We start from the raw sequence: 144,179 nt of genomic DNA on the forward strand, positions 1-144,179 counted from the left end.
AATCGGCTGGTCCCAATCCCACAGGGATTGGTTACCGGGTGGGGAAGCCGTCACTATGATCCTCAGATCACCCATCCCACACAGCGCCCTAGAGCAGGCAAGTCTCGATCTTAGCACCATGATAGTCATACATACAGTATACACAAACAAACACAAAAAGGAATGCTGTTAAAATAGCAGTTGAGAGCTCAGAAGGCTCGCGACCACCGCTGCACTCGCTACGTCGAACGTGACTGAACTGAAAGGAAACTCACAATGCTCTATAATGTGTATATAAAGCAGGAGACAAGGAGTGTGTTACTTATGAAGAAATCGACCAAATACCGTAGCAAGGTGGGCATGCTCAGTAAAATATCTCAGCCTGTAATGTAAACAGTATATGATATTTATTTATTCTGCGGGGCAGGGCTCATGTGTTTCCAATCATTTGACATTCAAATACTTTTTTTGTTTTTCTAAGTATTAATCAGTGTAAATAAGTCCCTTTGTTAAGTTTCATATTGCCCATATCCTGCTTTGTGCAAAATAAATTAGATCTATGAGGTTTTATGTGCTATCGGTTTCTTTCAAGAAAAGATATCAGTGGTTAGCAGTGTCCTTTTTAGCTGATTAATTATGCCCTAATCTTCTCTGCTTGTGTCTCTCTTTGAGTACTTCAGCTTGTGTCTGTGCTAAATCTTGTTGCTCACTTTCCTCATGTTTTAAACAAAATATTGAAATATGTTGCCTGTCTTTTAAAGGCTCGAAATCTCTCCACCTGTTGTTGTAATATGACAACATTCACTGTTAGACTTTTCAAGGGTTTTTTACAGTAACTTACTGGCAACACTGTTGCCAGTAAGTTACTGTAATTAAGAGTTACAGTACCAAACCGTATTTCAGTTTTGTGTAATACAGTGCATTACTGTAAAAACGAAGCTAATCAGTACAGTGCATTACTGTAAAAACTAAGCTAATCAGTACACTACTGTAATTATTTTTATTTGTACTAAATATAAATTAGATTTGATAATTTTGATATATGATTAATTTTATTTTTATCCTACATAAGTACTACTTTCATACAAACCAATTAGACAAAGTTATCACAAAATACCATTTTTTTATTTAAAACATTTCATATATATCACAAAATAAACATGCCAATGCTGGAAATGATGTGTGAAATTTTTACACATTAATGGGTAAGTTTAGAGACAACATTTTTTGTGTTAATTTTAACTCATTCATTGTGTTAATGATTTTAACAAAGTAAATATGTCAGAGAGGTTAGCACAAAGATGTGTAAACGTGTTAAATTAACACATTATGTGCTGTCCTTCACTGCAAACATTTTTGAAAACATACATAAAATCATAAACAAAACATTAGCATTTGACTAAATGAATGTAGAGTCATTGGTTGTTTAGCTTATACAAGTATTATAATGAAATATCAACCATTACATTCATAAAACTGCAGAATATAAATACATTAAGCATTCAAAAAGGAAATGTCCAAAACAGGACAAAACACAGTTCTTTTCACAATACAAGATACATAACCCCACCTTAAAAATAATTTCACTTATTTCCAAAAATGTGTTGGATTCATGTACACTGGTGGCCAAAAGAAGTATTTAAGTGGCGTAATGTTTTTGAAAGAAGTCTCTTTGATGCTCAAGAAACATTTATTATTATTATCAATGTCTGACTGTCTACTCCATCTTTTCTACAGCATAGGAGTAAAAGTCATCAAAATAATCTTTAAAAAGCCAACACAATGTTTTTGTCCACCTTTGTGAATAAATGAACTTCTCCAAAGATTGGTTCCTGTTCAGAACTTGATTGACAACATCAGAGTGTTCCCTGGTCTGCATGCGTGCCCACAAACACAAATGTACTCAGTCCTTCAGAGGAGATCCCGGTTCCAAAACTATATGAGAGAGAGAGAGAGAGAGAGAGAGAGAGAGAGAGAGAGAGAATATTAGTGTCACATTATTTTTAACCTCCTTTTTTGTTAATTTTTATTATTATTTTCACAAAAACTTAAGAATATATATTTGTAAACAGCTTTTGTCAATAAATAGCATACAAAAGAACTAAATTAAATTATGCCAGATTAAATTTTAATACTTACAAATCCTAAATTCTGTCCAAAAATGCTGAGATGCATAGAAAGAAGTTGAACGACTGAAATAGATGATTTTAGCCCATTTCAGCTTGTCTGCAGTGAAGGAGTACCTGTTTGAGACAAATACACAGTAAGATACATGCAAGAAATCACTGTGTGATGATCGTTCTCCTTCCTACAGTAGTTAACCCACCTGTGCGCTGATATTAGGACCTTCCTAGTCAGGTGGAACTGCAATGGTAGAGTCGCTGGCTAATAAAATATAAAAATAATGCAAAAATATAAACTTAAGTTGTTTAGAATGCTAGATTTGGTCTTAGTGAGAGTTTTACTGCAGTGCTTACCTGGATACATTTAATCTGGTGAGACTGAACAAAGACAATGGTCCATCTTCTGATTGGTTCATTTGCTGTGTAATAAAGTTAGACATAATGCAAAGGTCACTTATTTGATATAAAGTTAGCCAATTTTATAGAGATTTTATAAGATATTGTTAGCTACCTAGTCTGCACCAGTGGCTCAAAAGCAATTTTCACATAGTGTATGCTAATCATTTCAGCAAACTTATCTCAAAATATATCACAAATGGGCTGGCCTACCTCTGGAATCTTGCTAAGTCACTGGCGCGAATTGGCGCTTTGTTGCAGTTGCCTTTAAACACAAAAATGGAAGTAAATATTAAATTCCATAAAAAAAAAAAACTATAATATGGTATAGTTTGCAAACTAATGCTAAAACTATAAAGGTTCTCATCAGTAGGCCAACATTAAGATATAAACAGAATTTCACATTAGTTTATTCACATTTATTGTTAATGTAAACGCGTTGCTCGTTGGCATATTTTAACTCGACAATTCAATAATCTAACAAAGTGTGTAAAATGAAACGTTAGCTCAGTTTACCATGGTAAAGTTCGTTACCGCCATGTTGACGACGAGTAACGTTAGGCTAACGTTAACGTTATAACATACGTTAAACTGGGCACAATCCTGTCAACATACACAGAATGTTTTTTTGTTGTTTTTTTTACCTTGCTTGCTGATCTCTCTCTCTCGGTGAAGTGAATTCCGTCTCTTCCCCGGGCCAGACACGAACGTCGCGATCCAACAAAAGACAGACCCCATTACCTACACTGGATGTCTGTCTGACGCGACACGACAAATACCAGACAGTGTAGTGATGCGCCGCGGCCGTTATATTTCAGACGTAGTCCGATACGAGTCCAAGCGCTCGCACTAGTTCTTACAAGGGATAAACAGGTTTGCATTTAAAGGTCCGGTCGCTTCAATGTGTCCAATATAGACAGCCTCTGGCTATTATAGCGTTGTAGACACGTGGTGTAAGGCAAAAATTAGGAAATAAAAAGCACGGTGGAATGGTGCCAGCCAGAGAGGCAGTTACGTCAAATACAGTAGTATACAGCAAATTTAAAAAATACAGTAAGTCTCTGTATGTGGTGTTAGACGTCACAGAAAATTCCCATGATGCAATTGGAATCACAGTTATTTACTGTAAAGAGAAATAGCAGTATAATACTGGGGGATTTAAAGTAAATAACTGTAGAAATTACAGAAAAGTCTAACAGTGTTCCTTACAAAAATATTATGCTCTACTCAAGCCAATGAAACGTATCGTTCCGTTGAGCAGTAAAAGTTTGGGTTATACCAGTCAGTCTTTGATGCAGAGAATGATTTTAAATGTGGCTTTGGTGAAGGCTTATCACTTGCATAAGATTGAGGTGTAAGTAGATCAGTGAACACAGGCCTATCTGACTTCCATTCCATGCTATTTGGGGTGTCATAATTGGACAGTTCAAACTTAAAGTTTGTCTGCATACTTTACAAATTTATATTCTTAGTAATATTTAAGCTTGCAAACATAGTGCGCTGGGATGATGTGGGCCTGCTATATGCGCCTGCTGTTAGTATTTTGGGGTAAGATTTGCTTAGGGGGAAAACTATAAAACTGAAGGCTTTTAATGGTTACAGTCAAGGGTGGGACGGCCTAGAGGAGGTCACTTGAGTTTAAAACTGTTTAGCTGCAGATGCTGGGAGTGGGAGAGAAAGGTTCTTTAAGGTTAAACAGCGGGGTGGGTCTCATTCTTAATTTGATTTGTTCTCTCTAAACTCTTGGAGGATATTCTTTTATTTAAGCTTTTAAATTGTAGCCTTTAGTTTACCAGTTTAATGTAAAACCCCCAAATCTGTCAGAATAGCCTGCTTAAAATCAATTTCACCTTCTGAAATTTGTCCGGTGTCAGCTTATGTCTTGGTACATCACAAATGTAATGTTTACAAAATCTCAAATTAAGGTGAAAATAATGTTAACATTGGATCATTGGATTTAGGTAAACAACATAAAACTGAAAAAATAAGCAAATCCCTTACTTTCTTTACCTCCAGGACCAGACCACATCAACAACACATATCTGCCAAAGTCTTGTCAGTTGAGCAAAATGTGGTGAGATCATTTGAAATGGGTCAGAGCAGGTCAGCAGGTGCAGTGGTTTTGTTGGGTTGATGCCTTTTTTTTTTTTCATAGAAAGAAAACAGGAACCCAGTTCAAATTTGAAACAAGCTTTCACTAGATGTCATTTAAAGCACTTGTGTAACCTGCAAATTAATAATTTCGTCACTGTAGACATTATGTGATTGTATAAATAAAATCTGTCATATAACAGTATTTCTATTGATCGTACAGTTTTATTTAAGTGTAAAATTATATCATGTAGGAATTGTGAAAATATTTAAGGGACTGAATGTAAGACGTTCTGCATTTGTTGTTTTTTGATCTACGGACTGGTTTATGTCAGTTTGTTTTGTGCACAAATAATAATTTATTAAAAATGTATAAATTAAATTATAGGAATAATATATTTGACTTTTTAGACTAAACAAATTAGGCTGCATGTATGATTTTACAATACAATTCAAAAACTGAAATGGCAGATTATATTTTGTTTTAATTTCTATGTTTAGCACTGGACTGAAACCTGCCTAAAGCTTTTCTTAAATAATGTTGTTATTTTCTACATGTATACTCCCTGTTCAGTTCAGTTTTTTGTCTGTTATTGTAATGCGTTTATCTCCTGCGTTTGTGATTAAAGTACATTTTAAATATATTCCTATTTCGTGTGTTATATGACACCAAACTGCTACACCTTTACTGTTTGGACTGAATTTCATTCTGGCTCCCTTAGCTGAGACTCTTTGAGTCAGTGTTATTCTTCAGTAAGAAAAAGTAATGTATCCCTGCACTGGCCAAAGTTATGAAGACAAAGCTGATACTTTATTTGACTCTGCTCAGGGTTTACCGCACCATTAAGAGCCGATGTGAGAACGCACTTCAACCCGAGAGAAATGAATTCCTTCGCGCCACTGAGCCAGTCTCTCGTGTGACGAGACATGAGTTAATTGATGTTGTTTGCATTTGCTTTTTGGTTGATCTTGTGTAAGCCACACCATTCTCTCCAAGAGTAGTCAAGTGGCTTATTTGCATGTATGTCTGGAACAAATAAACTTTTGAGGCAAGAAACTTTGTGTAAATACTGATGAGGCCCAGTGAGTTCATTGACTGAGACCTCCCTGATCGTCTGTGTCAGCATCCCTGCACTTAATTAATGACTGTACATATCCTGCTCCTCTCTTTTATTTCATCCCAAAATGGGGGATTTCCTGATGGTTTATGACTTTCAACTTTCATAAACAAAATCCCGAAATGAAATATGAAATCCATCCCTATTCTATCAAGACTTATTAAATTGAGATTTTTACCCCTCTAAGTTTATTAAACCAGATGTATTAGGTCATTTGTTTAGAGTCACAACGCAGTTGAGGCATTTTTTGATCATGGATTTGTTACTGAAAATATAGTTTCTTTAACCACCTTTTAGAATAATATATCCCATTAGACAGCATGAGAAAATAAATGTAAGCTGAGGTGTCTTGCCCTGAAGGGGTTTATTTTGCAATAACAACTGGCTGACTGTACATTGTCCGGCTTATTAACCACCAATAAATAAATTAAATGCATGGATATAAAACATTAATTTGAATTGAAATTATTTTACAATTTTACCTCTATTTTCTTAAATCTTCCTCTAAGAAAAAAAGTCCAATACATGGTTATAGAGAAATTAACAGTCCACAAAATGTACTATAAAGACAACTCTCTAAGAATGCTCTATGCAATGTTCAAAACATGCTGAAGACGCCAAAACAATATTACATATTCATATATATTACATATATAGTGCCATTTTCAGTTCTCCGAATGAGCCAATTGAAATACAGTGTTAACATGGACAACTGCAAATATTAGGCAATATCTTACCATTGAATGTGCCGATTGTGTTGTCTTTGTAATATATTTTGTAGATTCTTACTTTCTCTATAACCATGTAAGTGTTTATCCACTATTTTTTTATTATTTAATTATTTATCTTTAAGGTGAAAGTGACACGTGAATTCCAAGTGTGGTACCCCATACTCGGAATTTGTCCTCTGCCTTTAACCCATCCAAGTTAGTTGCACACACATTAGGAGTAGTGAGTAGTGAACACTTGAGCTGTCACGATTCCTCGCTTAAATTAGAGTACGCATTTAAAAAAAAAATCTTCAATTGCAATTTACCAGTGTCAAGTTACCGGCTAAGTTACTGGCAGTGTCGCTCGCATTCAACTGACGAGAATCCATGAAAAACATTTTTAGACTGTTTTCTATAATGTTGTTCTATAATGTAGCCTACATAAGATGATTGGTCATAGGCTATTATGAAGTTTAACAGTTTTGTTCTGTAAAACCATATGATTACTTGCTTTTGATACTTTTTTTGGACCAAATATTATTGCCTCCAATGCTTCGTTATTATATATGTATTTTAAGTCATTTTAAAGGCTTAGGTCTATTTTTATTACCACAAAAAAATCTGATTACTTGATTAATTGTCAAAAAAAATCACCTGATTACTCGATTACCAAAATAACTTTTAGTGACAGCCCTAGTGAACACACTGCAAACCGTGGACACACACACCCGGAGCAGTGGGCAGCCATTTTACTGTGGCGCCCAGTAAGCGATTGGGGGTTAGGTGCCTTGCTCAAGGGCACCTCAGTCATTTCCTGCCGGTATTGAGAATTAAACCTCTAACCATTAGGCAATGACTGCCCTCTATTTTTCTTTAGTGTTTGTACCTTTCATTAAATATCTGTCATTCTTTTATAGTCTATGTTTTAGCATCTAATTATATTAAAGTTCTGGAGCTTTTGGACCTTTATCAGTCAACATCCAATCAGTGTAAAAATCATTAACTTTATTAGTGCAGCCCCCAGGCCCAGGTTTATTAAGTCTAGCTGGTTGTTGTTTGTTCACCATAAAAGTGCATAACAAAGAGCTTCAAAATGAAAACTGCATGTTTGTGTTTAGAGTCCAGATTTCCATCTGAGAGAAAATGAGAAAGCAGGAATCCCCTAACTGTGTCAGTTTGAAAATGAACCACACTCCTGCAGAGAGCTCTACTTGTAGGGATTTATAGCACATATGACTTCATCCATTCCCTCCCCGCTCTTTATTTTGTGGTATGCTTCCCCTAAGATGTCCTGCATTGTGAGCCATCAAGCCAGTCTTCAAGGTCTGGCACGGCAAATTGACCTGGCCAGAGCCCAACTGCTCTCAAACCGCAAGCCAAAGAAAGCCAAGCAATGAGTAAAACCCTGAGCACAAATGAACATTTAAATGACAGTATAGTATCAGTTCACATTTCTTTCAAAGGGTCAGTAAACTAAAAAGTAAACAAAAAAGTACTTCAACCATAGAAACAGCAGGACGTTATGGATATGTTTTAGATGATTTCAGTGTATCTCTATGATCTCAAGTCTCTCTTGAGGTGGGTTAATATGAATGTTTAGGTCTAGTTGTCAGATTCGTCATCATCATCTGTGTCGTCATCACCTGGCTGCTCACTTTTATGTTGCAGGTGTGAGCCAACTGAAATCTCTTCTTACCCTTCTCATTATTTAATCACTTCTCAGATCTTTATGAATCTTCATCATCCATCTGATCCTCTGATTCTTCTATTGTTCTCTTTGTTTTGCCACATTGTTCTCTATCCCAAGGCAGCAATGTGCAGTAATATGTCAAACTTCAAAGTTTATATGAAGTTAAACAAAGTTGCTATGTAATACTGACTACATTTGCCATTCATAGGAAATGTATCTGAACACATTGAAATATGTTAGGCTTAATAAAGTTCCACATGTAGTTTCATGAACACAGGGCACTTTCTAATCAGTGACTAAATCTAGACAATATGCAGTTTATAGCTACAGTTTAAGGTTGGCTTTAGTGTAGATGTAGTCTCATTTAGACAATGCAAATGTACACTGTAATGACACACCAACACAGAAGATGAAGAACCCAGTTGCGGGAGTTTATTGCAAAACAATGTAGAGTAGCGTAAGGAAAGTATGCAAGTATAGCAAGTCTTTTAAACAGTCCTTCAAGGAACACAGGTAAGTATTCACAGCTACCAGGTTCTTCATCTTCAACAAAACCTGATCCACAGGAAACAGTATCCCATGATGGAACAAACTCAGGGTTACAGGATTAGTTTAAAGTTGAAAAAAGCAAACCAATTAAATCAGGCTTTGTTGGTACCATGATGCTAATCATCAACTTTCTCTGTCAACTCAGGCTCTGATCCTGAGTTCATGGAGCGAGTGCACATGAAAGTGTAACATCAGTAGCAAATAGCCAATCACGCCTTGAAACATAGAGAAACTGCGTTTCACTTCTCTTGAGAGTAGTATGATTTTATTTATTTTTTTGCCGAAGATTAAAGATTGAAGAATATGAACCACATAAATGCATTTACACAGCAAAAAGAAAATATCTTGCTATATCAGTACAAGTGAAAGTTGTACATTTAGGTTATATAGTGTTTATATAGTTTACAATATATATAGATATACAGAGACTTACATATTATCTGTATATATATTTATGTTTATTTAAACTTTGATTATAATTGTTAAACTAAAATTGCTCATGTGTAATGGATTAAGCATATAATAATTATATAATTAATACATATAAAATAATAATAAATAAGCATTGCTAAAAGCCAGACAGTTTTGTATTTAAAAATGTTTGACTATAGTGACCTTTAATTTGGAGGGAGAGATAGACCCCAGGTCTTTGAAATCCCAAAAACAACTCACAGGTAAGCAATTCGGTAAGGACAGTCCATAAACCTGTAACAAAAAACTGCGGTAAGTCTTTTCCAGCCAACAATAGCACAAAGGTGAGTCCAAGTAACAAACAACAATGCCAGTGACTGAGTACAAGTGAACAGTTTAAATACAAATCTAAACAAGAAGGTGATTAACTGCAGGTGTGTGTGATCGGAGAGATAGTGGGTGCGCATAACTATCGGTGTATCAAAATACCGCGAGAGTGACTCGAAAGCATAAGGCTCGTTTGAGATTAGCTAAATCTTTGCAGAATCGATCACTGGCTATCACTGCAAGATGCATGCCAATTAGAAATGTGTCCGAGTGTGGTCCGACTTATGTTGATGTCATGCTTACGTATGCCAAAAAATATTGTGATGGCAAGGCGGCCGTGTCGGATTCTGCATTCAGACGCAGTTGCTCTGCGCTGCGCTGATCAAAAGCACGATGGGAAACAACTTGCTGACGACACAGCTTAATGCTTATTGGTTTAAACAACTGTGATGTGTTGATCTCTTTTAACATGTTTGATTTTAAAACTCTGATATCATGTTTTTATGTGTATAAATTATGTGTGAATATTACTAAACTCTCTGACAGTGCAATCTCTCTGTGGGGTATGTAATTGTTGTCATATTTATAAATAAAAAAAATTAAAACATGTCTGTATTAAAGTCAAAATGAGTGATAAACTCGTCTTTCGAATGGAATTAAATATCAAGTACTTTTGGTGTCTTGTTCATTATATTTATTTTCAAATATAAGCAACATAACTTAAATTACATCCAGTTTATTATCAACACCATGTATGAGTGTGAATCCCGCGATATCTGCCTCTGATCTCATAGGTGTCTGATCCACTACGAGAAGAGAGAACTGTCCGGCTTGCCTGTGCTTTTTTCACTCCTCCCCTCACTGCAGCCGCCTACATTTCAGGCGAGGCGAGGCACAGCCGTCTGCTCATAATCGCTCTCACGGTACTTCGATTTCATACACCGATTGGTCTGTGCAGCGCTGCTTTAAGTCAAACACACCTTGTGAGTGCGAGCAGGGCAGAGTCCAGAGTGTGTATGAGACACACATATGCCATAATATGTTTTGTTTTTTGGTAGTTCAAAAGACCAGTAGGAGTCTTTGTATCTGTTTTTTAGGGGGACTCATATTTTGAAGCGTTATCATGTTTCTTCTGCCCGGTCTTCCTGTTTCTTGTGTTTCCTTTTTCCCCCAATTGTAATTATTAGCACCTGTGTCTTGTTTAACCTGATTAGCATGTTATATATAGCCATGTGTTTGTTCCAATCCTTTGTCCAATATAAACTTGGTAGATGGTTTCCATGTTGTGGTCTGTTTTCAGGCCTTCCATTTTTTCCTCCTTGTTGTGTCCCTTGCTCTTGGATATATTTGTCATTTTGTAATTTTTAATAAAGAGCTGCGCTTAGATTCAGAAACGTTTTGCTCTAAACCATCTGTTTGTTACATGACTGAAGTTGATTGACAATGAAGAGATGATAGTCATGAAATGCACTACTACTACACCACATACAAAAACACTCTCTCTGACATTCCATTTTGTAACATGATGCAATAACTTTTTTTTTTTTTTGACTAAAGTACCTCACACAACTAAAACATCTGCATTATAGGACCAAAGTATGAATTCATCTCTCCAATGTTACTCTAATGCTAGTGTAAGCTCGCGCTCGATCGGCCCAAAGCCGGCATCCGACCAGCGCAGAAGGTCTTAACGTGTTACTGTCCTTTTCTCGAGGCAAAGTATTTTTTTGATTAAATGCAATACATTTGAATATGTATTCTCTCGTTATTTCATCTGACTCCATAAATGAAAAGGTTTTAATGATATCTGTAGATCATTCATTATGAGCGAATGTTTGACTATTCCTTTTAAGGACTCACTCTCAGCCTCACGGGCCAATCTGAGGTACAGAAGAGGCCCAGAATCCCCTGCTGCATTTCATTATATAGTCAGGACCTTTTTCACTTGGAAACATGTACTAACAAAAGAAATTTCCATTCAGAGGTTGCACCTTTTGGGGGTGTGTGACCATTTGCTAGGAGATCACCTTCCTTTGTATGTCAGTTATATTTAAACTCTTAAAAATCTTATTACCTTGTGTTTTACTTATTTGGAAATGAGACATTTGTACCAGTCGCCCTGAGACATTTCAAATGATACTAAATACGTACAATACTCGGTCAATCATTCACATCAAACTATACATTTTCTTGGGTGAATTCAGATGATCTGAGCATGAGAGAGAGGGGGTGAGAGAAGGGGGAAAGAGATGTAGATTAGGATGACTCAGAGGTGAGACTTTTCTTCTCGATAGTGCACGAGGGCTAGTTCAAATGGTAATTTCCAGAGAGGTTATTTTGTCCTCTCAGGGTCTGGTCGCTCTTCAACCAGACTGTCCGGCATCTCCTAATTTCTCAATTCTTACACTAGTGTATTTCATAGAACATCAGTTCTATTATAGATCTATGACAAACTCCTGCAACATCATGAGACTCACAAACACTAAGTGGGTGTGAATTGGCCGTCTTAATACTCTCAAAATTTTGCTCCCAAGTTAAAGAGCTTATATACAGAGATTGATGTTATAAACCTGAAGCTCTATTTTGATTTCTCCTGTCCACTCACTGAACAGATTTTAAAACACTATAGGCATCATACACTTGTCGACTTTGTAAATGGTTACAGTGAAAAACTGAGCCTTGTTTCTAGGAGACGCATGACAGATTCACAGGAGATGACCGTAGTAGTTGAATAAAATGGTCTTGGGTGATTACAACAGGTGACATAGTCAGTTGTTTTATCTATGTTGTCAATGGATATGCATCTATTATCAGTCACCGTTTACATTTAATGCAATATAATCAATCATTCACGGCTATTGATGTTCAGGCTATTTATCCTCTTATCCCGGTCAAGCTTTAATGTCAAGCCTGGCTACTGATGAATATTAACATAAAAATTTATGAATCGATATTTAACTATGTCAAGACAAAACTAACAATACAGTTTTATGTGGTTGCTTTGTGACTTCGCGTCCTTGATTTCCATTGGCTGGTCAGCGTATTTGATTGTACTGTAGCCTTATGTGCTGTATTCAGTAGCAACGCGTCATACATATGCATTCTAAAATAAAAATTTTGATATCCTCCGACTAGATGGAATCAAACTCTGTGCCCATCATACTGTACACTATGCACTATTTCAGTGAATTCTGCCAACTCCGACTGCCCAAAATCTGCATTCTGGCGCAGACTTGCCACAACTATTGTCGACTTGTCCAGACTGCAAGACGTGGAAAAATCGGAGCAAAAACGTCGTGTAATGTATTCCAGCCTTTAGTTGAGAGCTGTTCTTACTTTAAGAAAGATGATGATAAGACTCTACTGGGCTGATAATAGCTGGCATTCAGTCAAGTTTTATTGTTGTTTCTCTCCAACAGACTGAAAGAAGGAACACAGTATAGTTTGTACAGTGAATCTGGTGCAAACATTTAGCAAGCAGCTGTACATGATGACAGTGAAATAGACTCCAACTGTTCAAAACTCTCACCTCATACAGCAGACTGACTCACCATATGGGACCTGGCTGAGAACACATTTGGCATTTAGTTTGTTGTAACAAAAAAAAAAAAAAAAAAAAAATTGATTTCAGAGCTTTATAAACAAAATGTTGAGACACATTAACAGAATACTTTTTCTACTGTTTTCCTCAACAACAACAAAAAAGAAAGTATCTGCTTTACTGATCTTCTCGTGCCATCACAGCCTTTCAAAATGAGCTGAAGAACACAATACTTCCATAACCAAAAAACAAGAGCACTGCCTATAAATTATACTTCTCTTAACAACTAATTTCTCTCTTTTCTCTGCTCAAACGTCTTCATGGTTTACTGTTCTGTGGAAACTCAGTATTGGGATACTACTTATAATATTAGCTCTTTTAAATTGCTGGTTTTAAATTTTTCTAATTTGTAGTCACTTCGGATAAAAGCATCTGTTAAATGATTAAATCAATAATTTCATCAGACAGTTTTGTTGAGGTGTTTGTGGTTGTTCTAGCACAGAAATTCCTGAGTACATATGATTTTTTCAAATAGTTTTGGTTGTGGTTTTAATCATGGCCGTTACTAGGAAAACATAAGTTCTTCCAACTGAAATATGAATTTCTACCATAGCTCCCACAGATAACTTTCCTATGTTCTCCTGTCTCATCTAACATGTGGGTGAGAATGAGAACCCCAAAGATTAGTTTATGTCAACAGTTTTTGGTTTTAGACAGGATATTAAGACAGTTTTACAGTCAATACTATATTTCCTTTTCTTGTTTGTTAATAATCCGTAACATCAAAAGATGGTGGTTATGAGGGAATATTGACAAACAGCGATTAAAAAAATAATACCTCATATCCTCCATCATTCCCCAGAAGTTATGAACTCCAAAACATGTTATTCTGGTGTTAAAAGGTGAACAAAGCATTCATAGAGCTTTTGATACCAGCATACTTTTTTAAGGATCAAAAGTGTTTCATATCAGGATTCAAAGAAGGTAAAAGGAGGAAAGACTTGGAGCAAGGAAGAAGAGGGTAAATCATCTTTCATTGTTGTTCTTGTTTTATAGTCCATGCTGGTCTTTATGTAGGTCAGTTCAAATCAGACTGTTTTGGCCACTGACAGAACAATGCTTTCTGCTTGATGTAATAGCACTAGTCTGTCTCACTACCCACAATGCACAGCCCTGATACGGCTTTCCAAGTTATATACTCATCCGATCAAGGTCAGACTGCCTTAAAAGGCCTGAGACGGTGAGCGTGCAGCTGTTACATTCAACAGCTTGAAATATTACCCCTTTTTTCCATTATTCTCTCCTTTCGTTGTCTCAGGAGTTTAAAAATATAAAAAAATTAAAATTCCTGTGTGTAGACATTTATATTGTCAAACTAGGGTAGCAGTTGGGTCAGACAAGACTTTTGAGACAGTTATTAAAGGCGCAATATGTACGATTTTTGCATTCAAATATCCAAAAACCACTAGCTCAGTGTTATGTAACTTGTTCAGTTGTGTACTTATCTCAAATGTTACCAAAATCCAGAGAAATTCGCAATTTTAACCAGTGTAACATCCCTTCTCATTGTGAGGCCTATCAGTGGTAGAAACCATGGAAAATGTCTTTGGCAAAAGCCTCATGAATAAAATGCGGAAGTAATCATTGTAGCGTCTAATACTCCATTCTGTTGTTGTTTCACACAGTGGTCATGGACCACAATTATTCGTTTTTCTTTGCAGCAGGTTCTGTCACCAAAGATCACTCCAAGAAACATAAACTGATGGGTGAATCAAATGACCCAAGAAGAGTTTTGCACAAGAGGAGAAATAAAACAAGGATCAATTTATGTGTGGCATTTTAGCATTAAACATTACATTACTTGCAGTTAATTCATTCAAATTAAATATAATCATGTGATGAAATGTAAAGGTTATAAAACTTTTTCATTACCTCTTCCATGACCATGATTTGTGAGTCCTGTAGATTGATTTCCATCTGCAGTGGAGGTAAAGACGATAACTCCCATCATTCAATGCTCCTTCACAGTGTCATCAAGCTCTACACCTTTGTTATTGCTTTGAATATGCGACCTCTAGCGGCAAAAATTACATACTGTGCCGTTAATTGAGAAAATAAGGAAAAATGACAGAGACTGCACCACAAAATATTTCTAAATGTTTTATTTGGAATAAATACCTTGAAGCATGACGAGAAAAAAAAATATGTATAACAAGACATAATAGGTATTTACATGACTTGTTTGTGCACAGCCAAATGGATGTATACATGGTATACAAGCCCATGCAGGACATTGAAATCTTTTGCTGTAAGAATGCGCAAAAGAAAATATGCATTAAAGTAATACAGAAACCATCTTTTAGATGGACGATATGGTCACTCTGAAGAACCTTGATCACAAACGTAATGTGTTTTTGTGTATTACAGGGATTTTCACTTTCTGTGTACAAGAACAACTTGCCACTGAAGCACAGGGCACAACACTGTACAACCTTGTGCCACCAGCCACCAGTTCTTAAAATTCATTTTAATAGTAATAATAACTTAGTTAAAATGTCAACTGTACCAGACAGGGCATGATTATAGCAGCTGCACCTCTGGCTCAGTGGTAGGTAGAGGACAGGAAAGGAGATAAACTGCATTACAACGAACAAACAAAAAAGAGTTCTGGTTGAAAGCTGGACGGGGAGAGAATGAGTTTGGCAGTACAGAACATGGCTGACAGCAGGAAATATGCTGGCCAGAAAAAAATTGGGTCTGCTGAGCTAAATAACAGTGACTTTAAGGAGATGAATGGAGATACAAAAAGAGTCAGTCGGCTAACATGCTAACACACGTGTACTGATAAAACACAGGCCTTGTGTACATAAGGCTTTCTCATTGCTGTTTTTGTTTTAGGGGGCTAATACATCGGTGAAGACTTAAACATTTCCATGATCTGTACTTTGTCAAAATGGACCCTCTGAGTTACTGCACGTCATCTTGCAGCAGTAAAGGTGGATCATTGGATTGCACGAAAAGCCTTGTGGAAAGTAGTTAGACGTTTTCCAGTTACATTACAACACAGATGACTTCATTTATTTGCATGACGTAAAGCATTGGGATAACCGGCTTTGACGCTCTATTTGTGAAAAAATGCTAATATTTAAGCCTGTTTGTTGATACGAAGGACGTGCTGATAGAAATGTAGCCTGTGCTTCCTCTCAGCCCTTAAGCAATGTGAAAAATTGAAAACTAGTGAACAGTTACTCTTTTTTTTGTTGTTGCAAATATTAACCTCCTCTACAAATACTCCAGTCTCATGGATAGATATCTCTTGGATGTTGATCTTCATTTTTGGTTAATAATTAATTGCTCCCCAGGAAAAAAAAAGGGTAGATCAAATGGTAGATTGGAGCCAGTTCCATGCAGTGCAAGGGCATTTCTGAGCAAGTTTATTATATGCCCTGTGGAATGTTTCGGTTAACCCAAATGGACTATATCAGTGCTTGTCGGCTTCTCTCCACTGTTGGCATTCATCAATGGCCATTTCAAACATCAATTAGCTCACACAAATAGAGATGTTTACACTGATGTCTGCAAAAAAAAAAAAAAATCCGTTCAGTTAAAAGCAATGTATTTGTGCAGATTAGGCTTTAAAACTACACTGTTGTATTGGCCTCGCATTGCAGTGCCCAATGTCATCTCATTAGTAATCACAGGTATTCGTATAAAGTGTGGTTCTATCACATTATTTTCATGTTTGCATAGACACGTACATTACTGAGACGTTAACAGCATCTCAAATGTAAGCATTTTACATATTAATGATTTATAGGCATTCAAATGTTTAAAAAATAGTTTAGGTTTATGGAATAACTGATGTAATATGTTAATTGTACTCCATTTAATCAATGACATTAATATGTTCAATGTCATCACATTCTATTGCTTTTACTTAATTTAAAATAATTTACATTTATCTGCCTATTTTTATATATTTTTATATATACTGTTGAGAAGTGGTTAGCTTCAGGATAGAGGTGGGATTAGGTAACTATACAAATATATTTATAATATAACAAATAAAAGGAATTCATAAATATTTTTGTTTTAAATTCATAGTTATATACTTTTATGTTTTAGATGCTGTCAATACGTCTTTATGGCATTTATTCAAACAGACAAAAATATATATGAAGATATTATGTACGAATACCTATGAATTGTAATGACATCAGGCTATAATGCTATTCATGGTTATGAATTTGGTCTCATCTGGATGATTTACAGGTGATGGATTATTTAATAATTGTTACAATTGGAGGTAGAGTACTATTTGCATTTTTGTTCAAGCCTGTTTATCTCATGACCTCAGTTGTCTGTCTTTTGTCATTTTTTTGTCCCTTTGTCAGGCAGATGAGAAAATATAAACTATGATCCAGAACATAGTCTTTTTTCTTTGTTCTTTTCTCTTTTGAATATGCAATTCGGCAAAAATAGAAGGTCCATGTAGAGCAATAATAAAGCGAGATACTGATTATTTACAAGGGGCTAATGAACAGAAGTCCAGCTCCTGTGGCTTCTTCTTGTCTGCACACTTCTCCCTGGAAAGCAACGCTCCCACTTTTGTAACGCAGTGGAGCAGGCGCCGTTTGAAACCCTTCCCACAAGTCTTGGAGCAGGGGGACCAGTCACCCACCTCCCACATGGGGCAAGGTTCTCCACATGCCCGAATAGCACTTGGCTTTTGGTTAGGGTCACAGTCCACCCCAGGCCCACCATCTACCCCAAGACATTGCACCATCCTCCTCTGGAGTCCATTACCGCAAGTAACTGAGCAAACATCCCACCCTGCCACCACCCACTTCCCTGGTTTTAGTGCGATATCTTTGACGTACATAGGTGAGATTTTGTCCTTGAGAAGATCTGCCTGCTTTCCACCTTTACTGATTCCTCCATCGTCCCTAAGAACACTGTTTTCAGCACGTGCCTTTTCTTCTTTCTTTTGCACCTTGTTATCTTTGCTCTCCCGTGGCAAGTAGAAAGAATAGCGTATGCGTGGAGGTGTCATCTGGCCCACAGACAGCACTTCAATTATCAGGGCTTCACCCAGAGGCTTCACAGCCTGTAGAGTCTCTGAGGACCCAACCGTTCCACTGTAGCGGAGCAGACTCCCTTTCACCAGAATATCCTTCTCCATGGCTGAAACCACATAGTTTCCATTCAGCAGGTACTTGCCCTGGTTGTTCTTGACAGCAAGATAGTTGTCATCACTCATGATGCCCTTGTAGCCACGCTGCCTGATGTCGACGTTGGAGGCTCCCATGGGAAGCATGACCACAAAATTGTAACCATGCCTGAGAAAAGAAAAAATATTAGAATGTTTTTTACATAATCTTCTCTTTCCTAGTACTGTGTATCAGTTGACCAGTCTGCATGCATAACAAATAATGAGAATGTGAGTTTGCAGTCTGTATTGAATGTGACCACATAAAAAAAAATAATAATAAAAAAAAAAAAGAATGGCAAGAAACTGTCCTGTATAATGTAGGTATAAAAGGATATTATAATTGAAATATACCCTATAACAGAATCTAGTGAAATCTAATCAAATTTAGAATCAGATCGGGAAATCTGTATTGATACCCAGGCCTACTAAAAGCACGAAGGTAATAAACAATGCATGAATTCATTTAAAGGGGTCATGAATTGGGAAATACAATTTTCCTTGATCTTTTGACATATAAGAGGTCATTGAACTAAAAAAAAATAACCTGTAAGTTTCAGAGCACAAAACTTCCTTGTTAGTCCAAAAACAGCTTTTATTAAAACCAAGCTCAGAAAAGACTAGTTTTGGATTTTGTCACATTATAATTATTATAACACGTTATTTGTCTCATTATAAACTTTAATAAATGTTTCACATTGTTGGCAAATGTTTCAACTATGTTACGAGATATTTTTCAACATTGGAAGTTCCACATGTGTAATGGCGGGAACTTTGAAAATTACTTTAATATGCAAAACTGTGACCCAATCATATTGCATTGGCCGTTTACTTCAAAGTCTTGAATGTGGCACGCCCATTAAAACTGAGTGTTTGAAAGAGAGGGTCAAAACAGGATTGAAAATACCTTATCATTACTTCTAAATTAGGATATTTGTTATGTAATTTTTTTTTATCATTATAAGTGGACCTTAGAGAACAAAAAAATGCCGTTCTGTCAGGACCACTATCGTCAAATACGATTGACAGTTAGCATACAGTTACGATTAGCGGTATGGTTCTGTTCTGGCCAAGAACTCCCTTAGCAGCAATAAACCCCTTAGGGTAAACAGAACAGAACCAACATGAATGTATTGCAGATATCATTAATTCAAGATTTTAAAGTACAACATCATTCGAGAATTTATTCTGAATTTAAAGGGCACTCAGAAGGCCAAATACTGACTGCACGAGAGGAGAAGCTGGGGATGGAGGAGGGTAATTAGCTCTTGAGAACGTGATAGCTGCAAGCTTATGTAATAATAATAATAATTTGTTACATTTATATAGCGCTTTTTCTGAGACCTCAAAGCGCTTTACATAGAAGTGGGGAATCTCCTCAACCACCACCAATGTGCAGCATCCACTTGGATGATGCGACGGCAGCCATATTGCGCCAGAACGCTCACCACACACCAGCTTACTGGTGGAGAGGAGACAGTGATGAAGCCAATCAGTATATATGTGTATATATATGTGTATATGTATATATATGTATACAGTGATACGTAATCCTATAGGTAGACGTGGATCAGCTGAAGAGTCAGCTGATGCGAGCTTGACTAATTTACCTGCCAGAACTGACGCTATATGCTTAATTTCATGACCCTTTAAGATTATTTATCTTCTTATTTAACTTCACTTACATGGGCTTGGTGAAAAGGCCTGAGACCTTCTTGCAGTTCTTGTTATCTCCTCCACAGACACCACACTTGTCAAACTTTTTGTTAGATCCCAGTTTTCCATCACAGCCTGCCTTGATGCATTTGCCTTGGACACAGACTGATGAGGAGTCAGGAGAACATGGTGTACCATCAACAACCTATAAAAAGCAGAGAAAAATGATTTAAATGATTAAAAATTTAAACGTAATTGCAGCATTTTATGGTGACTACAAGGGCAATTTTTTTACAACACATGTTTTCTTTAAAAAACAATGATTCATGTACTGATGATTTAGATGAATAAATTATTATTTTTTATTTGTAACTGAGTGAAATTATAGATATTAAAATAAAGATATACAGAAGATGTATGCATTAGAGGATTACATTAGATAAATCCTTTACATTAGATAAAGTGCTCAGTGTCAGAGCAGCTTTGCAAAACAGGCTGATTTCATTTTCTTTTTTCTTTTTTTTTTTGTGGCGTTTTTGCCTTTATTGTGAACTGGGAGAGAAAGGGACGGGATCGGGACTCGAATTTGGGTCGCCCGAAGTGCAATCACGCTACATGTTACATGCTACACGCTGCCTACGAGGCTATCGGATTCAACAAAAGGCTGATTTCTAAGTATGACGTGATGTGTGGGCGTCCAGCCGAAAGTGAAATAAATTAGTCCAGTATGTCTACCTAGTGAAAAAAACCTATACCAAAATGGATTTAAAATAGCACGAAATAAATGTAAGCATACTACAAAACCATTAACATATTTACTGATATATCGCTTGAGACTTACTGATATAAATATTATAATTCAACTTTATTTGGAGTACTTCTTTATTGCACAATGCACATTTCTTAATATTAAGCCTAAAATGTATTTTAATATCACTATTAGTAAGGATAGTATGATCTCTGTATAATATCATTCTTTAAATTCTAAATATTTAAAGTATACCTAAAGAATACTTGCAATACTTCCACTTTAGCACAATCAAATATACTTAAGTATATCTTTAGTTGGACCTCAGCACTATTTCCAGATAACTAAAGTGCCTTAAGTACAAAATTAGTTGTTCCAATTTAGCAGACTTTAAGTACAATTTAGTACACCAAAAGTACAGTTGCAGGGTATTTTTATTATAAATGGGTATTTACATAAATATATAAATGTATGTATAAACTTTTTTGCCTTTGGCAAAACATGACTTGAGTAGATTAGAGTTTTTTCAGTCTCCTTAAGAGAAAAGTTTCTACAGTGTCAAAGCCTGGTTAAAACAGCATGTCAGTTTCATAAACATACCTTTAGCCATGCACTAGTCATGACATAACTGTTGCATCTGTACAGTTTCACTCCACACAACACTATCTCACAAAAGATAGGCCCTTTCACCTTGATTATCTTTCCTCTTCCTGACCTCTCCGCTCTGTCTGCAGTGACTAAGCTCACCATGTACTTTCTTCTCGTGCGTATAGTAATATATGTTTTACCTTTCAATAAATTCTTAGATGAATGTCCACTAACTCATAACTGTTCTGATATTGCATGTATAGCCTTTCATGTACCAAACTATTGCAAATGTATTTTATGGTGTTAAGGTGTCTTAGGTTCACTTTATATCATAATCTCTTGTACTCGCTTACAGGATGTAAACTGTAGGAGACCCTATAAATTAATGTGTTTTCCGCATCCCCCATAAAGCACTCAAGCTCCATTATCTCCAGTGAGAGATGCTCTTTTTCATGAGACACAAACTAGGTTATATATTATATTACCTAAGACTATATATATGACTAAAATATGATATTATTAATGTTATTATATTATGTTAACTCATATATTTCCCCTGAATGCATGATATTCATATTAAAATTAAATATTAAAATAATATTTTTGTATTTATATATTTTTTATGAATTTGAACCCAACTTTGTTATATATTTTTTACAAGTCATTTCTAAATGTGGTAGATGGTTCTTAACACTTATTGCTCACCTTTGGTGCAAGAACATAGAAGTATCCTGTTCCATTTGCCCTGCAGATCAGCTTGCACATATCTTTGGCCGACACACCAGAATATTTGGGCACCCACACCACAGAAGGGGTGAGCCGGTTAGTGTTCAGACTAAACCCATTGTAAGCTTCACACTGCTCCTCACGATAGCTCTTGCCTAAAAAAAGGAGGCAGATGAAAAAAGAGCACATTCTTGAAATATTTGATTCCATATGCAAGTCATACAAAAAAACTAAAATTATTCCAAATGATTTTTGTTTACTTAATGTATCCATTGATGCAGATTTTTTTTGGATAAAAAACAATTTGAAATGGTTTTTAAACCTGTGTCAGTGCATGGGGATAGGTTGCAGGACCGGTATTTGACCCTCACTCCCTGACAGTATTTGCCTTCGTTCTCTGGCACTGGGTTGTCACACTCTCTCTTAGACAGCTGCACACCACCTCCACAAGTTCTGGAGCAGGTACCAAATGGCCCCCATTTACCCCATCTGCCATCCACCTAACAGAGAGGAACAGGAAGAGGGGGATGTCAGAGCTCACTTGACCTTTAAACATTAAACATCCCATGACAATTTAAATCCAAAACTTTTTTTGGGGGCCGGGCAGTGTGTGAAGGTACCTTAGTTTTAGTTATCTCCTGTTTCTCCATGCATGTGCCCCGCATGCAAAGCTGTCCGTCCCCGCAGCTGGTTCCATCTGCCCACGGAAAGTGTCTTGTCTGGCACACCAGTTGCCCACGGGTCTTCCCTGTGCACCATAAGCGCTGACATGGTGCCTGCATGAATGGGCACGGCTTTGAGCCGGCACCGAAGGCAAGCTCACACTGCCGCTCTAAACCATACGATGCACCAGGAAGCACGTCTGGAAGAGCTAATGGTTTCTGAGGTTGATCCAGCAGACAATCACCTGCAACGATATCAAAGAATAACAGAAAGTTACATATATACAGTATGAAATTGTATTTACAGCACTTTAGATATTTATGCTTGCTCTAATTTTACCTGTTTTCCTTATTATTTTATTAAAATATACAATTATTTAAAAAAAAAAAAAAAAAAAACTGGGGTGAAAAAGGTATAATTTTAGGGCTTTGGGTCATTTTGACCCGTGAGGGAAGGATTTGTTACAGAATGCAAGGAGAGGATGATGGTTATAATACAAAAAGTATTGTTTTTAACAGTAAGGAACTAAAGTTTAAATAGATGACTAAAATGTGGGCATGACATATTTGTTTTAGATTTTTATGTTTATCACAGATGTAGTCTACATACACGTCTTAGTCTACAGAGGGCAAATACCAACCCTGAGAGGGGTTTGAATCCCACAGGGACCCCACTGTAAACCTTCACAGAAACACTCCAGTCAAACAGTTACATCAGTTGCCACACTGTTTAAACAAAAATTTAGATCACAGAATTTTTGCAAGCTGTAACTTAAGCTGACCTTGAGACATCTATTGCTTTGAAGACAGCTTTTTAGAAAGCACCAACACTGAGGTGTTAAACCCAGACTCTCTAAATCACTCTATTTAGCCCTAAGCTGACTCATATAAACTACCATTCAAAAGGGTACGGTAAGATTTTTTAAATGTTTTTAAAAAAAATCTTTTGTGCTCACCAAGGCTGCATTTATTAAAAAATACTGTAAAACAGTACAATTTTGAAATATTATTACAATTTCAAATGACTTTTTTATAATATTTAAAAAAATTAAATTACTCCAGTTATTCAGTGTCACATAATCAGAAATCATTCTAATATACTGAGTTGATGCTCAAGAAACATTTCTTAATATTACAGATTTTATATTATATGGTTGTGCTGCTTAATATTTTTTGGGAGAAACGTGATTTTTCAGCCACCACCTATAGACGAGGAGCACCTGAGGCAATGGCGGAAGGCGCTAAACTTGAAGTACCCACCCAAGCACCCCTATGTGTGTTCGAACCATTTGCCAACTGACGAACACCCTTACCCCGAGAAATGGCTCAGCTACGATGTTCCGGTAAAGAAGTCGGGTGCTGAACAGGTTGTCAGATTCAGGTAAGCTAACTTAACGTTTCCTAACTGTTAGCTATGTGCTTGTTAGCCTAATGTTAGATTCGTGAAGTCCGTTCTATGAATACATTTCAGATCAGTAACGAGTCGTTAACAAAATACAACGAATCTTGCATGATTACCATTGCCCACCAATATATGTCATCTTTGTGATATGGACCTAAGGGTCTGAAATAATGAATGAATGAATATTCACGATAGTACAAGATAGGCTATTATGGTACATTACAGTCTTACAATAGCTCACATTATTCCTGTAAATTACAGAGATTGACGATGCTAGCAGGCCAGCTAGCTACATCTCTCATTCAGATATTGATATTGATATTGACCTACGTAGGAGATTAGGAGATTGTGTGTATACTGTCTCATTGTTAATGCCTCTCTCTCTCACACACTGTTCTGTGTAAGTATGGGTGCCGTCATATATTAGTACTTAAAATAGATCATGAGAATTAATGTAAAAATGTTTATGGTTATATTATTTCCATAGATGCATCGATGAGCGTCAGTGATGCAGTGGACAACTGTGAGGATGATCACATCCACATCCACATGCCCCAGACCTGTGATGCAGAAACACAATGGGAGGATCCATCTGTCTCTGACCCCAACTACGCTTCAAAATCTCAACTCAACCTGAAGCCACCTACATCTGAAATGGGAACACAATGCGTTGAGCCGGCACCATTGTACATAACTCTGCTGAGAAACGGCCACCTTTGTCAGCTCTACACAGGGTTGACATTGGATGCATTCCATTCAGTTGCCGAGCACCTTACCAATTCATACACCAACAGCTTTCAGCTACACACTTGGGATCAGCTCCTGATGACTCTGATGAAGCTGCGTCTTAATTTATTGCAGGGTGATCTTGCTGAAAGGTTTGGTGTTTTTCAGTCCATTATAAGAAAGGTGATTTCATGTTGGCTTGACATCATTGAGGAGAAGATTAGGTGTTACATACCATGGCTTCCCAGGGAGACAATCCAGGCAACAATGCCTCAGTGTTTCAGAGAACAATTTCCAAACACAACATGGGTGATCGACTGTCCAGACACCCCTTCAAAAGCCACGCAACCTTGACTCAAGAGGTGAGTCCTACAGCCATTACTACAGCCAGAACACCATCAAATACCTGGTCTCCATACGCTGATTTCACGCAGCCGTTATTTTGAAATCGAAAGCGAGGCTCCGGTGGGAAGAAAACCGGAAGTGTCGCCTTTAATCACAGGAGAGTCGTGAATGTGATAGCGTATTGTTGTGTTTAATGATGTTGTGTCAATTCTAAAAATGTACAAACATTTCTTTCATACTTTAGACTATATACAGTGAAATTCATTTATAAATAAAATAATTTTTTTATATATAATTCAGAATGTAAAAAACGAAGCAGGAATGAACTATATACATATCCTATATTGGATATTAACATCCAATAGTGTAAATCGCGGCAGCAGCTTCAGGTTGGTAATCCAAGGCATTGTTGTTTATCTTTACTTCCGGGGTTCTTCCCACCGGAGCCTCACTTTCGATTTCAAAATGGCGGCTGCGTGAAATCAGCGTATTGCACCGTGTGGACTGATCATGTTCATCTCACCAGCGTATGGAAGAAGGTGCAGTGATAAATTCATAACTGCAAATTCAGGGTTCCTGGAATACCTTCGTCCAGGCGATGAAGTAATGGCAGACAGAGGCTTCACCATTACCGATCTCCTCTATGAAAGAAAGGTGAAACTTGTCCTTCCAGCATTCACCAAGAGAGGCATGCAACTCTCTGAAGAAGACACCACTAACACTAGGCGAATCGCCAATGTACGTGTCCACGTTGAGCGGGTCATATGCCGACTTAAAAACTTCAAAGTGCCGTCTCAAACATTTCCAATTAACTTCACCCCTAAAATTGATACAATTCTGAGAATTTGTGCAGCCCTGTGCAACCTTCGAAGCGAAATAATTTCTGATATAGAGGATGAATAAATATTGATTTGTAGCCAGGTGCGTTCCACGTCTGTCTATACTTTCTGCTTTGGTTTTGCTTTAACTAATCAGTGTAAACAGTGTAAGTAGTTATTTTTTATAAACCTTTACAATGTGACCAGATGTTACCTGTTGTGAATAGTTATTTTTATATGACCAGATGTTACCTGTCAGTAATTTATTATAAAACCATATAATGTGAGCTCTGTAGATTCCCCTTAAAACTTAAAGGAATTAAGTCTTCTGGTTAGAAGGAATAAGTCATGTCAAGTTTGTAAATGAATTCCATCTTGGTTTATTACTTTTTAAATATACTTTAAATTAAATGGTGAAATATTACCTCTACATGAAGAGGCATCAGTAGAAGGTGTCTCTAGCTTCATGAAAACATCAAACACTTCTTACAACTGATTTTATACAACTTATTTAATCATTTATATTTTTCTTAAACACAAAATCACAAATGTATCTCTTGTTTAACACAACCAATTTAAAATTCATCCCACCACAATTACCTAATATCCTATCCTTAACCCTAATTATTCTCATTCCTGTTTATTTACAAAGCTGCAAGTATCTTGTGGAAAGCAACATAATTATAATTTTTCATTGCTGCTTCATCAACTCTTTCTGACAGGACGAAGTAGTTAAATATGTCCCCATAGGTTACCTCTGGCCACTTCTTCATATCGTCTACCCACGTTAACAATGCCGATGAATGGGACAACAAGAGACCATCTGATTGTCGTACAAAGTTTTCTCCGTGCTCCCAATTTAAAACATTTACGGTATTAACATTATTTGTCATTTCGCTAAAGTTTTGGATAGCTATAAACAATCTTCTAACTACTGAACTAGCTACCGGATGTGCCGTGTCAGTTTAGCGGAAGTCGAATGACAAAATGCGGAAGAGTGAAGTATTAAAAGTGGGTGGGGCGGAATAAGGTGAAAACAGTTGAGAAAGAAAGTCTTAATGTCTTATGTCTTAAAGCGCCTGCATTTACCAGCTGCTGTCTTTAATGTTAATCAAAAAAAAAAAAAATCACTCCCTGGCATTGACTGAATATGAATATTGATGAATATTGGTGTACCTGAACACCTACATACCTGAAACCTGATTTATTTGTGCTATTGCAGATTTTCTCTCAGACCTATTAGTCAATGTCGATAAAGCACTAATTGTTGGAGATTTTAACATACACGTAGATAATCCAAATGATGCGTTAGGAGCTGCGTTTACAGATTTATTAAATTCATTTGGGGTCAAGCAAAACGTCACCGGACCAACACATCGTCTTAATCATACACTTGATTTAATTATATCACATGGAACCGATCCAACCGATATAGATATCATTCCACAAAGTGATGAAGTCACTGATCACTACATGGTAACTTGCATATTACGTACTGCTGTAATATGTCATGCGGCGTCGCGTTATCAACCAGGCAGAACAATCCTCCCATCCACCATAGATAATTTCTCAAATTGCTTATCTAATCTGTCTCAGCTGCTGCCTGAACCCAAACAAACAGATGAACTAAAAGAACTAACTAGCACTATGAGCACCATTCTCTCTAGAACATTGGATGTGGTTGCACCTATTAAATTAAAAAAGGTCAGAGAGAAAAATAAAGCACCATGGTATAACAATACTACGCATGTTTTAAAGAGAGAAACGCGTATTTTAGAGCGTAAATGGAAACAAACTAATTTAGAGGTCTTTAGAATCGCGTGGAAAGACAGTATGTCACGTTATAAAAAGGCCCTAAAAGCGGCCAGGGCTGAGCACCTCCGCAAACTAATAGAAAACAACCAAAACAATCCAAGGTTTTTATTTAACACCGTGGCTAGACTAACAAATAAACAGACGTCACCCGAACAAAATATCCCGTTACAGTTCAGTAGTAATGATTTCATGAACTTCTTCACTGAGAAAATAGAAAGCATCAGAACCACAATTGTAAACGTTCAATCTTCAATCGCGCCTTATAATTCAGCTTCAATTATCACCCCGAAAGAACAATTACAGTGCTTTGCAACTATAGAACAAAAAGAGTTAAATAAACTTATCACTTCATCTAAAACAACAACATGTTTATTAGATCCTATACCAACTAAACTACTGAAAGAAGTGTTACCTGTAGTGGAAGATCCTCTCCTCAATATTATTAACTCGTCTTTATCTTTAGGTCATGTTCCAAGAACATTTAAACTGGCAGTTATAAAACCTCTCATTAAGAAACCACAATTAGATCATAATAATCTAGCAAATTATAGACCCATTTCAAATCTTCCATTTATGTCTAAAATATTAGAAAAAGTGGTGTCCGCTCAACTGGGCTCTTTCTTGCAACAAAATGAGATCTATGAAAAGTTTCAGTCTGGATTCAGACCGCATCATAGCACTGAAACTGCGCTCGTTAAAATCACAAATGATTTACTTTTAGCTTCTGACCAAGGCTGTATCTCAATACTAGTTTTACTTGATCTTAGTGCTGCGTTCGATACTATAGATCATACATTACTCTTAGATCGACTACAAAATTATACTGGTGTTCAAGGACAAGCACTAAGCTGGTTCAAATCATACCTATCTGACCGCTACCATTTTGTCTATTTAAATGGAGAAAAATCGATCATAACTCCAGTAAACTATGGAGTGCCGCAGGGATCTGTATTAGGCCCTCTGTTATTTTCAATATATATGATGCCACTTGGAAATATTATAAGGAAACATGGAATTAGTTTCCATTGTTATGCTGATGACACTCAAATATATATTTCATCACGGCCGGATGAAAACGCAAAATTTTCCAAATTGACAGAGTGTGTTAAAGATATAAAAGATTGGATGACCCGTAATTTTCTTTTATTAAATCCAGACAAGACAGAGGTAATACTTATCGGTTCAAAAAACCGCCCACAAAACCTCGCACAATACAACTTTAACATCATAGGATGTCCTGTTACTTTATCCTCTACAGTAAAAGACCTGGGTGTCATACTCGATTGTAACCTGTCTTTTGAAAATCATATTTCATATGTTACAAAAACAGCATTTTTCCACCTTAGAAACATTGCTAAGCTACGTAATATGCTATCAGTTTCTGATGCAGAAAAGTTAGTTCATGCATTCATGACCTCGAGACTGGATTACTGTAATGCTTTACTAGCTGGTTGTCCTGCATCCTCAATAAACAAGCTACAGTTAGTCCAAAATGCCGCCGCTAGAGTTCTTACTAGATCAAGAAAATATGATCATATAACACCGATTTTATCATCACTGCATTGGTTACCTATAAAGTTCCGTATTAATTACAAGGTATTGCTACTGACCTATAAAGCCCTAAACGGCTTAGCTCCAGTCTATTTAACGGATCTTTTATCACCCTATAATCCATCGCGCTCTTTAAGATCACTAAATTCAAGGCTTTTGGTCATACCTAGGATATCCAGAACCACCAAAGGAGGGAGAGCATTCTCACATTTGGCTCCAAAACTCTGGAATAGTCTTCCTGATACTGTTCGTTGCTCAGACTCGCTCTCCCAGTTTAAAACTAGATTAAAGTCGCATCTCTTCAGCCAGGCATTCATATAATCCTACAGTTCAAACTACAATCCGGCCTCTAGCTCATAAATGCCAGAGGAGAACTGGCCCCCGACTGAGCCTGGGTTCTCCCAAGGTTTTTTTTTTCTCCATTAGGTCACCTGATGGAGTTTTAGGACACCATTAGGTCACTTGATGAAGTTTTTCGGTTCCTTGCCACTGTTGCCTTTGGCTTGCTCAGTTGGGGATATTTTGGGGATATTTAATTTAATTTTATCAATCAATAAATTCCTCTTGAAACAAACTTTGTTGTATTATTTTAATTTAATACTGTGAAGATGCTTTGATACAATCTGTATTGTGAAAAGCGCTATACAAATAAACTTGACTTGACTTGACTTGACTATTGCTTGTGCTTTGCTTATAGTGAACTTTAACTTATATGAATAATTTTGCTGTAATAATAAGCTTATTTATTAGAATAAAAAAAATACATGTGCTTTGAGTCAGGCTGCCCATTCGGACTTTCTCAAGCCAACATCAAAATTTGTTTACAAACTTAACCTCTAGTTAATGTCTTTACTGTCACTTTTGATCAATTTAACGCTTCCTTGCTGAATTAAATGATTAGTTTATATATTTTTTTAAACGTATGGCTCGTTTCCACCGAGCGGTACGGTACGCAATTATTTCCGTTTCCACTGTCCAAAAGTTGTGAATGGTACCAAAATGCCGAACCATACCGTACCACTTTTTCGGTACCCTTCCGTTGGGGTACCTAGCACAGTGGTATGGTACCTAAAGGGTGGAGGTAGACTCACTGCAGAACGTTGATTGGTCGACAGAGAATCATCACTTGCATGTGCTACAAGAGGAATGACAACATAATAAGCGCTATTTTTTAATATACAGTTGAAATATAATACTACTGTTATTGTGTAATGAAATGCAGTTTTAAGAGTTTTTCAGTTGAGAATGTAGTTGTTTAAAGCTCAAATCTGTGGTTTATTTATAAAGATTTATAAAAAATGTATCCAGGTTATGAGATCCATTCCAGGCGATCACCGGGCGCTCTGCGCTCATGTACCCCGCCTGGAACAGCCTTTCCAGTCGTTCTGACATTTGTCGCTGACTCTGACGTCTCTGTAGTGCTTAAACATGAGATATAATTCGTCTTGTGTAGACCTAACGGGCGATCTTTGGTCTCGTGAATCTATAATTTGTTCCCTGGCCAATTGTTTTGGCTGAGGGCTGAGTGAAGTTTCATATATTTAGGCTATTTAACTTTACCATTGTAACGTTAGACTAGAGCACTGAATTTGTATATTTGGCTGAATTGTTCGCTTTATTTCTTATTGTATAGCTTCTTGTACCTTTTACTTAGACTTTTATAATGGCTATTACTGATAAAACTGAAATTTAACAAAAAGAGATAGGGTTAAGTTTTGTCATTTTTCATTTTATTACAAGATGATCACTGTAATGTTGTTTATTGCAACATTTGTTGTTTAGTACAAAAGCACATATTGCCTGGAATATGTTTAACATTTTTTTAAATTTAAACGAAAAGAGGCAGGGTTGTGTTTTATATTTGTTTTGTTATAAATAGGCTAACGATATGCATGGGGTGAATATAATCAATACACATTGCCTGAACCACATTTGTGAGCCTATAATGTTTCAAATGTCTTTAAATGAAAACGAAAAGAGGCAGAGTGGTGTTTCATAACATATTTCGTTTTATTGTGGCCTAAAATGTAAATACAGAGATAACCGGAGTAGCAGAGTGAGCTGAGTGACGCTTTCAAGAACGGCTGTTCCATTTGCAGAATTAACGGACTTGCGTCCTCGGGAGTTCTTCTGAGTCGAACTTGGTAAGTCCGAACTTTGCGTACTTGGTATTGAGAAATGCCTAATGTCGGAGCGCGTTTTCTAGTGACAAACAGCCACATGCCGAGAAGCAAGAACAAGATCTGACGTCAATCGTTTCTTTCCGGCAAACACCACGCCTACAGTACCAAGTAAGGGTCCTGTTGGCGGTGGAAACGCAAGCCGGATCAGGGTTTACCGTCCCAAATTGTACTGGACTGTACTGTACCGTACCGTACTGTACCGCACCACTCGGTGGAAACAAGCCATTACTGACCCTAAACAGTTGGGTACATAGCTGCTCCAACCCTCATGTTAAACACGTAACTTCATTAGACACTAATGCAATCAATAAATAAAACATCTTTAGCAAAAAAAAAATCTATAGCTTAAATGACAAAATTATATTTTTTTTTAAACTGACCACACTACATTTTGATATAAACATATATTTGTAAAGGCATTCAAAAAATAGTGTTATATTTCAATAGTGTTGTAATTTCTTCACTTTCACATGGCTTTACCTATGTACGGTAACCCTTTAAAGGCCAAATCTACAGGATTAGGCATTATGCAAAAGTGCACACACAGTCGCATTTGTAATTCACGTTACAAGCAAACCATATTCAGGCCACCTCAGTTTGCTTAAAAATTCATGAGCACTTTCTCAAATTCACAAAGTCTCATCCTGCTATGTTTCACTTTCTTTGACTTACCATGTCCACCGTCCAGGTAGTCGGTGATAATGGCAGCACTGCATGGGGACCAAGGACTGGTGCGGTTGATTCGGATCAGAGTGGGAGACATCATGTGATTGTCCTGCAGCTTGCCAAAAACCTCCTCACATGCCTTAACATTATCATGTGGCATATTGAATACATGTCCTGCAGCGGAGAAGGAATAAAGGGGAGAAGGAAAGAGTGAGAAATTATGAAAACACAGAAGAGGAGATAAAAAAATAGACATAAAATGCAATGTGTGCCAGCACTCCATGTTGATGTAAATGAACCATCTCTGGAAATTATACAAATGTAAGTTTAGATTTTTGCCTTTTAAATCACCAATAATTCCAATAACTTTCACACAATTTTCCTGTCAGCAATCAGACCAAAGCTATGCTGAGTCACTTCTACAATACCTCCAACAGCTCCCCACATTTCCTCCCTGGCCTTGAGAGGAAACATTTACAAAACCGCCTATGAGGCTTCCTACAGGGAAACAAGCCACTTCAATAGAGCTTATCTTTTCTCACTGTTCCACTGAGCTAATCTGAACTGAATGAACATCATATCTCTGGGACAATGTTGTCTAGATCCTCCAAAAGATTTTGGATACTGAAATAACTGGTTCTAGTCCCACATGTTTTGCAGGGTTGGCATTGGCAAGCATTCAGATAAGTGATTTCAGCCCCTCAAAATAAAATAAGTGACAATGCAATAGGCTTGTTATTGAAGCATTATGTTTGTGCTGGGAGATATAATCTGAATACTAGTTAAGGACAAACTGTTTTGAGTGTGAGTCAGTGATATTGTGCACAATGTATTAAATCAATATTTTAGCTGGGTGCACCGAATCAAACCAGCAGCTGGTCAAGTGTTACGCCCCTGGGCAGTCAATGGACGTAAGTCTCAAAGCCCTTAACTGGGCAAAGCAGATTGAGCTTATCTTGGTCCACCAACACGAAAGGAGGAGGATGAAAGGCCAGCAAGATCAGATAATATGCTATATCCGTGGGTACTTTGGGCACGTAGCCCGGTCTTGGGTGTAAGATGGCTTTAAACCTACCCGCAGCAAATTTTAGGCAGGGGGAGGCAACTGACAGGGCCTGCAAATCTCTTACCCTCTTAAGGGATGTAATAGCCAACAGAAATGCCATTTTTAGTGCTAGGAATTTCTCTGAGATTGAGTCCAGGGGCTCGAAGGGTGCCTGGAGCAACCCTTCCAGAGCAACGGCCAAATCCCAGGCCGGAACTCTAACGTGAACTGCAGACCTTGCCATGAAGGAAATGGGTTATTAATTGGTGTCTCGCTAAAGACCCATTGCCTAACATGTGTGGAAGGCAGCTATCGCTGCCATGTGGAAAAACAATCCTAAAGGAACTCTGCCACTGAATCCACTGGGCAGTTAACTGTCAAACTGGCATTCTCTACACCATAATGTGAAGACTCTCCACTTTAGGGAGCTCTAGAGTTTAGGATGGTCTCAAAAACCTCAGCTGAGAGACCATAGTTCAAGAGACGGTTCCCCTCAGGGGCCAAACCCAAATCTTCTACATCTCCGACTGGGGGTGGTAGATTTTGCCCGGTCTACAACAGAAGATCCCTCCTGGAGAGCAGCTTGCCCTGGGACCACAGAAGGATCTGGTGTGCTAGTCTGCAAAGAGGGCGCAACCTCAGACCTCCTAATTTATGTATGAGACTACCGATGTATTGTCTGTACGAACATAAACATGATAGCGTCTGAGATCTGGGAGGGAGTTATTCAGGACTAGAAATACAACCATCATCTCCAGGCAGTTTATGTGCCAAGAGAGATGATGACCTCTCCACAGACCTCAAGTCGAGCGGCTGTCATGAACCGCTCCCCAGCCTGTGAGGGAGCTTTTGAAATTGTTTTACCATGATGGCCTGGCCTAGCCTGATTTTGTTCACTGCTGAGAGAATCGACTCTACGAGCAGGAGACAGTCATGCCTGCATGGTAACCGAGTCCCAAACTAGTCCTATAAAAGTTGACCTTTAAACTCTTCTTGGAGTTTAGTCTTAACCCCAAGTGCCTTATGTGGGTGAGGGCGACATCTCGATGCTGAACCGGCATCTCTTGAGACTGAGCTAAGATTACCCTGTCGTTGATGTGATTGAACACACGGATGCCCTGGAGTCTGAGAGGAGCCAGAGCTGCATCCATGCACTTTGTAAAGGTGCGAGGGGATAATGCTAAGCTGAAAGAAAGTATCCGATACTGGTAAGATTTTCCCCCAAAAGCGAACCTTAGGAACTTCCTATGTTGAAGAAGAATGGAAATGGAAGTACGTGTTTTTTTATCTATCGTGACAAACCAGTCCTCAGATCTGATTTGAGTCATGATAAGAGAAATCGTCAACATTTTGAACCTGTATCTCCTCAGAGTATGGTGAAACTGACGCAAATCTATGATGGGACGCAACCCCCATCCTTGAAGGGGGTTGAAAGTTTTAAGTACCGGCTGAAGAACCCGGAATCCCTCTCAAGACGAGGAATACATTCAATGGCCTCCTTCGCCAAGAGAGACTAAACTCCCTGTTCCAGTACCTGAGCCTGCTCAGGGCCCACTACCATAGATAACACCCTGTTGAATCCCCCCCTTACTACAGCAAGAGTGCTGTCTCAGCCCCCAAGCACTTTGTGGGGAGGCTTGAGGAGCAACACTCTCTTTCTGCTGTTCCTATGTGAGCAGCTAGAGGCTGATGGCTGGGGTTGCTCTCTGGCAAAAACCCCTGGGGCCAGGGGCCAGCGAGGGATAAATCTCTGTAATGCTGCAGACTGTCTCTAAGCCTCCTGGAACCTTTCAACGACCGAGCAGACAGCATTGGCGAAGAGGCCAGGAGAAGACAGCGGGTCATCAAGGAGGAACTTTTATCTTGATGCCCAAGAGATTTAACCATAGATGTCTCTCCATAGCCACTAGAGCTGACATGGAGCACCCGATGACGTGGGCCATCCCCTTGGTGGCCCCTTTAATCGTGTCATACCCAACCCCCTCACCGTCATCAAGGTCCTTTAGCAGGTCGGCCTGGTATGCCTGAAGGATGGCCATTGTGTAAAGGCATTCACTAGCTTGACCTGCTGCCATGTAAGCCTAGCCTACCAGAGATAATGTTGTTCTACACGGTTTGGTGGGCAGGGTCGGGGCCTTGAGGGACGATGCAGCCTCAGCGGAGAGATAGCATGCCAGCGTCTCTTCAATCCTGGGCATCGCTCCATAGCCGTGCTCCCTCATCCCCACAAACAAAGCGTAGTTAGAGATAGTGAGGCTGGATATACGTGAGGAGAAGGGCTTTTCCCTGGACCTCAACACCTTGGTGTGGAGGTCTAGACAGAGAGGCAGGCCCGACATGGACGATGCGTTTTACTGGGCAGGAAGCGCTCATCCAGCTTGCTCTTACGATCCGATTCTTGTTTCTCAGCCAGCCAATCAATGTTTCACTTGGCCACTGCACTTGTAACAACCTCCACCAGCTCCTCATAAGCAGGGGATAGAAGTGGCGAATCCTCTAAATCCCCTGCCTCGATGGTCACAAGATCCACCTACTTCTTGCTGAAGACACAGAAGCTAATGCTGCATTGTTCTGAGTATTCTTAATAGCTTCCGCAGTACGCCGTCACACGTTGCGCCAATGACACCTGCTTCAGATGCAGTCACGCTGAGGCATTCCCCATAGCGTCGACATCAGATACAGTGTGGCATTCCCTAGAAAGGGAAACAAGCTTTTTGCCAGCAAATGTTGTAGTTACAACATCTGCCAGCAGGGGCAAACTGCTAATGAGTCAAATAGTTATAGGAGAGCCAGGGATTATGGGTAATGTAGTTTTTTCATAGACCATTTTTCTATTTTATACTGGTGTGAATAAATTCTAGCCATTTCATTCTTAACCAACGTACAGTTGGAAAACGGAATGAAACTCGAGCGCTCAATGGAGAAAATGAATGGGATTTTAAATGCCACAACCCTACTGTTGCGCTTTATACATCTGTTTACACTTACCAAGCTCATGGGCAGTAGTGAAGGCAGATGGCAACCCATCATCTTCAATCACAGAACAACTTCTCTTGGGATCACACATGGTGCCAACATCTGCCATACCCAGTGTGTCACATGTTGAAGCTCCACACAGGTCCTAGATCAGCAAAACATTAACAAATTGTGGTCATTATCCTTATCTGAATTTTTTAACACATTGTAAATGCTAATTTTGTTTGTAATTACAAGTCAAATTGAGTACAAATTACATTTTCACATATTTAACCCATACAAGGGTAAGTGTAATTTTAAATAGGCTACATTTAGCCTTCAGTAAATATACAAATGGGTGATAATGCTAGGCAGTGTCACCCAATGGCATGTGGTTTCAACAACCCAATCTCATGAAATGCATCTCTATAGCACGCATTGTATTTATCATGGAATTTATACACGGAAATAATTTTTTATGTGCATATGATACGCACTCTAAACCCCTTGGGTAGGATTAGTGGTGTGGGGTACATGCTTATTGTACACTTGGGTAGGATTAGTGGTGTGGGGTATGTGCGTATTAGTTTAAACTCATTTGCGCGTACAATGTGTTCTATAGAGATGCATTTCATGAGATCAGGCTGGGTTTCAATCATTGGTGCATAAATCCTGGCGTAAAGTTATAATATTAGTGATAATAAAAATTATTTTAAAAACTTTCGGGCAGCACTGATATGCAGGTAAATGTAACTGAAGAATCACACTAGCGTAATGAAAAGGAAAGTGAGTCAAAAATAAGAAATAGTTAGCTAGAGGAATGTGCTTTTGATTGACATGGAAATATTTCAGATACCCCAAATATCTCTTATTTTTGTTGTTGTAAAATACAATATCTCAGTCCAAAGGAATTTACAACTGACCTATATTGTGTTATATGAATTTTCTCAAAATATCTGTTGAGCCCTACTGACTAAACATCATAATAGCAGGTTTGCTGGTCAACCTTATCCCATGGTGCAACACCCTATACCAACTCCCAAAAAAGGACTAACACTGACTGCGGTCGTAACCTTAGCATTAAAAGTAGAGTTTCTTTCTGGCTACAACACGTTTAAAGGGAACAGAAGCTTCACCACATTCAAAAGAGACAGTTTATTCAACTCCTTTAACACAACTTTTGATCTGATAGTTTTGACCACAATTTAAATTGCATTGTCTAAGCTGAAGTCACAAATCAGTGTGAGCAACAACTCATATATTTATACATAAACATAAAATTGTTAGTCATTTAGTTAAAGTCCAAGACAGCTTATAAGGACAGGGGGTTTCTTCTGGTCTCTCTCATTTTGTTTTTTTTATTTGACCTAGTTCTCACATCTTCTCTACATTTCTTGATATATGAGAATCCAGCTGCTAACTCCCAATGATCATCATGGGGCTAATCATAAACAAAGTCCCCTGAATCTTTTTAGACCTTCTGATGATAGCTGCCTCACTCAAACATTCAACAGGTCAAAGAACTTCCCTGTAGTCAGGCATCTGCCAGAAATAAAGTGGTTGGGAGTGTATTCTTCAGTCATCATTTTGTGTAACAACTAATCTGTGAGACAGAGAGACAGGGATAGCTGCAGGTCATAATGGGCATGCAAAAAGGTACACAATGCTACAACAGAAACTAAACCCTAACCCTACCCCACACCCTAACAGGCTGCTATCACGACCAATTGTAAAAACCTTTCGGCATGCCCCCTACCTTTCTGCATGACCTGACTCTACACTCAGGATGAAAATACAGCAAAGTTGGAAAAAAATGCAGCCTATTATTACATGAAGGCAACATGGCCTCTTCCCACAAATGCATGTAACAGGAAAGGTGTGACCTCTTTTTCTAAATCATTCCATTCTCCACTACCTCAACACCAGCTGTTCTATGCACAAGGGTTTTTAACTTCACATGAGTGATTAAATTAGCCACTCTGCTCTAGTTACAAGTATACACAAACAATCTGAAAGCAGACGGTTTGCTGATTGGATTACTAAAGAACATGAACAATTGTAGTTGTTCACAATTATGGTGTTAAGTTCATTACTTTGGTCATATGTAGTCCACAAAGTAGACTGCTATACACAATCTATTACAAACAAACATTCAGGGAAAAATAAGTTTAAGTTCCGTGGAAATATGAAACATCTGATTAAAAATTTGAAACGCTGTAGGCCAGATCCCTGTTCTGAAAAACTTGTACTTGTGTGACCTGGATCTAAAATCTGTTTGGACTGCTGGTTGAAATATGAAGAAAAGAGCAAATAAGGTGAAAGGTTTAGTTTTTTTTCATGCAATATTTGTCAAAAACCATTTAAGATATTATCTGATCAGTTTCATGTTACACCATTGAGTTATACCCTCCGTTCAGACTCCAAGTGCCCGATAATATAAAATAAGGTATGGGCCTTTTCACTGGATTCCAGCCATCTGCCTGTGCCAGGTGGAGGAAACAAAATGGGTCCAGTGCTCTCACAATGTTAGATAAGCAGTGAGAGCAGAGACTTCCAAGTCATTTCAAGTAACTTATCTATCCACTGTTTTTTATCCATCCTCTTGGCCAGAAATCTCTTTATCCTCAGCAAAACAGGGAGGAGGAAGGGTGGAGGAGAGGGAGAGGAGGAGGAGGAGGAGGGGGGGGGGGGGGGGGGGGTATTGCCCATACTCTCCACAAGCAGCGCTGACCCAATTGGCATCCAACATTGCAAACATACGACTTTCATTATGCCTTTATAAAATCCAAACTGTTCCATATGTGCATTTCTCTCTCTTTTCCCTCTCTCACTAACTCTTGCCTTCCTTCGCACTTTCTATCTAGATCATTGTTGTACTTTCTCTGATAAACTATTTAACTCTACCCCTGCAGGGCGATAGTGGTTATATGGTTAGCAACCCAAGCAGATGTACACTTCCAACAGAGTGTCTGTGCAAACAAGCGCATAATTAAATACAGGCCACATAGCAATCAAATTGTAGTGCTTCAAAATTACAAAATTGAGATGATTTTTCTAATGATTGCAACAGTGTATTTCTCAATTATTATTTGAGAGATTTAGTTTAGCCATTTTGTTGTTGTTTCATTTTGTTCCAAATTCTCTACTGCCCAAAACGCTCAGTAAAAGAGTTTCTCTTCAATCGTACCATGTGACGAACTTGAGAACCACACAGACTGCAAAAAAACAAGCTCACATGGCAGTCAACAAGCTCCAAGCTAGTGATCATTTTCAAACCAAATATGTTGTTATATAAAAATAGGAGATGGGCCTATGTAGCCCAAGGCTGTTGGTGACTTTTAGTTTGCCAACTAAGGAACATAGCTGCAAAGGCAGATGTAGGATTGTGCAAATGTTTGATGCTGGTAACATTAGCAATGGGAGCCTTAAGAGGCCATGCATTATTATTTTTTATTTCTTGTTTTCTCAACATAACAAAGTTGTTTTCTCATGATCGTGACCTTGACAACAAAAGTTTTCTCATGATCTCAACTTAATTTTCTCATGATCTTTAACATAGAAGTGGTTTTCTGTGATCTCAATATAAAAAAACTTAATTATAACTTATATTAGACATTTGATAAACATTCATTCTTTTCTTCAGTGTTAAATGACGCAGAGAACAAATTTGAGCAAACAAGCTGAATTTCATGAGTTTCATGAATTTATGATGCTCTGGAGGCGACAAATTCTAAGCTGTGATATTAATGTTGCCCACTAGAAGGAGCCACAGGATAATACATCTTTTAAGCCTTAAAAGATATTAAAAGTTTATATCAAATGCATAGATCTTGTACATTTGCATCTTAAAATGTCAGTGCCAATGTTTTGTTTTAAGATGCACACCAGTATTGTTCTTTTTTGAGACATGTTTATAAAAGCTACTTAAATGTACTAATTGAGCTAAGGCCTAATCCTGGCTTAATCTAAACCCTGTCTGTGAAACCAGACCTACATGTTTAACTTTTATAGACCCCACTAAAGCATTTTGTTTTTCAAGATGGCAGATATGATTAAAACACTTAAAGACCCACTGAATTGCCTTGTCACGCAGCTTTGTATGATGCATTGACATAATTTCTACTGAAACAGGATGCTAAGGCAGGACATATTGAATGGCTCCTCCCCCTTTTCAGATTACTCAATAGCATTTAGTTTACCTCACAGACTACAAGTTGTACTCGACAGCACCATGGAAGCGAATCCGAGCGCTGATGATACATTGGATTCAATAGTAGAGGTGTGAATAAATTCTAGCCATTTCATTCTTAACCAGCCAGTTGGAAAACGGAATAAAACTCAAGCGTTTGAGCAACCGAACACACATCTCAAGCACATATTGCTCCATCACGTGTCAACAGTCACTTTAGCCAGGTGGTATTTATAGCATAGGGACTTTAGATTCTAGAGAGCATTTGATTGGACAGAAGATGTGATGAGAAGCTGAAGTCTGCGGTGATGTCATAAAAATCTGTGATCCATTTTAGTGGAAGTGAGAGACTGTAAGTTTTGAATGCTTATATCTTCTAAATGAGAACGTAGTCATTGTTTTGGAACACACCATCTTATTCATAACATTAAGGCTAACATATTCATACTAAAAGCTAAACAACTTACATTTTGATTTCAGGGGGCCTTTAAGTGTTAAACTGCAAGCCTAAGTAATCATACAGCACATTCTCAAATAACCTGACATTAGCTCAAAAGCATATGAAGCACAGGAATTATTCCATTTACTTTTCCCTAACGTGTTATGTGACAGTTAGTTCGGTATTTCTGCAATCCAGTACTATTCTTGTAATTTTTGAAAAAATATTTGGACTTTTTATATGCATATATGTTATATGTTATGTATATATGCATAGTATCCTACCCTTTTAGAAAAAAATCCAGTTATTTAAAAAGTATAATGCATTGGCTATAAGCACAAATCCTTCACTTTCCATTAGTGCCACACATAGTGGACAAATGCCTTTGACGGGGGCTGCATTTAAATGCAAATAAACTTCAGATGCGCCTTTCTGTCTCCATGATGAACTGTTGAGTCAAACTTTTCAACTGGTTTGCTGTTACCAATTACCCAAATTATACATAACACAAGGATCTATTATAAAATAACAGTTATGCTCTATATGAAATGTCAAGTAGGCTATATGAGTATGAAGATGTATGTACAAACAAGAATAATTCCTTCAGCAAGGTGTGCAGTTTGCATAGATGTACACGAAAAGCAAACATTATGATGTAAAGTAGATTGAATTACATCACCTTTTTCAACACTCAAGTAAACATATGAAGACTTCAGATGCAAAAGCCTCTTAGCCTGTCTATATTTTAAAAAATCTTTAATATTAACATTTTTATCAGGCTCCTATGTATAGCTTTCTACCTAAGTACCGACATTTCTGAATGGGCTGAGGCTGGGATTTAGTGAGTTTGAAGTGAAAGTATTTGATGAACTATTTGAATTACGTATACATTCACTATTTGCGGAGAGCACTCTTTTTTGACATAGGTGGCTTTTAGAGGCTTTTGCATCAGAGGTCTTCATATTTTCTGGGAGACTAACAATAGTCATCTGATTCTTTGAAACAAGTTCTCAAACTTGTGACGCTGTACTTAATGCTATTGCACTAGCTGACAGTATACTAGTTGCCTCAAGGTCCTATAACTGTAACTGCCTTCTTAACAACACGTGTACACTGTAAACTGTAGTTCATGTGCTGAAGTTGCATGTAAAGTTTTGTAAATCCATCTTATGTCACTATTGTAATGGTTACATTTCATGTTGCCATAGCATGACTCTCAGTCTCTCTTGCAACAGTGGCCTAGTTACAATTCTTGCTCTGGTTTTTATTAAACATGAACTGTTGTAATTTTGCATGGCTGGCCAACAATGACTCATTTTGAGACTTTTCTTGTTTCTTGCAACAAATGTACTTCTTAAAAAAAAAACATACTCACTGCCATAATATTTAATTGGTGAATAAAAATACCTACAATAATCCACTGCTGGTTTTGATGCCAATACATTATTTGACAGAACGATGTACTGAAAACAGAAACGTTTTTTTCCGTGTGTACAGATGACAACGTTATCGAAATTATTCTTGTTCACACGGATCTGTGAAAAATACTAAAAATGCTGTATTGTGCATCCCAGACAAGTAGTTGGCAATGTATGGAAAGCCGATAGGGCCAAAAACACGTGAATTTTAACACGTCAACAATGTGTATTTAACACATATTTCACGCATGAAATACGCATGAAATACGCGTGAAATACGCGTTAAATATGTGTTTTTTGCCCAAATCAGCGTGTATTCAAGCCGTATTTAACACGTGAAATACATGTTAAATACACGTAAAATATGCGTGAAATACACATTAAAGGACAAGTTCGGTATTTTACACTTAAAGCCCTGTTTTCAGATCGTTTCCGATGAAATAGAACGGTTAAGATTTAAATTTGGACACATGCTGCTGGCCCGAGAATTTTCGGTTTCTGTGTTAGCACCCCCCCACCTCCACAATGGTTGCATAGGTGCACTGGAACAATCCTTCCTAAAACGCATTAAACTTTCGTTTACAAAGACGTGAAACTCACAGAGTGGTCAGGGCTGTTCACTGATATGCTCACACTAAATCGCTGCAAAAGATGCTTTCCAACAGGTTTTATCGTAGTTTTTGTCCAACTCCATTGACTTGTATTGGATGTGCTGTGAGGTACGGTATTACTCCGCCGCCGGGCTGGAGTGTCTATTATTCAAGCTCTCAACGGAAGAATGTACGGGTGTGAGGCATTTGGAAAAATAGGGCCACAGTTTTACAACGAATGGTAAAACACCTGTTGGAAAGCATCTTTTGCAGCGATTTTTGTGTGAGCATATCAGTGAACACCCCTGACCACTCGGTGAGTTTCACGTCTTTGTAAACGAAAGTTTCATGCGTTTTAGGAAGGATTATTCCAGTGCACCTATGCAACCATTGTGGAGGTGGGGGGGGGGGGGGGGTGCTACCACAGAAACCGAAAATTCTCGGGCCAGCAGCATTTGTCCAAATTTCAATCTTAACCATTGTATTTCATCAGAAACGATCTGAAAACAGGGCTTTAAGTGTAAAATACCGAACTTGTCCTTTAAGCTAGACAATGACACTGCTGTACAGCCAAAACAATATTTGGTGCATGAATTTCCTGTTATCACTGTAAAGCTGCTTTGAAACAATCTGTATTGTAAAAGGCGCTATATAAATAAAGGTGACCTAAAGGTGACTTGACAGAAAATTAGGTCACAACAGAACAGGATGGCTAAAAAGATAGGCCTATGTAATTTGCTGAGGTGTAAAGTCCAGGGGTCAGAAAGTAAAAGTCCTGCCATATGTTTATTCCACCCATGAACTCAGCCAGCTGATTTCACTAATTAGTTCTATCTCCTGGCTGAAAAAACTGTGCTAATTAGCAAATCCAGGTGATTGGAACAAAATACTGAGGAGGACTTTTACTTTCTGAACCTGGACTTTACACCCAGGCTGCAGCTGGTATTGGAGCTCTGCAGCACCCTATAGATGCAGTGTCCACGTAGGTTTTCTCTCTTCTCAGATTCTCCTCATTAAATGCTAGTAATAAGGAACAGACTGAAAGAGGGTGGGAGAAGAAAGAGGGGTAAAGATCACTCACAGCTGCGACTGTGGTTAAGGGAAGCTCCCCTCGAAACTGGACACTTCCCATTAGTGTATCTCCCAAAGTCATGTATGAAACTCCCTTTAACTCTTTTGTATACATTGGCCTTGTTGAAATAAAAAACTTAAATAGTTCTGTCATCATTTACTCACTCTCATGTTGTTCCAAACCAATTTGACTTTCTTTTGTCTATTGAACACACACACACACACACACACACACACACACACACACAAAGTAAATAATATACTGATAACATTTATCCATTCAAGCAAATGCACTTTAAAACATCAAAAAGGATGCAAAAGAACCATAAAGTCCATTCCAAGTATCCTGAAGTTATTATAGTTTTGTGGGAAGAAAAGTCCAAAATGTAAGTTCTTATCTTCATTAATTCAAGATCTGGATCAGGCTGGTTCTTGATCAAATCAATTGAAAACCTGCTCTGTAAACATGATCCAACTGATTCATTGAAAAGATCTGACTCAAAAGTATGATTCATTCACAAATTAGACAGTGCTACTTCTCGCATGAACTCTTTCAGAGCAGAAAAGTGAATAAGCTATAAGTGAATAGCTTCAGAAGACTTATAAGAAATATATGAACTACTTTTATGATCCTTTTCTGGTCCGTTTTGAAGCTTGAAAGCTCCAGTCCCCATTCGTTTTAACGGAATGGAAAACAGCAACTAGCACAAAAATGTCTGGGTTTGCTAATCTCCCGATTTTAGCTCTTTAATGCGATGGATTGCCAATGCATTAAGATCTCATCTCCATTTAAATGTCAGGGAAATCTAAATTTTTATAGATGCATTATGTCTATATGTCTACCCGCTATAGTGTTCATCTATCATACATCCCTTCATTCATCTGTCTATCAATTTGTCATTTCATTCATATTTCTCTCTGTATTATTTATGGAGACTTGCATAATCACAACCTACTCAGGTTGGAAACTTTGTCCTTTATGTAGGTTAGCAGATGTACAAGTCTAGCCCCTCTCCAAATCATCTTGACTCATCCAAGACCATGGAGAAACCCGACAATCTCTCTGTCCACAGGGAGTAATGAACATAATGAGTGGAAGAATGTAGGGAGTAACTGTGCTCTCTTGCTAAAATGCTTCATAAGTTCCCTTTGGAGAAGAAACAATAAAACATTTACTCCTCTTAGAATGATTCACTACAGCTGTCATCCAGACTAGGCAGACATAACTGGTCTGGATGTCCAGCTCAGGTCATGTGTAACTGCAGCAGATTACCAGAGGATACAATGGTTGCACTCATCTGGCGTATTTGGAGCTGTTTTCACACATACACGTGTTCGTAAAAAACAGCTGACAGCCTAAAATGAGTTCATGTGGGTTAGTAAGGGTGAGTCGGTGCAAAGAAGGAGTTTCTGTGTGAGTAAAAGCATAATTTGACAGACTGGAGACTGAATGCAAAGCTTTGCCATTCCTCAATGTTGCCCTGGTCAATGTCATTTAAAACAGTTGATAACAGCTGGAATGAATGAAAACAATGCACTATTTGTGAGGAGAAACTTTTATTCTGCAGTGGGGTTAAATAAGGGCAGGAAGATGTGAAGTTGAAGGAAGTTGATGTTACAGACACTAACAAGCAGAATTTCATATAGGTTAGGTAACCAATAAAGATATTTATCTTTTAATTTACACGTCATCACAATTTATGTAACGGAATAAGGGTTGTTGGTGTTTGCCACTAGTGTTCATTTCAGATGGAAACAGCAGTGAATTGCATGTACAGGTAGGTACAGTTTTGGAATTTTGCGACAATGTAGGTAGAGTGAGCCTATGTTGAAAATTGACAAAAAACAATCGACTATAAAAGGATTATTAAATTGGTCAGTATGACTAGCGCACTCTGTTCCAAATCTTCTGGAGCCATGCGGTAGTTTTGGATGCAAAACAAACTGAAATTTAAAGGAAAGAATCATATGGCTTTAGAACACTTAAAATATAGTGCATGAGTAAGGTCACCTTTATGGTGCCCTTTTGTCATTTTGGAGTTTGACAGCACATTTCCACATTAATTTTAACGGTATGAAAAAGAGTGGCCAAGATATTCGTCACCTTTTGGGTTCCATGAAAGAAAAAGAGTCATGGGGTTTGGAACGACATGCGGGTGAGTAAATGATAACAGAACTTTTATCTTTGTGTGAACTATCCCTTTACCTCCAAATGATCACACTCTTTCTGTTTTCTTCCCAAATAATCTTCTCAGACCTGCCAAGAGTTTAAATGACTTTTAGCTCTGACATAATGTCAATGCTAATTTGGCCTGCCATCTGAAGACATTGCTCTTTTTATTTATTTAGACATTGTATGTCCAGTCTCAAATCAGTTATCATTGCTAATCCTGCTCTAAATGCTTTCAATTAAAAATAATGCTCCAAAAGTACAATGAGATCAATGAGCAAATTATTTTATCTCTCTGCTAATTATGCATATGTGAATTGTATCTCTGGTGATTCATAGCACACATTCTTACTCACAGTGCGATACAGGGCAGTAGCTCCAAGGCAGGCCTGACCCATGACCTTAAGAACACTTATAAACATGAGGCAACTGCAGGTTAACTGGAGAGGCCGCTCTTGTTGCAGCCTGCCCATTACTCTTTGAGACACAAAATATATTTCAAAGTTAAAAAAGCTTTGTATACCAATATGTGTTCAGATATAAAAAAATGTTTAGGTTGGAATAAAAACATTTTAGATTCTAGAATAGAAATTTTTTTTTTTTTTTTTTTTTTTTTTTTTAAACAACGCATGATTAAAACACCATGTTTATACTTATGCAGTGCACATTTGGACTTAAAAGATGTGATTACAGTGTTATCATAAATCATGTCTAAATTGGGTAAGTAAATTGCAGCCGCCTGAGTGGTGTTCAGTTTTGTTTCATGTTGCAAGCCATCTTGATATAATTACCAGAAGATACATTAGCCGGATCATTATATTCACTGATTCTCATACTGCCCCCTATTGACGAAACGCGCATTACCCCTTACCTGTTTTGTGAATAGGATTGCCGTATCCCAATACTCCTCATGCTTGTCATTGTTTTTGTTCAGCTTCTTCTGCCAGGTGCAGAAATTACGCAAGGTCATCGCCGCGTTCCCGGAAACCTTGGGTCCTTTCTCTTCCTCGTTAATCACCATAAACTTGACAACCACGATGTTGATAGAGTTGAGAATGGTGGGGTGTTTGTAAAGCTTAGCCGCCACAGACATTAAGGTCAGCACGTAATGCTTGAGGTCATCACCGTGGAATTTGGCCATCGATTCATCGGCCACCACTAATGTCTCTACATAACGCGGAATGGAGACGAATCTTTTCGAGCGGTTTTTCAGAACTGACATGGTGATGTTACTCATGTGTTCCTTCATGTGCTTAAACTTCGCCAAATACTGCTCAACGGTGTGTGTCACATCGCTGTCCACGCCGCACCTTGACGTTGAGTTTCCACTCATATTGGCGTTAGATCTGCGTCTGATGACATGCGCATCCACATTTTCCCGGCTGGTGTCGTTAAAAGCCGGCTTGACGAAATATTCCCAGCCATCGTAACCGAATGCGCCCTGCAGCCCCTTGCACAAGCTGAGCGCTGCATAGGAATATGGATCAGAATTCACCTCACCGGCATAAAAACACCGGCTCAGATCTTCACTGTGCGCGGAATTTTGAGCAGTTGGGTCGGCGCGCGTCGAGAAACCGGGAGCAATGAAGCTGGAGTCCGACTGTAATTCGAGTACAAAATCTTGTTCAAATGCACTTATTTTATATACAACTTTCTGCTCCAACGTGTTGTCTTCTGCACCGACTAAACTGTTCTTGACATGATTCAGTCTTACGGGCACGCAAAACTGACTCTGCATTGAATTCACATTTCCCAATTGAGCATAGAACACGTTAACAAGAAGAACTGACCTTAGCAACAAAAACATGTTTGTGCGCGAGAAAATTGATTGATAAAGCGCAAATTGAGATAGAGTGAGATGTGGATGCAACAATATTCCAGGATGCGGTTGCACTAAAATGTTGCTTTTGCGCGTCCATAAAGTGTGAAATCCGCCGGTCTGTGATCCATCCCTTTCTTGTACCTGTAAACTGAAGCGGCTCTACTCATCTGTCGTCTTTATGTGCGCGCGTCATGTGCAAACATCTAGCGCTTGTCATCAGAAGTTTTTGGGGAGGTGCTCGAGTGCGCTCACTGTGTATGCTTCTCGATTTAAGGTTAAGCCTGCAACTACTTGTGACTGTGTGAGCTTTCGCATCATCAGCCTGCAGCGCTCCAAGAGCCGGGTTTCCCTCCCACTTCATTTACAGCATCCAAACAGTTTCTTATGATATGAAGTTCGCAAGGGGAGGACAGCACATGGACTGTAGAAATATATATATATATATATATATATATATATATATAGTACTGCAAAGTTCTAAATATAGGCTATTCTAAATCTAAATTGTTATATTATTTTTCCATAATTGTTGTGTGCTTGACCGTTTCCAAATAATTTTGGTATAATACACTGCAGAATTTTTTTTTTACAAATCGGAAAATTAGGGGTACAACAGCTTGTCAGTGGGGCAGTAGGCCTACCCTTAAAGGTAGCCTACTCCTATCACTAGGATGCATATTATAGGCCTACCTTACAGCTGCATTGTAAAATTTCTTAATTGTATCAGTTGCAGAACCGCATTCTTGTATACTAGCCTATTGTACTACTTTTACCATATCTTTCTTTGGCAGAAATTAAATATTAAGGGTAGTTATGCTAAAATACGGTTCTGAATTCAGCATCTGTCATGACTGCTGAATCTAAAAAGTGTCAATTTGAAGTACTTGTTCAGTGGACCCATTCAGTTATGTACAGGTGTAAGAGCGACATCTTGTGGTGAAATAATTTCAGCACAGTTTAGTAAATATTAAAAAGCTTTAAACTACGACCAATAATTTCAGAATAACCTTTTTCCATTCCAAGCAACCACAAAACATTTAGTTTTTTAGTACCTGACAATGTTTTGTACCGTAGGATGCCATAGGATCTCTTGTTAAATTATTACCTCCAGTTTCCAACTTTATGCTCCAAATGATACAATATTGCCCCTTAGCGGTGGTTTTGAAATCAACCTGACATCAGCCACTGTAGCCTACGCTGCGCTATGATAATGAAGACCTCGATGAAAAACTCTAGCTGTGTGTGTTGTGAATAACCTATTAGATGTCCCTCCTCCGATCATTTTTTTTAAAGATTTGTCTTTCTGTTTTGTTTTTTTAGAGGTTTTATGAGTTTAAAGTATGCTGGATTTAACTAGCCTAAATCAATGCCACAGATAGAGACAGAAGCTCGGGGTTTTGCGTTAATTATTTGAAATAACGTAATATATATTTCAAACTGATATGCGCTCCAAAACGTATTTGGGAACTTTTCAAAATCATTCATTTTGATTTATAGTTCACCTAGCCATGATATTCAGATGTCACCTTGCTCGTGCGTACACCGCGTTACTTCCAAGATGTTCACTGGTTTAAGACGCTCTCTAGCATAGATTTTCACTGGTTTAACACGCTCTCTAGCATCTACATGGTTGACACTCAACACATACTTTGAGAGTCCTGCAGCATTCCAGCCGGCTGTTATAATAATAGCTGAAAGTAAGACCCGCTGTAGTGAAAAAGGGGGCGTGTCGGTAGCCCCATTGGATCAAACTGGGTGTTTTTTCTTTTTTTCTTGCTTTGGCGCATGAGGGGGAGGAGAGAGAATGAATATCAAAAATAAACCGCGTACGCTGGAGAAGCACAAGACAGTATAAATACCAGCAACGCGAACATTCTTCGCTTACAGTTAGCCGGATGAGAATTATCTTATAAGACTGTTTGTATGAACTCTCGAGACTTAGCCTAATTTAAATTTTATTAAGTCAATATTTATATTAGGTTTTTCATAGATTTTTCATTATCTTAATCTGCATCTTTGTTTTAAAATATAACTATCTGTGCGTGCAGTGCCGCTTACCTATTTTACAACATAGGCTACAGTTTTGAATATTTCCGAATTCACTATTAAAATGGTATCCACAATAGTTTGTTATATATTTTTCTTAGTAAATCTTATGTCTCACTTTGCTCTGTGTGAGCTAAACGAGGAAGAGGAAACTGTGCCAATAAACCTTGCATTCAGAAAAAGTGTTTTTTCTAGGAATGAAGAGAGAGCGCGTTTTAAGATCAGTGCCTTTAGCCAACTTTTTGTGCTTGACCTGACGCCGGACAGCAAGTTCGTGTCTCCAGCATTGAGCGTCCAGCGCATTAAAGCGAAGAATCTCCCCGCGGTTCTGGACGCCTCTAGGAGCGGAGGTTCTCTCAGGGGTGCCACCCAGCGCGGAGACAGCGGTGCGGACCTCAGAGACTGTTTCTACACCGGATCGGTCAACTCCGAAAAGGAATCTGTAGTTGCTGTTAGTTTATGTCACGGCATCCAGGGTACTTTCATTACGCAAGGGGACGAGTACTATATTCAGCCTAAAGCAAGTGTCAAGACCACCGGGAAATCTTTTACGCAGGTGCACGTAGTTAAAAGGCGAGTCTTTTCCAACCACAGGGGAGCGTCAAATATGGTCTTTGATCAAATAAATGTGGACCGTTTTGTGAAAGAGAGCAACCTGAACTCCAGTGAAGACGAAGACGGCAAAATGAGACGCGCAAAAAGATTTGTGTCTGCTGCGAGATACATCGAGACCCTGCTAGTGGCCGACGCTTCAATGACACGTTTCTATGGAGATGAGATAAAGGTTAGTAAACTGTATCTTTTATCGCAAATTGCTCATTTAACATTTTTAATTTACAAATTTAGCAGTGGTTAATAGGCTATTAGATCTGCCCCTCAGTTGCATAAACAACGTTTCAGTCAACTAATTCATTGTAGGCTACACAATGTAGCTACAGTTCAGCTTTCACGGAAGGTAGCATTCTCTCTCTCTCTCTCTCACACACACACCTTAATTATTATTATTATTATTATTATTATTGCGTTTTACAAGCTAATATCTTTAAATAATGTACCCCAATTATTGTCCGTAGCAATGCGGAAAACTGTGACTGCAATATTTATAGCATGCCTATCTATAGAATATTTGTAGAAATACTTTTAACTGTAACTTATTTGCACCCGCCTTTAATAAGTTTTCCAGGTGACATTTAATACCCTTACGAAAATTAACCATGGTTTTATTATAGTAAACGTGTGTAGGCTAACCAGGTTTTTTTTATTTTTTTTTATTTTTTACGGATTGATTACCATTTAGGATAGCCTACAACAGTAGGTATATTTAGTGTAGCAAAACCGTGCTTAATTTGTGGTTACCATGGTGGAACTACGATAACCAAGGTTTCTTTTTTCTTTCTTTTTTTTCTTTTCTTTTTTTTTTTTCTTTTTTTTTGCAATAAAACCATTGTTATTTTTTGTAAGGGTAGGGCTACATCTCTGAGCATGTGCAGGTCTCACGAAAGTGTAGGCTACACTTCTGATGACATTTTCGGTCAATATAGCCTACTGCAGTGTAGTTATAGGGAGCAAGGATCCTGGAGCGAAGAACAGGCTTTTTGAAAGTCGAGGCATGGTTTCTCTAGTGAAATGTAGCGGATTAGCATAATTTTGCCTGTACCAAGGGATGTGTTTTGGAAACTGAAAACGTGTCTTCTTTCTCTCCATGGTCGCTCGCAGCGGGGTTTCTTTCATTGAAATAGAAAACCCGGAGTAGATTGGCGTTTCAGAACTCTCTGAGCGAAATCTGTCACTCCGCTCTACCTGCATAGTGCGGGTTTCAGTCTGCATGTTGCATAGAGGTGGAGCTAGACTAGGTCAAGCTCAGCCCGTGACGTCCAGAGAGGTGGTGCTGGACGTCATTTGGCTCTGCAGTGAGCCCAACTTGCGTTTCTTGGAGAAATGTGAACCGGGCAGTGGTTCAAATCCGCGGGTTCCCCGAACCGCAACTCCGTGACCCTCCCTTGGTAGAAATCGCGTTCCCGTCCTCTACATCACTGATTGATGGCGTCTTTTGGAGCGAGTTTAAACATTTTTTTTTTTTGCAAACTAACTGTTCGTGTTTGTCCAAGATGCAAGTTTTTGGATATTAAATTCTTATAAAACTATATGAAAAACACATTTTGTAACACACACTGTTACCCTCAAGGTCTGTACTGAAGTAAACACTGAAAGTAGGGAATGTGTTTATCCATTATAGCTGATGTGCCACTAACTAAATATGAGTGCACTCAAAACAGCTGTCATATGTGCTGTTTCACATTATCAAGGATTTCAGGGTAAAACTATCATTCAGGGACACATTTCCTTTGCAGTCTTTATTCTTATGTAAAATTCACACGTACAAATAATCAGATAATAATACAATCAGTAAAGAGTTCCTCTTGTGCTGATTGGGTAGATCATTTGAACGTGTTCCTCCCGAACTTTGTTATTAAAACATAATTTTCAGCTGTATTCACAAGTCGATTGAAGTACAATTTCTAAAACGATGTAGCTCTAAATGGTCTATGGTTTAGAATTGAAAAGTAACATAAATCAGGCAAACCACTCAAACTTGTGGTTTGAGGGTGGCTGTGGGGTTGGTTATACTGATTGTAGCAAAATATGAAACTAGTCTGTGAATCAGAAATACAGAGGGGGGTGAAAGGACCATCTGGAAAAGAAGGACAGACAGGAGTTATTTTTGTCCCATATTATTGATATAAAGAAGAACAATTTTTTAAATATTTTGGGCCCACAAACCTTCAGATTTTTGCTACCCCTTTATTTTCTCCCCCAAAATGTAGTGTCAAGTTTAATGAAGTCTTTATTAAGTCTACTGTGATGTTTGTGTATCATCTGCATTAATATGTCTAACATGGAAACTTATGCCTGTTTTTAAAACTTTTATCAAGTCATAGTCTCCTAAAGAATGAAACTGAAAACAGTCGATCAGACAATCATCTAATTTTAATGCCAAGAGATATTGTTGGTACTGGGGTGTATTTTTTTAAGTATCTTTGAGATTTGTTTATGCAGTGTATCCACAGACCATTTTTGTTTCATTACTAAATTTATATTCTCTCTCTTTATTTCTACAGCACTATCTCCTGGCGGTGATGTCCATGGCAGCTCAGATCTATGCACATCCAAGTCTGAAAAATGCTGTTAGTCTGGTGGTAGTAAAGATGGTCGTTGTTGAGGATGAGGAGGTGGGACCTGAGCTTTCAAACAATGGCGGTGTTGCCCTGCGAAACTTCTGCATGTGGCAACAACATTTCAACCCAGGCAGCCAGAGGCATCCTGAACACTATGATACTGCCATCTTGTTCACTAGAGAGGTGAGAAACACAAAGCATTTTTTTTCCATAACAAAATAATCCAAATTTGAATCGAACGGCAACAGTAATTGAGATCTCATCATCTTGTGCACCAATGTCAGTATCCTACAATGGTTGCAATCAAAAAAAGTTATGAAACAACTGGACGTGTAATAGCAGATTTACTTTTAAAAGCAGAAATATGTAGGTTAAGTAATTTTTTCATCAGGAAAGATGGCAACTTTCTCCCCAACATTTTCAGTCCACACACATTTTACAGCTTTTGATTAACTCACTTGGCTAGCACTTTTCCAAAACAAGACATCATTTCATTGAGGCAATGACAGGGTCATGATCACAATGCTCAACAGGGGGCCCCTTGTTCAATCTTCAAGACAGCACACATGAGATTGTAGTACTGCCAAATCCAGAGGGTTAGCACAGCATAAAATAGATGTAGGAGAAACAAAAATTTGGCTGGACATCCAGCTGAGAGCAATACAACAGAACTCATGGAGGTCTCGGCCCTTCTGTGGCTAGATGGAGAAACAGGTGGTTTTTATTTAGTGGAGGAGGCCTGTGTGTCTCTGGTCGTCTCACATGGCTTCACTGAGACGTCTTTCACAGTCAAGGTTATCCTTGTCTGACAGGGAAGTGCTGGACAGACCTATTGGTCTGCCTGTGCTGTGTGGTCCAGCTATCTCACAGTTAATTCCCCCCCCCCCCTTTTTTTTCTAGTACGCAGTCTGCCATGTATTTGCTTCATTTTACGATGGAAACACTGACAAATATGTTTTGCTGGCAAGAGCCTGCTTGGGGGAAAAAAGGCTGTCTGGAACTAATGGAGCGATGGCTGGATATCAGTGTCTCAGATGTGTCCCCCTCTACTCTCCTCTCCTATCCTCTCCTCTCGCTTTTCTTTTTTTTTTTTTTTTGTCTCACATCTCTCTTTCTCATTTGCCCACTTGTCTCTCTCTCTTTTTGACCTCAGGATATTTGTGGATATAAGGATTGTGACACTCTGGGTGTAGCTGATGTTGGCACTATGTGTGACCCCAAAAGAAGCTGCTCAGTTATAGAGGACAATGGCCTTCAGGCAGCATTTACTGTGTCACATGAACTCGGTATGTTCACACACATGAACAGACTCCATGTCTATAGTTGGACATCTCACCCTAACTGACTGTCTGGACAAGAGCATGTGTTCCAGACTTAGTCATTAATTGATGTAAACCAGCTGTTTTCAGCAGCTAAAGTACACTGAGAGCTTTGTGTGAATATTAGGGCTGTAGAACGATTTCAAATTTTAATTGAATTTAAAGTGATTAAAGTTAGAATTTGGTTCTAAAATGCTGAATCACATGTCAATATTTTTAGAGACAAAATTAAGATCATTCAAAGACATTGTATTATTGTAGTAGACTAGTAAATTATTGAATATACTTACATATTGAAGTGGCTTTAGAAGTCACTATATTGCCGATTTCTATTTCTATATCGAGTTGTCAGTCCGTCCAAGGACAAGTTCTTATATTCCATCTGTGCTATTTTCTGGAATCATATTTTCAGGAGTGAGCTTAAACAACCCATACAGAGTATGCACACACAAATAGGTGTTCAAAATACATGTACATTTATGGACTTACATTACAGACATTTACGTTCAATTATTAAGCACCAAGTTTCAGTAGTAGCTGCAGTATTGTTGTCTCTTTAAATGTTTGATTGTAAGTGACACCCTCTAGAAAAGTAAAAAACTACACAGTGAGCAGCAGTGATGAACATCAATGAAAGACATATAGAGCACAGTCATATTGAGGAGCTCAGCAATGTGTGAAAGTTATTACACTGTACATGTACATCTTTTTGTTTTCCTCTCCTTTTTTCAGGCCATGTACTCAGTATGCCACATGATGATTCAAGAAATTGTGAGAAATGGTTTGGGCATCTCAATGGACATCATATGATGGCTCCTTTCTTCATTCACCTCAACAAAACTCTTCCCTGGTCTCCATGTAGTGCTCTATACATCACAGAGTTCTTCGACAATGGCCACGGTATGATCCTTCTCTGTTTGTCAGGATACTGTTTTAATCATTTCCCTTCTTCTTGTCAGTGAAAAAGTACTCACAGAAAAGCAGTACCATTTGTTTTTCTCTTGTCTTTCTGAGTGTATCTTTTATTAACCGCTGTTTTCTCTCGGTTAACATTAGGTTTTAAGTTTTTGTTTGGTTTTGGCCATAGAACATAATGGTGCATATTTCCCAGAGACCCAGAGGGGAAAAAATACAATAACATTCAGTGAAGTTTTTGAGACATTTGGCTTAAATTGTAAATCTGTCATTCTAAAGTTAATGGAAACATGTCACAGAGAATCTACTGTATAATTTTGATCTTAATGTGCGGTGAAAAATCTCTATAATGTAGATGCCTGCGTTTTATGAATTTACTTTCTTCCAGTGTTTTGCACGTTTCTTGTTTAAATGCCTCTTCTGTCTGAACTTACTCCCTAACCACTAATAATGGGCTGGTTGGACCACACTGTGTAATTTTGCTGAGAGTGTCAAAACTAACAGTATTTGCAGAGCAAGCTCACTCTTACTCACTTCATCTACTCATGCTTTGTATGAATATATACAATACTGTTCAAAAGTTTGGGATCTGTAAGACCCCTGATTTTTAATGTTTCTTATGCTCACCCAGGCTGTATTTGTTTGATCAAAAATACAGTAAAACAGTAATATAGTGAAATAGTAATACAATTTTAAATCACTGTTTTCTATTTTAACATATTTTAAAATGTTATTGTGATGGCAAAGCTGAATTTTCAACAGCCATTGATCCATGATGAAATCATTCTTATAATGCTGATTTAAAGGTAGGGTAGGTGATTTTTTATAAACACTTTTTGTTATACTGGTTAAACTTTCTTCATCCTGAGAGCAATCAATAATGGAAGTGGTCTAAATTTAAAAAAAAGTACATATCTTCTGTCTAAGTCTCAGGACCAAAAAAAATTTCCGCGCAGACATCACACGTAATCAGTGCGTTCCGCAAGGCTATGCAGAGTTGTGGACAGTCACTGAGTGCCACAAACAAACAGCAGCCACCTTTTACAGTTCCTCCTGAACCAAAACAACGCACTTATGCTACGTTCACGCCATGTTGAAACCGTAATTAGGAGATGGCAACCCTTGACGTTCTACCTGCAGCTGTTCACATCCTCAGACTCGGATTTTTGCGTTTCTATGTCAACACTATCAACAACGAAATGAATCTGCTGCAGTCAGGTGGTAGAAGTAAGAGCTCTGTAAGTTGTTTACGTTCATTATTATTGTAATGTTATGTGCTTTGAGAGATGAGGTAATTTAACACCATCTCCTGACGCTTTGCAGGCGCTGTGTGTGTTCATGTGTTTTGAAGGAGATGTGGCTTTGGAGAGCGCTCTAAATGGGGAGGGTGGGATCTTGCTAGCCTCTCCGAATTAGCCTACACTACCTTTAATACTCAAGAAAAATTCCTTATTATCAACGTTGAAAGCCGTTGTGAGGCATAATATTTTGGTGTAAACACTGATATTTTCAGGATTCTTTGATGAATAGAGAGTTGAAAAGAACAGTAGAAAACTTTTGGAACTTTATAAATGTATTTACTGTCACTTTTGATCAATTTAATATGCCCTTGCTGAATAAAAGTATCACTTTCAAATAATCTGACCCCAAACTTTTGAATGTTAGTTTCCTATCTATGAAGCTGTGAAGTTGTGATGTAACTTCATGAAGTAAAAGATCTTTCAAAAGGGACTTTAGATTTCTGACACACCGAGGGGATATGTCCAGACTGCCTATAGGCATACCTGGAGTTAACTGTTGTTCAAATTAAATAGAACAATTCACAATAAAGATGAGCTCAGATAAGAAAAGTGACAGCTCAGGAAATACGGTAGACATATTTTCTCCAGTTTTTGATTTATCTCCGCCGATATCTCAGTCTACACGCTCTCGTTCCCAGTCTTCCATTGACTCATCTTCAGTGACTCACACATTCCAGGTTTAACAACTGTTTTCCCTCACAGAAACCCTATGCGTAGCCAAGCACATGCCGTCTTTACCGGTCGTACTGTTGCCACAGGTAGACTATGAACTGATTCGACTTCAAGGCTGTTATTTTCTATTGTTGTTATGCCTGTATCCGTTTAAACAAAAGCCTTTCATTACTAAGCATTCATAACATTCATTTAGGTGTGCAAAGCTGTATTGAAACTTGTCCAAATTCTTAATGTGTCCTCAATACTTTAAGCCTAATTAGATTTCACAGTATCAGTCTTGGAAAAACACAAAGGGAGTCAAGAAGTCTGCATTATTGTTTCATGGTGTTATACTGTCTCCATATCTTTATCCATATGGATAAAACTATGTTTAGGAAGGACTCAGGGTATAGACATTCCTTATAGTAAAATTATACTTTCTTTTGTTACTGATTCGATTTTTTGTTCTAGAGTGAGCTAACTCCACAATAATAGGTTACATAATGGAAATCTCCAGATGGGAGACTATTAGGTCTTACGCACATTGGGATTAGAGGAGGTACAGTGAGATCTCTCTGCTATGAAAATAGTTCCCTCAAGCTAAGGTGCACACCTGTTTTAGACTCGCTGAATGTAAGAGATTGTTTTATTTGAAGTAAACACTCGGTCAATGGCAACAGGCTTAAAGAAAACAGTCCAAACCACCTCATAAGCATCATTACAGGAGCTAGAAGTTGAATATCTCTAAATTCATATAGCTGAATAAGACCCTGCATATGTATTCCTCAGGTGACTGTTTGCTGGATCCACCTGAGATGACCATCCCTTTACCCGCTGAGCTCCCCGGCCATACGTTTGGTCTACAACGTCAGTGCCAGCAGACGTTCGGGGACAAATACATCCAGTGTCCTAATGCTCCTAAAGAGCACGCATGTGCACAGCTGTGGTGTCAAGAGGAAGGAAAGAGACAGTGCACTACCCGGAATGGAACCCTCCCCTGGGCCGACGGTACTCCCTGTGGGGAGGACAGGCGATGTCGTGAGGGTTTATGTGTGTCGAGTGCACTGGAGGAGGCGGGAGAGGGGAAGGTATGCATGGCCTGGATGTGTATGTGCGTCATCCAGTTTTATCACACTTCACCTGTCAGCACGTATGCATCTAAAGTGCGGGGGGGACGACGACTGGAAACACCTCTGTACAGATTTATGGGCACCGCTATTAAAAAATATCTGACATTTTAGGTGACGCCTTGCTTATGGGCCCTTGTGCATCACCCTATACTCCCTTTTAAAAATTGTAAACATTAGCACATACTGTCCCAATTTTCTCTTTTGATTATTCAAAACGTTTACGTATTCCCCTTCCTTTGACATCAAAGATGACACATTATTTTCACCATACTGTTTACATGTTTGAAAAAGAAAGAGTCAGACTCATAAATAAAACGTATTCCTCCTCTTGGATCCCAACCAGGCCCTGTCTCTGAGCAGCTTAAAATAATCAATCTACTTTAAATCCAGCTTCTAAATGCCAGAAAGAGAGTTTATATAGAGGGAGCCTTTAAAAAACTCAATTATTTTTGAGCCTTCCATTTTCAGATGCATGTATTCAGCAAAGCCTCTTAAAAAAGTGTGATTATATTTGGTGTAGTGTAAAAAAAAAAACGTAAAAAAAAACTTGTGATCCCAGACGGCCTGGCTGTGAGAAGGCATCCTTCAGCCAACTCATAAAAAACCCTGACAGAAATGCAGTGTGGTATGCTCACATTCTGTCAGCACTACGCTTACTGGAAGTGATGTTTAGGACTTTGCAAGGTTACATCAGGGGTCAAGATGAGCACTGTGATTGACTCAGATAATACAGTTATAGAGTTATAGAGATATTTGAAGTTTATAAATGTTTACATAGAACAAATATAGTGATTTTACATACAGTGTATAATAAAATGAAATAAAAAACTAATATAATTATATAATAATAATTGCTTTCTACTATTTATTTATATAATTTTGTTTCACTGTTTTAAGAAATTTATACTTTTATTCATCAAGGACACATTAAATTGATCAAAAATGACAGTAAAGGCATTTATAATGTAACTGTTAGATTTCTGTTTCAAATAAATGCTGTTCTTTTGAACACACTATTCATCAAATAATCCTGAAAAAAATGCATCACGATTTCCACAAAAATATTAGGCAGCACAGCTGTTGTCAACATTGATAATAATAAGAAATGTTTCTTGAGCATAAAATCAGCATATTAATATAATATGCATATACAGTAATGATTTCTGTAGGATCATGTGACACTGAATTTGGAGTAAAGGCTGCTGAAAATTTAGCTTTGCCATCAAAGTAATAAATTACATTTTAAAATGTATTATAAAAGAAAACAAATTTACTGTATTTTTGTATTTTACTGTGTTCTTTTGGATTATTTTCTACTAGGTGCAACATATTACAGTGAAATGAATAAAAAGCCTCTATTTGTCCTCCAGGTGCCAGTAAATGGTGGTTGGGGAGAGTGGGGCCCTTGGGGGCCGTGCTCACGGACATGTGGTGGGGGTGTGGAGTTTTCTCACCGTGAGTGCACTGCTCCAGTGCCACAGAATGGGGGATCGTACTGTGTGGGACAGAGGGTCAAATACCAGTCCTGCAATACTCAGACTTGCCTAGAAGACCATGGTAACATTTTATAAATAAACCTCTTTGGGTAGCATAATGTCACATGAATGAAGTCAAGAGGTCAAAAACCCATGCATTTGTAATGATCGCATTATTCTTAGTGGTGCACCAGTGACTTTTATTTTTTATTCACAGGCAAAAGCTTCAGAGAGGAGCAGTGTGAGAAGCATAACAGTGATCGTTACTTGGACATTCAAGGGAACATAAAGCAGTGGATCCCCAAATATTCTGGTGTCTCTCCACGTGACCGCTGCAAACTCGTCTGCCGAGCCAGATGGAGCAATGAATTCAAAGTTTTTGAAGCCAAGGTGCAGATCCGTTGAAAACGCTTTCTTTTTAATCTAATTTGATCAGCAATAATGAAAATATGTGAAATAAATGTTAGTCTCTTCTGTGTAACTGCCTGCTCTAAAGCTTTACTAAGATGTCAGATGATCTCTTTCTTAGACTTCCCTCTTGCCACAGGCCCATTGATATCTTTACACTCCCACTAAACTCTCATGCATGAAATATTTTCCTTGTTGTAAAATGTGAAACCTGAGCACCCGAATCCTACAGTCCAGCTACTTCCTTAAGCTCTTGAGTGCACCTCTGTAACTGATATTTCAGATACAGCTGAAATGTAGTTGGTTTTGCGTCATCAGCCCAGAGTTTTGGCCATTCCACTTTACATGGAATAGCCATTATGTGAGAAAAGAATACACAGAACTTAGCACTTAGCCTGCCACTGCAATATAAATGCACATTGTTTCTTTAAGCATTTGTTTAGTGTTTCTGTCTATTCTAATGCATATCTTTTATATGTTCTGGGCAGGTTGTGGATGGCACCACCTGCGGGCCAGACACCACATCTATCTGTGTTCAGGGCCAGTGCATAAAAGCCGGTTGTGACCAGGTCATAGGCTCAAATGAAAAGCTGGATAAGTGTGGTATCTGCGGAGGCAACAGTACGACCTGTAGGAAAATAAGTGGCTCACTAAACAAAGCTACGTAAGTAAAAAAAAAAAGAAAAAAGTATATTTAAGCATTATTAAAATGTTAGAAAACTGTAAAATAAACTCTGGGAAAGGACAGAGTGAGCTGTTGATATAACTGAGCATATTTTGTTTTTGATAAGGATGCACTGAAATTAATATTCTATCCAAAAATAATTTCATGTTACTGTATGAGCAATATTAAAATTCTACACTATTTTGTCTAAATAAATGAAAAATAAAACACTAAAATCAGTGCTACAAGTGAATTAGGTATCACAACATTATAATGTATAGAATGAAAAATAGACATACATTTTTGTCTTATTGTAACGTTGTATAGTACTCCAAAATGCAGGCCGCAGAGATAACAAAAAAGTCTTCATTGAACATGGAGAATAACACAGGAGAACACTTGAGAGAATATAGGAAACTAAACACGTAAATTAAGCACGAGAACTGACAAGTAAACTGAACATAACAGGGAGTGTAAATAACAGGCAAACATAATGACAGACAGGTGGAAATCATATGTAACCATAAGAACTAATTGAGATATAAACAGTAAACAAGGAATCCAAAACTAAACAGGAACTGAAGGAAACAAAACAGAATATAAAAATAATTTACCATAACCGTGACACTTTGAGTAAAGAAAATTTTAATAATCTAAAGAACCTTTTTTCCACTATCAAGAACCTTTTGTGCAGTGGGAAGCTTCCATGGATGTTAAAAGTTTTCAATAGATGCGAATAAAGAACCTTTATTTTTAAGAGTGTAATGTCAACCAGTAACCAATATGGTACGGATATATCATGCATATCATCCTAGTTTATGATATACTGTTTGTTTACAATATCTCCACAGTATTGGCTACATTGATATTGTTACCATCCCGGCTGGGGCTACAAATATTGACATAAAGCAACGCAGCCATCGAGGCATCGCACACGATGGTAACTACTTGGCGGTAAAGGCAGAAGGCGGAACCTACATCCTGAATGGGAATTTCTCAGTGTCTATGGCAGAGCAGGATATCCCAGTGCCTGGTGCCATGCTTCGCTACAGTGGCTCTTCCACCACCCTAGAGCGACTACTCAGCTTTCACACACTTCGGGAGCCCATCACTGTCCAGCTGCTGTCCACTGCTGGGGACACCTCACCACCTAGGATAAAGTATACTTTCTTTTTGCCGAGGGATGTGCCTTTTAGCAAACCTGGCACAGAGAGCAGGATTTCGGCACATGTTATCTTGCCTTTTGGTGGAGCTGACTGGGTCTTAGGTGAGTGGTCTGAGTGCTCCAAGAGCTGTGGTGCTGGATGGTCTAGGAGAAGCGTTGAGTGTAGAGATGGGCAGGGATCCCTGTCTTACTTCTGCGATGCCGACCTGCGACCGGCAGACATCCGGCCCTGCGGGGATCTGCCCTGTCCCATTTGGCAAATGGGGCCGTGGTCAGCATGCTCACGGACTTGCGGACCCGGAGAGCGCCACCGTACCGTAGTCTGCATGGACTACATGGGCAAGGTTCTAGGGCATGAGAAGTGCAACCCAGATAAGAGGCCAGAGGTTGTTGTAGGAGAATGTTTTTACCAGGACTGCTAAAGCTGACAGTAAACAGTGTTAGAGAATGAGGAGGTGGTGGGATGCGTTGTGTCTGTAGGAACTAAGAAAGCCCTACCAAGCTTCACAAGCAATCAAAGGAGCTCTTAGACATAACAAGGGCATTTGTTATGAATTATTACCTATATCATGGTTTAATCTAATTCTCTGTCTTATTTTGTTTAATTTTAACCACAAAGGTAACCTCCCACGGAGATCTACCTCAGTCAATACAAGCTTCATAATGTTCACAATTGTTTAGAGAGGAATCCTTTTGAAAACAGCAAAACCTTTGAACAAACCTGCTGAAATGTTATTCAAACATCTGTCAGATACCTCCATAATGCAATATAGTTTACTCCACATATGAAACTCTTCATACATGCTAGACAAATTGATTTCACACATTTATTTTAATTGCCAGCTTTGTAGCATTGAGTCTGTTTTGTAATGATATCTACTACTTTTAATACTGGTATTACCCATGAAGGCTTTCAGATTTTTCATATTACAACACTGGAAAAAAACAGTATTTGGAAGTACAGTCCTTTACTGGCCACATAATAGCTGTATTTGAACAACAGATAAGAGCTGTTGGAATAGATACAAATATGCTAATTTTACTTTTAAAATGTTACCTGGTTACGACTGTTAATTTGGATGAATGATTTTAGTTTGTAATGTAGAATCAAAGTGGAACTGCCTTCTCTCACATACTGTTATTTTGTTATTCAGCCACTTACATTGTTATTCAGCCATTAGCCAATAAGCTACCCCGGTCTGACAGCAACAGTGTAAAGACTGCAAAGCGTGCCTTAAATGTAAAAAAAAAAAATTGCATCCACTGATGCACATTACTTAAAAGGGGATCATATAATATAATCGATACTGGCATATGTGAGTTTACAGGAGAAAATAATTTATTGCTTAATGTTCATTTAGAAGTGGATAATTACTGTATATTATTGGACACACATGTGCCCTCAAGATAATTGCAATTATTACCGAAAAGAAAAGAAAATGAAAATACATTTCCTGTGAAAGACACTTTGAGATTGCATGCATTTTTTGCAATCTATTAGGTTTATTTGTCTTTACTCTTCCAAGCTTTAGTTGACACTGTATAAATACATTTAACGTACATCACCCTCACACCCATCATAAGAATGAAGAGAAAAATAATTTGAACATTTATATATATATATATATATATATATATATAACATTCAAATTATTGTGTATGTATGTAATGTGACTACAATAGGTCAAGTGTTTGTTTAAACGCAGTAGTACTACTGAGTAAACAAGCCTGATTTTTCTGAAAATTGCCCTTTAACCAGAAGAACACTGATATTTTTCAATAAGTGTAAGAGTTTTTTCACATGTGGTAAAATTTGATTAAATTTGATATGTAATTGCAAAATTACCTTGCCTATAATTTAACTGAATAGGACCTGTAAAGAAAAATGAGAGAAAAGATTTGCATTCCGTTTGAGTCAAAAGTATGCAAGTTTTTGAATGGTGCATATTTGAAACTAAAGCATTCTATCCCTTCAATGAAGGTCTGCACAATGCTATTGTTATAGCTTCCTTTTACAAACTATTTATTTTTTCTACCTTCAACACCTAATGTTTTTCCTTGATGCTGCTGTCTGTCTTATACATGATTGATGTATGAATTTAAATCAATTAAATATGTCTACAATAAAATTGTTCCTGATTCATTTGTAAGGCTTCCACATCAACACATTGAAGAGTCAATTATAGAGACAATGTTACTTAATTGTACAAATCATGAACAAAAAAGCTGTATACATACATAAAACATGGAAAGTTGTATGTCCATACTAATAAAAGGCTAGGAACTAAGATTAAACTTCAGAGAACCAATATAAAACTCAGAGAAGATGCAAATGTAGTAAACTATAAGGACTCTGTGTTAGAGGCTGTGTGCAGTTTGGTTATTTCAGTTGGTTTTGTCAGGGAGGAAGGTAAGTTTTCTACTTTAATTAAATCGTATTTAAATAAGAACAGACTAGTACCTTGCCACAAGTAACATAAATCAACAATCAGTCAGTGTTGACTTTTTTCTTAAAAAGAAGAAGAAGGACATAGACAACACTTGACAGGAGAGCTTTCTAGAACCAGTAACATATAATGCTGTAGTCTGAAACGAAACTCTTAAATACTCCACAAATGGTTTACAAAAATTAAAATCATGCTTTTATTTTGTGTTACTGCGTCATCACAGCGCTTTTGAGGTCATCACTAAAAATGAAAGGTCAGTCGCACAAGCCCCGTGAAAAGCATTCTGGGATACAGTATGTAAACATCAGCCTCAACCCTGTCAGAGGAGATACCAATGCATTTTATACATAATGCAATTTTGAGCGGGCTTCTTTCTGTATGACTTTGCCCTTTAATACAAACGGGGGGCCCTCGACTTCGTGATTTATCGGGATGTGACTCTGATTTCAACAAGCGACAGTACTTCTGTGCAAGTGTCAGAATGCTAGCAGCTAGTTAGCTCGCTGCTGGCTCACATTCATGCGCTCATAGTTGTATAACATTTCACCGGATTCGACCGTTCTTCTTTGTTACCGGTGAGCTTGAAAGACATTCATCCAACTCGAGTAATGTTTTGTACACTGTGTTGACACTGACGACACTGTTGTAGTATTCGTCAGAGATTAGCGAGCTAGCCAATGAATGCTGCAGGTTAGCTGGACGTTGTTTTTTTGGCTGTAAACGGTAAAGCACAAGTTTTACTATTCTTCTTGAGTATATTTTCTGCACACGTTTCTGGTAATGTCTCATTGTTAACTCTTGGATTTTTCATATATACATTGTAACCTTACTCTCTAATTTACTTTACACACTGCACAATAGCAGGCCACATTCAACCTGTCAAAATACGCAGCTTTTGGGGATCAGGAATTAAGTGTGCACTAAATGCGTGAATCTAAACCTTTGGTATGGGGGTTGTGAATGATATTGTCACGGCTACTATAGAATGCATGCTTGTGATTTGTTTCTCAAACAAAAGCAACTCGTGTGTAAAGCCACGCCCCTTTAACGTTCCCCGAGGACAAGTTTAACAGCCATCAACAAGATGTCATTGTCTCCTGCAACTTCCTCTCCATTCATTACTTATGGATGAATTATGTCTGAAATTCTGCATTTTATATTGACTAAGATTTCAGTGTATCTACTTTTGCTACATTTTCCCTGAGCTAAAATATTTTTACATGGACAATCCACAGATAATTTAACTTTTAATAGTTATACATTTCGAAACTGGCATCTTTATATTTGTTTTGGGAGGCCTTCACCACAAAATTAAAATTGTCTCATATTCACCCTCATGTTTTCCCAAACCACTACGACTCATTTTCTTCTGGGGAACACAGAGATATTAACTTTGAAAGAAAGAATATTGGTGCAAGTGATGCCTTCGAACGGTTGCTTTGTTTTTTCATGTATACAATTTTATACTGTGTGACTCGTTTATTATTATTTAAATAGTTGGGGAATTGTCATAAATAATAATAAAAAAATATTAGATACTAATTAATAATTCAATGTTTCCCATTCATTAACTAGAGAATCTGTCCTGCCAGTTTCATAATGAACCGATTAAACTTCTCATAATAACATAACAGTTGTGTTTCGCGCCATTGCTTTGGCAAAGAAATGGACTTCCATAAGTTTGTTTGTTGAAAATGTATATATTTTTAACTCATTTTTTTATATATATTATAATGTTAGATGTAGTCTGTAAACCTTTAAAATAATCTGATTTCATGAATTCTAATTTTTACTTTTAATTTATAAGTTACCACATTGAACATTGTTAAAAGCAACCTTTTTTTTTGTTCTTCAAATTTTTCACAGCCCTCCAATAACTGGTGTGGGTACCTAGACCACAGTTTAAAAAAAAACCTGGCTTAGAGCATTGACACCTTTAAAAGCGGTGGTAGGGTTTTTATCAGTATTTCAACCGTGGCGTCCAGTTACTGCTGGAGCAATAAATCAGAAATCTGCAGAGGCAAAGGTTTTTTTTTTGTATGGCTATTTTATAGCTCTACGCTTTCATTTGTCCCAAAAATCTTGTAAAGTCTCTGTCACTGTGTGGAATGCAGCTTACCGTTCTAAGAACTCAAAGTATAATCTTTCTAAGAATTAAGTGAATTTCTTAGATTCTCAGCTTACTTCATCTCCTTGTTTGATTAGACACTGCAGTTGTAAATGTTTAACATTGTGAGTCAAGGACCAAAGATGAACTTTTTCTCTCTAAACTGAGACAGACTCATTTGGACATCTGTGTAGTTTAGACATATCTGCCATCACTCTGTTAGCTGTCAGTTGGATCCAAGCAATTCTAAACCAATTTTCGGCAGATGTTATTTGAGGGAGTTTATTTGGGCTTGGAAAAGTTACAAAATCAGGATTCTTTAGCTCTGAATCATTCTAAGTATGTGCTTGTGCTTTGTGTCATAAGGACCACTGGAAATGAAAAAGTGCTGAAGGTGTAAAGCCTTGTGTCTTCTGTCTGTATATCTAGCTCTGCTAGATCAGCAGTGAGGAAGAATATTCCTTGCGAGTGACAGTGAGATTGATAAACTATTACTTGGGAGAACTTTTAGGTGATTTTTTTTTAGAATAATAACATAAATAATTTTATTTTTAAGCATATCTATTTTCATTAAATCAACTTTATGTATTCTGTAATGATGCAATATGTATTTAACATTTATTTAAAATATATAAAATATAATATTATTTAAATTTATAGTAAATATTATATTAAATTATAATTTAAAAATAGGCTATGTGTGCATGGTATTTGGAGTTCTCTTCATGTTTTTAATGATACTTTAATGACAGTCAATTATGTATATTCCTGCAAACTTACATCCCTACTTCAAATATTCAATTACACTTTGATTACTTCAAAAACCTGTTGTAGTTTGCATATAAATGTTAGCCATTTTGTGAAACTAATGTATCTTATTATGTCCAGACAGCCCAGACGTCCTACTGTGAAGGATGGGTGTGAAAACCTTCACTCACAACTCTTCCAGCCACAGCCAGGAGCTTTTGGATAAGCTTAACACCCTGCGCAGTGAGGGCCACTTCTGTGACGTTACCATTCGTGTACAGGGCCAGCTGTTCTCAGCCCACAAAGTAGTACTAGCCTGCTGTAGTGACTTCCTTCGAGCGAAGCTGTCTGGGAAGCCGGCTGAAGAAGACACTGTGATTGTAGGTGAAGATAACAAACATGTGCTGGATCTTCAACACGTGACTGTCGCTGGTTTCGCCCCTCTTCTGGAATATGCCTACACGTCCACCCTGTCCATTAGTACGGAGAATATAATCGATGTACTCGCGGCGGCTAGCTACATGCAGATGTTTGCTGTAGCCAACACTTGCTCTGAGTTCATGAAGTCCAGTATCCTGTGGAACTCTGCATCCTCGGGAGCAGGAGGCCCTGGTAGCACCCTGCCCCCTGGTTTACACAGGCCCCAAGAGCCACCTGAAGGCCATGCGAGCTGCACCCTCGCCCCTGTAGATGCCCTCTCACCGTCTCCGGTCTCATCCGAGTGCAGTGTACCGGAGCGGCCCATCCCTGTGTGCCGCGAATCTAGGCGCAAGCGCAAAGGCTTTGCGAGCCCACAACCAGCATCCTCTACCTCTCCACAAGTCCCCAACCCCTCTCCCTCCTCTTCCTCCTTCCCAGAGAGTTCAGCGCAGGCTCTGGAACCATCTCTGGCCTTCTCCTGGTCATACCCCTTTGGTGTAGACCGGCGGTTTACGCCAGAGAAGTCAAAACTACCTGAAGGTCTCCTGGAAGCATCCGGAGCGTCGGGGCAGGACTCTAGTGGACGGGCACTGGTGGAGTATCTCGCCTGTGAGGGCCCGCGCAGCCTGGGGGTTGGGGGTGCGGCAGGGGTAGAGGAGGAGGAAGAAGATGATGTGCAGGTGAAGGTGGAGAGGCTGAGTGATGAAGAAGTGCATGAAGAGGCTTCTCAGCCGGTCAGTGCTCCACACAGTTCTCTCAGTGACCAGCAGACGGTTCCTGGCAATGAACACACCCAAGAAGATCTACTCATCAGCCCCCAGTCCTCATCCATTGGTAAGACTCCTTATATTCATACATACAATTTCTGGATTACACTTATTCTGTGATGAGCATGTATTTAACGTCTGTATTACATGGTTATTACGAGGTCTACTGTTCACAACGTTCGGGTAAGTATGTTTTTTTTTGTTTTTTTTTAAAGAAATTATACTTTTATTGAGCAAGAACTGTAAAAACATTTATACAAAGTTATGTCATGAAACTCTAGATGCAGGGTTCGTACGGTCATGGAAAAACCTGGAAAAGTAATGGAATTTTAAAATAGCAATTTCAAGGCCTGGAAAAATAAATAAACCCAGAAAGTTTTGGAAAAGTCGTGGAAATCAGTTTCAGAATATTTATATAATGGATTATATGTTTAAGTAAAAATATTGGTTAAACAAACTACAATACTTAACGCTCATTCGATCCATCCGACTGTTGCATTCCATCAGATTTCGTTGCAGCAGCGTTGAGCATTTTAACCAATCACACACGTTTCTGTTGAGCTTATGAATGTGATGACCAGTCCGAAGCGTAGTCATCACTGAAACTGAAAAGACTTTTATTCAGTGCATGTGCTGTCTGACTGAATTCTGACTGAAACTCGCGAATTCACCCATCATAAACAACAAAGTACAAATTCGATGTAAGAGAATCATATCGCAGTGTCATCAGCTTCCGTGATTTTAACGGGAGTGTTTGTGAGAGTGCTTAAACTCGCTCTAGACCCAAGATATGGACAGCTTCACAATCAGTCACATTCTCTGCTCCCTTTCTGTATACAGTTTATTCCAGTTAATATAATGTTTTCATCATGCTGATAAGATTATGTGAAGTATACATTTTCTAATGCCTAAAAAGCATTAAAATAATTCATAAATGGTTCTTGTTTTATCTGTGCAGCCAGAATATGACATGCAGTTTCCCCGAACACAAAAACAATTTATTGTATTCTATTACAATATCAAGAGCATGAATTGACCCTGTAATGAGTTTCTGTTAATTTGATCATTTATGAGTAACATTAAACAGTAAATAAACATTTATGCTATTTCAGATTTAGCTTCTGTTCCACCTTTGCTGTGTAAAGATGGCTTTTGTTAATGATACAATTTTATTGGTAACAGTCTTTATAGTATTCTGATTGATTTAAGTAGTTGGTATTCCAAACGTTTGTCTCTGGCACTGCCACCTTACTTGCTCTCAGCAGCGTGTTGTGTATGTATTGGCAGTTGCAAGTCCCGTACTTGCTCTGCAGCAGCAGCATAGCAGATCTATTCCGCCAAGACCAAACATATCAACATTGTTATATATCCATTACCATGCCAAACACTCCGAGAGTTGTCATGTCAGAAATAACATTACAATTTTTTTTTTTTTTTTTACTTTCTATTGATCAAAGAATCATGAAAAAGAGAATATTTTTTGTGCGCAAAACCCCCCAAAAATAACGCATGCGCGAGAACTGAGAAGATGACGCAGATGGGTCTCGATTTAGTGTTTAAAATGATTCTAAAGTGTGAATTTCCTGGATGTCCGAATCGTGAGAAACCAACAAGAAAACGTGAAAGTGCCTTACCAATGCCGCAAAATGAATGGCTTACCTTTCACACTTTCCCATCAAATGATCGTGAGCGTCATCTTCTCAGTTCTCGCGCATGCGTCGTGGCGCTCTCGTGAACTCACATCAGAGGCCCACACGGAATAAAATGAATAGTTGAATAAAGTCGTTATTTTTGGGGGGGTTTGCGCACAAAAAGTATTCTCGTCGCTTGATAAACTTAAGGTTGAGCCACTGTAGTCACTTGGACTATTTTAACAATGTCTTTACTAACTTTCTGGGCTGGCAGATGCAATTCAAAGCAGCCTATGAAGGAGTGAGCAAGCTCTCAGATTTCATCAAAAATATCTTAATTTGTGTTCCGAAGATGAACAAAAGTCTTATGGGGTTGGAACAGCATGAGGATGAGTAAATACTGCCAGAATTTTCATTTGGGTGAACTAACCCTTTAAGTCATTAATTGAAAATTACATATTAACCTCATATTTATCAGAACTTTACTCTTTGATTATTTCATGCACTTTTGAGAACTACAGAGTCAGTATCTGTTTAAAATAAACAACACAATATTGAGACATAGTTTTATTGGAGAAGAGGTTCAAAAAACAACGTTTTGCTCTCTCTTCAGGCTCCATGGATGAGGGGGTGACGGAGGGTCTCCAGTCCATGCAGGGCACTCCAAACACTACTGGTCACATGGAGGAGGATGAGAGGTAAGACCCCTTTGAGTGTCTGGGTTGTTTTTACAGAGTATCCTTTTACAGTGTCTCACTTTTATGATTGAACTAAAGGGCCCCTCTGAGGAGGGACATCATTTTTTAGACTTCTCATCATCGTCTTTCCTCATGTATACTTATTTATATGCAGTAGAGGCTTCTGTGATATTGTAGTGGCTATTAGGATGAAGATTTCTTGCCAAGAGGCCAGAGAAGCTAGTTGGCAGGCTTTCTGGAAACTTCTTGGACATGAATTTGCCTTTTGGAATACTGGAAGAGAAGGGAAATGGTATGATGCAAAACAAATGGGATCGAAAAAAAGACACTGCTGTCCATCTCAGGAGTAGGAGTCTGCTTTTATATGACAACTTGATATGCCTGACTAAATGTGTTATATGTTAGCCTTAAATCTTTTTGGGGTGATATCTGTGGACAGAGGAAATTGTAGCAGTACTGCAAATACACTTTCTTTCGTGGCACTTTCTTTAAATTCCTACCCAAATTTACATGTATTCCTTTCAAGGGTTCATGAAATGGAAAATCAAAATGTTCTTGATATTTACACATTTAAGAGGTTACTCTACAATAAAAACATACTACAATTAGCATGCTGAAACAGACCGTTGCAATCGTTTTAGTTGCCTTGGTTGATTTTCTTCTGACTCGGGCTCAAACCAATACGGCTCTGTTACGGCACTGGCCATTTTGAGCATCAAAAAACACATCACACATGCTGCGAGTGAGGACATAGATACGGTGCGATTAAGTTCACCAATCAAATTAGTGGGCAATTACTTGCATTTCTGAAAGAGGTAACCCCCCTTGTAACAGAGAGTGAAAGTGAAAATTAGGATGAATTCATTAATTTGACTAAATAATTTATTTTTGGTAATAAAAATATAAAAACATAATATAAAGAAAATGCACCCCTTTAACAGATTTTTAAATGTATGTCTTGTGAAGACAAACAGGACACCCATAAATCGATCTGTTGCACTAAGATTAAAGAAGATAGTGATATCACAGGTACACTACCATACCATTTTGTTAAATGTTTTTTAAAGAAGTCTCTTATTTTCACCAAGGCTGTAATCCAGTAACTGTATTATTCTGTACATTGTGAAATATTATTCCAATTTAAAATAAATGTTTTCTGTTTTAGTATATTTTCAAATGTAATTTATTCCTGTGATCCAAAGCTGGATTTTCAGCAGCATTACTCCAGTCTTCAGTGTCACTTGAAAGTTGTTGTGCTATTAATGTTTTTGTAGAAAAAAGCATGCTGAATTTTTTTATATTTTTCAGGATTGTTTGATGAGTGCAAAGTTCTAAAGAACATTTATTTGAAGTAGAAATTTCTTTTTCAACATCCTTACTAATTCAAATTCAAAACACATTCTTACTGATCCCAAAACTTTGGGAATATGGAGGCACATGTGCCACCCTGTTTCCTTTTTAGTCATTTAGATTTCTATTAAGAGTTTTTCAACTTAAAATAATTACTTGAGACAAGACAGATTTTTTTATAGAAAAGTTCTACAAGTCTCTTCATTAGTGACTACTAAGAGTCAGTGTGTAATTGGATCGTCTAATTAGTCTCTTTTCTTTTTTTCTTGTTGCTTTTCTCCAGGCTGGAGAATGTCCAGTACCCATACCACCTGTACATCAGTCCTTCCACCCGCCCAGGACTCAACGGTCCTGAACGGCCCTTCCAGTGTCCTACATGTGGCGTCCGCTTCACTCGAATACAGAATCTCAAACAGCACATGCTCATCCACTCTGGTGAGAGAGCCTCTGCTATTACAGGACTCCACACTGACCGTGACAGTGCATGATGTGAATGCTAAGAATTTGTTCTTTCTTTCTTCAAACACTATATTATATTCACTTTATATTCCTGATGCCTCACCCAGTGCTTGATTTAAGCCATGTCCTGCCCGATCCTGGAAAATAAACGATCTGGAATTAACAAGTGCATTGCATGGTGATAGTGCGTGTCTGCATGAGACAGAGCATGTGCGGCTTTGTTTTGCGCACAGTGAGCAGCGCAAAGTATGGAGAGTGTATATACCTGACAGATTATTTTATTAAAAATATGAAAAAATGTCAAAAAGACAGTCAAGCAAATAATTTTTTTTCATATCCGCGAGTAAAGCTGATGGTGTTTCTGATTTAAAAATAAATAAAAAATCCTGAGAAAATTAAACTGCACCCCTTGACAATTCTGCTAATACTAATCAGGATAGCAGGAGACATGAGCACCGGGAGTTAGATCAGTCAGAATCGGTGTAATAAAGAGGCAATGATGTCATCGGTGAGAGAGAATTTCACTGATCAACTGAATGATATTTGGTCTCCACGTAGCTATACGATACAGAATAATACACTAGGCTGTAGTTAGGGCCATGCAGACACTTGTGAATGATGCTCTTAGTTGTGCTATCACCGTTTATTGACGTCATTGTATGTTCAAGGAAAGCTGAAGTTGTAAGGTCAGTGTCGGCCACAGCGCCTTTTAATTGTTGTTTTGAATCTGGCAATTATTAATTTACAAGCTCTTTAAGCACTGGACTCATCCCATTTTTCTAATGATTTATGTACTGAAGCTTTATTGTTAAAATGTTTTAGGACAGCTGAAGACAGGTGGTAAGCTTTTAGACAGGATCCAGGAAAGACTTAATGTCGGGCTCTGTATTACATAAACTTCTTGTTTGCAGAAGAGTACAACATGATTCACCCTAATCGACTTGTTAGTTTATACAGAGGTGCCGTTTTGTTTGCTGTTGATTGTCCAAATAGAACTCATCACAGCGATTAGTTATGGACTGGTGAAAGCGATTGTATGCAATTGGTTTAGTTGTGGGTTATGTGACCAGCATGCCTATTGTGACACATTGCTGGAGTGAACCTTCACAATAAACATCCTGACTTATTTGTATGAGTAGGACGATGTTTTGGGTTATTTTGTCTTTTATTTAGCAGTTAGCACACAATAAACTCAAACAAAGACATTCTTGTTATGTCCATTTCAGTCTCATTCAACTTCATTATCATCTTTATTTGCTAATTATCTCCTGTTTTCTGATATGGATATGGTAGACAGTAATCTTTCATGGGTTTCCTCTACAGGTATTAAGCCATTCCAGTGTGACCGCTGCGGGAAAAAGTTTACGCGGGCTTACTCCTTGAAGATGCACCGGCTGAAGCACGAAGGTAAACGCTGTTTCCGGTGCCAGATCTGTAGCGCCACTTTCACTTCCTTCGGTGAATATAAGCACCACATGAGGGTGTCTCGCCACATCATCCGCAAGCCTCGGATTTACGAGTGCAAAACGTGCGGCGCCATGTTTACCAACTCCGGCAATTTAATCGTACACCTGAGGAGTCTCAACCATGAGGCGTCAGAACTAGCAAACTACTTCCAGACCAGGTGAGGAGGAGCTGAACATTCTAAGAAAATATGTAGAAGTACAAATTTAGTTTTGTACGGTCGGCCGTTCATCTCATGTTGAGGAGGTAGCAGATGCGTTTTTGAATTGAGGGGGGGGGATTATTTAACTGTATTGAAGAATATATGTATAAGGTGAAACACTTTACAATAAGGTTCAATTCGTTGACATTAGTTAATGTATTGGGTGTCATGAATTAACAAAGATCATTACCTTTAAATAATTTCTTAAGGTATTTTTATTAATTTAAAAGAAGCCTGTTGTGCTCAACAAGGCTGCATTTATTTCATTAAATACAGTAAAAAAAAAAAGTTATATTGTAAAAAATTATTACAATTTAATATAACTTTACTATTTGAGAATATTTTCAAATGTAATTTATTCTTGTAATCTATTCTTCAGTGTCACATGATCCTTCATAAATCATTCTAATATGCGGATTTGGTGCTCAAGAATGAATACTTTCTTATTATTATCAATGTTGAAAACAGTTATGCTGGTTAATATTTTTTGTGGAAATCGTAATTCCGTTGTGGAAACCGGAAAGTCAGTCAAAAAAATTAAAAATGTATCATACATTTTTTGGTAACAATGTAAAAGTTTTTACTGTAACTTTTGATAAAATTAATGCATCCTTGCTGCATCATTTTTTTTTTTCTATCTTGATAAAAAAAAAAATCTTACTGTACCCCAAACTTTTGAACAGTATTAATGTGTGTTCTTAATACATAAACTAATGTTAATTTATATAACTTCAATACACTATGAACATACATAAATTAATAGTATATTTATAAATTAACAATAACCTATTAATGAATTCTGTAATAATTATTGTTAGTTGATTCATGATACCCAGTGCATGAACTAATGTTAACTAATATAACCTTATTATAAAGTATTACAGATGTATTTTTAATGACTGAAGATGACAGTTTTTTCTCGTTGAGGTGTGACTGACAAAATTCTTCTATCAGATGAAATGTCTTTCCTGCTGAGTTTTAACAGGTTTACCCCAGTCCAGGCTAACGCCCAGTTCCATTGTGTTTTATTTGGAAGACCGTTAATTACTGAATAGAGCTTTCAGGAAATCACTGAAATCTCCTCTATTGACTGTCCTGATCCGTATTATGCTTATGTTTATTTTTTCCTGAATAGATTTAACACACGCGCACACCCTTCAGTTTTTCTTGCATTCTATTCTTAAAATTGCACGTGTATTTCTCTTAGATGTGTTCTTCAGAAAGAAAAAAATTAAGTGACTTTCCTGTTTGAAACAAGTATTTTCTAAATGAAATAATCATGGCTTTGATTCCATTTTGGAAGTAGTGAGAGTTGGACTGTGTATTAGAAAAAGAAGCTTTGCGATGTAAACAGTTGGAGCGGGCAGGGAAATCAATCCTATCCTGAATAGGTTTTTTAAGTGAAGTTCTCAAAAAAGCTTAGTGGAGACTGTAAGAGACATTCGTCTGAGGTAATCTTCATGACGCTAGCCCTTCATTAAAGCAGAGGGAAGGGAGTCAGGTGCATTTATGCATTGAGCTCCTGCAACACGTAGACTCCCTTATGTCATCCAACTGTTTATTTGATTTAAGCCCTCTCGCTCTTAGGATCTTTGTGGTCTATTCATCTTTGTCAGGCACAAATAAACAGTGTCAATGAAAGCTACAGTGCTGAGGCAATAGTTTGGCTTCTTAAGAGAGGGAGCGGTCATGTAGTGTATCCCGATGAAGTTTTATTATTGTGATTACAAGAAACGGTCGGCATTAAAGTCAGACTTTTCAGAGATCTTTGATGGACTTAATGTTTAATTGTAATTTTAAGATGAACAAACAAGTACAAATTGAAAAGTGCTAACTGGGTTAATTAGGCATCTCGCATGACATTTAAAAAAATTATTTTGAAAAAAATTTCCTGTCAATATTTTGCTTTAAAGTTTGTGCTAAGGACTTTAAATTCGGAAATCAATGTCGAGACTGCAAAGACTTACTGTAAAGAAATAGGAAATTATGTCATTAGAATCTAAATCCTATTCATGGATTAAGCTATCAGTGTTTGAATTGTAATTTCTTGCTATATCACTTTTTCTGCCAAGCCACAATCCTCAATCTAATTTTGAAGCTTCCATTTTGACTTTTAGTTTAGATAGCTGAAGTGTTTTGCCTGAGGACATTTTGCCAAAGTTTATTGCTAGACATGAACATGCAAGGACTGGCTGTTCGTGGAAAAAAAAATCCAAAGAATCTTAGACTCGTATACCAAACTTGGAACACAATCTTGGGTTAATCATAAGAAATTACTGTTTTGTTTTTTGACAAACTTGCGCCTGAGTGGTTTGACATCCTCTGATTGTGGCTTCACAGAGGAGATTGAAAGCAATAACTTTTACATTTTAATAACCTATTTTTGTGTTTTAGCCCCATAATTTTTCATAAAGAAGTTTGAGCTTTTATGCTAAAAAGCCAATGAAGATACTAAGATTGTGAAATATCATCGTAAAGATCATTAAACTTGTCAGTTTTATCTCATGTTAAGTTAGTATTGATGGCAGTGATGATTTTCTGAACATTGGCGCTTTCTCCCTTTTGTTGCCCTAGTGAGTTCCTCCTCCCAGACTACCTGAGTCACATGCAAGAGGAAGAGGGTCTGGGACACTTTGAGATGAGTGAGCACACCTTTGAAGCTTCTTCCTCCTCTTCCTCAGTCCAAACACCAGTTATCTCTCAAGTTTCCTCTACCATGAACTATGACACCCACACTTCTGCACCTCCTTCCCAAACCCCAAACCCCAGATCAGGGCAGGAAGGGGAGGGCACACCAGGGGACCATCCCAAGTCCACCACTGCTGTTACCTCTCTACAAGACCCAGAGGAAGATGAGGTAGAGAAGGAGAGAGGGGGGAGAAAGAAGAAAAGACTTGTGTCAATTACAATTGAGTGAAAACGTTCCATACATGTAAACATGTATAATAACAGTCCTGTTGCACACTCAGTACTTCTGTTGTTGACGTCTCGTTACAGATTACAAATCTGATGTGTTCCATTATCAAAAAGTGTAATGCCTTTTGATATTTGTTCATTCTGATTTGTTGGGGTTACTTTAAAATTCAAGTCAAGTCACCTTTATTTATATAGCGCTTCATACAATAGATTGTTTCAAATCAGCTTTACAGTGATAACAGGAAAATAGTGATTCAATGATACAAACAGAATTCAATTCTGCTGTGAAGCAGCTCTAAAAAGACAATTGTAAACAGTCATTTGTTTGTTCCAATTGTTGTAATATCACATTTGATTTGCAAATCTTTCTGAAAGAACATCACAATTCTAAATTTAAAAACATAAACAAACTCGAAATAAAAAAAGTGACTTTTTTATTTATTAGTAACCCATTATTATCTGTGACTATAATGAATTTGTTCCATTGAACATATTATTATTTTATATTATATAATTTTTTAACCACTTTGTGGCAGTGTCGAAAATAATCTAATTGTACAAATGTGGTGTTTTTTGCATAACATTGAACTATAACTGATCTCTTTTTATTATTTTTCTTCTTTTTCTCCTATTTAATGTCTGCGCCTGAACTATAGCAAACTGCCCCTTCTGACTGTAAACAAACCTGTTATAAACTGGGAAGCTTCGACCCCCTGAGGACCCTTCCTAAAAAAAATGTGAAAGTCTGTGTTACTACTTCCATGTGTGTTCAGAGCGGAAACAAAACACTGAACCTGACTGGCACAAAACAACCATGAAACCTTATTAATGGGCTGTTGTGCGTGGATGGTGACTAATCTAATGAGTGTATATGTGAAGAGTAGCCCTGTTTTCCTAGCCCTCTTTTCTGCTGTGTGTGTAATGCTGCTAAATTTTGTAAACTGTGCCTCTTGCCCAGCTCTCCGAACCACTCGTCAATTCGATCTAAAGAGCTGTATGTGAATTATTTTAGTTTAACATTGTTCTTTTGATTGTGACATATGGATGAAAAGGGTCACGTTTTAATAGAGTGGAAGGTGATATTTCCATAGCCTTTCCCATTTTATTGCTGTTGGAATTATTCTATGGAATTTTTCTCCATAACTTGATGCCATAGTTGTATGTGCCTAACAGTCTCCAAAACAAAGTTTATGAACATCTTGTGACTATGGCATGAGCCTTGATTGAAGATATGTAGCATTTATTTTGTTTGGTGATTGTAATGATCGTGTATCTTGCGTACAAATCTGCTTCCTCCATGTGATATTGCACCTGGCAATCAGTCTCGAAGCTGCTCCATTCCAACATTTTGTAGGGAACAAACATTTTAATAGGCTTTGTGCAATATTGTTTCGGATGATTCACGTGTTCCAAAATGAAATTATGTGAATTAAAACATTTTATACTGCAGTGGACAATGAGCTGAATGAGTGAAGATAATGAACTGCGGGAGGGGGATAGTCGAGGGAATAAGCTAAAGCATGTACCCTTCGATAAACAGTTCATAAGAAATACAAGGAGCGATAGAAATCATATTGTGTTACAAAAACTAGGTTGCAATATCATTCTCTGATGTCATTTCCCTTGAGATGGTCTCCCGCTCATCTCACTCTCTCCATTTTTGCAACCACCGGCTGTTGCTCAAACTCAATTACTTCATAGTCTGAGAGTTTGTAGTGACGCATTTATCCATAAGACAATATTGGCTGTCTGTCCCAGATTGCTCTTTGTGCTACTTGCATGTTTTCCGTGCAAATAGAAATATGGGGGGAATCAATATAGCATGGGTTGATTCGTTTGTTGGATGTCGTTTCAGATATGTGCAACTACCATTTTGTATACAATATTCAATATTTGGTGTTCAATTGTTTGAGCAGAAAGAAAACGTGATATTTCAGTAGTCATAATGCTTTTTTCCAAAATCTGCATCGATGACGGTTACCTTGTAAAGTGTCAATTTGTACATTTGTAATATCAATGTAAGTGTGAGTAGTTATTTGACTTGAGCCTTGTAGTGTTCGCTTTTGTGACCATGTCTTAATGGTATATACTCTATATTCTTTTTTTAAAGCCTATTGTTTTAGTCGTATCTTGTGCCTTTGGATATTGGATCTGTATTGTATTTTAATTGGCATAAACATGCATTGATATGAATTCATAATGTTTTGTAGACAGAATGCTGGTAGACTTCAAATGTAGCTTGAAACTAAAAATATTTTTGAAGTGCTATTCGACACGGTTTAAACTGTATGTTTTTTGTTTATTTTCATAAAGAAAAATGTATTAGTCATTTTGTATCCTTTCAGTGGTTCTTATCATCTGTTTCTGTGCCAATTCAGATTTATTGAATGATGTTTTGTAAAAACATTATGTACATTAAGATTTACAGTAAATGGTTACAGCCTGAGACTCCAAGTGTGCCTAAATTCATTGCTTCCATTTTTATTGCTAAATAGTCATTCGGGTTTATGTTCTTAAAATGATCCTACACACATGTACACTACCATTCAAAGTTTTTTTTTGAAAACAAATAATACTCTTATTCAGCTAGGATACATTAAATTAATTAAAACGGGGGTGGGGGGAAAATTCAAATAAATGCTTTTTTTTTTACTTTCAAGGAATACTGAATAAAATGTATCAAAAGTTCCCCAAAACATTAAGCAGCACACCTGTTTTCAATATTGATAATAATAAATGTTTCTCAAGCACCAAATCAGCATATTATGATTTCTAAACAAAGTAGATTAAATCAGATTCTTACTGTATATGTACATGACATCATGTTCGTCAACTGCTGAGAAAGTTATTTGCAAGGCTATTGAATGACATTTTGATATATTTTATAGAATGGTTTGATGGTATGACGCTTCTAGCCCAGAACAAGCTCTGGTGTGTGGAGGGACACTAATAAGGAAATTCTTGGCAACCAGGTGCACAAACACATGCTAAAAGAAACAACTAGAGGCTTTTAGTTTTGCCTTGGCCTCCTAGATGAAGTTTTGTGACACAGCACAGTATTTGCAGACTCCAAGCACCTGCTTGTGATTTGGTGTCCTCCGGCTGTCTGACCCACAACAGCTCTGGAGGGGTGGTTAAAGAAAGCCCTCAAAATGGGTCAAGTCAGATAATGTTCACAAAATAAATGGTTCTGATTCATTGCAAATTAACTACTATCTAACTACTAAATGTCAAAAATTGGTCCAGAATCTATTTTATAATCATGTCCGTGACATTGACCACTTTTAATTCCCTTTCGTTCAGTCACCACGAGTTACATCAGTGAATGACGAAATGGGGGTTTCGCTTAGAAGCCTATCACCTTTGAGTTCTAGAAAACAAGCCAATGGCAAAACAATGCCATGGGTCTGCGGAATTTGCATAGCGCAACTCCGCCCCACCACGTGGGTATAAAAGGAGAAACATGTTGCTAACAATCTTGCATCATGTTTTTGCTTCGGAGCCAAGAGTTTTCTTCACTCCTCTGCAAGCCTTTTCTGAGTTCTACGAGACAAGCAACTCCTCAGTGCTGTTGGTGTTACGCCGTGTTCCAGCGAGATCACATTGCCTGCTGCTGGTCTGTGCAGTGATCTGCCAACAGTGAGTGTTTATCCCTGGGTGCTTCAACACACTGTCAAGCTTTTATTCTCTCCTCTCTAAAAGAGCTGCACGTGGCACGTCTTTTTAAAGATGTCTCGCCCATGTATTTCTGGGTGCTGTAGACAGGTGTTGTCTTTTGATGGGCACGATCGCTGCCTGGCGTGTTTGGGCATAATCACGCTCGGGCAGCTTTCGCGGATGAGTCATGTTCTCATTGCGGGAACCTGACCATCGCAATGTTGCGATTGAGACTCAATGACCTCCGTAGAGGTAGAGTCCCCTCCGCCACACCCCAATCTGTTTCCTCCACGAGAGGGGATACTTTGGCTGGTGGCCAGGGTGATCTGAGGGTCACGGTGTGGAACAAAGCCCCAACGATTCTTCCTCTGACCACACCCCCATCTTGCACATTGCAACCCGTGAGGTGGCCGGATGAGGTCGCGGGCCCGTCTTCGGACGCGCCCCGTGTTTCATTCGGCGCTCCAGAAGATGACACCATGTCTATCGCTGCATCACAAGGTGGGCTAGAGTCTTCTGGAGATGAAGACTCGGCTGTGCTGCCTCCTTCGGGTGTGCCAGCACTGCCCGAGTCTGATTGACTGCCATGCTTTCCCGTGCAGCTGCGAGCATCGAGCTTGAGTGGAACCCTCTGCCCTGTCCAGAGCGCTCAAAGCTGGACGATTGGTTTTTGGGGGCGGCCCCAATACCTTTCTTCCCGGAGGTGCATGAAGAGGTCATGCGGTCCTGGAAGTCTCCTTTGACTTCCCGTGATCGTTCATCGACCTCTTCCGCCTTCTCTACCCTCGACAGGGCCGCAGCTAAAGGGTACACCGGGGTCCTCCCGGTGGAGCGCTCTGTGGCGATGCAGCTGTGTCCCCAGAGCGCTTCTACCTGGTGTGGTGATCCTAAGCACCCCTCCAAAGCCTGTAGGTTCTCGTCTACTCAGGTGGCAAAGAACTAAAGAGCTGCGGGGCAGGCTGCCTCCTCACTGCATGCTATGGCCATCCTCCAGGTCTACCAGGCCAGGGTGTTCAGAGACATGCACGAGGGTAGGGCTGATCCAGGCCTCATGGAAGAAGTGCGTGCTGCCAATAACCTCGCTCCAGGGGTGACGAAGGTGACCGCACGCTCCCTGGGTCAGGTGATGTCCACTTGTGTGGTTCAGGAAAGGCATCTATGGCTCAACCTGGCTGATATGCGGGAGACTGAGCGAAATCGTTTCCTCAACTCCCCCATATCCCATGCTGGCCTCTTTGGCGGAGCGGTCGAGGACTTTGCCCAACAATTCTCGGCCGCACAGAAGCAGACTGAGGCGATTAAACACATTCTGTCCCGGCGGCCAGCTGCTGCCTCCACCCAGCCGCCGGCTCAGACGCCTCAAGTCCGCTCGCCACCGAGGGGGCCCTCCTGCAGCTCCTGCCCCTCCTGCCCGGCCCCAGCAGCAGCCTTCACCCGGGCCACGCCATGAAGGTAGCCGCAGGAAGGCGCCCCAGCCCGTACCAGCCCCGCAGCCTGTCAAACTCCAGGTTAACCGGCGCTCCTGATACGGGCAGCTCAGAGATGGGTTGCAGTTCTTCCCAGGAGGTGGTAGCCGGCCCTCCACCTGGGGATAATCTTTTGTTCTCCCTTCCCCGCTGCTGGCCTCATGGCCTCTGTCTGTCGCCAGACCCCTGTCTGAGGAGGTTGCCGCGGAACGCTCGTCCTTCCCTGGCCTCCTCTGTCAGGACGCGGCATATGACCGTGCCTCCACACCGGGACGCTCCGCCTCCCACATCTGGGCCAGTCATTCCGCTTCGCTGCCCCATCGTGGGTACGTCTGTGGTTCACATGACCCCGCTGGTACAGTTTTTGGGAGCCTGGCTACAGCTTCCCAATCTGTCCCGCTGGCTCGCGAGAACCATCAGGCTCGGCTATGCGATTCAGTTTGCACGGTCTCCTCCCTGCTTCCGGGGAGCCCGCTATACCATGGTGGGTGGCAATGCCCCTGTCATGGGTGCGGAGGTCGCCACCATACTGGCGAAGGGTGCGATCGAGACCGTCCCTCCAGCTGAAATAAAGTCTGGCTTCTACAGCATTTTCAAATCTGTTCAGACCGTTTCTACGGATTGCTTCGAGGGGCAGGCATACCAGAATACAGTACTTCCATTCGGGCTAGCCCTGTCTCCTCGCATCTTCACGAAAGTCGTTGAGGTAGCCTTTGTGACACTTCAGCAACACAGGGTTTGCATCCTGAACTATCTCGATGACTGGCTGATTATAGCTCACTCTCGAGAGCAGGTTTGCGAACACAGGGACCTGGTGCTCCGGCACCTCGACCGTCTAGGCCTTCGGGTCAACTGGGAAAAGAGCAAACTATCCCCCGTGCAGAGGATCTCTTTTCTCAGTATGGAAATCGACTCGGTCACCATTTGCGCGCAGCTTAAGAGCGAGCGCGTGCAGTCACTGCTGAATTGCTTGAGTCAATTCGAGGGCAAGAGTGCTCGGGCTGCTTCATATGAGACCGCCTCAGCACTGGCTTCACGATCGAGTCCCGAGATGGGCATGGCAAAAGGGCACGCTCAGAGTACCAGTTACTCGACCTGCCATCAGACCTTCACCCCGTGGTCGAACCTCTCCATTCTAGGGGCCAGAGTGCTCTTAGAACGAGTGTCCAGGCATGCTGTTGTCTCAACAGATGCCTCTGCCACGGGCTGGGGTGCCATGTGCAATGGACATGCTGCCGCGGGCTCCTGGACAGAACCCCAGCGCCTTTGGCATGTCAATTGCCTCAAGTTGCTGGCAGTACGTTCGGCTCTGCGCCGTTTTCGAACATTGCTCAAGGACCAACACGTACTAGTCCGTTCAGACAGCATGGCAACAGTAGCGTTCATCAACCGACAAGGTGGTCTGCGCTCCCGCCGTATGTTGCAACTCGCCCGCCATCTCCTCTTATGGAGTCAGAAGCACCTGAGGTCGCTTCAAGCCATTTTCATTCCGGGAGAGCTGAATCGTGCAGCCGACAAGCTCTCACGATTTCGGCCACATCCCAGGGAATGGAGATTCCATCCCCAGACGGTTCAGCTGATTTAGGAACAGTTCAGCGACGCACAGGTAGATCCATTGCCGCTGGTTATATTCCCTGACCGAGGGGACCCTCGGCTCGGATGCACTAGCGCACAGCAGGCCGCAGGGCCTCCGCAAGAATTGTGATCTTGAGACCCCGTCCTGGATACATGCCCAAGGTTCCCACTACTCCTTTCAGGGATCAGGTGGTGAATCTGCAATCGCTGCCCTCGGAGGAGGCAGACCCAGCCTTGGCACTGCTCTGTCCAGTACACGCCCTCCGTGCTTACGTAGACAGAACGCAGTGTTTCAGGACCTCAGACCAGCTCTTTGTCTGTTTTGGTGGGAAGCTGAAGGGAAAGTCTCTCTCCAAGCAAAGGTTGTCTCTCTGGATAGTGGACGCCATTGTCTTGGCTTAACAGACGCAGGGTTGACCATGCCCCCTAGGGGTGAGGGCTCACTCCACCCGGAGTGTGGCTTCCTCCTGGGCTTTAGCGCATGGCGCCTCGCTAACAGACATCTGTAGTGCTACAGGCTGGGCGACACCCAACACTTTCATACATAACATCAGATTACAAAGTTATAAAGTATATTATAAGTAGATTTATTGAAAATTATTATCTTAAAAATTATTTCAGACATTACTTATTTCTGCTACTTTGCAAATTTCAACAACATTTATTTCCAAAATCCTGCACTTTCAAAGATACATCAAATGCATATGCACACAATTATCCACAAGCAAGAGACCGCTTCTGACCAGCTGAAAAAGAGCAGGCTGCTTTTTTTTTTCTTTTTTTTTGCTGAGCTTGAGATTGTCCTCTAATTTCTCAGGATGATCATGTCAAGTAGGGACATTTTATGTGTGGTATTCCAAAAAATAGCAACAGCACCTTTGTTTTCATTGCTTATTATATTTCAAACGATTTTTGTGTAGAGGCTTGAAAAGAAAAAATTGTTCCACGCTGGTCAGTGATCGCATGGAGAGCTCCACCGTCACCACTGTTATGTAATGGCCAATCCTAAGAGAATAACTGGAAAGTGTTTCAACATGATTCTTGTTCCAGTGACTGCTATTTCAAATAATGCCTCCTTTTTTTATAAACACCGTAATCAATTTTCTTCTCTTGTTTGCCAAAGCCTCTTAGTCAAGTAGAAACATTTAAGAATAGTTCCAGCACCAGTAAAATCATATTTATCAAACAGGATCCCCAAATAAAACAAAGTAGATATAGCCTATGCAAAATGTTCTCCAGATGCAGCTGAGGTTGTCTAAATATGCAACACATTCTCATCCTAGGGCGTCATATACGGACGCTTTTGACATTTCGTCTACATCGAACGCACATGGCACCCTTTAGCGTCAATATGACACGCACAGAGCTTTGTTCGGTTATGGGTAGGTTTAGGTCTGGGGTAGGGTTAGGGTTAGACCGCTAGGAGGCGCCTTCTGGCCCATATCTATCTGCGTCTCATATTGACGCTAAAGGGTGCCATGTGCGTTCGATGTAGACGAAATGTCAAAAGCGTCAGTATATGACGCCTTGGATGTGGAGCGTTCGCATAATGTATAAAAATGAGTCCGTTGAAACATCTGGCACTGATGTGGTTTGCACAGCAGAAGACCACTGACCAGGACCATTAGCAAGTACCATTAGTCTTTTAGATGTGGACAGCACTTCATAATCAGAAGTGTGATGCCTCAGCGAGTTTGATTTACCTCCTGATAGACTGGATTTATTTTCAGATTGTGGAGGCTGTATTCATTTAATAAATAAAAACACAGCCTTGAAAATGTATACTGACTGAGCTTAACCCAAATGAATATTGTAACACTGTACCCTCCCATTTTTCTCTCTAATTTCTGCCACAGTCTAGTCTATGATCGTATATCTATCTGGAGGTGATTTTGTCAGTGTCTACCTGTGTTGGATGAGGCTGTTCTCAAAACAACAAGGAAGCCTCAAATTGTGCAGTAACAAACAGATTCCAAAACAGATGGGTCATAAAAGAGATTTGTATGGAGTCAATATAGGGCCATATATATCTGCAAAATAAAACAATGTTTTGCAAACAAAAAAAATGTTTTGCAAACAAAAAAAATGTTTTGCAAATAAAAATAAGAGTATTGAGAATTTTTTTTGCTTTTTTGCAAGTAAAAAAAAAATTATTGCAAAAGAAAAGTTAACCACTGAGAGAAAAAATTAAGTTTAGCAAAGTAAAACTTCAGCAGCATTGACTTTGCAACACATATTTCCCTTTGCGCCGCTCCTTTAAATCCGCGTTTCAGTCATCTGTGCCTCTGCGGCGCAAGCTTTCCTTTGCGCTTCATTTTTCTTTGCGCCTCGCTTTGTGTCCCTGATTTGACGTGGGGGAGGGGTCAAGAGGTTGGGGTGTGTACAAGGGACGAAGGCGCGTCCCTCTCGTAACGTCATCAGCGCGTGCCCCAGACCGACTGGATCGATCGAAATGGCGGAGCAGAGACATGTGAGGCTGCGTTCCAGTCCACTTTTAGACACGCACTTGCGAACTTCCCTAAGCACTTCCCCTTGGGGGAATCCCTGCCGCCATTTTGAAGTGCGTTCCACTTCGTGAAGTGGACGAGGGAAGTTTATATGGACAGACCCTCGTTCCCTCGATTTTGACCGAGGGAGCGAGTCTGCTTCAATGTACACTTCAGGCACCTATATGTCCCACAATGCAGTACGATTGTGACGTCACCACATATCTCATCTAATCACCACCACAACAGACAACTCTATGATATATTAATAATATATATTTTTAATTTAAAACAACCCAAACACACCTATAAACATTTGGATGCTGCATTAAACAAATTCTTAAAGGGAAACAAAATGTAAATAATAAATCAACTCCACAGCTGATTCCAAGTGATCAAGGGCTTAGGACGTTCCATTTCAGCCCATTGCAGTTTCCGCCAGTAGTGAGCACTCGCAATGACGTACATCCGAGTGAACGAGACGGAGGGAAGTTAGCGAGTGAAGGGCATGACAATTTTGGACTGGAACGCAGCCCGGGTGATGGATCACAGGTATGTATTATTGACAATAATAGTCTGGGGCTCGCGCTGATGACGTTACGAGAGGGACGCGCCTTCGTCCCTTGTACACACCCCAACCTCTTGACCCCTCCCCCCACGTCAAATCAGGGACACAAAGCGAAGCGCAAAGAAAAATGAAGCGCAAAGGAAAGCTTGCGCCGCAGAGGCACAGATGACTGAAACGCGGATTTAAAGGAGCGGCGCAAAGGGAAATATGTGTTGCAAAGTCAATGCTGCTGAAGTTTTACTTTGCTAAACTTTATTTTTTCTCTCAGTGGTTAACTTTTTTTTTGCAATAATTTTTTTTTTACTTGCAAAAAAGCAAAAAAAAATCTCAATACTCTTATTTTTATTTGCAAAACATTTTTTTTTTTGCAAAACATTTTTTTTGTTTGCAAAACATTGTTTTATTTTGCAGATATATATGGCCCTATATTGACTCCATAGATTTGCCCCTGAAACTTTCCCTTACAAAAAATACTTCAAGTTAATTTTATTCATGTTCCTTTTATTTACTTCAAGTAAAGTTCACTGTTCAAGTATATTTTAAGTGTACTTTATTTACAGTAGTACGTATACTAATATCAATGTACTTAGTATACTTGTAAGTGTACTATTTCAATTCTACTTGGTACTAAATTAGCCCACTTTTTTGTATATAAAAGTATACTTTTAAGTATACTTTATGTATTTCTAGGTTTTTCGTTTGTACTGCAAATATATTAATGAACATAAGTACTGATAGTTTACTAGTCCAAACTTGTAGCATTTTTTAGTTTATGAAAGTACACTTTAATAAATATTCTTTAGAAAACTTCTAGTTTAGTAGTTACTAGTTTTCTTTAAGTAAACTTAACATCATACTTATACAGTAGTTTACTATTTCTATAGCCTATTATTTTAACACTTTAAATATACTACTATTTTCCTATTTAAGAATTATTATTTATACTTAAAATACCTTTAACTGTACTTTAAGTAGATTTGAAGTAAATTCTTATATATACGTGTAGCTCTCATGTGTAAAAATTCTCATACTCAGAATTATATGTTTTCTTTATAAATCAATATTTTCAGACAATGTTAGTTTATAAGACAGTATGTGAAACTATGTGAGACAAATATTGAATAGGCTACTCAATCAAAAGAGTAAAAACAATCCAAGAATACTTAATTATACAAGAATACTTAATATTTTGATCCAGATATACTTAAAAGTATAATTAAGTATTATTGGCTTGTAGTTGTGTTTAATCTTTTGATTGAGTAGCCTATTAAATATTTTTCTAAAGAAAACAGATATAATTCTGAGTATGAGAATTTTTACACATGAGAGCTACACGTATATAGGAATTTAATTCAAATCTAATTAAAGTACAGTTAAAGGTATTTCAAGTAAAATATATATATATAAAAAAAAAATCCTAAATAGGAAAACAGTAGTACATTTAAAGTGTTAAAATAATAGGCTATATAAATAGTAAACTACTGTATAAGTATGATGTTAAGTCCACTTAAAGAAAACTGTAGACTAAAACTACTAAAATACTAATTTTCTGAGAGTATTTATCAAAGTGTACTTTCATAAACTAACAAATAAGAAAGTACACTTTCAGTGTACTTTTTATGTGCTGCTTAGAAATATAGCCTACATTACACTGCTTGACTTATACTCACAGAAAAGTCTAAGTTTATTTGGCCTATACTTGTACTCAATCTTTTGATCGAGATATACTTAAAAGTATAATTGAGCACAAGTATAGGCCAAATAAACTTAGACTTTTCTGTCAGTATAATTAAGTAAAGTAGGCTATATTTCTAAAAAGTACACTGAAAGTATACTTTCTTATTTTTTTGTTTAAAAGAAGTATACCAATAGCACACTAGAATAAACTTCATTTTTGTAAGGGTTATAAAATATCCAGAATTATCATTTTATGTGTAACTGTAGTTAGACACACTGAAATTACCAGTAACTTCTTGCATAACTAAAATGGGAAAGAAACTGAGGTCACGATATGTTTATCCAAAATGTTTGACAAATGTTTCAGCTTCATTTTCAAAACAAACACTCTTTTGTAACTCATCAAATGCAGTGCAATGGAAACCTTTATGTTTTTTTCAACAACTAGTGGTAGAGAGAGGAAAAGAAAAAGAAATAAATACTTTGCAAATGAAAGATTATGCTCAAAAAGCAAAATGCAACTCAAACAACAGATATAATTACAACTGATGTGAATTTACACTTTTGTAGCTGACTACTAGTACTTATGGAAAGTACAGTAGATTTTATCAAGTTAAAACAGTAACAAGCAATTCATGAGCTGACATTTACACTATTCAAATAAAATACAAAGTTTATTATTATTTAAAGTTTAATTTGATTTTCCCTTTTTAGTTATTTCAGTTAATCCTTAGGTGTTTGAATGCTTGGTGTTGTTCAATTATATCAAACGGTTCTGTTGGCAGTTACTCTTGACATCAACACTGACAAATTTTGTTGTTCGCTCAGTGAACAAAGTAAGTACAAGTTGTACAAGTTGAAGCATGTTTTATTAGTTTTACGTTTTAAGTCAAATACAATACTTACCACTGAAATGTACTAGAGCGGAAGTAAAACTAACATGTAAACATTCAAGTAAAGTACGGTACTTTACGATGTAATGTTTGAGTGCACTTAGAGCATAGTATAATGCTATGCTATTGAGATCACTGCCATGTACAACAAATCAAACGTCAAGACCATGAAGCCAAAAAATTGATATAACTCTTTAGGCGCAATTAGGGATGACCTGAAAATGAATGAGGTGTTATACCAACAGATTGTGTAATGAAAGGTACGTCATGATCACACAGAGCCCTGTTGAGCTATTTCTCCACACTTTGTCTGTTGAAACGGAGTCTGGATTTCTAAGAAAAACCCTGATGACCTATACTTACAAAGGTAGCTAATATTAAACACATTAAGTGACAGAGAAATGTTCGATTTTCTTTTCTCCTCCTTTGTATGAAATGAAATGAACATTCCAATGAACTGGCATACAGAGATAATGTTTCCCCTGACTCATTTTTCATTCTGAGCCCAAGAATGTTTTTTCTTTAACAGAGCAGTTTCTTGGCACGTCACTAAACTGTAATATACACTCAGACATACTGTCATCTGATGTTTGGTGCTGTTGCCTAGGAAACGGTCCACGTAGCTCTGCTTTGGAGTGAGTGGAAAGAGTCTGGAAGCAAGAGTTCATCTCCTTCATGTCAATGAAGCAGCAGCCCACAGATGAAATGATGAAGAGCGCTACCTGTCACAAATGATGAGCTCATTCTGTCGTCATTCAGATATACTGAGCTAATCCTGCATAGATGTGCCAAACTCAAACTGACAAAACAAGTTCAAAACTGCAATACTGTAGCTCAGGTTTTACAGATGTCATTGAGGAAACCAAGCCTAAAGCTTAGCTGACACATAACATTCGGCTTCTGTGATTGATACTTATTTGTTTTGGGTTTTTTTTAAACAGTAGTGAACGCGTTGTTGTTTTTGGAGCTCTATCGATTTGATTTATAATTCTTGATTTTTCTCTTTAAACTCACTTACAACGAACATTTTCTACTTTTCCTCGCTGAGAAGCACTAACGTTACTGCTCAAACCTCATAGTTACAACGCGGACTGTTGAGCAGACGCGTCTCAAGCCTATTAGTGATCCAACGCTGCATACTCTTAACCCCTCATTTACACTGCACACCTCTGCGGTGCATTACGTCTGCGACAAGGTTTTATTCCGTCCTCCACGCGGTGCCAACTCACACCAGGAGCATTTCAGAAGCGGAGCGACTGGATGCACGAGACCACGTGATTTGCCTGTCCGACGTGTTTTTTCTTGATTTTTGAGTTTCTACCATACAGTCTATGGTTTCTACCAAGGATATTGGTGTGTAATACGTTTGGGAGTTTGCACAGGGTGTTTATTTTGAATTTGACAATGTTTATTTTACTTTTATTTTGTATTTCCGGTGCGACTTGGACGCGCGTCCGTCAAAAATAGACTAGGCGCCTATATTTAGCGAAGCTTCTGAAACGCGCCGCGTCGCGGCCGGTGTAAACACAAGCATTGACTAGAATGGGCGCGATCAGCTCCGGTAGCCGTGTCGCAGCCATAATGCGCCGCAGAGGTGTGCAGTGTAAATGAGGGGTAAAGGTTACATCTGTGGATCACGGCTGAACGCGTCTTCTCCACACTCATTTACAAACAAAACATTTTTTTTTCGCCTATCGTGCGTCTACTCTACACCCCTACCACTAAAAAAAAAACGGATTATATCCAAGACTTCAGTCATAAATTAGTATTAATATTGATAGCATCACTGTTAGCTTCGTTGCTAACTCACTGTCCATCTGTTAAAATGACGAATATATCAGATGTAAGTAGTCTACCTTTTGGTGCAGGTGAGGACACATTTGAGCTGCACGCACTGCAGTCTGAGCTGGAAGCTGTTGAGAAACAGATCCACGACCTTTTATTGAGACAGGCCGAGCTGAGAGACCGGTGTTTGGCTCTTGAAACATCACGCGCCGATGCACACAAATCAGTGTTTAACGTTACTAACCCGCTGACTCCGACCGCGTCTACTCCGTGCGTTCCTCAGCATCGGTCGCGATCAGCCATGGTCTCGTTCACTCCGGCTCCAACACGCCACAACGAAGCCTGGGTGGTTCCGCAGCGGAAGACGCGAGTCAGGTTTAGACCAAGACTTTCTCCGACCCTCCCGGTTTTCGAGTTATCCACACAAAACCGCTTCTCCCCTCTTCGCGAAACAGAACGCGATGCTGTGATCATCGGCGATTCCATCGTTCGGCACGTACACGCTACGTTAGGTAAAAGTAAGGTGCACAGTCACTGCTTTCCTGGTGCTCATGTTTCTGAAATCGCTGCTCGCGTTCCCGAGATCCTGAACGGTGACGAGCGCGTCGGAACTGTGGTCCTGCACGCGGGAGTGAACGACATCAAGCTGCGCCAGACGGAGATTCTGAAAAAAGACTTCAGGAATCTGATCGATACAGTATACGCAGCACATCGCCTGAAACAACGATCATTGTGTCAGGACCGCTTCCCACCGACAAGGGCATGAAAAGTTCAGCAGATTATTTGCGCTAAATGAATGGTTAATGTCATGGTGCAATGAGCAGAAACTGCTCTTTGTAAATAATTGGAATCTGTTTTGGGAGCGTTCTAGGCTTTTCCGTGCTGATGGCTTACACCCAAGCAGATTCGGAACGGATATTCTGTCCGATAACATCTCCAAAATGTTAAATACCCTTTGACTAGTAACCAAAAGTCCAAATCATAGTCTCTGCTGCACCAATTTAACTGATATAAATACTAGTGTAGAACATTGCATAGAAACCGTGTCTATTCCTCGTTTAGTGAGATCAAATAATAAATCTACTGCAGGATCTAGGAAAAATCTAATTGTTATTAAAACAGAAAATGTTGCTATTAGTAAACAAAAACTATTTCTAAAGCTAGGTCTTCTAAACATTAGATCACTCACACCTAAGGCAGTTCTTGTAAATGAAATAGTCACAGATAATAGCTTCGATGTACTTTGCCTTACTGAAACCTGGCTTAAACCAAATGATTATTTCGGTATTAATGAGTCTACTCCTCCTGGATACTGTTATAAGCATGAGCCCCGTCTGATTGGTCGTGGCGGCGGTGTTGCAACCATCTATAGAGATATTCTCAATGTTACTCAGAAAACGGGTTATACGTTTATTTCATTTGAAGTACTTGTACTAAATGTTACGCTCTTAGATGTTAGAAAAACATCCCTATTATCTCTAGCCTTGGCTACTGTATATAGACCGCCAGGGCCTTACGCTGATTTCTTAAAAGAGTTTGCAGATTTTCTCTCAGACCTGTTAGTCAATGTCGATAAAGCATTAATTGTTGGAGATTTTAACATACACGTAGATAATCCAAATGATGCGTTAGGGGCTGCGTTTACAGATTTATTAATTTGGGGTCAAGCAAAACGTCACCGGACCAACTCATCGTCTTAATCATACACTCGATTTAATTATATCACATGGAACCGATCCAACCGATATAGATATCATTCCACAAAGTGATGATGTCACTGATCACTACATGGTAACTTGCATATTACGTACTGCTGTAATATGTCATGCGGCGTCGCGTTATCAACCAGGCAGAACAATCCTCCCATCCACCATAGATAATTTCTCAAATTGCTTATCTAATCTGTCTCAGCTGCTGCCTGAACCCAAACAAACAGATGAACTAAAAGAACTAACTAGCACTATGAGCACCATTCTCTCTAGAACATTGGATGTGGTTGCACCTATTAAATTAAAAAAGGTCAGAGAGAAAAATAAAGCACCATGGTACAACAATACTACGCATGTTTTAAAGAGAGAAACCCGTATTTTAGAGCGTAAATGGAAACAAACTAATTTAGAGGTCTTTAGAATCGCGTGGAAAGACAGTATGTCACATTATAAAAAGGCCCTAAAAGCGGCCAGGGCTGAGCACCTCCGCAAACTAATAGAAAACAACCAAAACAATCCATGGTTTTTATTTAACACCGTGGCTAGACTAACAAATAAACAGACGTCACCCGAACAAAATATCCCGTTACAGTTCAGTAGTAATGATTTCATGAACTTCTTCACTGAGAAAATAGAAAGCATCAGAACCACAATTGTAAACGTTCAATCTTCAATTGCGCCTTATAATTCAGCTTCAATTATCACCCCGCAAGAACAATTACAGTGCTTTACAACTATAGAACAAAAAGAGTTAAATAAACGTATCACTTCATCTAAAACAACAACATGTTTATTAGATCCTATACCAACTAAACTACTGAAAGAAGTGTTACCTGTAGTGGAAGAGCCTCTCCTCAATATTATTAACTCGTCTTTATCTTTAGGTCATGTTCCAAGAACATTTAAACTGGCAGTTATAAAACCTCTCATTAAGAAACCACAATTAGATCATAATAATCTAGCAAATTATAGACCCATTTCAAATCTTCCATTTATGTCTAAAATATTAGAAAAAGTGGTGTCCGCTCAACTGGGCTCTTTCTTGCAACAAAATGATATCTATGAAAAGTTTCAGTCTGGATTCAGACCGCATCATAGCACTGAAACTGCGCTCGTTAAAATCACAAATGATTTACTTTTAGCTTCTGACCAAGGCTGTATCTCAATACTAGTTTTACTTGATCTTAGTGCTGCGTTCGATACTATAGATCACACATTACTCTTAGATCGACTACAAAATTATACTGGTGTTCAAGGACAAGCATTAAGCTGGTTCAAATCATACCTATCTGACCGCTACCATTTTGTCTATTTAAATGGAGAAAAATCGATCATAACTCCAGTAAACTATGGAGTGCCGCAGGGATCTGTGTTTGGCCCTCTGTTATTCTCAATATATATGATGCCACTTGGAAATATTATTAGGAAACATGGAATTAGTTTCCATTGTTATGCTGATGACACTCAAATATATATTTCATCACGGCCGGATGAAACCGCAAAATTTTCCAAATTGACAGAGTGTGTTAAAGATATAAAAGATTGGATGACGCGTAATTTTCTTTTATTAAATCCAGACAAGACAGAGGTAATACTTATCGGTTCAAAAAAATGCCCACAAAACCTCGCACAATACAACTTTAACATCATAGGATGTCCTGTTACTTTATCCTCTACAGTAAAAGACCTGGGTGTTATACTCGATTGCAACCTGTCTTTTGAAAATCATATTTCATATGTTACAAAAACAGCCTTTTTCCACCTTAGAAACATTGCTAAGCTACGTAATATGCTATCAGTTTCTGATGCAGAAAAGTTAGTTCATGCATTCATGACCTCGAGACTGGATTACTGTAATGCTTTATTAGCTGGTTGTCCTGCATCCTCAATAAACAAACTACAGTTAGTCCAAAATGCCGCCGCTAGAGTTCTTACGAGATCAAGAAAATATGATCATATAACACCGATTTTATCATCACTGCATTGGTTACCTATAAAGATCCGTATTAATTACAAGGTATTGCTTCTGACTTATAAAGCCCTAAACGGCTTAGCTCCAGTCTATTTAATGGATCTTCTATCGCCCTATAATCCATCGCGCTCTTTAAGATCACTAAATTCAAGGCTTTTGGTCATACCTAGGATATCCAGAACCACCAAAGGAGGGAGAGCATTTTCACATTTGGCTCCAAAACTCTGGAATAGTCTTCCTGATACTGTTCGTTGCTCAGACTCGCTCTCCCAGTTTAAAACTAGATTAAAGTCGCATTTCTTCAGCCAGGCATTCATATAATCCTATAGTTCAAACTACAATCCGGCCTCTAGCTCATAAATGCCAGAGGAGAACTGGCCCCCGACTGAGCCTGGGTTCTCCCAAGGTTTTTTTTTCTCTCCATTAGGTCACCTGATGGAGTTTTAGGACACCATTAGGTCACTTGATGGAGTTTTTCGGTTCCTTGCCACTGTTGCCTTTGGCTTGCTCAGTTGGGGATATTTTGGGGATATTTAATTTAATTTTATCAATCAATAAATTCCTCTTGAAACAAACTTTGTTGTATTATTTTAATTTAATACTGTGAAGCTGCTTTGATACAATCTGTATTGTGAAAAGCGCTATACAAATAAACTTGACTTGACTTGACTTGACTAGTGCACATTTCCTCCCTTGGGGAGCTTACAGTAGTTTTGGTTCAACAAGTGTTATAAAATGAATGGTCAAGTGTTTCACTTTTTTATACATGTGCCCCCCCCCCACCCCCCCCCCCCCCACCCCCCCCCCCCCCCCAGTCTGCCACGTCTTGGATAAAGAAGTAACCCCGACCCAAACTCATACCATTGGTGGATCTAATATTATGATGTTGCTCAGATTGCAATTCCATGGTGCCACAAATTACACGTCAAAAGCACACTTCTGACACACTAAACTGCGTGCTGTATGATAATTTCTTACGAGGTCACAGTTTTACAAGAAGAGTTTTATGAAACAATAGCCGTGTTTCCACTGTCGGGCCAAAAGTGAGCGTGCTAGTGCGTTCCAGGACCAGTCACGTTTCCACTGTCCCAAACCCCAATTTTCCAAAGAAATTAAAAAAACGGTTTCTCTACACAATGTCCAGAAAAAGTTTTAAAGCTCCCGTAGTTGTAATAAAGTAAATTTGCAGAATAGACTACACATTAACAATTCCAGCACATATGCTGAGTCACTTTAATAAGAGCAGATATTTTTCTGTTCAATGTGATCCAGCAGGTTTGACGCAAACCGGGAATCTCTCCTCCCTTCCAAAGATATGTTTGTTATCACGGCAGCCAAATGCTGCTCTGAGACAGTTGGATGAGCATTCTTCATTTCACGATGAGGAGACAACAACAACTCTGGCATTTCTCTCCCATCTGAAATGGGTCCCAGCAGACAGAAATATGCCATTCAGTAAACTAAATCATATGGTTGATATTTTGAAGATAGTGTCATAATTCTGATTGTTTTGTGGTAAAACTTAGAACTCTGACTTTTATTGCTAACAAATTATTCTCTCAGTAACAAAATCTATCAGACCTCTTCTGTCTTTGCAAACGGGCTCAGCTTTCCACTATTGCCCTGTGATAACCATCACTGGCCCATGTGTCTGGAGCAAAACCCAATGACGTCACGCTAGGAAGTGAATCAGCCTGCCCCTCAAAAAAAGGTGAAAAAAAGACACAGAAACAGTGTCCAGCCAAGTGTGGTCCTTCCCATCATAAATAAGAAAAACATTTGAGGAGAAGGACAGGCCTAACTAAAGCCATCAGGAGGAGCGACTGATGACACTAGCATGTGTTCACTTCCTTCCCAGTTGCCTAAAGCCATTGTGATTGCTTTCACAGACAGCAGAACCCAGGCTTAGTCCACCCACCGACTGTCTGACCTTTATATAAGCTTAGCTGTGGGAGGAAACCTGACTTTTACTCTCTTAAGCACGAGGGGAAACGTGTCAGGATACAGAACAATGGAGTAGAATAGAAGTTAAATACAAATATATGTGCAAGATGACAGAAAAGGAGATTTTTTTACCCGTTGAATTTACCATGAGTTACAAACTTCAGCATCCCCCATTTTCACTTAAAATGCGTTCCCACATCTTGCTTGTTATGTGACTACACAAAAAAAAATGGCTCTTTGGTTGAACATGATTCAATCATGGACAGTGGTCCACGTGATTGAATTAAGTTATTTGGACACGGTTGTCAATTCCCACAATTCTCTATGTTTAGTGATAAACATATAAAATACTAAATTGATAAATTATTAATTAAAAAAAATATGTATCAAATCATACATATATATTCATGCAATATAAATAATGCATAAATGCAACAATGGTACTTTTCTAACCACCAATTTTAATGCTATTCACACAACAGCCCAATTAGTAAATTGTAGCTAAATATTTCAAATGATTTTCAATGTAGTCTAATGAAACTCTGACTGAATATACCTTGAGAATATACTGACATTTCAGCTTTTCTAGCATACGGGGAAGGATTTTATAGAGGAGTTGAGGTATTTCAGTTTTAGGTATTTTACAGGCAGGTCATTGAGGTCTAGGAATATTCCAGGAAAAACGTTTCTAAACTTTATCCCAAAACTAAACATGCATAAAAACCATGATTTTCATAACCGTAAAAAATAATACTAATAATAATACATCTTCAATATCAATGCATTGGTCTTTAAGGATTAAACGGGAGGGGAAGATAGGCTATTTACAAGCTGTTATTTCAAAATGCTTGAATACAGACACATAAACATACACATAAACAGATGGAAAAAGAGATTCTTATGGGTAAGATTTTTTTGAGGTTGCATAAAAATCGAAGAGATGAGGAATGTGCTACTGGATCTAACACACACAGACACGTTTATGCATGCTGGACAATGTTCTACTTAAATAGTTCACATCTGGACACCAATCCTCAATCACCCACACTCTGCAAAACACAACGGAGTGCAGTGAACTGTATCAAGAGAACAGTGAGTTCAGACATCCTCAAAACTCATCCCTCTCTCTCACACAAACACGCACTTAAACTGCCATGAATCTTTGTTTCTCATCACAGTACCATGTGTGTGACACTGCTTATGACAATAAAATATGATGGTTAAAAGAAACCGTGTGGACTTAAACAAAGGCTTAAGAGACTTTGTAGCACAAGGCAGCAAGTTCTCATTCCTCCATGTCTTCTGAACATTGGCGTGTGTCCCTGAGCAAAGCACTTCACTCTGTTTTGCTATATACTGCAGTATGGTACACCTCTTTGCCCACACTTCCTTTTTTCCCAGGGGTGTGCTGATGTTCTTTCATATTATGGTAAATAAAGACTTGAAATAACCATAGACATCTGTTTTCAGGCATCCTCTACTCTCAGATTGACCATTTAGAGGTTCCAACATGTTTGCAAGTAAAGATGGTAAAACCATCAAGTGTTCTACACATGTCATACAAGTTTATATCTGCTCTGAGGAATGAAAGGAATGTTGTTAAACTCTAAACTGTAAGTACTTGGTTGACCATGATAACTGCATCATAAAGCACCATGTCATTAATTTTTAATGCTTGTTTCTTAACGAGAAAAACACATTATATAAGCCACCAGGGCTGAGCCATCAATCCTTTCCATACTGTTATGCTAAACTATTTGAACGAAAATAAACTAATGAAATAAAACAGAGCCATATGCAGAGAAAAGAAGTGAGGAAAAAACACTTTTTGCACTGTTGGGATTAATGATGAAGTTATTCATGCTGCTTCTTATATAGTCCACATGGCTGTCCCATCTGAACAGTGTCTGTAGTCTAAATATCCATAACTTAAGTGGATTATATTGTCAACACAACTGTCAGAGGAGGTTTTTCTACAACCTAGCAGGACACAGATTGTTGCAGGAACAGTGTCTCCTAGTGGTAACATAGAAAATGACACATACTGCACATATTCGGAGGTATTACACAAACCATTCCCTGGAGAACAGAAGTCCTGAGTCAGTACCTTCAAGACATTCATACTGTTGAGAGGAATTACAACACATAGATACACAAAACAAAGTCAAACAAAACCTGCTCACCTGCTGGGTGGAGAGGCCCTGCAGCAACAAACTAATTTAATAATGACTTCATCCCCTTAATGTACTCAGGTGAGGTCATTCACAATAGACACCTGCGGCAAAAACATATCAATGAAAGGAGTTGAGGATATGAGCTTCTGCCTTAGGTAAACACAAGCCCTATAGCCTGACCTCTAGACTAGTACAACATTAGCGTCATTGCTTGGGTTTGTCTACTGTAGGATCTTGCCAGCATGTTTGAAGCATGCCCTCAGGGTCCACGCTGTCTGTTTCTGTAAGGGAAATGTTGCCATATATCATGGGAATCCGTCTGTCATTTGCTGTCAGAAAGTAGGCCCACATGAGGAGATTAATGTTGAAATGACGGCAGTATAAATCCTGTAGCCTGTCTTCTTGAGAATGACTGTGTAGAAAAGAAATCGCTGCAGTTGCTGTTTTTTTTTATTGTTTTATTTTTTTTTACCAGGACTCCAAGATGCGACTAAAACACTCGCAAATGCGACAATATCTTGAAATTTAACTTCAAGTCATTAACTTTTTTGTGTGCGTCCATAAATGTTCTCTTACGAGAGGTTCTCTCGTATTGCATAAGTAGCTTACGCTGCGGGAAAAGTCATATTTTCTCGAGATATGAAGCCAAAAATTATCCTTAATTTTTATAATCTTGTCAACGCAGTGCAGCAGCACGCAGACCTAGAGCAGGCTATCTAGCGTGCTCATTGGCTGCCCTGCAGCAACTGCAGCAGCCTACCAGTGAGCCTGGCGTGACGTCACGCCCAATGGGGGGGCTCAGCGCCCTCACACGTCACGGCCCGTCAGAAGGGGCGCGGCTTAGCTTATAAAAGAAGGCTCGGGGGCTGCTTTCTCTGGTTTTTGTCTCTTCAGCGAAGCTCTCCGCATCGCTGGACTCTGAGGAAGCCGCCGTCGAATCAAGCGACCTGCAAGCCGAGGATTCGCCTGAGGAAGCCGGCTGACTTCGCCGCCTTCAACATCCCTGCCTGCTTCGCTATCCGGCAATTATATCCTTTCATTGCATTAATTTTAAAATGCCTTGCATTTCCTGCAAAGCTCCGCTCAGCGACAGGGACCGCCATGTGATCTGCGCTCTCTGCCTGGGACCGGACCACGCAGCCCTCGCTCTCTCTTCGGGCGGCTGCGAACTGTGCGAAGAACTGCCGATGTCGACCCTGTGGGCTCGACTCGCCTTGTTCGACGCTCCCGCTGTCTCTCCGTCTACCTCCACCGGGCCGTGTAAGAAGAAACGCCGCTCTCAGAGGCCACCGGAACCTGCAGCAGCAGCTGAGCGCTCGCCGGAGCCCCTCCCGCGAGCCTCGCTATCTCCTTCTCCTCCCCCCCTTCCCGACGCGCAGCGGCCGGCCTCCGCCCGCACTACCGTCGCCTCAGAGGATGAAGCGGACCACGCTGCTATCGCAGACAGCTGCTCTATCCTAGCCTCGGACAGCAAGGAGTGGTCGGGTTCTCACTGCTCCTCCTCCTCAACACAGGAGTCTAGCCGGTCCCGCTCCAGTGTCGACGCGGAACTTCTCCGCCTCCTCACCAAAGCGGTCGACCAATTGGGACTCGACTGGTCCCCACCGAAGGCGCCCGCGCCCAACAGGCTCGACGGGTGTTTTCTGCCTAGCCGCCTCCAAGCGCCTTTCTCTAGGTCAGCACCCTTCCTGCCTGAGCTCCACACTGAGCTCTCTAAGTCGTGGAACGCCCCGTTCTCCGCTAGACTCCGCTCTCCGGTCTCTTCGACTCTCTCCCAAGTGGACGGAGCCACCGAGAAGGGATACACACAAATTCCCCCGGTTGAGGAAGCTGTGGCAACGCACCTTTGCCCGCCATCCGCTAGATGGCGCTCAAAGTCTGCCCTGCCGTCCAAGGCCTGCAGGACCACATCAGCTCTCGTCGGCCGCGCCTTTGCTGCCGCCGGCCAGGCTGCTTCCGCCCTGCACTCCATGGCTGTGCTCCAGATTCTCCAGGCCGATCTCCTCCGCGAGCTGGACGAGAAAGGCCCGGATCGAGCTGCACTGATGGACCTGCGCAGCGCGACGGACCTCTCGCTTCGCGCCACTAAGTCCGCTGCACAAGCCATCAGAAGATCAATGGCCTCGCTCACCGTCACCGAAAGGCACCTTTGGTTGCCGCTGGCGGATATGAGCGAATCTGAGCGCTCCGTTTTCCTCAACGCCCCGCTCTCTCCCTCCGGTCTTTTTGGCCCAGCGGTCAGCGGGATTGTGGAACGTTTCTCGGAGGTACAGAAGGCGTCGCAGGATATGAACCTCTTCCTGCCCCGCCGCTCGAGCTCCTCTGCAGGCCGCTCTCAGAATCAGCCTCCTGCACGCAGCTCGTCACAGCGATCTGCTCAGCCTCCGTCTTCACAGCGACGCCAGGGCGGCCGCCCTACATCGCGCTCAGCCAGCCGCCACAGACCGCCTCCCCCCCGGGGACCCCGGCACAAGATAGCGCTGAAACCTGAGCCCACGAAGTCCTCCTAGCAGCCGCAAGAAGGAAAAGATGGCGGTCCGGCTGTGGCGGCTGGCTGAGCGCGATGTAGGGCGGCCGCCCTGGCGTCGCTGTGAAGACGGAGGCTGAGCAGATCGCTGTGACGAGCTGCGTGCAGGAGGCTGATTCTGAAAGCGGCCTGCAGAGGAGCTCGAGCGGCGGGGCAGGAAGAGGTTCATATCCTGCGACGCCTTCTGTACCTCCGAGAAACGTTCCACAATCCCGCTGACCGCTGGGCTACTGCAGCAGCTTACATCGCAGCCAACGAGCCAGTAACACAACTCGCTCGCCTGCACACAAACGCCGTTTTTACGGCGACCCAGAGAAATCTCATAAAGAGTATTGTTTCGGGTTTTCTGGCTCACGCCGAAGGTGTCATGAGTGTAGAAAATGTGCCCACACCCCTGTGTTCACCACTACACACAAACACGATCTCCCCGGTAACACTCACAGAGCGCACTCTCATAAAGCGGGCACGCGCCGCTCGAGTGCTAAGTGTAGAGAATGTGCCCACAATTCTGTGCCCACACCTACCCACTGCCCGCTCTGTCACACAGTTATCCCGGGACGCAGATCCTCTAAAGCTCCCAAACGCAAATTCGCCCGGGAGACTGGTTTATCTCTCTCGATCTGAAGGACGCATATTTTCAGATCCAGATAACACCCCGTCACAGGCCATTCTTGAGATCCGCCTTCGACGGTCGGGTATATCAGTACACCGTCCTGCCGTTCGGTCTATCTTTGGCACCCCGTACATTTACGAAGTGCATGGAAGTGCGCGGCTCTCTCTCAGTCAGAGACAGAGCTTATGTCTCACAGAACAGCGCTTCTCAGCCATCTGGAAAGCCTGGGTCTCTCAGTCAACTGGACCAAGAGCTCATTACTGCCCCGTCAGTCAATTTCCTTTCTCAGAATAGAACTGGACTCGGTGGCTATGACGGCCAGATTGTCAGAGCAGCGTGCGCGCCGCATTCGACATCTCGCCGCGTCTTTCCAGACGGGCAGTCAGGCTCCGCTGAGGACATTCCAGCGAATCCTGGGGCATATGGCTTCAGCTGCAGCGGTGCTCCAGCTGGGCTTACTGCGCATGCGCCCGCTTCAACGCTGGATGAAAGCGCGAGTGCCTCACCGAGCCTGGACTGCTGGCAGCTTACGAGTCAGGGTGAATCAGGGCTGTGTTTAGCCCTGCAGCCCTGGCTGGCAGCCGAATGGTATCGCACAGGAGTGACGATGGGAGTTGTCTCGCACCAGAAAGTTATCTCGACAGACGCGTCCAACCGAGGTTGGGGAGCGCTCTTCGAGGGCAGACCGGTCTATGGCCTTTGGTCAGACCAGGAGAGTCGCCTTCATATAAACTGTCTAGAGATGCTGGCGGTCGAGAACGCGCTCAAGCACTTCCTCCCATACCTACAGGGCCACCATGTACTAGTCCGTACGGACAATACGTCAGTGGTGGCCTATGTGAACCGTCAAGGCGGTGTCAGATCCAAAACGCTCTGCACCCTGGTGGAACGCCTCCTTGTGTGGGCTCAGCACGTGAGAGCCGCGCACGTGCCGGGTCGCCTGAACGAAGGTCCAGACAGACTGTCCAGGGACAACGTTCCCCCGGGGGAGTGGTCTTTGCATCCCCAAACAGTCCAGTCACTGTGGCGCCGTTTCGGCAGAGCGAAAGTCGACCTCTTTGCGTCAAAAGACAACGCGCACTGCCCAAGGTTATTTTCAAAGAGCGAGGACGCGCTGGCCCAGCGGCCCGCTATACGCTTTTCCCCCGGTCTCTCTGTTGCCACAAGTCATCAGGAGAATCAGGGAAGCGCGCCACACGGTGCTCCTCATAGCCCCGTATTGGGAGAATCAGATATGGTTCCCGGAATTAATACGGCTGGCAGACACAGCCCCCTGGCCGATACCGGCGAGAAGAGACCTTCTCTCTCAAGCCCGCGGCTCGATCTTGCATCCTCATCCAGAGCGCTGGTCTCTGCATGCATGGATTCTCAACGGATACCCGTTGACTTGCCAATAGGGGTTGTGAAAACGATCACACAGTCTAGAGCTCCCTCTACGAGACGGCTCTACACGTCTAAATGGTCTGTGTTTAGTAAATGGTGCACCACCAAAGGGCTGGATCCACAAGCATGTGCTTTGTTTCCTCCACGAGCTGTTGGACTTGGGCAGGTCCCCCTCCACACTCAAAGTGTATGTTGCGGCCATCTCAGCCTTCGCCGACTTGGCGCTGGGCCGCGCATTAGGGAGGAACGAGTGCATCATCCGCTTCTTTAGAGGAGCTAGGAGGATGAACCCCCCACGACCCCCTTCGGTTCCTATTTGGGATCTTTCCCTGGTCTTAGAGGCCATGAAAGCGCATCCCTTTGAACCCATGGAAACTGTGGATATTAAATACCTCACGCTCAAAACCGTTTTTCTGATAGCTCTGTCTTCAGTCAAACGTGTGGGTGACCTTCATTTGTTATCAGTTAACACCTCATGCCTGGAGTTTGGACCTAATGACTCAAAAGTCATTCTCAAACCGAGGCACGGTTACGTCCCCAAAGTTTTGGGCACACCCTTCAGAGCACAGGTCATTTCTCTCTCAGCTTTGCCGGCAACTGGCAGCGAGGTTGACAGTAATCTCCTTTGCCCTGTCAGAGCGCTGAGAAATTACATTACGCGCTCCGCCGCCGTCAGGCGCTCGGAGCAGCTTTTCGTTTCGTTTGGTGGGCGCACTAAAGGTCTCGCCGCCTAAAAAAAACACAGTCTGTCCAGATGGATAGTGGACGCTATTGCAGCTGCTTATGCGTCTAAAGACCTGCAGAGCTACCAGAGGCATGGCCCCGTCGTGGGCTTGGTCTAGCGGAATTTCCATTCATGACATTTGTACAGCGGCGGGCTGGGCCTCCCCCTCTACATTTGTTAGATTTTACAACCTAGAAGTTCCCACCCTGCAGGCTAAACTTTTATCAGTCTAAATCTCGCGTAGGCCGGCCGACTTCTGTGCGCGGGCTACTGCTGTTGATTTAGCTCTCCTGGTTGAGCTGTACTATACAAGGGTTTGTCAGTCAGACCGGCCGCGCCGCTCTGTACGCCCTACTGTGTGCTTATGTACTTGCGCTAGCCATCATATTGGCCGCCTGGCTCACACTCTTTGTGTTCCCCGGACTTTCCCTGGGACTCATTCAGTGGATGCTGGGCGCGCACGACGTTGACAAGGGAGTTCCCGCAGCGTAAGCTACTTACGCAGTACGAGAGAACCTCTCGTAAGAGAACGTATCGGTTACCTAACGTAACCTCTGTTCTCTCTAGAAGAGGGAACGAGTATTGCGTAACCCGCCGTGCTCGCGCCACGAGCTCATTCGCTTCAAGCGACAAAAACCAGAGAAAGCAGCCCCCGAGCCTTCTTTTATAAGCTAAGCCGCGCCCCTTCTGACGGGCCGTGACGCGTGAGGTCGCGTGACGTCACGCCAGGCTCACTGGTAGGCTGCTGCAGTTGCCGCAGGGCAGCCAATGAGCACGCTAGATAGCCTGCTCTAGGTCTGCGTGCTGCTGCACTGCGTTGACAAGATTATAAAAATTAAGGATAATTTTTGGCTTCATATCTCGAGAAAATATTACTTTTCCCGCAGCGTAAGCTACTGGCCCAATACTCGTTCCCTCTTCTAGAGAGAACAGAGGTTACGTTAGGTAACCGATACGTTTCTTCTCATGTCATATTAGTGTTTCCTGCACGCAACAGGGAACACAGCGCGAGCCGCAATGTCCAATTTGCGCGCAAACTGGTTATGAACCGGTCCTTCTTAACGAGTCAGAAAAAAAAACGTGAAATGCCCCGCTGTTGAGTTAGCAGTTTGAATCAGACACACTCAGTGAATCGATAGGAGTCGTTACTGAGTTCACAGAAGTGCTTGTCATCATCAGGCTCCTTGAGATCGTGATTCACGCTCATGTGCTTTGTTGCTAATAAACTGGTTGAAGGCCTAATATAAAATCTGTTGCTTTTTATGAAATAAGTTTACAAAATATATAATGAACTAGACATTCAAAGTTATGGTAATTTAATTTAATTAACCCCCAAAAACGTGTTCTCCATACATTTTTAGTATTGGTGAAATTTCAACAATTACCCTAGTCTGGCTATAAACAGACCAAGCTCAATCTTTTAAAGGGGTGGTTGATTATAATTTCACTTTTTTAACTTTAGTTAGTGTGTAATGTTGCTGTTTGAGCACAAACCACTTCTGCAAAGTTACAATGTTCAAAGCAAAGGGAGATATTTGCTTAAAAAAAAATTGCTTTTTAAGGACTGCAACAAATGGCTGGTAGGGACTACACCACATTCCTCCAGGGTTAGTGACATCACCAACCCTAGAATTTACATAAACCCCGACCCCTGAACACGATTTATAGATTATCAAGACAGAATATGCTAATCAATGACTAGAAGATAACTACACATAAGCAACATAAATTCATCAACTAACCATTCAGCCGATATCCAAGATGGCGCCGCGGATGGCTGCCTCGGTGTGGAGCTCTCCAGTTATTGTGTTGTTTTTGTTGGTTTGTTCTGCGTTTAGTCATTCTTTTCCTATCAGTTTCACCAAAGACGAACTACTGGACATTAGGAAACACACACCAGACAACTTTTTTACAGATTTTGATTACTCAGACGTTTTACTGGACATTCTCGTCGGAGGGGCAGCGGTGTTGTTCAAACGCGCCGTCAGACGCAAACGCGGGAAGCGCGCTGGCGCGCTGGTTAAACTCCGCGAGCGCGGCCTCCGTACTGCACTCCCCAGTATTCATCTTGCGAATCTCCGATCTCTTCCTAACAAAATGGACGAACTTCTTCTCCTCACCCGCACTAACAAGGATTTTTTAAACTCCGCTGCTCTGTGCTTCACTGAAACCTGGCTGAGTGAAGCCATACCGGACAACGCACTACATCTGCCGGGCTTTCAGCTGTTCCGAGCGGATCGCATCGCGGAACTAACGGGGAAAACGAGAGGTGGTGGATTGTGTTTCTACATTAACGAAAGTTGGTGTTCAGATGTAACAACACTGAAGAAGATGTGCTCTCCTAATTTAGAGGCACATTTCATAAACTGTAAACCTTTCTACTCGCCGCGGGAGTTTTCCTCATTCATTCTCGCGAATGTTTACATTCCTCCAGACGCGTGTGTGAGCGCGGCGATACAACAGCTGGCTGAACATATAGCTGAAATGGAACAAAGGTACCCAGACTCTCTTTTAATCATTCTTGGGGATTTTAACAAAGCAAATCTCTCCCGTGAACTGCCAAAATACAGACAGCATGTTACATGTCCTACCAGAGACAGTAATATATTGGACCACTGTTACACCACGATAAAGAATGCGTATCACTCCGTCCCACGGGCAGCTTTGGGGCTCTCTGATCATTGTTTGGTTCATCTTATACCGACCTACAGGCAGAAACTGAAATCAGCTAAACCTGTAATAAGGACTGTAAAAAGATGGACCAACGAAGCAGAGCAGGATCTACAGGCCTGCTTCGATTGCACTGATTGGACTGTTTTTGAAGCTGCAGCCACCGATCTGGATGAGCTCACAGATACTGTAACATCATATATCAGTTTCTGTGAGGATACATGCATTCCTACCAGGACATTCTTATCATTCACTAATGATAAACCATGGTTTACTGGGAAACTCAAACAGCTTCGTCATGCCAAAGAGGATGCTTACAGAAGTGGGGATAAAATCTTGTATAACCAGGCCAGAAACAGACTGACAAAGGAGATCAGAGTTGCTAAAAGAAGCTACTCTGAAAAGCTGAAAAACCAGTTTTCAGCCAACGACCCGGCATCAGTCTGGAGAGGCCTGAGGAACATCACCAACTACAAATCACCATCCCCCCGATCTGTGGAGAATCAACAACTGGCTGACACTCTCAATGCATTCTATTGCAGGTTTGAGAAGCCCAGACTCACACCTCACACCCGCTCTGATGTGCACTTCACACATCCACCATCACCTCCTGCAACCCCTCTCCTCCCCCCTTCTGCCATCCAACCTGAGCTTAAGGTCTGTGTGGAGGACGTGAGCCGAGTCTTCAAAAAACAGAAGACTAGGAAAGCTTCAGGCCCAGACGGCATCTCATCTGCTTGTCTAAAAGCCTGCGCTGACCAACTGGCCCCAGTCTTCACGCAGATCTTCAACAGATCATTGGAGCAGTGTGAAGTTCCCTGCTGCTTCAAACGCTCCACTATCATTCCGGTTCCCAAAAAACCTAAAATTACTGGACTTAATGACTACAGACCTGTCGCTCTCACGTCTGTGGTCATGAAGTCGTTTGAAAGACTGGTGTTGGCCTATCTGAAGGACATCACTGGACCCCTTCTGGATCCCTTTCAGTTTGCTTACAGAGCAAACAGGTCTGTGGATGATGCAGTCAGCATGGGACTGCACTATATCCTGCAACATCTTGACAGACCTGGGACTTATGCACGGATCTTATTTGTGGACTTCAGTTCGGCCTTCAATACCATCATCCCTGATCTTCTCACAGCCAAACTGACTCAGCTCTCCATGCCATCCTCAATCTGTCAGTGGATCTCCAGCTTCCTGACAGACCGGCAGCAGCGAGTGAGACTGGGGAAGCTCACATCCAGGACCCTCACCATCAGCACTGGCGCCCCCCAAGGGTGCGTTCTCTCCCCACTGCTCTTCTCCCTGTACACTAATGACTGCACTTCTAAAGACCCCTCTGTCAAGCTCCTGAAATTTGCAGACGACACCACCGTCATCGGTCTCATCCAAAATGGTGACGAGTCTGCTTACAGACTGGGGGTTGAACAGCTGGCTGTCTGGTGCAGCTATAACAACCTTGAGCTGAACACGCTCAAAACAGTGGAGATGATTGTGGATTTCAGGAGAAAATCCCCAGCACTCCCCCTCTCACCATCATGAACAGCACTGTGGAAGCAGTGGAGTCATTCAGGTTCCTGGGCTCTACCATCTCTCAGGACCTGAAGTGGGCAAATCACATTGACTCCATTGTGAAAAAGGCCCAGCAGAGACTGTACTTCCTTCGCCAGCTGAAGAAGTTCAATCTGCCACAGGAGCTGCTGATCCAGTTCTACTCAGCCGTCATTGAGTCTGTTTTAAGCACTTCCATCACTGTCTGGTTTGGTTCAGCTACCAAATCGGACATCAGGAGACTACAACGGACAGTCCGGACAGCAGAGAGGATTATTGGTGCCCCCCTGCCAACCCTCCAGGACCTGTACTCTTCCAGAGTGAGGAAGAGAGCAGGTAAAATCATCACAGACTCCACTCACCCTGGACACCCCCTGTTTGAACTGTTACCGTCAGGACGGCGACACAGATCACTGGCCACAAGAACATCCAGGCACAGGAACAGTTTCTTTCCACAGGCCATTTCCCTTCTGAACACTTAACATGCCCCCCAAGGCATATGCCTGCAAGTGCAATACTCCCACTGTCTAGTGCAATATTCTCTTAACTCAGGTGATATTTATATTTATATTATTCATACTACTCAAAATACTGTAAATATGTTCATAATCTGTAACATGCACTAGACTCCCACTGTCTAGTGTAATATTCTCTAACTCAGGTGATATTTATATTTATATTATTCATACTTCTCAAAATACTGTAAATATGTTCATAATCTGTAAATGTTTATTCAGACTAAACCCAACTGTGACCCCTTTTTTTTACTTTTTATACTATTTTATTTTATTTTATTTTTTTATATATTTTATTCTTAGAATTTGTATTACTATGTTTCTTGTTGTATTTGTATTTGTATATGTGCACTGGAAGCTTCAGTACCAAGAAAAATTCCTTGTGGGTGCAAGCACACTTGGCAATAAAGCTCTTTCTGATTCTGATTCTGATTCTGATTCAGAAATGTCCTGTTGCATTCTACATGTTGTCACCTCTTCTTGAGTCTCTCCATCATTGTCTGAATCCGGTTTGAACATAAAAGGCTAAACGTTTTTGAAATGTTCAGTGCATGTGTGTGTGAGTGCAAGCTGTTGAAGCTCCGCCCTCTAGCAGCTCATTTGCATTTAAAGGAACAGACAAAAAACGGTGTGTTTTTGCTCACCATCAAAAAGTGACAATTTTAACATGCTATATAAAAATATCTGTGGGGTATTTTGAGCTAAAACTTCACATACACACTCTGGGGACATCAAATACTTATTTTACATCTTGTGAAAAGGGCATTATACCACCCCTTTAAGATTGAACATTGGTCTGGGGAATCTGCTATGTATTTTCTACTGCACAAGAGGCGTGATCAACGGGCATAGTTCAAATGACTCTGTACGCAATTGGATAGTCCTTCAACCAATCAGACCAACGATCTGGGTGACGTACTTTGCAGAGCAACGGGAAAACTCTAGGCGGGAAATGTGTACCCAAACGTGTTGATCAGTGGTTTGCAGAAGCAGCAATGGAATCGAGCGATTTTTGAAGCTTATGCAAAAAGAACATGAAAGTTAGAGGTATTTACACCCACTTGAGTGATTTGCCGGCTAAAAAGAAGCCATTGAGCATCATCAAGAGGTTAAAAGGAATTGGACAGAGCCGTAACAGTCCCGAAATTGGATTGAATTAAACCCGCCAATAGCGCGAGGCGGAAAAGCCAGTTTGTGATTGGTTCCCGCAAATTTGTAAAGGAAGCAGCAGAGATAAATGTACAGGTTTCCAGCCTGAGCTGCAAGGCGAAATCAAATCGCCGGCAGATCAGGCTGGGTTTACCCAGTCTACAATTACCCATCAGTGTTTGTGAATATTTATACACATAGCCCACAATCATGCTAGAGATAGGTTACACATCAGAAATAAATCTGCTTTGTTTATCCTTTCGATCTTTCATTAAAAAAAAAACACAAAATTCTAACCTTTCATTGAAGTAAAACAATCGAAAAGTGGGGGGAAACTCACATTATGACATTTTTCCTAGTTCACGTTGGCCACAATTATTGGCACCCAATTATTGCAATATCCTTTTCCCAATAAAACAGCTCTGAGTTGTTTCCTATTATGCCTAATGAGTATGGAGAACACCTGAGAAGAGATTAGAGACTATTCCTCCATACACAATCTCTCCAGATCCTTCAGATTCCCAGATCCATGTTGGTGCTTCTTCTCTTCAGTTTAGCCCACTTATTTTATATAGGGTTCAGGTCAGGGGACTGGGATGGTCATGGCAGAAGCTTCATTTTGTGCTCAGTGACACATTTTTGTGTTGATTTTATGTTTGTTTTGGATCATGTCCTGATGGAAAATCAAACCACGCCCATTATAAGATTTATAGCAGAAGTGGTAAGGTTTTGATTTTTTATCTGTTGGTATTTGCTAGAATCCATGACACCACATATCTGAACAAGATGTCCAGGACCTCAAGCAAAAACAAATTGGCTGTGGGCATGGGGTACTTTTTATCCCTCTTTGCACCAAACCCATCTGTTGGCTTTGTTGCCAAAAAGTTATTTATTTATTTATTTGTATATATTTTTTATAGTTTCACCTAGAACCAGGTCCCTTTTGAAGTTCCAGTCGTGTCTGACAACTGAATATGCTGGAGATTGTTTTTGGATGAGCGAGGAGGATTTTTCTTGAAACCCTCCCAAACATTTTGTGGTGATGTAGGAGTTGTTTGATTTTTCTTTTAGGCTTTCTGACCCCCAAGACTCAACTAATCTCTGCAATTCTCCATCTGTGATCCTTGGAGAGTCTTTGGCCACTCGAACCATCCTCCTCACCATGCATTAAGACAATATAGACACACGTCCTCTTCCTGGCAGATTCGTAAAATCTTTAGTTGATTGGAACTTCTTAATTATTGCCCTGATGGTGAAAAAGGTTTAGCTATTTTCTTACAGCCACTTTCTATTTTGTGAAGCTCAACAATCTTTTGCTGCATATCAGAACTATTTTATTTGGTTTTACTCATTGTGGTGGATAAAGGGAATTTGGCCTTTGTATTTCCTCATATTTATACTCCTGTAGAACAGGAACTCATGGCTGGACAATTTCATTCTCCTATTCACCCTGGTGTGCTACTTTAAAAAAAAAAAATATATATATATGAAGAGTTCAGATGCAAAAGCCTCTAAGTGCCATCTGAAATTTTCTTCTAGAATGATCATTTTTATAAAGCTTGTATATTTAAGTTCAGTAATTTCACTTAAATGACAATTAATAGGTCGTTTGCATTGCCATTTAATTGAAATTGTTGAACTTAAATATACGAGCTTGATAAAAATTATCATTCTAGAAGAAAATTTCAGATGGCACTTAGAGGCTTTTGCATCTGAACTCTTCATATATATATATATATGAATGGGAATATACTTCAGAGATATTTTACTCATAAGAATTTCTGGGTGCCAATAATTGTGGCCAACATGCATTGGAGAAAAACATTAATTTCATAATGTAAATTTTCCATACACTTTCAATTGTTTTTGCTTCAATGAAAGGTTAGAATTTTGTGAGTTTTTTTTTAATGAAAGATCAAAAGGACAAACCAGATTTATTTTCACAGCCGCCTTTGCTCATATTTACCAAGGGTGCCAATATTAGTGGAGGGCACTATAAGCTACATATTCAGTTTTTTGTTGTGAATTATTGTATTTAAAAAATATATATTTTGTACAAATATGATTGGTTGTTTGTATGAGGTTGAGGTGTAAGGTTGAATCAACTGGGAAACTTTGTGTGACATAATCACAAAATGTACTTGATATTTTTAACTTATTATTTTGTTAGCTGTGTGAAGCACTGATGGCTATGTGACCTCACTGACACAGAGTTCCTAATCCCTTTAAGTACCGCAGATTTCAGAGGAAATAATGAATGTATCACTGACAGCAGCACTCTGACAGAGAATGGAGCGCGGCCAAACCAGGATGGATATCCCAGACGGCCCCTTTGCTGTCCAAAGCAAACACAGGTCCCTCTGTCCCTGAGGTGTCAGGCTCAACGTGTACAGTGAAGCTTCAGACACTAGGGCTCTTTCAGACTATGTCAGACTGACACAGGAAGAGCGATGGCAGATCATGCCAGATTTAGATCCTATTATACACAAGTTTTAATTAAGAAGTTGTTGATCTTGAAGCTTCAGCCTGGCATAATTTTACAGTGGGTCTTTGTGAAGGTTAGGGATAGGGATTTATTTTCTCCATATAATTAAAAAAGATATGAGGATTGTTGCAGTATCAGATACTGTTTCCTACATTAACCTATTATATCCGGATGTTTTTTTTTGTTTTTTTTTAAGTAGATTCATTATCACAAAAGGACACTAAGTGGCCATATGCAGAGGCAGAAAAATGGAAAAGGGGGTAAGGATTTTACATGTCAACCATTCTGAAAATACTCTTTGATCACTCTTCTGCATATCTTGCCACGATGTCTCTGGTATTTTTCTTTCAAAGGGTTCTCTTTTGAAGAAAGTGTTTGAAGAGAGAACTGAGGCATAGTGGGCATCCTTGATAAGACTGAGACTGAATCCTACATCACAAGACTGTGTTCCCGCTGCACAGTCAAATCTTTCATCAGAACATAACTAGAGCATCTGAAGATTGAGCCATCAAAGCTAACAAACTCATCTTGCTTCTGTCTCACACTGACTCACACAGAAGTGCTGGCTTTTATTTGTATGTTCAAATGAATGATTAAACACGAATATTGATCTTTTACATAGTTAATATTTGTTCGTATACACTTTAAATAATGAAAGACACCTTAATAATAACAAAAACTACTACTTACTAAAATGATAATGATATCAGAAACACCAGTTTGAATCCTGCTTATGACATTTTCTGATCCCGCTTTTTCTACACTCATCGCAATGTATTTAGAAAAAGGGCCAAAAAAACCTTAATGATCAGGACATTAAAAAATACAGTGTTTTTGTATTTGACATTTCTGTACTTATTCGATTTGCATTATTAGCTTATGTTTGAATGCTAACAATAACAATAATAAAAATAAAATAGACATAATAATGTAGTTCAATAAATAATAAACAAAATAATACAAAAATGCCTATAAATTCAGCGATTTTGAATGTTTTTTGTTTTGTTTTAAAGGTAGTCTGAACAATTATCTCAGCAAAATATTTTCTGTTGCCCTATATATTTTTCCTGGTTGAGTAAAGATAATTTAAACAATGGTCCACCTAATATTAAAAACTACACTGTAAAAAAACATGATAAATAAGTTATGACAACACGTTTTTACAACGCTTTAACTCATTAAAATAAGTTAAGCAATTTAAAAAAAAAGTTATACAAGATTCAACTCCTTTTTTAAAGTCAGTTTAATGTAATTTAAGTTGAAATAACTTAAACATCCAAGTTGATTGTACTTAAAAATTTAAGCCAACTTTTATTTTATTTTTTACAGTGTATGGTGTCACACTATGTTACCAACTAAATAATAAAAATGATAAAACCAAATTATAAATCTGATCCCATATAATTTATCGATTTTAGAATATATTTTTTTGCTGTTATAATATTACGATTTTTTGTTCCAGAGTGTGTGGTACAGTGTCCAGTCCATTTCCTTCAAAGCATCAAAGGCTCTGTTTGAGGACCCTGAAGGCTTCCTGTATGCTCTGATAATCAATTTAGAGCACTAAGCTAACCTATCTGCTTCCTGACTTTAATTAGAACGGCTGAAAGCAGCCCTGCCTGCAAGATTTACACACACAGCTCTATCAAAGGCCACTTTGTACTGAGCATACTAAACAACAAAGAAGGGTATCGCCTCAAAGCCAAGAAGCAGACCTCTGCTGCCCTAAGATTAATCCTGCTGTATGGAGTCCTCTTACAAAATGGTATTGTTTTGGATTAGAAGGCAAAACCAGAATTGGGGTTTTAGAGTAGACCAGAATCTGATTAAACTGATTTAAGATTTGGAAGAGTTAGTGTGTAATTATGAGCTTTTTTTATTATCTCATGCCATTGTCTGTCTAATTGACTGCTGATGAAAATCCAAGAGACAATTTCTGTAGGAAAGTATTGACCAACAAAGCCATGCTGCAATGAGGACCTTGAACTTTTCTATCACACTTTAGTATTATGAAACTATAACATCAATCATCAATTCTAGATTCCATGGGAATCAACCTTGTGCCAGATGAAAAAATAAAAATAATAGTTGAACAGGTTGTCATTATCATCAGTTTTGCTTAACAACAAAAATATAAACAAATAAGATGTTTTGCAAAAAAATCATTCATTGCATACACTAACTGTAAAACTCTGGCCAATACCAATAAGCTGATAACTAAGTATGCTTCATGTTATGGTCGATAACCAATAAATGTATTATTAAGAAAGAAAGAAAGAAAGAAAGAAAGAAAGAAAGAAAGAAAGAGAAAGAAAGAAAGAAAGATGAACCACTATAACTTTTATGCTACAATTAAATTTAGGTATACAAAGTCACCATTAAGTTACAAGTCTTTTCTTCCATATTGTGACTTATATCCAAGAAAACAGCTGCTTGAACAAGAAAAGATGTGGAATGACTTGATTTTGTCCATGGGGAATTGATTGGATTGTTGTCTTTGTTATCACGGTGATTGACCGGTTGTCCCACCCTAACACCTAAACACATCATCAGAGAATATAGCTGCAAGTAGTAGGGGATGTTATTTTTATTATAAATAAGTGCAAATGACATTCACAGTTAAATAATTTATAATAAATGCTGCAATATTCTATAACAAAATATGAATGGTCAGTTTTGATTCCATCTATCACCATCCCTTTAAGTTACTGCATGATCTAAATCACTAAACAGGAAGTATTATCTGATAAATGCCCAATGTTGGATACTGATGAGGTGCCAATAGTGATTCCCAATTGCAAAGCCCTTCTCACAAATATTTTTGTCCATTTGCAAAATAGAAGATCATTCACCTCCTTACTTTGAAAAGTATCATTTATTTATTCACAATCAAACCAGTCAGATTTACAGAAGTGGGTAGTAAGCTATTGATCATTTCCAGCTAAAGTAATCGTTCACGGCAGGCTGCATTAATAGACCCGCTATACACATATCATAAACATTATGAGGAAGGGCTTTGGAAAAAAAAATTCCGACAGACCCTTAAAACGCAGTAAAACAGTCTCCAGGACGCACACCAGGAACATAAAGAATATGTGCCAATTGTCCTTGAGGACGGTGTGCTTCACTCAGTGCGCGCCCTTCTGCACCATCTGCGTGAAGCGGTTGGTGATTGCGAGCGTCGTGTCGATGAAACGCTCCACGCAGCTGACGAGACAAGTCTCAGTTCGTGAATCCAACTTAGAGCTCGGTTTTTCCATGCACTTATCCCAGCAAACATCTGTAAAGTTGTGAACCTAAGAAAAGAGCGTTAAACACTGTTAAAGCCACCAGACTTGCTAATACTGGTGCTGAATGACAGAAAAGCAGTACTGAAGGTACCTGGGCTTGAAACTGAGCCTTCTGCTGCTCCACCGCAATCAGACGCTGGAGCTCCGCAGATTCCGCGTTTTCAGATAAACTAGCCGACGGCATGTCAAAGCTAGAATTAAAATCAGCCATGGCAAGACTTTACTAACAGATTAATATACACAGGGACATGTGTGAAGGACAAAGATACTGCGCTCGCTGACAGGCATGGACGTAAAGGGAACTACTTCCGCCGCAGAAATATGACGTCATCATGACGAGGTTGAAACAGGGTTGAAATCCTGGTTGAAATTGAAAGAATTCTGGCTTCTTCTTCTCCAAATTAGGTGGTCTGTTTCTCTTTATTTGCAATTACAACATTTTCAAAATCCCTCTGAACTTACCTTGCTTTGAAAAACGAAAGTTGCTTGGTCCTTGGTCTTTGTTATAAGCATAACTTTTCACCCCCGACCCATAGATAATTTGCAACAATTAGCCTATATATTATTTTTAAATAAATCTTTATTTTTTGAAAGATGTTTTTTAGCAGGCATAATAAGAGTTGAACAATTATTAAATCAAGAAATCCATAATGTCCATAAATTTCCAGTGACACCAAGGGAGTTTTCTATTGTTATGGATGCGATTCCCACAGGGTCTAATCAGAGCTAATACCTGAAACAGTATTTTGCGCCTCCTTCTGCTTTTGATTGATTTGATAAGCCTACTACTGCAATTGGGAAACTTTGTTTTGCCCCCATAGTTGTATGTTAATAAAAATGTTAATGTTAATAAAATCTGCTCCTTACTTAAAAAAAAAATATATATAATAATAATTTTGTCCATTGTCACCATACCAATATTGTTTATTGGAATAAACTTTATGCAAGGCCAAACTAATACCAAACTAATATTTATTAGTAAATAAAGTTCAGCAAAGAACTTTCAAAACTTTACACAGATGTAAATCATTTTCTTGTTAAATTTAAAAAGGATATTGATTTGACCTGTTATTTTTGCAATACATTGGCTGAAACCTTGTTTCGGTTATTTTGTCATTTTGCTCATGTAAGGACATTTTGGAAAGATTTGACGATTTATAATTGATAACATCGACCCCACTTTTTATTTGTGTTTAGGAAACATTATATTTGTTTTTTCTAATATCCCCTCATATAAAATGAAAGAATACTATAAATGTAATTTAGATTTTTGCTAAATTTCATATAGGCCTACATAAATATAAGTAGCCTACAGTAAAACCCAACCTTTGTTTTTGGTTCTTAAAAAAGAAATTCAAATCTATATCAAGACTATTTTTCTTTCACATATTAAGAAAGCAATTAAAACTATTTCTGTGAGTCCTTTAATATATTTACATAATGTATAGCCTATACCCCCCTGGCTGTATGTTTTTATATGTAGCCTATGTATTATTGCAGTTCTGACTGTAGCCTACATTGACGTTGTTGGTTTGAAGTTTAATAAAAAAATAATAAAAAAATTCTGGCTTCTTCAACAAAAATCTCTTATCCCCCAAAATGATGTTGAACTTACTTTTAAAAGTTTAAAGTTTTTCGGAAGTATTTCACACAATTGCTCCGTTTGTCATCACTTAAAACAACAACAAAAAACTATACATTATTTTTGTAAAATGTATTTGTTTTTTGCAAAGTGGTGTGGATTGACTTTTCTAATTTTGTAAAAATGAACTTCTGAAACTTCTGTAGCCTATTGGGCAAAAAAATAATAAAAAAAAATACATCAATAATAATAATAATAATAATAAATGTGTATGGTGACTCTTTGAAAAGAGACACTTTTCACAGTAAGTTATTATCTTACTATTCCTTAATTTTACACTATAAATGTACATTTTCAAAGAAAATACCTTTTTTATTTTAAAGAAAACACCTTTTTTTTATTTTAAAGAAAACACCTTTTTTTTATTTTAAAGAAAACTTTGCCATCTATTTCTAATTAGCTCTATTTTCATTTTTATATTATGTGTGTGTATAGGTTTATATTACATTGTGGGGACCAAACGTCCCCACTAGAATAGTAACCATCACCTACATGGGGACCAGGCAGCGGTCCCCACGAGGGAAATGGATTAATTAACATAGCACTAAATGATGGTGTTTTCTTGTTTGTTTGTTTTTTAAATGTAAAAATGCAGAAAGCTTTCTGTGATAGTGATAGGGAATAAAACATTTTTGTGCGTGTTGTTTGACTACTGTCCCCCAGAGCGATAGACGGCGTAAGCGAGTAGTTTTAGTGAAACAACGGACTCATGAGAAAATGACCCGCTGTTAAAGAAACCGCTCGTCACTGATGTGACCTTAGTTAAACAATCATGGCGAGCTTGATTTGTTTGAGCACGGTCTGCCAAAGAGGAATAAGACGTAAGTCACCATTTTAACATTTTATCCGGATTAATTAATATGAGAGTTATATGTTATTTGCACATAAATGCTGTTTGTTGCCATGTTGACAGATTTAGCATCACATAAATTAGTCACGGAGCATTATTATTATTTAAGTTGTTGATATTTGTTCTAGCCTGGCTGTATACTGTAATATACATTTTCAAACGTAAAATATATGCAGCGGTACTTCTCTGCAACACACACCTGTCTCGTGGGCTGGTTGCCTATCAGAAGAAAAGAGATATAGAGCCTTCCCCATTGCCTGCTGGGAGGATCCACGCAGCTTCATCACACTCAAGTGAGCAATGATAACTGATTATTAAATGCATTTCAGTCATTTTCTTACCCATTGGCGAAGCTACGAGTGGGTCCAGGTGGGCCACCCACTTTGAAATGTGGCCCACTCAGTCAAAAGTTGGACATTTTCCAAAGCCTAAGACATAATTTAATAAACAATAATAATTAAAATAAAGTCTTATCACACTATATATCTTTATTTATTTAGTTAAGAATGATTAAATGCACGTTTCCATGGTCAATTACAGGCGATTTCGTAGTTTTCCCTCTCCCCATACAGGACAGTTAACGCTTGACAAAATTAAACATTAACGATTCCTCAGTTTCTGTTAGTCGCGTCCACAATGTTATCTTTACGACGCAAGGTTGTAAAACGTGTAATAGTGATTTGCTCGTTTGAGGAGTTGAATTTGAAAGGGCGAAGCAAATATCGATCAGTTCAAACTTAAGCCTAAATTGAATATCTCGATCCATACTGACTGACTGCTGCAAGAAACCAAGTCTAGCGATTCCTTTAACGCGAACTGACAGAGACACTCGATTATGATGAGTTCATCCATACTGCTGGAAGACATAAGGTAAATACAAAAATTTTCTCACTATTTAGTTTAAAAAGAAAATCTAAAGATTAATTAATTTAATGTTTGTAATGACATACTTGATAGAAGAGCCATTTATTCCGCTTTTAAGCGTGCACTGTAAAAATAATATTGATCAATATATGGCAACATATGTTACTTTAACTATGCAATTTCAACTTTAATAAGTTATACGAGACTCAATTGGATTTTTAAATCAGTTTTAAAGTTGAAATGACTTGTACAGCCAATTTGATTGTACTATATTTAAAGCAGCAACATAACTTACATTTTTAATCTAAAATAAGTGGATTTATTTTATTTTTTTAACAGTGTAGATTTTTATAGGTTGTTGTTTGCTGTTTTGAAACTTTGAATTTGAAACTGTTGCTGTTATATTTTTGAAATAAGGACATTAACATTTAAAACTTAGTTGTATTATAAAAATTACAAGTGAATTTCCTTTTGTGCAAAAATGAAGACACTGTTTCTTGAACTCTCTTACTTTGCATACACAATTGGACGTTAACAGATTAAATGAAATTTTCTAATTGTTTTTTTAGCTGTCTTAAGTTCAAAGGCAGCCTCCAAGCACTGGACAGGTGAACGGGTATTGAGTATAGTTCTGCTAGGCATGGTTCCAGCCGCATACCTGTGTCCTGGTCCGGTAGTGGATTACTCCGTTGCTGCAGCTCTCACACTGCACGGACACTGGTAAGTGCGTGTCACACTCGTGTGTCTGAAAAGTCCTGCTCTATTATGCTTGTTGTATCAGGTGTTTTATTGAAAGTGAACTTTAATTCATCAGTGAGGTCATGTATTTAAATTATGTAAACTCACGTTACACTCTCCAATACGTTTCTCCTTCTGCAGGGGGATTGGTCAAGTTCTTACCGACTATGTCCATGGTGATGCTAAGATCAAGCTGGCTAAAGCTGGTGTTTTTATGCTCTCTACAGCCACATTCTTTGGTCTCTGCTATTTCAATTACCATGATGTTGGCCTCTGTAAGGCAGTGGCCCTGCTCTGGCAAATATAAATATAACTTACTGACTTTGATTTATTGCTGTTTGGGTACTTGAACAGGTACATGCCTTCAGCTTTACAGAAGACAACTTAAGGTCTCTTTACATATGTTACATGTTTGATTTACAATATTTGCAATGATATTTCACAAAGACAATTTAGTTGTTAGCTAAATGAAGAGAAATGTGAAAAAAAAAAATATATATATATTGCTTTGCCGATGACCTGTAATTACTGAGCATTGCCGAGGACCACCCAGGGTTCCCGCAGATCCTTAAAAAGTCTTAAATTGGATTTTTTCAAAAATGTAAGGCCATAAGAAGTCTTAAGTCTTATTTTTACTTTTCAGAGGTCTTACATTTGAGATGACACTTTGACTTAGATGTAGCCTATCTAAATACTTTACCAAATAAAAAATTACCGTTATGTGATTTTTATTATTCTGGATTTTTACTTGTTCACGTGACAATTATAGCCTTATAATTTATATTATAGCCTACTGTCTCCTGCATGCGTGAAAGGAAGAGAGAAGGAGAAGAAAATTGGTAAATGTAAGTCCAAATGTAAGTTTATTCTTTATGGGTGCGTGATATGTATTATATTGTAATTATTGTTTTAACAATATGCGAGGTGACATCAAGTATGTCACTTGTACTTTAACTGTGTGATGTATGCAGTTATATGCCCCCAAAATTCAAGATACACGGGCATTTTTGCCCAAATATCAGCATGATTGCAAAAGTGATATTTATGTTATACAACAGTTAAATGAACAATAAGTTAACATTGTGATTTACATTTTTGCAAACATTGAATATGAATAATGTGAATGTCTTTGTAAGTCAGCTGTCTAAACCAGCCATGGTACCAGCACAAAAACACATTCAGCAAAATATCATCTTATTATTGTTATCAACAAAATCTTTGAAAATATCGAGATACATGTTTTTGTCAGTATTGCACACCTCTAATGTACAGTATTCATTTTTATTTCTTCAAGTCTTAAAAAAAACTTAACTTTGACTTTAAAAAATGTGCAGAAACCATGCCACCATGGTTGTTGATAATTGATTTTTCTTTTTGGTATATGAGTATGTGTGTGTTTAGGACAAATCTCTATGGTTTGTTAGTTAGTATTTATTATTTCAGCAGGTCTCCAGCAGAGGTCAATGTTTTTCAGTTTTATTGGGAATGTGTGATCGTAATCACATTGTCTGTTTAGGTCACATCTGTTTACAATATGCATTAAAACCAAGAACTTTACTTGTGTATACATTTGTGTATTTGTTACTTGAAGCATGATAATATAGTCCTCTTAAAATGTTAAATGTATTAAAATGCTGTAACTTGAGCAAATTCACGATCAGATTATTGTACAGTGAATAAACTGCTAAGATTCATTACTGCTTTTATTTTATTTATTTTTCTGAATAGCTTTTTAAGTTGATTCATGGTTGGAGTTTACTAACCCCAACTGTTAAAAGAAAAAGAAATCATCTTGTTAAACTTATAATGCTAAATTATTGGACTCTCTCACTGTTCCTTTAGCAGTGGGAATCAGCAGGGATTTGCCGGTGCACTACAAATATATGATACAATAAAAATTCAAATAGATATATTTTTTGAGTTTGATATTTGACCAAAATCTTATTTACTTGGCACCAAATATGTTTTGTAAGATTGATTTGAAAGTATTTGAACACCCCTCTGCAACGCCAGCAGGACCTTTATATTTTCACAGAATACAAATAAAAGGTAAATAATGATTCCAGACTGCTGTGGACTTGCATTTAGTAGTCAAAGTTCTTTGGTTAGTTTGGATGCATTTAACCAGAAAGCTATACAAATAACCTTTTTATATGTTCAATGCATATGGTTAAATGCATAAATCTGGTTAAATTCATATACAACATATATCTATGTTGTATATATATAGAGCCATTATAAGACATGTAACAAATGAAATGATAATGACACCATCACCTGCCAACAGTCGCAGAGTAAAAAGTAATAAACAAAAAACAAACAATATAAGCACTAAGACTTGAGTGAATGAACTTCTATCCATTTCAAAGTCAAATTCCTTGTAAGATCAATCTTACCTCCTATTTTTGTATTCTGATTATAATGAAATACTTGTAATACTTTCTAAAGAAGGCTAAGAGAAACCTGGCCTCTGCATCATATGGTCAAAAATATAAAAATATCACAAAGTCTCCTATAATCTTTGATTTGACAGACATTCACTGCAACTATCTTGTCATTATAAACATGAAAAATGGACTTTCATAAGAATGTTGTGCATAGTAATACTTAAGTCTCAAAACAATGAATCAGTTGAAGGTATAAGAAAACAGTGAGCCAAAGAATGATATGACCAGGAAGTGAATGAGTTTATTGAGATTAAAGTGCACGTAAAGTGGGTCATACTGCTCCGTCGAGTGTAAATAAGAATTTTAAGCTGACGGCATTCTCTTGTATTTGCATTAATCATGCCAACAAGTGTGCTTAAAATGCATTTAGGACTAGCAAAGGTAAGCTTTTATTATTGATTATCTCTGCATTTTATCATAACTTTGTTTGTTGTTGTAACCAAGAGCTGTGACAATTTAGCTTATGTTGCCAACTAAACTGAGATCCAGACAAATGTTCAACACAAGACAGTATATGTAACACAAAGATAATAGATAAGTATAAAACATTTACCACTTGCATCTAGCATTGCTTGTATGTAAATAGTGATTGAAAGTAAAAGTAAAACATCTGTTGAATGTAAAACAAAAACCACTAGACCAGTTGAGGGATTTGGTTTTTGTTGCTCTCAGTCTGAACCAAACTTTCACAGTATTTAGCTTATTGTAACAAGTGGCTAATGTCATTATTTGTATTGATTGTTTTAATGACATTAAATATTTACATAATTATAAATAACCACAACAACTATGATGTGTTGCACATGGTTGCATAATGCTTAATGACAAATTTTCATCTCTAATGTGAACAATGCATATGAACCCTGTACCATATGCACTTTTGCATGGAATAATGCAAAGCAAATTTCTCCTAATGATAAATTTAACCGTTTAAGTGCATTTTGTAGTGTTATCCAAGTCCTCTCATAAACACTGTTCAGCCTTGTCGTTTCTCTCACACACTGCCCTCCCCTCCCCCGCTGTCACGTAATCGTGTGATGTAACAGCTGGCAAAAGATCAGACTTGCATAAAGAAAGCTTGTCTCCTCCCTTCTGCGTGCACATCGTTTTTATTGCCCTTTACAATTTGTCGTACACTCTTCTTCATCCTCTGTTCTGATCAAGGGTGCAGCCTCACATCTCTACAGGATGTCCTATAGAAAGCCTAAACAAATTGGTAAGAATGAGAGCTCTTCTGCACGGATGCACATCTGCAAGTTTAACTTTCTGTTGTACACTAATGCACAGGCTTTGCGATTGTTCGCATTTGTGGGTGGGTGAAGCAATGCAGTGTATGAGGGCAGTGCACATGCCTGTGTATTCATATGAGAGAGGGTGATATACTTTGAGTCTGAGTGTTATCATATGTTTAAATTTAGCTGCAGTCACAGCTTACTTATGAATACCTTAATTTAACTTTGACTTCTCTGAAAGAAATGTCTGTGCATGTCCATGTAGTTGCTTCATTATTTATGCATTAGTGTATCAGTATCCCCGTACATGTGAGTGTGTAGAGAGGGACTGTTTTTCTAAAGGTAATACTTCTCTTTGTAATATCGCTGACTCTCTGCCATTTCAACTCTGTCATTTGTTGTCTTCAATCCTTTGTTCTTTTAGCTGACCCAAATAGTGATGGTTAGAGCAAAGTTGTATGTCTGCAAATCTGTTATTTACTACGGCTAATTTAACATAACTCAGGCTTGCAGTTTAGATTGCTGATATAAAAGTGACAGTACTCTTTATAAAATGACATTGTATTACCATTATCATGATTTTAGATCCTTTGTATTCATAAGTGCATCTTTATAACTTTTATCTATTGTTCATTATTTTTATGAACAGTTTCTGTTCTGTCAACTTGCCATATAATCAGATTTTGTATATCATGTAAATCATTTGTGATTTTTACAGCTGCTGCTCAGAGAACATACTTCACAAAAGTACATGGGCTGCCAAGCATCAGTCCCTTGGTAAGTTCTGTAGAGGAGACACCTGAGCCCATCCCCACCACGGTCAAGGGCACCATCCCAACCTGGATCCGTGGGAGTCTGCTGCGGAATGGTCCAGGAAAGTTTGAGTTTGGGAATCAGCAGTGAGTATGGCTATTCTACTGTTAATATATGGTGATTTATTTTTATCTTACAAGAACATCACTGGAATGTAAGGAATAGTAAAAGAAATTAACTACTCTGTTTGGTTAGCAGTTAGTAATTGGCTATACAGCTAATGACATTTTGAAAGGTGTAATTCAATAATTTGGGATATGCCGTGGTGGAGGTATAGTGACCAAACTAGGGACAACTAATGAAACCTTTCACACAAGGCTGTTATTCTAAATTTCGATTTGTGATTTGTTTGATCACAATAATGTCTTTCAAACTCTAACATGCATATTCAGGTGCACTCTTGCTCACCTCAATTTTTCCTCAGCTATAACCACTGGTTTGATGGCATGGCCTTGATGCATCGCTTTCGGATCGAGGACGGTCAGGTGACATACAGAAGCCGTTTTTTGAGCAGCGACTCGTATAAGCAGAACAGTGAGAGGAACCGCATTATGGTGTCAGAGTTTGGCACTTTGGCTTTACCTGATCCCTGCAAGAACATTTTTCAGCGCTTCCTGTCCAGATTTGAGATGATAAGTACGTATAGATGTTGAATATGTGTGTGAATGATAGTAAGGAGGTTAGCTGTGCTGGCTGGTGAAACGGATCTCAATCAGTTTAGAAAATGTAAACATCATGAACAGCTGTCTGCTTTAAACAGGTTACAAAAAGCTCTTTCTGTTTCTGAAAGAGTAAAGAGGCATGAGAGCCTTGCTCAAGAGGACATGAGTGGTCAGTGGAAGCGTCCAAGTGTGTCTAAAGTGTGTCCTAGACAAACAACTCTATGTCTGTAATCATGAGAACACATTTAAATCAGATACCATAAGCACTCAATTAGGATGAACTAAAGTGACAAGACTACTAAAGTGTTGAGATGGAGCTGGCAGAATGTTCTGGACACTATAACTGAGATAATTATCAATTAAATATGGGTCTTTTAAAATAAAATATTGCACAACCATCTTTAAGATCAATGCCTTAAGAAATTAATAAGCAAAACCCACCACTGGATGGAGAAAAAAAATCCATTAAGCTCTCAGTGTGACTTAATGCCATCATGAGGTTTGCATTTGGATAAGTGGGTTACACAACTAAAATCAATATGAAAAGAAATATACTGTAAATAAAAATGTCTGTAAAAACTATTTCATCATTTTAAACCAGTAGTTCTTATCCAGGGGGCTGGGGCCCATAGGGGGCCTCATCAGACTTTTTTTAAGAGGGCTGACTTAAAAGTGTTTGAATAATAAACTATTATTGTTATCTCGAATCTAATTTAAACTGGAATCTAAATTAAAATGCAAAAAATCAAGGTGAAACTGAAATCATTTTGAAATCATTTCCCCTGCAATAAATATTGTTTTTATTGAATAATATACAGTTCTTGAAACTTTTGTAAATGCTAAATTAATTGTAGTTAATTTAAAGGTACACTATGTACCTTTTAGTCTTCTAACAGTAAAAAAATCAAAACCCGCATGCATTTTGCGGAAGAATATTGTTTTGGTTGTGCTTCGGCTCTGCGTGATTTATTTGGGTCTTTTTCATGACTAAAAAAACGAGAGAGAGATTATCTGCTCATTAAGAGACATAACCTGTTTGGATGGAAAGGATCTCTAGTTGACTAGCTGAATACGTTATTGTACCCATTAATAGACACGGTAAAGTAAATTCCAGCACAGCAATACAACAACCCATAATACAATAGATAATGCTTTGATTAACTCTGTCAGAAAGCTAGTTCATATGGCATAAAATACCATACTCGCCTGTTGAGTGATAAAACGCCATCTCCGTGTCACTTTTACAACATTTCAAATCCCTCGGTTCTCGTCAAGCCAAGCCAATGTTGATTCTCGCTGTATTACTAGCTCTGTCACGCTCTCTTTTCACTAGCAGACTCTCCTCTGTTCAGTGTTTTTTTTAAAACGGTTGATTCCATGGAGGTTCAAGATTTAGCGTGCTCCATGTCAACCTTTCTCGCTCGTTGTTACAAACAACTAACCACCACTACACCATGCACGAGACATGCACGCGTCAAAGTTGTCGAATTTGCCGGAGCAACTTTTGTCTATTTACGTGTAAAATGAGACACGCATGGGCAAATTATGTATTTCCCGCAAAAACCATCCTGTCAGGTCTAAAATATAAACACCTAGAATAGGCTTACCATAGTGAATCAGGGTAAGACAAAAATACCTAAATAACCTAACCTAAATAACTAAATGTATTGACTTATTCAAAAAGAAAATTGATGATGATATGAGGCATTTTGATGATGTATAGCCTACACCTTTTGATGATATAGTGTCTGAAAAAAGTCTGAAAACAAGCAGCTTTGTCAAAATTACATAAGAAATACCTTCGAATATTAGGGTCCTTTGAGTCAAAAAGGTTAAGGTTTTAAATCCATTGCCACCTCAAAGTCCAAAAATAAATAAAAGGTAATTTTCTCTCTCTAATTCCAGAGCCAACAGATAATGCCAGCGTCAACTTTGTTAAATACAAGGGTGACTATTACGTCAGCACAGAGACAAACTACATGCACAGAGTGGATCCAGATACTCTAAAGTCCAAACAGAAGGTATGACGAATAACCAGCTTTTAGTCACCAACCTAGACCAACAACCAGTTATGTCTAATTTAGGAAGGATGAATTTTTGTAGGTGGACTGGAGCAAGTTCATCGCTGTGAACGGTGCTACTGCTCATCCACACATTGATCCAGATGGCACGGCTTACAACATGGGCAACTCATACCGAAACAAAGGTTAGGATCTGGTCTTCTCCTTTTATACTGACCGATCTTTAGGAGGCATGATGTTGTGCTGTGATGTGTTTTATAGGGGCTCTCTATAACATCATCAGGGTGCCCCCAGAAAGAGACAGTTCAACAGATACTCTAGAGGGAGCCAAGATAGTATGCTCTATCGCCCCTCATGACAAATCCAAACCCTCTTATTATCACAGCTTTGGTGAGTGAAGAAGAAAATCTGTCATGTTTATTATGTTCAGATCTCCTAGACAGACAGGTAGTCATTCAACAATGACTATCATGTGTCATTTTATTGCACATCCACTGTATGTTCTTAAAGTCATGTGTCATTTTATTGCTAGGCACTCTGAATGGTGTAATCATATAGTATGAATGGAGTGATCATATGAATGTGCAGCACTGAAAAAAACATTTTATTTTCCTGAACCTTTCAGGCATGTCAGAGAACTATGTAGTGTTCATCGAGCAGCCCATTAAGATGGATCTGTTTAAGATAGTGACTGGTAAACTAAGGGGGAAATCCATAAATGAGGGTATTTACTGGGACCCCAACCAGGAAACCATTTTCCACCTTATTGACAAACAAACTGGAAAGGTGAGGCAACACAGAGGCACAATGAGGTTATTCTATATTTGTTCACTGATTGTGCTTCATATGGTTCAACGAAATCTGATGAGGACATAAATACATTATCAGATTATATTTAAGGGAAAAAAATAATTAAAGATTTCTTAACAATTTAGCCAACTACTCAGTATCTCTCTTTGCAGGAAATGCCAGTGAAGTATTACACCAAGGCCTTGTCCACCTTCCATCAGATCAATGCTTTTGAGCAGGATGGATTCCTCATGCTAGACATGTGCTGCTCCGACGACGGCCAGGCCATAAACAACTTCCTCGTCCAGAACCTGCGTCAATCAGGAGAGGCACTGGATGAGGTTATGTTCGTCCTTAAACTCTCTTTCTCTGTCTATTTTAACTCTAATCCTACTAATAATTATTGTTATTATAGCATAAATTACATTCTGTCAGTCCTGTCGCTCTCTCTCTCTCAGATGTATTACACCATCTGCCAGCAGGTGTATTATTATTATTACAAAAACATTGTTAACAATACTACTGCTATTATTATTAAGTCTATTAGTAGTAGTATTATACAATTTATTATTATTATTATTTTTATTACATAAATGGCTGTCTCATTTGTCCTGCCACTCTCTATTTTTCTGTCAGATGTATAACACCATGTGCCAGCCGCTTCCCCGTCGTTTTGTGCTTCCTCTCAACATCACCAGTGAAACACCACTGGAACAGAATCTCAACACAAGGCCTGACAGCACCGCCACCGCTGTCTGCCGAACTAAAAACCAGGTGTTGTCTTTGTGCTTGTTTTTTCTTCACAGTCCTTCATGGAATTTGGTCTGTAGTATTGTTTGCTTATATTTGCCAGCACACACAGCACAAATCAAAAGTTTGGGGTCAGTATTTTTTATTTAGCAAGGGCACTTAAAATTGATTTAAAGTGACAGTGAATACATTTATAATATTTTGAATTTTCTGTTCCTCAAAGAATGTATCATGGTTTCCACAAAAAATATTAAGCAGCACAGCAATTTTAACACTGTTAATAATAAGAAATGTTTCATATATAAGAATATCATGTGACTATGAGGACTGGAGTAATGGCTGCTAAAAATTCAGCATTTTTACATTTGAAAATATATAAAAAAATACATTTTAAATTGTAATAATTCAGCATTGCTGTTTATTGTATTTTTGATCAAATAAATGCAGCCTCTGTGAGCATAAGAGACTTATTTTGAACAGTAGTGTAACTACAGTATTTAGACCTTCACATTTTGATGTGCTCAAAATAACAGTGATTGATACATGTCACAAAATGTGCATTTGCGTGTTTGCGAGTCTTCAGCTCTTTTAGGACTACATAATGTCTCTCTCACAGGTGTTTTGCACATTTGAGGATCTCCATGGTGAAGACCTTAAAGACTATGGTGGCTTGGAGTTTCCTCATATTAACTATGCCAAATATAACACCAAACCTTATAGATACTACTATGGTTGTGGTTTCCGCCACCTAGTGGGTGACTCCTTAATTAAGATGGATCTGGAGAGCAAAAAGTTCAAGGTGAGATCAAATTATGACCATAGCTGCTAAACTGGGACTATGACTGATACCTACAATGACCAAAAAATCCCAAAATATGTAATATATGACAGCAGTAAAACTTTTCTTGTCCATTTGGCTCACAATGTTAAGAGTGTTTATGTTTGTTAAATGAATTGATTTACAGGTATGGCGCCAACCTGATCTCTACCCATCAGAGCCTGTCTTCATTCCTTCACCCAATGCTGAGGAAGAGGACGATGGAGTCATCCTGTCTGTGATCATCACACCAGTTAAGGTACCCTGAATGTGTGTGTAAAAAAAAAAAAAAAAAAACATTTAAAAAACAAACATGCGTATTTTGTCTAAACTCTAAACCCTTTCTTTCTCTTCTCTTCTCTCTGCAGGATAAGAGTACATTTCTCTTAGTCCTAGATGCCAAAACTTTTGAAGAACTGGGAAGAGCTGAAGTGCCTGTCAACATTCCTTATGGATTCCATGGAGTCTTCAATTCTAGTCCATGAAGCTCTTGGCATCCCTCTAACCAAATAACATCTAATGACAAGTAGCTCTTCAAAATGGCTAATACACCACTCAGCTGCTACTATTACTACTAGCAAGAGACTAACAGAATTTAGTTTTTTACAAAATTTTTCATTTTTTAAAAGAACAACACATACTTTATAGTAACAGTTAGTTGGTAATGTAAGAATTGAGAAATTAGAAAATGCCGGACAGTCTGGTTGAAGAGCGACCAGACCCTGACCCTGGAAAAGACCTCTCTGGAAATTAACATTTGAACTCCCCCTTGTGCACTATCGAGACGAAAGTCTCACCTCCGAGTCATCCTAATCTACATTTCATTCCCTCATCCCTCACGCCCTCTCTCTCATGCTCAGATCACCTGAATTCACCCAAGAAAATATATAGTTTAATGTGAATGATTATCATCGAGTATTGTACATTTTGGTATCATTTGAAATGTCTCAGGGCGACTGGTACAAATGTCTCATTTCCAAATAAGTAAAACAAAAGGTAATAAGGTTTTTAAGAGTTTAGGGATAACTGGCACACAAAGGATGGTGGTCTCCTGGCAAATGGTCTCCCACCCCCAAAAGGTGTCAACTCTGAATGCAAATTTCCATTGTTAGAAGATGTTTCCATGTGAAAGAGGTTCTGTCTATATAATGGAATGCAAAGAGAAGATCGGGGCCTTTTTGTAACTCAAGTTGGCCCATGATGCTAAGACTGACCAAAATTCTTAGCATCATGTATTTTAATGTCGGGTTCGCATCTTTTCTCTTTAATCAAGAGCTTTTGATTTTTTGTATTGATTATCTTTGAATTGATTATGTAATTGGCATGATACATTTACCTGACATAATAAATTGTTATATTTGATTATTCTAACTGACTTTGACATTATTTTCATTAAAGAGTTAAAAAGAATAGTCAAACATTCGCTCACATTTAATGATGCACAGATATAATTAAAACCTTTTCATTTATAGAGTCAGATGAAATAACGAGAAAATACATATTCAAATGTATTGCATTTAATCAAAAAATACTTTGCCTCGAGAAAAGACAGTAACACAGAGAAACCTTCCCCGTATTATTGGAAACCCTCATTGGACCAATAGACGGCCTTACAGTAACACTCTACAATAAGGTTTCATTAGTTAACATTAGTGAACTACATTAGTTAACATGAACTGCACTTCTACAGCATTTATTAATCTTTGTTAATGTTAACATATAGTAATACATTAGTTAATGCAATGTGAACTAACATTAACAAACAAAAAACAGGTGTGTGTTTATCAACTAACGTTAACAAAGATTAACAAATACAGTAACAAATGTTTTTTTTGTGGGTAGTTCATGTTAGTTAACTATTGTTTTATGCATTAACTAATGTTAAAAAAATGAAACCTTATTTTAAAGTGTTACCAGTTAGTTATCTGTGAGAAATTATACCTCAACTAAAATACAAGTTTATTTCGAATGAACAATTTGACTAATTTAATAAAATAAAATAAAAAGACCATTTACTGAAAGAAAATCACACAAACAGTGTACACGTTATTGATTTGGTGTTTAGTAACTTGGCTCACCCAGTCAGTGATGTAATGAGGAGGAAGTAGAATAGATACTTTAATTTCTAAACAGCAGCAGAAGATGCTATTGTTTGTATTTAACAATAAGAATAATAAGATGGGGAGATGCAAACATTGTGTTGTTTCTGGCTTTTGTAGACCTGTCAGAATGTAATATAAGCTTTGCAAAGAGGCGTATGGGGGGGGAAACAGAGTTATCTGAGTTACAGTAGATGGAGTAGCCAGATACGCCACACCCTTATTAAAGGAGAACTCCGGGCAATTTTTAAGTTAATCTCGATCGTTATACCTTTTGTGAGTACTGTCTATAGAAAAAAAAAACGAACCGGATTGGTGCTTGCAACACGGAGCTGCTACAGCTAATGCCCAGAGCTCCCACTCAGCTAAAACGGCAGTTATGGGGGCATATACATAAAGAGTGTCTTTGTGCCTCTTAACAGACACAAAATGCAATTAAAATGTCTGTCCAACATAAACAGGGCCCTTACATGACAACAAGATGCGTTTAGCAACTTAGCCATTGTTTAAATTCACCTAAATAGTGTTTTAGACGGCTAGCTGTAGTCTCGCGCCGAAGTCCCGTAGGAACTCAGTTGTAGCCAGAAAAAGGTACATGCAGCGCGCTGCTCAGTTGTTCGTGCTCAGGGATGATGAGAGAAGACTCAGAGACCCTTTTCTTTACTTTTGTGTGCGTTTTATGAAAAGCAAGTACGTTTTTACTACTGTTGCATGTTTGTACTGCGTTGTGATGAATGTTGTGAAATTTATGTATGTTCATGCAAACTAGTTTTATTTGTTGAACTGCGTGACTAATTAGTGTAGTCATGATGCCAGAGCGTGCTGTAATATGCGACATGTTTCCTGTGTGCAATAATTAGCCTTATATATGTCGATTTAGACCTTATTTGTGTTAGTTATTTAGAGATATGCTTCTGCGTTCGAGTGCAGTGCATTTACTGTTTATTTGGTGCTACCTGCATCGAGTGTAATAGTGATACAGTGTCATGCTGCATAGCCACTTAAAGGTGCAGCAGTATAGATATTAAAGGGCATATAGTGACATATTTTGTTGCACTGTATTAACGTCAATTATTATTTTCTGTACTGTACTGTTGTGAATGATGACAATGAGCATAGTATAGTATTCCTTTATTTGTTTATTAATCAGTTATTATTACCATTCAGACCCAAGCATTGCAGTTCCGCTTTATATAGACCACAAATGTATGATTTATATGTAAAAAGGAACGATTTAAAAGCATGATATGTCTCCTTTAACACTTCAGCTACTACTATTAACTAATAAAGAAACAAGCTTAACTAATCAGTAAGTAATATAAAATTTAGGAGATTATTCCTTATTAGGTAATCAATAATTACTTAATGAGATTAGCTTCATTAATAACTATTAACTGACAAATTATAAAGAACATTATCGTGTGTCTGAGACATAATCAGTCATAATTTTTACTATGAAAATAGTCATAAAATTCATCACTATTTACTCAAGTGTTACCTAGGAACTACTAGTGATCTGGACCATTATTTTAAAGTGAAAAACATGTTTTTCACTTTAAAATAATGGTCTAGATCACAAGTAGTCCTTGAAGAGTGACTAGGTAACACTTGAGTAAGTAGTGATGAATTTTATGACCACGTTGAAGGTAAAAAAAGAGAATTGCTAACATCTCAGACACGATAATGTTGTGATTAGTAATTCATTAGTAATTCTTTATAAGTTGTCATAATTACTTATTAGTTCTTAATGATGCCAATCTCATTCAATAATTATTGATTACCTAATAAGGAACTATCTTAGTCCTAAATTCAATATTACTTACTGATTAGTTAATATTGTTTACATATTAGTTAATAGTAGTAGCTGAGGTGTTAAAGGTGGTATCAGTGATTTCAGGCCCAAAAATATTTTTATCACATTCATCTAATCTTTCCTAACGATCCGCTAGCTGCCCGCCCCATAAGCATGCCGTCAAAAAAACGCGTCTCTGTAGGCAGCCTAGGCTCTGAGATCTGCACACAAAAACAAATGGTTTAGCCAAACACTCAAAACCAAAACAAATAGTGTTCCAACCAATCACTGACAGGGGGAGGGTGTTGTGAGGTTTTGAGCCAGCTTTTTCTTCAGCTCTGACTTCGCGTGCAGCCGTGCACGAGCACAAAACCTCACAGCACCCTCCCCCTGTCGGTGATTGGTTGGAACACTATTTGTTTTGGTTTTGAGTGTTTGGCTAAACCATTTGTTTTTGTGTGCAGATCTCAGAGCCTAGGCTGCCTACAGAGACGCGTTTTTTTGACGGCATGCTTATGGGGCGGGCAGCTAGCGGATCGTTAGGAAAAATTAGATGAATGTGTTAAAAATATTTTTGGGCCTGAAATCACTGATACCACCTTTAATGTAGAACTATTCATTAGTCCTTCATTACTTCCTGCATAGTTACTTATTAATGACGGACCATTATTATAAAGTGTTACCATTCATTTTAACCACTAATTCTTCACATGCTTGTCCTTGGGCAGTGAAAAAAACTGGCTTTACCTTCAAGTTGTAGAGCACAGCTTCTCCTCAACATGATGCTATCCAGTATCCACTGGAATCAGTTGCCAGTTGGTTCAAGTTTTCCCTGGTGTCTGCGTGTATGCTAATGTTTCGTCTTGACGTCACAACGAAACGGCTTATGACTCGTTTGAAAAACGGTAAATTTTTTTGACTCAGAGTCGACTCTTACTTTTGAAAGACAATAACTTTATATACGGTGAACTTTCAAATTTAAAACTTTGCAGGATGTTTTCATTCACTTAGAGCTATGTTACACACAACATGAAAGGTCATTTTCAAAAATCCGTAATAATTGCCTTTTAATATTTACACTTTAACATGAAATGAAATGTCTTGGAATTACTTTTATCTTATAAACACTTCCACTTTTAAACAAAAAAACACTCTTTTTCTTAATTAACTTAAAATATCAAAATAGTCATTAACCACAACTGTGGTTAAAAGATTTACTTAGAACAAGTAGGTCAGTAATTAAATGTGTCTTGTCAAAATCACTTTTCTGATCACAAATGCATTCAAATTCACATTCAAAACATAAGGGCCCAAGAAAATAAAATAGCCGGCAATAACCTAGCCTAATTTGAAATACCCTTCAAATGTTCAAATGATGGAGGCCTGAATGTAGCTCGGGTACGTTGTAGCCTTAAAGCTACACTGTGTAATATTTTAAGTAGATTTTTAGCAAAAAACACGTTGTTATTTCAAAATTATACGTTCTATTTAATTTGTAATCACTTCAACCAACTAATTAAGTATTTTCGTAAGTGTATAATCTGCCATTTAGAATACATACGAGCGAGTCGCTCGAATGGCGGAAGCCATGTTGCGCCTCCATCTTGAAAATACACAAAGAGGGACATACAAGCTTCGCCTTTTGCGTTTTTACACGCAGTGGCACCGTGACGAATGCGAGAGGGAGATTTGCTCGCGTTTGCCGATAGATTTGAAATAATACGGCCACCGTAGGAGTTAAAACGCCTTTGGAATGGGAGGGAGGAGCTAGAAAGTACTATTCAGTGGTAGTCACATACAATTTCACCGCTAGATGGGAGTAAATCCTACACAGTGTAGCTTTAAACAAAAAACTGTGGGGTAAAAGAAAATTCTGAACATGTCATATTGCACTGTATATTATATGAGGTGGAAAGACAGGTGTTTCAAGATAGGGTTTCAGGAAGCAGGGTGGGAGTGGAATCTGATGGGGATACTGGAAACAGAAGGAGAGGGAGAAGGGATAATAATCACCACAACGGCACTTTTTAAATTTCTTAAAGACACAGGGTTGATAGTATGATGTTACACACTCCTGTACAGTAGGTGGCAGTATGCACCTAAAAGTTGTTTGCAATCCGCCATTAATCAATAGAAGAAGAAGAAGATGAAGATATGCCGAGAAGATTCACGATGAAGTTGAAGAGAAGAGTCACATGGTTGATGAGAAGACTAGAGAGAAAAAAAAGAAGAGATTTTGAGGGGGGAAAAATATGTTTATTAAATAACATTTGAAAAACCTGTTAAAACTGAACACCAAAGAACAATATTAACTATGCAAATTGTTAACAATATACATAAGTAAAATAAATAAATAGCCAAAGCTATAACACTTCTGTTTTCTTTGAAACAAAATACTGTTGAAAAACAAACAGAACTAAACTCCTTTGTGGAGATGATTTCAATCACAGATTTCAATATTTGGTTGGGATGAGTCGCTGAGTATTTAATTATAGAATATCGAATAGGTTGTGCGATTATTGTCTAAAAAATGTTTTCGGTGCTGATGCGGTGGTGGCGCTGCCAATAACGCACCTAAAAGCTGTCACAAAGAACCGGCAAAAGTAATGATTATGAATAGGCTTATATGTCAAATATAAGAAGGAGACATTTAAATTAATTGTTACTAAACAAGTGTTCTGTTTCATTCTTACTGACCGCCAGAGGCAGTGTAAACACTATGGATTATCGCAGCGCCAGCTAGATAAGTCGCGAGAATATACCAACAAAGTCACGTGGCGTGACGTATGCTGAGCTCTGGAGGTTTATAGGCTACAGTAGCTCAGCACTCTACCTCTTTCGCTTTCTCGTCTGGTTGAGATAGGTTGTATTTGGTTGAGTGATTATTCGCGCTGTCAAGTGCAGCTTACAAGAGCAGCGAGATTCGTCCTCACAAGCTGTGACAGCGCGCGTCTACGCCATTTCAAGGATTGGAGTAAATTAACAGCGCTTGGTGAGTTCTGTTTTTCTATTTGAATTTATATTGCTTCGTCGGTAACACTGTGCCTCTCGGTGCAATCCGGTGGCTTGTGTTTTTCCGCGCCTATGAGTTAACGGTCTCCCGTTGACAGATCTACTCACATTTTTTGTTCCTCGGTTCAATCCGCCGGCCATTTTAGACATTTTCTCTTTTTCGAGAGATATTTGTTGGTATTACCTGTCGGTTCATCCGAGGTAATAGTTTTATTTTATTTTAATAATTTTTTTCATCCCGCTTAACTTAACCCTACGGTGCTATCCGAGGGTGTTATTAGCGAGTAACTATGGCTCACAGCTCGATCGCCACTGGTTTTCCACTGACTTGTAAGCTGTGCCCTAATAATCTTCTCCCTGATGACGGTCATGACATCTGCCCGTCGTGTTTGGGTGTTCAACATCTGTGAGAGGCTCTCACGGACCCGTGCATGCACTGCAGCCTTTTGCCTATGTCGGAACGACGGCTCCGTCTTGCCGAATTAGACCCTAATTCAACAGTGAAGCTTGGGCAGTTAGATGTAGCCCCTTCGCGCACTCGGAAGCGCAGGGCGTCGGCGGCGGCTGGTGCTCCCCTCCCATCTAAGAAGGCCAAATCGCGAAGTGATGAACAGTCACATGTTGAGAAAAGTTCACTTTCTATGACGGTATCGGCGCTTTCTTCTGAGATGGCCGAGCTGAAACGCCTGCTTCACTCGCTTCAGCCTGTCACATCTGCTGCACCAGTGAAGATGACACAGGAGGATGAGAATGTTCAGAATCAGGGAGCTGAGGAAGAGTCTCTTGATTCCCCTTGTTTTTCTCATCGTTCAGAGTTTGATGTGCTTTCTACAAGTGCTTCAGATTCCTTTTTTCACGATCATGGGGTTACTATGGATGTTGCTGCACAACCATCACCTCAGGCTGTTTTCACTGGTTACCCAGCAGCGGAGGGGTCCAGTGGAGGGTCAGTTCAGTCGTCTGGACAAGCCCAGTCCTCCTTCGATGATACTTTGGCTGTGCTTCGAATGGCAGTTGCCCGTCTAGGACTTGAGTCACCTGTCCAATCTGCCCAAACAAATGTGTTTTTCAGACAGACCACAGCTGCAACTTCTTTTGCCATGCCACCATGTAAGGATTTTGTGGCTGAATTCTCAAATGCTCTCACTGGTTCTGGTCCGCCTAAGCGGCGCTCTAAGATTGCTCGAACGCTAGCATCTATGGCTGAAGCAGATTCTATCGGGGTGGGTCGTGCTCCGGAAATAGAGCAGCCTGTGGCAGCCTTGGTGGTGTCTCCTGATGAGGCTCTACGAGGGAATGTGCGATGTCCCAGTGCGCAATGCTGTCGTACAGTTTCTGCGTTTCAGTTTCCTGAATCAAGCTTACCAGTTCAAAGTGCTACCCTTCGGCCTTTCCCTTGCTCCTCGCGTCTTCACAAGGTGTGTGAGCGCAGCTCTGTCTCCTCTTTGGATGAGAGGTATGCGTATTCTTCCTTATTTGGACGACTGGCTTCTCTGTGCCCCAACAGAGCAGCAGGCTGTACAAGACTCCAGACTGCTTTTGAGACATGTGCAGAAGCTGGGGTTTTCTGTGAACGAGAAAAAGAGCCGTCTGATTCCATCACAGACCACTACGTTCATAGGAATGACCCTGAATTCCTGTTTAATGTCTGCCTCCCTGTCTCAGGAACGTGTGACGAACATTCTGCAACTTTTGGCTCGCTTTCGCCCGGGGGTGTCTTTGCAGTACGAGGTGGTCCTACGACTGATAGGGATGTTAACAGCGGCTACAGTGGTGATCCCCCTGGGTTTACTCAACCTCAGACCACTCCAGTTATGGAACAACAGTTTGCGGCTAGATCCCACCAGGCATCGCCATCGACTGGTTATAATTTCTCACCGTTGCATATGTGCGTTGAGGCAGTGGAGACAGTTAGAGTTTCTGAAGGCAGGAGTGCCTCTGGGTGTTGTTCCCTCTCGTCGGGAGTTGGTCACAACAGACGCTTCCCTCACAGGATGGGGGGCAACGTGGAATCGGAGGGGTATTTGCGGGCGCTGGACACCGATCCAGGCCACAGAACATATCAACCTGCTGGAACTAAGAGCAGTGTTTTTGGCTCTAAAGTACTTCATGCCGGTTCTGGCAGGCCGCCATGTTCTCGTTCGGTCCGACAATACCTCAACAGTGTTCCATCTGAACCACCAGGGCGGCACGAGATCCCGCAGGTCTTTACGGCTGACTCACGAGATCCTGACATGGTGTCAGCCACAACTCGCTTCACTGAGGGCAGCTCATATTCCAGGAGCGTGCAACCAGACAGCGGATGCTCTTTCCAGGGATCAGGTACATCCAGGGGAATGGAGGCTTCATCCAGATGTAGTGCAGGAGATCTGGCTGCGATTTGGAAGAGCAGAGGTGGATCTTTTTGCTTCAGAGATGACCACCCACTGCCGATTATGGTTCGCAAGGACGGAAGTGTCCAGCCCCCTGGGCCAGGATGCGTTGTCTCACGAATGGCCGAACTGCCTGCTATATGCGTTTCCACCTATCCCTCTGTTATGGGAGACGTTGCACAGGATCTCCCTGTGCAAGCACAGAGTGTTACTTGTGGCACCACGGTGGCCAGCCAGACCATGGTTTCCTTTGTTGCTGAGACTTCTGACAGGAAATCCATGGAAGCTTCCCCCCAGGAAGGACCTCCTCTCCCAGCTGGAGGCCAGTGTCTGGCACCCGGACCTGGCTCGTCTGCAGCTTTGGGTCTGGCCATTGGGCTAAATCCTTCCCTGGAGCGGTGTGACCCTGCTGTTATTCACACCATCTCTAATGCTAGGGCTCCTTCCACACGACAGATTTATGCTTCCCGTATTGACATTCCGAGTATCTTAAGCTTTCTTCAACGTTTACTGGAGGAAGGAAAAGCAGCTTCCACGTTGAAAGTGTACGTAGCTGCGATTTCTGCATATCATGTTCCAGTTGGTGGCTCTTCTCTTGGCTCTCACAGTCTTGTCTGCAGTTTTCTGAAGGGCGCGCGCCGTCTGAACCCTGCTCGGAATCCTCATTTTCCTGTGTGGGATTTGTCACTCGTGCTTGCATTCCTGTGCTCACCCCAGTTTGAGCCCTTGCGAAGCATTGACATTAAATGGTTGTCCTTGAAGACTTCTTTTTTGTTAGCTATTGCTACTGCGAAACAAGTAAGTGAGTTGCACGCGCTGTCTGTTAGCGAACTGTGCTTGCGCTGGTTACCGGATGACTCTGGGGTGGTTCTACGACCCAATCCTTCTTTTCTTCCGAAGGTCCTTCTTCCTCAGTTCATAAATCAGCACATTGAACTGGCCTCTTTTCAGACTTCTTCCGGGTCTGATTCAAGTGCCCAACTTTTGTGTCCTGTTCGTGCCTTGAAGTGTTATGTGAACTCTACTGTTCAATTTAGACAGTCAGACCAGTTATTTGTCTGCTATGGTGGTGTGAAGAAAGGTGCTCCAGTGTCTAAGCAGAGGTTGTCGAACTGGATAGTAGAGACCATTACGCTAGCTTACAAGGCAGCAGGGAGACCACTGCCCTGGGGACTAACTTGCCATTCCACTAGGGCCATCTCATCTTCATGGGCTGTTTTTAGAGGAGTTTCCCTGGTGGATATCTGCACTGCTGCTACCTGGGCGTCTCCATGCACGTTTGCCCGGTTTTATAAGGTCAACGTTGCTGCTCATCATGCCGTTAGTTCTGCGGTTCTTCTGGAGCAGCCTTAATTTCATCAGGTGGGTGGCATTCCTCATGACTATGTTGGTATGTGTCATCCATAGTGTTTACACTGCCTCTGGCGGTCAGTAAGAATGAAACAGAACGCTAGTTACGCATGTAACTGTGGTTCTGTGAATTCTGGATGACCGCCAGAGTTCTCAGTCACTCGGAATGCGCGAGAAAGGCGTACCGAGGTAGAGTGCTGAGCTACTGTAGCCTATAAACCTCCAGAGCTCAGCATACGTCACGCCACGTGACTTTGTTGGTATATTCTCTCGACCTATCTAGCTGGCGCTGCGACAATCCATAGTGTTTACACTGCCTCTGGCGGTCATCCAGAATTCACAGAACCACAGTTACATGCGTAACTAGCGTTTTTTGTGTCAGTGTCGGCTGCAAAGAGGAAGTTGATGATGCTGACTCGCGATCTTCGCAGAAGTGAACTCGCCAGAGAGAAATGCACATTTCATACAGATTACATAAGCAGAGAGCAGTCTGTTTTCTTGTTTTGAATTGTTTTGGTTAAAAGTACACATTTCAAGCTTTCTATAGATATATTTATCAGTAGCTTACGCTGAGTTTTGGTTCATTTATGAGGGCGCTTTCACACTAGCACTTTTGGTGCGCACCCGGTAGAGATGCGCGGTTTGCGGTTACAGCCGCGGATAAACCGCGGATCGGGCGGATGACGTGACGAAAAATAATATTTTAATTAAATTTGGGCGGGTGGCGGGCGGTTGAACCAATCCAATGAAAAATATATGTATACACCAATCAGCGGATGGCGGGCGGGTGCGGTTGGTTTTGAAAATTGGTCAAAAACGTTGGTGCGGATGGATGGCGGACGGATGATGAAATTTGTGATGCGGTTGCGGATGAAATAATAGCCCATCCGCGCATCTCTAGCACCCGGGTTCGAATGACGTCAGAGTTCGGTTCGAGTCCACTTAAAAAGGGTGGTCTGGGGTACGGTTCATGTGAACTCCAGTATGGTTTACTGCTGATATGAACGTAATCGGCAATCGAACTCGGGTTCGGAACAGGCAATCGAACCAAGTGTGAAAGCTCCCTGAAACGAGCTCCAGTTCACGCACCGGCGCCTCCGTGTCCTGATTATTGTTGCCTGCTATATTTACTTAATTTACTTAATCCAGGCAATTGGTTGATGAAACATTGATTAAAATTAAGATACAATTAATACAAAACGAAATTCACTTTAAAGAAAGGCTTTCTACAAAAAAAAGTTTATTTAAAATGAGACAAATCTGATATTATTTGAATCTCCAATACCTATGTTATTTAACGGTTGATATAGTTCTTTAATGCTTCGCTAACTAGCAGAAGACACTAGCAGGGCTTACATCCCAGTTGTGCAGGTGGGGCATGTTGTCACACTGCGTTACAAAGAGCCCCTATTAGAAATATGCTATTCTATTCTATACTTTTATGAATTATATTGCGAAAACATGAGAAAAAGGTGAATAAAGACTGAGAGTCAATGTTCAGAAATTACTAATTATTAATATGTTTTGAACTATGTTGTATAGCTGTGTTTTCCTGCGTTCGTAGTCAAACTCAAAAATTAGTTTATTTTTAATTATTAAAAAATGCCATTATTTTATATGAAAAAGTTAATAATTGTATTTTATTGAGAAAATATTTTAGTTTGTCTTGTATATTTGTTTGATTAGATCAGATAGCATTTTAATCTATCATATGGTCATGTTACAATCTGCCCCTCACATGTTACAATGTACCCCACCTATGGGGCATGTTGTCACATTTACTTTGTGCTCTGCTCTGCCCTACCCAATATGCATTTCTCTCACTGAGCAAAATCATAACTTCCTTGCTGGTCAATGAATCTTAACTTTTTAACCTTAAATTTAATTTATTAAACTATGAAATTATTTATTCAAACTTGTATATCTTATATTAATGAATACATTTCAACAGGGTTACACCTCCATCATGAAAATATCAAATAAAAAAAGCCCATAAGTGCCAATATAAGCATAATTATTATTTGGTTAAATAAAAACAGATTATCACCATACATCATATCATTGTACCAGCTTTCTATCTTTTTGCAAAGTAACATTTTAAAGACTTTAAAGCTTTTCTTGTGTATTATGCATTTTACGTTTAATTATATATATGTGTGTGTGTGTGTGTGTGTGTGTGTGTGTGTGTGTGTGTGTGTGTGTGTGTGTGTGTGTGTGTGTGTGTGTGTGTGTGTGTGTGTGTGTGTGTGTGTGTGTGTGTGTGTGTGTGTGTGTGTGTGTGTGTGTTTTTAACACATTTCTAATTTGTAACTTGATCACAATTACTGTGATAAATATTTTCACACACAGTATGCCTTCTGCTGCATGGCTTAATTCCTAGTCCACTTTTATAAAACATTCACAAAGCAAGCAAAACAGGAAAGTGTCCAGTTGTTTCCACATCATTTCACATTCTAATACACGTTTATTAAGGTAATCTTGACGACATGTGCATCCAACAAAGAGACGGATGGCTATACTTTTCTTGTCCACTAGGGAGCAGCAAACACTCATAGCAGGTATGGCTGAGTTAAGTCATAAACCTGGTGTAAAAACAACCTTATACATTCATTCTATGCAACAAACTATATATCTGAAATGCTTTCATTAACCAATAGTGCATTCATTCAGTTCATATAGAGACATGTGTGCAACGTGTGAGTGTATGTGCTCTTGCATGTGAATATTTCCGTGGCTCGGCTAAATTGGGAGCTCTCAGATTTCCCCTAATCCCTGCACATCAAACAGCAGGCAGAGCGGAGCAGATGCAGACAGACAGAGGCACTGCTCTCCTGTGGTATCTCGACCTGCCGGATCTTCTTTCCCCGTACACAGTGCTGTTATTGTCCCTGTATCTGTATGTGTGTTTGTGTGAGAGACACAGCATGGGTTGTTTGTCCCTGTGTCTCTCCATCCCTCTCTTTTTGGGTTTAAACACTGTTCTGATTGGTAGCAAGCAGAGACACTGATGCTACACATCCACACTTCAGCTTTTGTTCTAGACAAATGCCTTCAATGTTGGTGTGGTGGTTCTTTATTGGCATCGATAGATCCATAAAGAACCTTTAACATTCCTGGAACATTTCCACTGCACAAAAGGTATACTTTAAATTGGAAAAAGGTTCTTCAGATTACTAAAATACTCTTCACACTAAGAAAAAAAAAAGGTTCTTTAAAGAACTGTTCACTGAAAGGCTCTTTGGGGAACCTTCCTTTTATTTTTAAGAGTGTAAGAAAAATTAAAGATACAATTAATTAAAATTAGAGAAGTGAGGGAATGAATGAATGAATGAATGAATGAATGATTGAAAGCAGCGGTGGGACCTAAACCAATACACTAACCAGGTGGTGGTCACAACAAAGACAGCTGTGTATATATGTGTGTGCGCTCGCCTTTTTACCCTGCAAATCCCACTCAGACACCTGCACTCAAAGCTTCCACTGCTGAACCTCCACTTCAAACAACTACCGACACATTGAGCGGAAACAAATATCTACGAAGAAGGGAACAAAGGACTGAGAAAGAAAGCAAAGAATAGGATTCCTGCTCAACTTTCCTAATGCAAACAACTCTGATCATACAACGCTGTGTTTGATTTTCAAAAAGAAATCATTGCAGGCACAAGTACTGAAATGTCTTTATTTATAGCTTTTATGGCTCACAGAATGTTGCTGAAATAAAAGGAATGAATTTACATATGTGTATCATTACAGAGCATGTGAATTCATGCTAAATGTTAAAATGACCTCCATCTGACTAGATGTCACAGACCAAAACACCAGATGTGAAGTTCCAGATCACTCTACAGGTCCAGTGTTGCTTTAGTCACCCAGAATGAAGCTGCAGCCTATAAACTGAAGACAGTAAAATAACTGTTTTCTATTTT

At 39.2% G+C, this 144,179-nt stretch overlaps 6 protein-coding genes and 1 long non-coding RNA gene across 9 annotated transcripts in view; 3 read left to right on the top strand and 4 right to left on the bottom strand.

The window, feature by feature from the left end:
• Window positions 1–1,237: 1,237 nt before the first annotated feature.
• LOC309498607 lies at window positions 1,238–3,255 on the bottom strand. The gene is made up of 6 exons (XR_014205993.1): window positions 3,143–3,255; window positions 2,712–2,763; window positions 2,457–2,521; window positions 2,306–2,364; window positions 2,119–2,222; window positions 1,238–1,914 (listed from the first exon to the last, which is right to left on the bottom strand). It is a non-coding gene; the product is annotated as an uncharacterized lncRNA (long non-coding RNA).
• An 11,827-nt stretch (window positions 3,256–15,082) lies between these two features.
• Window positions 15,083–48,025, bottom strand: adamts15a (ADAM metallopeptidase with thrombospondin type 1 motif, 15a). The gene is made up of 8 exons (XM_082169392.1): window positions 46,779–48,025; window positions 36,064–36,196; window positions 32,037–32,204; window positions 22,483–22,769; window positions 22,185–22,362; window positions 21,842–22,017; window positions 19,830–20,005; window positions 15,083–18,274 (listed from the first exon to the last, which is right to left on the bottom strand). The coding sequence occupies exons 1-8, from the start codon at window positions 47,712–47,714 to the stop codon at window positions 17,455–17,457; spliced, it is 2,874 nt and encodes a 957-aa protein (XP_082025518.1). The 5' UTR covers window positions 47,715–48,025; the 3' UTR covers window positions 15,083–17,454.
• A 1,531-nt stretch (window positions 48,026–49,556) lies between these two features.
• On the top strand, window positions 49,557–63,421 carry adamts8a (ADAM metallopeptidase with thrombospondin type 1 motif, 8a). Its single transcript, XM_082171619.1, has 9 exons — window positions 49,557–50,559; window positions 52,895–53,134; window positions 54,105–54,237; window positions 55,003–55,170; window positions 57,930–58,228; window positions 59,641–59,827; window positions 59,963–60,135; window positions 60,642–60,817; window positions 61,669–63,421. Exons 1-9 carry the CDS (start codon window positions 49,840–49,842, stop codon window positions 62,402–62,404), a joined length of 2,832 nt encoding a protein of 943 aa, XP_082027745.1. The 5' UTR covers window positions 49,557–49,839; the 3' UTR covers window positions 62,405–63,421.
• Window positions 63,422–64,680: 1,259 nt separating this feature from the next.
• zbtb44 (zinc finger and BTB domain containing 44) lies at window positions 64,681–79,636 on the top strand. 3 transcript variants are annotated; one of them, XM_082169395.1, is made up of 6 exons: window positions 64,681–65,004; window positions 67,429–68,537; window positions 70,715–70,799; window positions 72,433–72,584; window positions 73,932–74,232; window positions 76,849–79,636. In XM_082169395.1, the coding sequence occupies exons 2-6, from the start codon at window positions 67,451–67,453 to the stop codon at window positions 77,189–77,191; spliced, it is 1,968 nt and encodes a 655-aa protein (XP_082025521.1). In that variant the 5' UTR covers window positions 64,681–65,004; window positions 67,429–67,450; the 3' UTR covers window positions 77,192–79,636. The 3 variants fall into 3 exon arrangements, with proteins under 3 accessions (XP_082025521.1, XP_082025520.1, XP_082025522.1); XM_082169394.1 differs by having other exon boundaries at window positions 64,682–65,004; window positions 67,425–68,537; XM_082169396.1 differs by having other exon boundaries at window positions 64,682–65,004; window positions 67,425–68,537; window positions 73,932–74,015; window positions 76,849–77,011.
• A 35,933-nt stretch (window positions 79,637–115,569) lies between these two features.
• timm8b (translocase of inner mitochondrial membrane 8 homolog B (yeast)) lies at window positions 115,570–116,314 on the bottom strand. Its single transcript, XM_082169280.1, has 2 exons — window positions 116,095–116,314; window positions 115,570–116,009 (listed from the first exon to the last, which is right to left on the bottom strand). The coding sequence occupies exons 1-2, from the start codon at window positions 116,212–116,214 to the stop codon at window positions 115,842–115,844; spliced, it is 288 nt and encodes a 95-aa protein (XP_082025406.1). The 5' UTR covers window positions 116,215–116,314; the 3' UTR covers window positions 115,570–115,841.
• Window positions 116,315–118,326: 2,012 nt separating this feature from the next.
• On the top strand, window positions 118,327–130,999 carry bco2a (beta-carotene oxygenase 2a). Its single transcript, XM_082169398.1, has 13 exons — window positions 118,327–118,466; window positions 118,672–118,788; window positions 124,495–124,675; window positions 125,014–125,225; window positions 127,157–127,272; window positions 127,355–127,457; window positions 127,534–127,662; window positions 127,898–128,058; window positions 128,235–128,402; window positions 128,698–128,835; window positions 129,428–129,610; window positions 129,777–129,887; window positions 129,997–130,999. The coding sequence occupies exons 1-13, from the start codon at window positions 118,418–118,420 to the stop codon at window positions 130,111–130,113; spliced, it is 1,785 nt and encodes a 594-aa protein (XP_082025524.1). The 5' UTR covers window positions 118,327–118,417; the 3' UTR covers window positions 130,114–130,999.
• A 2,098-nt stretch (window positions 131,000–133,097) lies between these two features.
• The window catches only part of LOC309498603 (uncharacterized protein), a 103,425-nt gene continuing 92,343 nt past the window's right edge, over window positions 133,098–144,179 (bottom strand). Inside the window, exons 6-7 of the mRNA XM_082169413.1 lie at window positions 135,619–135,730; window positions 133,098–135,494 (exon numbers count right to left, since the gene is read on the bottom strand). Coding sequence (XP_082025539.1) covers window positions 135,643–135,730 — 88 coding nt within the window. The 3' untranslated portion in view covers window positions 133,098–135,494; window positions 135,619–135,642. The remainder of the gene's footprint in view (window positions 135,495–135,618; window positions 135,731–144,179) is intronic.

This window comes from Leuciscus leuciscus, assembly GCF_965113295.1.
Source record: "Leuciscus leuciscus genome assembly, chromosome: 5".
NCBI classification, from domain to species: Eukaryota; Metazoa; Chordata; class Actinopteri; order Cypriniformes; family Leuciscidae; genus Leuciscus; species Leuciscus leuciscus.

Excerpts from the sequence above, each read along its gene's own strand:
- timm8b (XM_082169280.1), bottom strand. The coding sequence starts at position 116,214 with ATGGCTGATTTTAATTCTAGCTTTGACATGCCGTCGGCTAGTTTATCT. Across the intron at positions 116,010-116,094 it reads AGGCTCAGTTTCAAGCCCAG|GTTCACAACTTTACAGATGT; the intron begins GTACCTTCAGTA and ends CTCTTTTCTTAG.
- adamts8a (XM_082171619.1), top strand. The coding sequence starts at position 49,840 with ATGGTATCCACAATAGTTTGTTATATATTTTTCTTAGTAAATCTTATG. Across the intron at positions 50,560-52,894 it reads TCTATGGAGATGAGATAAAG|CACTATCTCCTGGCGGTGAT; the intron begins GTTAGTAAACTG and ends TTATTTCTACAG. Across the intron at positions 55,171-57,929 it reads GTTCTTCGACAATGGCCACG|GTGACTGTTTGCTGGATCCA; the intron begins GTATGATCCTTC and ends TGTATTCCTCAG.
- zbtb44 (XM_082169395.1), top strand. The coding sequence starts at position 67,451 with ATGGGTGTGAAAACCTTCACTCACAACTCTTCCAGCCACAGCCAGGAG. Across the intron at positions 70,800-72,432 it reads CACATGGAGGAGGATGAGAG|GCTGGAGAATGTCCAGTACC; the intron begins GTAAGACCCCTT and ends GCTTTTCTCCAG. Across the intron at positions 74,233-76,848 it reads GCAAACTACTTCCAGACCAG|TGAGTTCCTCCTCCCAGACT; the intron begins GTGAGGAGGAGC and ends TTGTTGCCCTAG.
- adamts15a (XM_082169392.1), bottom strand. The coding sequence starts at position 47,714 with ATGTTTTTGTTGCTAAGGTCAGTTCTTCTTGTTAACGTGTTCTATGCT. Across the intron at positions 22,363-22,482 it reads AGGAGATAACTAAAACTAAG|GTGGATGGCAGATGGGGTAA; the intron begins GTACCTTCACAC and ends CCTCTCTGTTAG. Across the intron at positions 22,018-22,184 it reads ATCCCCATGCACTGACACAG|GCAAGAGCTATCGTGAGGAG; the intron begins GTTTAAAAACCA and ends TCCTTTTTTTAG.
- bco2a (XM_082169398.1), top strand. The coding sequence starts at position 118,418 with ATGGCGAGCTTGATTTGTTTGAGCACGGTCTGCCAAAGAGGAATAAGA. Across the intron at positions 118,789-124,494 it reads CGCAGCTTCATCACACTCAA|CTGCTGCTCAGAGAACATAC; the intron begins GTGAGCAATGAT and ends TGATTTTTACAG. Across the intron at positions 128,836-129,427 it reads TCTGCCGAACTAAAAACCAG|GTGTTTTGCACATTTGAGGA; the intron begins GTGTTGTCTTTG and ends TCTCTCTCACAG.